This window comes from Scardinius erythrophthalmus (genome assembly GCF_964197995.2).
Source record: "Scardinius erythrophthalmus genome assembly, chromosome: 6".
Lineage (NCBI taxonomy): Eukaryota > Metazoa > Chordata > Actinopteri > Cypriniformes > Leuciscidae > Scardinius > Scardinius erythrophthalmus.
The window spans coordinates 41,865,060-42,009,238 of NC_138226.1; the positions used below are offsets into that span (position 1 = coordinate 41,865,060).

At 41.1% G+C, this 144,179-nt stretch overlaps 2 protein-coding genes across 9 annotated transcripts; both read right to left on the reverse strand.

The window, feature by feature from the left end:
* Positions 1 to 15,931: 15,931 nt before the first annotated feature.
* Positions 15,932 to 79,616, reverse strand: LOC308692928 (NACHT, LRR and PYD domains-containing protein 1 homolog). Of its 8 annotated transcripts, XM_081369532.1 has the most exons (13): positions 79,495 to 79,616; positions 78,881 to 79,172; positions 68,267 to 68,457; positions 25,684 to 25,743; positions 25,257 to 25,505; positions 23,727 to 23,771; positions 21,916 to 23,593; positions 21,716 to 21,799; positions 21,526 to 21,597; positions 20,875 to 21,135; positions 18,111 to 18,197; positions 17,675 to 17,794; positions 15,932 to 17,473 (listed from the first exon to the last, which is right to left on the reverse strand). In XM_081369532.1, the coding sequence occupies exons 4-13, from the start codon at positions 25,688 to 25,690 to the stop codon at positions 17,434 to 17,436; spliced, it is 2,643 nt and encodes an 880-aa protein (XP_081225658.1). In that variant the 5' UTR covers positions 25,691 to 25,743; positions 68,267 to 68,457; positions 78,881 to 79,172; positions 79,495 to 79,616; the 3' UTR covers positions 15,932 to 17,433. The 8 variants fall into 8 exon arrangements, with proteins under 8 accessions (XP_081225658.1, XP_081225654.1, XP_081225659.1 ...); XM_081369528.1 differs by lacking the exon at positions 25,684 to 25,743; XM_081369533.1 differs by lacking the exons at positions 78,881 to 79,172; positions 79,495 to 79,616 and adding an exon at positions 68,707 to 69,020.
* Positions 79,617 to 112,905: 33,289 nt separating this feature from the next.
* On the reverse strand, positions 112,906 to 121,728 carry LOC308691855 (NACHT, LRR and PYD domains-containing protein 1 homolog; the record flags this gene model as incomplete). The annotated part of the gene is made up of 6 exons (XM_081367419.1): positions 112,906 to 112,945; positions 113,149 to 113,289; positions 115,578 to 116,841; positions 117,000 to 117,044; positions 121,281 to 121,529; positions 121,710 to 121,728. The coding sequence occupies 6 exons, from the start codon at positions 121,726 to 121,728 to the stop codon at positions 112,906 to 112,908; spliced, it is 1,758 nt and encodes a 585-aa protein (XP_081223545.1).
* Between the last annotated feature and the right edge of the window lie 22,451 nt (positions 121,729 to 144,179).

A 144,179-nucleotide genomic window follows, 5' to 3' on the forward strand; every position in this document is an offset into this window, starting at 1 on the left:
TCTAGCCCTTAGTATCGATACTCCGCCCAGCCATTAGGGGGCGCAGCGGCGCCCGCGAGTTTAAAAAAACTCATGGAAAATGTCGAAGATTTTATTGCCATTATGTTAACGAGGAGTGGGAACTGATGTCGCACGTTTTACAAACGCGAGCCATGCACGAGAGCCATACGGGGTCAAACATTGCAGAGTTATTGAAAGCGGCGCTGGAGGAGTGGGACCTCGTATCCAAAGACCCAGCTATTGTGACTGACAACGCCGCAAAAATGAGCGTCGCAGCGGAGCTTGCCGGTATGTTGCATTTCAGGTGCTTCGCTCACACTTTAAACCTTGCCTCGCAGCATGCACTGAAGCTTCCTGCTGTCGCTCATTTATTGGGACGTGTTAGACGGATATCCACCTTATTTAAGATTTAATAAGAAGTTAAGAATAAGAAGAATAATAATAAGAAGATTTTGTGCTTGTGTGAGCTCAGACTGTACCCTTGGAAAGTTAAATGTTGACTTGTGGTAATTTCCAGATTAATACAATTTAGCCCCTTTCACACAGCGCTTTGAACCCGGGAAATTGCCGGCAAATTGCCAGAGCGCCTTCTGTGTGAACGCAAACTCGACCCGGGATTGATGCCGTGTTGGGGACCTAGTAACATTGCCGTGTTCAGTCCCGGAATGCGCGCTGTGTGAACAAAAGCCGTAATAATGCCGTGTTGTAGCGATGACGCTGAAGCCGGGATCGTTCGCCAGCTGTGAAACGGTGCGAAATGCGCAAGTTTATGATCGAATCAGATAAAAAAATGCACAAGCATGGTTTCTCGAGAGAGAGAAATCGCAGCTCATAAGCAAACGACGCTGCTGAGACATTACATGTCACATCGATGTCACGTGTCTTTGCGGGATTTTTACGGGTTGTGTGTGAACGCACTCTCTGATTCCGGAAAATCACTGGCAGTGTGAATGAACCAAAATCAAACGAACCCGGGTCAAATCCCGGGTCACTTTATCCGTGTATTTTCCGGAATCTCTGTGTGAAAGGGGCTTTTGTGTACAATTAATCAGAGCACTTAAAGTTGCAAATATTTAAGCAAAATTCACTTTGTTATAATGCACTTTTGTCTTTAATAAATTGAAGAAAAATGCAGAGTTTTGTTTGTTGAGTAAATGTGTTCAGCATTAACTAATTGGCTCTGGCCCATGTATTTTTATTGAATCGTATCGAATCGTGTCACATTATATCAAATCGTATCGAGACAGCTCTGTATCGAGGTACGTATCGAATCGTGACCTGTGTATCGAGGTATGTATCGTATCGCCAGGTTCTCCAAGGTATACAGCCCTATAGTGTAGGGTGCCACACATTTTTTTTTTTTATTTCAAAGGGTGCCTTGACTGAAAAAAGGTTGGGAAACATATAGACAGTAGAACATAGTTAAAGGAGTCATAACCTGCAATTTTCACTTTTCCACGAGAATCAATGTATGTTATGATTGCCTAACGATTATACACTGGCCGGGAAGCCGATATTTAAAAGTGAAGCGTTTGTTTACCTCAGGGTAAATAAACCAGCGCGCGTGCACGCACACTCAAATAGGAGATTTTGATTTCAGCTCCGTCTTGACGTCATGGCGGTGCAGGATATACCATATATGGACACCGCAAACCTATGCCGCGGGAAGCCCGCCCCTCTCCCCCTCATATTCAGTTCAGTCGAGAAAGATAGAGAAACCGAGTGCACACCTGAGTTGCTATGTTGTTGACAGACAGAATCAACATGTAAATGTGTTTTCTCTACCAAAACCAGCGGATGAAATTCATTTTTAATGACGCTGTCCCAACAACCCTTTCAACTGGCTTATCGTTAGGAGTCTGCGCTAAACATTTCACACAGGAATCATACACAAATTTGGGGCAATATCAGGACAAGTTGGCCTCGAAGCTCTGTTTGGAAAAAGGTGCAATTCCAACCATCAGAGACTTGCCTGAAATTGAAACGGTAAGACTGAGGGTTACTTCAGGATTTAGCATTAAGCTTTGTATTAGTAGAAAACCTGTAGTATTTTCGAATTACCATGCTTTCCACCCTCATATCCCCCTGAGACAAGAGATTTTTGTATTTTTTGTCTGGAAAAAATCCTCCGATGACGCAAAAATCGTCATTTTGCGTCATCGGAGGATTTTCTGGACAGAGGCTAAAGACTACAGGCAGTAGATGGCGTTGTTCCGCATGTTTTCAGCCCGCCCATAGGAGGTGGGATCTCACTCACAGACAGTGTCAGCCGTCTTTCTTTGGAAGCTAAGCTAGCAGGCTCTTGTTCTGTGGAGAAAGCTGAATAGTAGGAGAAAGCTGAGTAAGTAACCATCCTCCTTTTCCCGGACTTGTCCGGCGGGCGAGATCGTTCAAAATGTACGGGATTCGGCTTTTGCTTTCTGCGGTCGCTATTCCTTGTTTACATGACACCTTTTGTTTCAATCGGACTGAATTCATTCCGATTGGTGAATTTGAATGTAGTGTTTACATGAACGCTAAACAAGTGATCGGTTGATATGCGTTTTACCATTGCTAAGAAAAATTCCCGCTCCTCCGTGAGAGATGGGAGACCCGCCGGCGCGTCTCAGTAATGACGCCACCGGCCTCGCGCTGTTCTCCCGCGGCCGTCGTCCTGCTCGCCACAGTAAACATGATGAATGAATGGCGACTGTAGAACGCAAAAGCTGAATCCCGGACATTTTGGGCTATCTATAAATCCCTCGCAAACTCATCACGTAGGCTAGCTTTGTTGTTTTAAACTGCGCACTCTTACCGGTAGGCGTGGCCTCCTGAGACAGCGAAGCAAGTGCATTCTGGGAGTTGTTGTCTTTCATCCACATAAGCCAAAAATACATTTTCTGGCTTTTCTCAGTCTAGAAAGCTCCAAATTCAAAAATTTCTTCACATTTCTTCTACTTAAATGACCTATTTTAAATACACATTCATCTTCCCAGAGGTGAAGTATCCCTTTAACGTTAACAAACAGCAGCTAACTGCTAATGCGGTTATTGTATGCTATCGGGAGTATTAGCATCGAGGTAAACATGGGGAATGGCTGCTAACGTTACTTTGCAAACAACAAATGACTGAGATCATCATGAATTCGGCTATTGTATATTGATTGCCTAACGCTTATATGAGGCGCCGTCTAGTTTGTGTGTGTGTGTGCTCGCGTCTTATATGAGTAGCAGTAAGTTATGTGCATGAGTTTGTGTGTGTGTGCTCGCGTCTCATATGAGTATGTGCGTGGAGAGTTCATATACATGTATGTGTGACTACTATGTATGCAAGCGTGTTTCATATATGTGTGCGTGAATGAAGTTTGATTTAAGCCCTAAACGGCGCCTCATACTTATACACTGGCCGGGAAGCCGGTCGCGGGCAGGTTGGGTTCATTCATAACTTGGCGCCATGATGTCATTTTGGAATGATATGCTAAAGCGTTACCTGCGGTGTCAACCCCCCTCCTTCCTGCCACCAATTTACGCGCCCCACATTTGCATTATTAAAATGACCGTCCACGACAGCCAAAATATCGCATCAGATCTCGCGAGACAATAATGCCTTCAGAAATAAGGGTCTGAGGAGCTCTGTGTTTATTTTTTTTCCACTTTTCTTTTTTAGAAGGGCCTGAAAGACTATAATACAGCAGTAGGTATCCAAGGTAATACTAGGTTATGACTCCTTTAAAAGTGAATCAGGCTCTTTGATGAATAGCAGCTATTGAGTAAAGTAGAGAAGGCCCTATAAACAAGGTTGTAAGTTTTGTTTGTTCAAAACTGTAACATTCGTTTGTTCGTTGTGTCAAGTTGTAGTTTGTCTGAAATAACAAACCAGTTAAAGGAGAAGTTCACTTTTAAAATGAAAATTCTGTCATCATATACTCACCCTCATGTTGTTTCAAACCTGTATGAATTTCTTTCTTCTGCTGAACAGAAAAGAAGATATTTAGAAGATTATCAGTAACCGACAGTTTTTGGGTCCCATTGACTTCCATAGTATATTTTTTTCCTACTATGGAAGTCAATGGGACCCAAAAACTGTCTGGTTACTGATAATCTTCTAAATATCTTCTTTTCTGTTCAGCAGAAGAAAGAAATTCATACAGGTTTGAAACAACATGAGGGTGAGTTTATGATGACAGAATTTTCATTTTAAAAGTGAACTTCTCCTTTAACCCGAAGGAAAACTCGGATTAAGTGCTATAGAGGACATCCTGTCATAGCTTTTTGGTACATAATGGCTACTGTAGATGCAACATTTGAAAAAGCGAGGCGCTAGAGAGCACTATTCATTTGATTGCAAAATACAATTTCACCACTAGATGGGAGAAAATCCTACTTAGTGTCCCTTTAACAAACATTCAAATGATTGGATGGCCTATAGAATAATACTTTGACAAAAGTTTATATTTCAGATAAACACAGATATCTATGGTTGCGGTCAAAATAGAGTAGGCCTAAATCATTTTAGGTAAAATAATTTGAACTTCTAGACACTTCAAATAGGCGTGGTTGATTATGGATTCACTTTTCTAACTTTAGTTAGTGTGTAATGTTGCTGTTTGAGCATAAACAACATCTGCAAAGTTACAACGCTTAAAGTTCAAAGCAAAAGGAGATAAATTTGCTTTTAAAGAAATAATTTTTTAAGGACTACAACAAAAGACACATGAAGTCACCAGTGCAGCGGGCAAGCTTGGAATAAGGAAAAGCTTAGATTCAGCGGATGGAGTTATTGCCTGAAAAAGATGACCTGAATACCGTTGTGTAAATTGTGGCATTACTTTACTCTGGCATTACATGGCTTGGCCGCCCACATCATTCTGACATAAATTATATTGCTATAATTAAAAACACTGAATGATTAATGAAACATTTTTTTTACAAACTTATGTGATTACTTTTGATAAAATATTTCATGAAACATATATGGATAACAGAGAAATTATAGCTACAATTAGCTTCAAGCTACACATTACAATTAATGAGATTAATACAACACTTTTATTAAAAAGTAACTATCAATCACCATTGAGAGTTTTTAATAACTTCTGACTATGATCCAATGTGTATTTTTGTCAAATGATGAGGCAGAAATATGTTGTTAATTACATTTTAGAATAAGTTTATGGGGAAGATATGAAATTATGACTTCTGACTCAATCATATTTGTTAAACTTTCCTCCCTGCGCAGTATTTGTTGTGTTCTAGTGTCCTATTATGTTTAATTGTGTCTTATCACTATATTTAATAACACACCATGAGACCAAAACTCTGAGTGTTGTGCATCCTAGCTGATCATCCTGTCTATGAGGTCAACCCCACCCATCTTGTTATTGTACTCACGCTAGGGCTGTCACTTTTGAGAAAAATCAAATTCGAACGGATATCGAATATCAAGAAATGTATTCGAATATATTCGAATATCTACGAGTAAAATGTAAAATGAAGTTAACGAACAACCTCGATCCATCAGGAAACGCCACATGGTCGCTGAATTTCACTGCGCTTCATGAAGAGTTTTTCTTTTGCGTGAAAAAGCCGTTCGCCGGAGATGTGTTAAAAGATAGCGGAGTGCATCCATGATTAGGCTACCGGTATAATAATCCTCCTGGCGCCGGGTCTGAGTGAGTAATGTACTCTCTTACCTTTGTTATTTGATTAACATTAATGACACTTTAAGACCAGCCGCTGCGGACAGAGACGCGATCTGACACATCTGTCGCATTTTCTCACAAATCTCTACGTTCATTTAAGACTTTATTTAAATAATTTAAGACTGCTCTTATGAGGACACTCGACAAAACGGACATTTGGCATAATTTGTGTGTTATGGTTTGTTCAAGCCCGAAAGAGAACTCGATACTGACAAGCGTCTTTTCTCTGGGTCGTGTGTGTGATTTAAACGATCTTTGCTGCCGTACAGGAATACAGCTGTCCTGGCTGGGACCCGACGGAGAAGGAGTTGTTCTCAACGATAACATAATCACTAATCCGCTGGTTTCCACCCTGGCGATCCTCAATAACGACAGTAGACCTCACCAGCTACAGATTAAACATGCAAGAGCCTCAATTCTTCATCTCAGACAGACCCAAAACGGACAGCACTGGATGGGTCTCAGATTACAAGGAAAACTTGCATTACTCCAATTTGCCGACCATTCAGTGCCTCATTCAGTCCTGACAAACCCCTCAATTTCAGATGACATTCTGATATTCATGGTTAAAGCAAGACTACAGTGTCTACCAACGAAGTACAACTTGGCAATATGGTATCCATCAAAGCATGAGCCCTACTGTATATTACACCCATCTCAGCAGGAAAATGAAACGGTTGCTCACATACTAAACGGATGCTACAACTATAAAGGACTTTATGTGGCTAGACATGACCGTCTGGTTGATCTGGTTGCAAAGGACTTGGAAAAGGTAATCAGTGGACATGATAGTAAGATCTACAAGCATAGCACTGTACGAATTAACTGGTTTCACCGTAACATTTTTGACAGTGACTATTTTAAAAACATTCCAAACACTCCTGACATTGTAATTGTAAATGAGGCTATGAAATCTGTGTGTGTCTTTGAGGTAGGCTGCTGTTTTGATCTGTATATGGATACTTGCTACTATTCCAAATTATTGAAATATCAACCCCTGGTAGATCTTATTCTCCATCTTGGATACAACTGCAGACTAATAATTCTGGTATTCGGAAGTTTGGGCCATGTCCATAAGAGCGTGATTAGGGGGATGCAGTTAGGGGGACTGCAAAAAAAGGAGGCAAAAAGGCTTGCAAAATTCTGCTCTGTTTCAGCCTCGATAGGGAGCATGCATATATGGAGACGGAGATGTTTTGTTTATCCTTAATGCTTTGAGAATCTTATATAGAAGGACCTGTACAAGTGTGTGAGCCATGAAATTGATGATCTGTCACCGTGTCAAAGACTCTTCCCAGAGTATTTGGATCTTGTTTTCTTTGTAATGTCTTTCAGATCCAAATAAAAGTATTCAAATGTGTGTGTGTGTGAGCGCGCGGACTCATTTGTCTTGTCGTTATCTTCCATTTTCAAAACAAGCTGGCTATTGACTGTTATTCGCTTGATTTGGTCATGGGCCTACGCTGATTAGAGCGGCCGCTACTGGATGAGATGGCAAAAAATAAAATAAAAAGCAAACGGTCTAATCATAGACTGTAAAAAATGCGCAAAACATGGCACTTTAAAAACCGGATAGTTTATTTATAGTTCGGTTTCGGATATTTCACGTCATGTTCGAATGCATATTCGAATATCGAATAAAAAGTGACAGCCCTAACTCACGCACAATATTTGGTCGTCTGACAGACACATATTGCTTCTGTTTCTTGTCCCATCGCTGGCAGATGTCTTCAGGATGTGCATCATGGACAACAGACAGCATCAATACCGGCTTGTTGTCATACCATTTTACAACACAAATTTTCCCATCTTGAGTCGTAACTTGTGCTGAGGTACCTCTTCCATTTTTTTTTCATATTTTTGTCATTTGGTAGCTTTAGCACTGCTTCAGAAACCCGATTCTTCATAACTGTACCGGTCAGGTACACCTGCTTCTCCATCATTCGATTCACAGCTTTGATGGATGTAAAGAACCGATCACAGTACACTTTTGTACCAGGATGGAGAGTTTCGGACAGACGATCAATGACCAAGCCTCCCAAACCCAGTTCACCTGGTTCCTGGACTTGTGCAATCAGTGCATCGGCACCCTGATATAAATTAAAGTCGAGCATGATGCCTTCCACTGAAGCACAGACGAAGTTTTTAATGCCAACTGGATTGGGCTTCATTGGCAAATACTGTCGATGAGGACACGTTCCTGTAAATGGTATCATTTGCTCATCAATCGAAATGCTCTCAGGTCTTGCCTGAGACCTGCAGCCTTTCAGAATGTGGTCAAGAAAAGGCCTCATCTTCCAGAATTTATCACGTTGCCTCAGGTCTTCTGGAATGTCATCATCAATGACCACCTTCATTGATTGTCTCAATTTGAAAAATCTGTCGCGTGTGAATCTTTCTGTGATGGCTTGGAATTTTAACGCGCTGGACCAGTACATCCTGATTTGTGGGTACGGGACACAGGACATCAAAATTGAGGCACCAAAGAAATGATAAATCTCATCAACTGATGTGCTGACTTGGTACCCACTCCTAGCTAGTGCTGTAGCATTGGAGCAGTATACAATCAATTTAATTAAATCTTGATCAATATACTGGTTTATATAGTCCAGTGGGGTCCAGCCTTCTCTGTCCTGCTCAGTTTCCTCCTCGGGCTCAAACTGGGCCAGGTTTGGGGTCAATGGAGCAGCCCTCCAGCGCACTCCTCGTCCTTGGTTGGGTTGTCCTTCAAAGCTTGGTCCTGGTGTTGGCTCTTCAAGGTCCTCGTTTGAGCCATCAGACTCAACCTGCTCAGTCCGACGTCTGGGAGTGTGCAAAACAGTGCTACGGACTGAACGACAAGTTTTAGCAGGTTTACGTCCCCGGGTGGCCTGTGGAATGGGGTCTTCATCCCCACTACTCTCCTCCTCGCTGCTGCTTGGTTCCTGTTGTGGAGGATGGTAAGTAACGTCATCTACTGGATCATCATTGTCGGACAAGTCCTCTACCTCGGAGTTGTCCCCAGAAATTGAATCCAGTATCAATTCCAGTGCTGTTGACGCAGGAAAACGCTCTGGAAATGAGATCATGACGAAAATAAAATAAAAATCAATGTAAAATGATTTATCACACATGCAATGTCAATATATACTGTTATAAAATATTGCAATTGATGTTTTCTAACAAATTCTTCCCAAAATAAGTTTTTGCCAAATATATCAATCTTATGCGTGACTGTGTGTGTGTGTGTGTGCGCACGCAATCGCGAGTGAGCAAGATGGTGTGTGTGTGTGTGTGTGTGTGCGCGCGCGCGAGTGAGCAAGAGTGTGTGTGTGTCTGTGTGCGCGATCACGAGTGAGCAAGATAGTGTGTGTGTGTGTGTGTGTGTGCGATCGCGATCGAGCAAGAGTGTGTGTGTGTGTGTGTGTGTGCGATCGCGAGCAAGAGTGTGTGTGTGTGTGCGCGCGATCGCGAGTGAGCAAGAGAGTGTTTGTGTGTGTGTGTGTGTGTGTGTGTGTGTGTGTGTGTGTGCGCGCGATCGCGAGAGTGTGTGTGTGTGTGTGTGTGTGCGATCGCGATCGAGCAAGAGTGTGTGTGTGTGTGTGCGCGCGCGATCGAATGAGCAAGAGAGTGTGTGTGTGTGTGTGTGTGTGTGTGTGTGCGATCGTGATCGTGAGTGCGATTTTGCTAACATTCTTATACAGTTTCAACAAAGCTAAGTCCCATTGTTCACATATGTGGACATCAAATTTGGCGGCTCAGTAAATCTTTACTGTTACAAAAGTTTGTCAAAACTGCATGCCATTTTAATCATACAACACTATTATGCATAACTTAACAAGAATCAACAATGAAATGTTATTAGATTGTTTACCTTGTGGACGTTTTGGTCTGGAGTGGCTGCGTGTGGCCTGTGTTCTCCGCCATCTTTTAATTATTCATGTTTAATTTTTTTTTCTCCTGACGCCACCAGATGGCAGTGTAAGTGTCCTCGTTTGTGAAAAACATGTTCCAGTTACACAGAATTAAGTATTATGCTGCACACAACCAAAAGTGTGATGTCCACGTATGTGGACACCAGGTCTGAGGAGGTTAAACTTTTTTCAGCAAGTCCATTGGACTGAGGGTATCCTGGACTGGAGAATGTGAACTTAAAGTCCCATGATGCCGCAAAGGACTTCATCTCATAGATGGCAAATTATACGTTCTCACTCACTAATTCTTTCTGGCGAAGACTGATTTCATCTTTTGCATCACTGAGTGGGCTGATTTGTCTGGTAAATTCAGTACCTCTGGATATTTTGTCAAATAGTCCTCTAGCAATAGATAAGACTGACCTCTCAGCTCGAAGATGTCTGCTCCAACTTTCATCCACGGTAGTTCTGGAGCGTCATGTGTGATGAGTGGCTCTTTTTGATGTAATGGCTGGAGTTGTTGGCAGGCGCACATTTCTCCACCATCATCACTATGTCCAGTACAGGGATTTTCTTGCTTTGGCATTTGTTCTCTGGATACCTTGGTGAGCTATGTGTAGCTTTTCTAAGATGACTTTTTTGAAGCTCTGAGGTATGATTATCTTGTCTCCTACCTTCACAATGCCGTTCTGTACGCTAATTTTGTTCCGCATAGGCTAGAAGCTGTGTAGGCTACTGTTCACACCACGTCTTTTCTTCAGCCAGCCAGTCTCTACCTTCTCACCTCTTTCAAATGTTGGAGTGTCTGTGGACTCAGTGCATCTGTGGCCTCCAAACCATGCACAACTTTCTCATCATAGAGGTCTTCGCCATCATCAGCCTCCCTACTTACAGTTGCACGGGATAGTGTATCGGCAATATGCATGTGCTTGCCCGGTGTATGTTCAGTTCATACTTTTGTAGTTGTAAGAGCATTCGCTGCAATCGTGCTGGGGCCTTGCACAGCTGTTTCTGCATGATGTTCTCAAGGGGCTTATGATCTGATTGCACTGTCACTGCCTTGCCATATATGTGCTGATGAAACTTCCTTGATGCGAAGACTATGGCGAGTAGCCAGTGGCGTAGCGGACGGGCCCCCAAAAAATTGACTCGAATAAATAATTAAAGCGTTTTTATAACGTGAACGTATAGGACTTTTATTTTGGTAGTAATTGCAGCCTACCGTGTTTGGCGATTATGACCATATCCGTTGTCCTTGTTATCCAATCACGATTAAGAATTTCCGCAACTGTTTAGAGAGTGAAGCTTATGAGCGCAAAATGAGTAAAAGAAAATATGTCAGCGGAGCTCAAAAACAGACTAACCAACACCGAAAAGAGCAATTCAATGCAAAAATACCGAAAATTTCATCCATATTTCTTCCAAATCAGCGGGAAGGAGCTGCTAGAGCGAGCACGGGTAACGTTACTCAGGAGTTTGCTAGCAGTGTCATCACGGACATTACTGCTTCCAACGTGGGCGCGGGCGCGGCTGTGGTGAATGATACGCCAGACATGGACTCAGATGCTAAAAGCGGATCTCACGGTCCAGACGATGACTGTCACAGCACTGAAAATATTACAGAGGAGGCGACAGCAAGAAGTACACGGTATCCAACAGACAGAGCGAACTTTCCCGTTGATTTAACCGATGCCAGTGTGAAGAGGGCCATGTACTTAACATGGGACCATGTAAACCAGAAGGACCCTATCCCCGAGACAAAAATGGCAGATGTTTTTCGAAAGATTATTATTTAAAACGTTCTAAAATGGGAACGGTTCCTCGGAAATGGTTGTGTTACTCGCCAAACATTGACCGCGCCTACTGTGAGCCATGCTGGCTTTTTGCTGACAGGAGATGTCCATCACACCATCCGTCATGGACTGTGGGAATTAATGACTGGCAGGGTCTTTCAAAGAAAATAAAGAAACACGAATTTTCAAATGCTCATATAGCAGCCTGCGTGACATATGATATGTGGAAAAACGACCTTACCATTGATGCGCAACTTGACAGCGAATACAAGAGTCAGGTTAATTTTTGGACTCAAGTGCTTACAAGAATTACTGACGTTACTCTGACTTTAGCTTCATGTAATCTGGCATTCAGAGGGCATAATGAAAAACTGAATGAACCAAACAACGGGAACTTTTTGTCAGTAATTGAATTGTTAGCTCGGTATGATCCAGTGCTCCGAGAGTTGTTGGATAAAAAAAGTCACGTCAATTATTTAAGCCCAGCAATTCAGAATGAACTGATTGCGTTGTTATCCAAAAGGGTGCACGACGAAATTGTGTCTGAAATAAAAGACGCAGAATTCTATTCGATCATAATGGACACTACTCAGGATATCAGCAAAGTTGATCAACTCAGTCAAATTTTCAGATACGTTAAAGTTCGAAAAGATGAAAATGATAATCCACTCGGCATTGATGTCACTGAGAGTTTTCTCGTATTTCAGAATATCACCGATCAAACTGCAGAGGGTCTCCAACAAAAAATCCTTGATCTTATCCAAAGTAAAGGTCTGTCACTTAAAAAATGCAGAGGCCAAGGATATGACGGAGCTAGTGTCATGAGTGGAATTTATTCTGGTGTGCAGAGACGGATCCTAAACATGGAGCCCAATGCTGTGTATATACATTGCGCAGCGCATAATTTGAATTTGGTGTTAAACAACGCGTGTCAGCATATCACGGCTATCAAGGAGTTTTATGACGTGGTCCAGAGACTTTATGTTTTCTTCAGCCAAAGCATCAAAAGGTGGGAAATGTTGGAATGTTGGAAAATCAGCTTTCAAAGCCAACACTGAAAAGACTTTGTCCCACGCGATGGACATCCAGGGCCGATGCTATCCACACACTACGTTTTCGTTATGCTGACATCCTAAAGGCATTAACCAAAATAGCTCTACAGTCAAAAAAAGCAGAGGAACGTACAGAGGCGCCCGGACTTATCAAATCGATCGAAACATTTGAATTCGTAATGATGCTTGTATTTCAGGAGAGAGTTTTGGAAAATGTCAAAGTAGTTTCATAAGTATTGCAGAAGAAAGACGTGGACCTTCTTCAAGCAGCTACCTTACTGGAAAATACCTGCAACAACTTATCACTGCTAAGAGACCAGTTTGACAACATAAAAAGCACCGCACAAGGCCTTGCTGCATCCTGGGGCATCAGCTGTCATTTCACGAAAAAACGAGCATGTATTGTGAAGCGCCACTTTGATGAAATCGCTGAGGACGAGCGTCTCACAGACCCCGAGACAATGTTCAAAGTTGGTGTTTTTTACACGTGCATTGACACAGCTGTTTCCCAGCTCAAACAACGTTTCAAAGGCTTGAATACAATAACGAAACGATTCCGCTTCTTACGTCCAAGTGAACTCGTACATGCAACTGATGATGAGTTGCGTGCTTGTGCCGAAACATTTGCAGTGACTTACAACGATGATATTTCCTCCGAATTTCCATCACAGTTGCTTTCGTTTCGAAGTGCCCTACGTTCTGAGAAAAAAAAACTTGAAATGGGCTCAATTAAAGATCTGGCAGAGCTGCTGATTCTGAAGCATACATCTATTCTACCAAGTGTCACGGATGTGGCTACAGCTCTGAAGATTTTTTTAACCGTCCCCGTCACAGTGGCAAGTGGCGAGAGATCTTTTTCTAAACTAAAACTAATAAAAACCTGCATGAGAAGCACAATAAGCCAGGACAGACTTTCTGAACTTGCGATACTCAGCATTGAAAGCCAGCACGCGCGTCAGATGGACATAACAGACATTGTCAAGGACTTTGCGCAGAAAAATGCTAGGAGAAAGGGGCGCTTTGGAGGATTTTAAAGGTAATTACCTTTATTGAATGTTAAACGTCATGAATCTTTGTTGTATACTGCAGATAGAAAAAATATTTTGACATCATGTGCTCCCTTGCATTTTAACAAGTTAATGTAATTGCTGTTTTATTGTTGGTGTTTCTTTTATTCTTTTTTTTTTGTGAAAAGTTCTTAATAAATAAATAGGAAATAATTACATGCTATTAAATTCCACAGTACTAATTCACGATTTTGAATGAAAAGGTGAATCCCCCATCTAATTATGCGGTGAGGGGCCCCGCCTCCACTCTTGCGGGTGGGCCAACGCAGTTTGCGCTACGCCACTGACATGATCTATACTGTAACGCAAATCTCAAATGCTTGATATTTTATATTTTCTTCACACATAAACCATGCAGTCTAAAAAATAATACTGCTCTAAAGTATTACATTTAGGCCATGTCCACACTAATACGTTTTCTTTTGAAAACTTATATTTTTCTCTCCGTTTTGGCCTTCCGTCCACACTGAGACAGCGTTTTTATAAATAAATGTTGGATACATTTGAAAACGCCATTTTCACGTTGTAGTGTGGACTGTGAAACCAGTGGTATTTAAAAACGATGACGTAAATTTAGTCATGTGACGCATATTGTACCAATAGATATTCATGTTTATACCATTATTGTGCCCGTTATGTGCTATTCACTTTCACACTGTTGCTAAAAATATACTACATTGCACACTCTTCATATCACAGTCCTGCAAGATGACAGAATTTACTCACATTTGCTGTCCTGCGGCAATACACGAGAGCAGTTGCGTTTTAGACCAAACATATGGTGACTGTGTGCGACCTGGACCGCATCAGTGAATGGTGAGATATTTTACTAAATAAAATTATCCTGTCAGAAGAATTGCGTGATAACTTCATTATTTATTTTTCCATCTGAATCATATCAGTGGTCTTTTGTGGGGTTTTACGCATGAGCAGTAAGGAGAATTTAGCGTTTTCAGGCGGTTTTCAAAAGTTTCTCATCCACACTGAAACGCCCGTTTATAAACGAAAACGGCATTTTCAAATGTATCCGGATTAATGTAGATTTAGCCTTAGACAAAGCATCAACATCATAAAACTCTGTTAAGCTCATTGGAAAAACACTATACAAACAAATTGGCACACAACTATTATGATTACAATGCATGTAAATTACTTTAAGGGCCCTATCTTGCACCCAGCGCAATTGACTTTGTACACCGACGCATGTTTGCGACGCATTGCTTGTTTGGCAATTCTGGATCTCATTGAGAAAATTAATGACGCTATAGATAATGGTGAGACTGGTATTGGTGTATTTTTAGATTTATCAAAAGCCTTTGACACCATTGATTTAGACATTTTAATTGGGAAATTGCAACACTATGGTGTCAGAGGGAAGGCACTCAGCTGGTTCAAAAGCTACCTAACTGATAGGGAGCAATTTGTCCAAATAAATAGTAGTTGTTCAGAATGCACAGATATTGTTTGTGGAGTCCCCCAGGGCTCCATATTAGGTCCAATTCTTTTTATTTTGTATGTAAATGACATTATAAATTCATCAAATATTTTTCATCAGGTTGTTTTTGCAGATGACACTAATCTTTTCTTGGCTCATAAAAATCTTGATATTTTACAAAAGCTTGTTAATGGAATTAGTTAAAGTAGATAGTTGGTTTAAATACAATAAATTATCTGTAAATGTATCTAAAACTAAATTTATTATATTTCGTTCAAATAGAAGTCGGACAAACATTGAAAGTATACAAATCAAAATACATAATAAAGTAATTGAAAGAGTAGAGAACATCAAATTCTTAGGAATTTATTTGGATGAGTCCTTAAACTTTAAACAACATATAGAGTTTTTAACAAAGGAATTGTCAAAATATGTTGGTTTGTTCTATAAATTAAGATATGATCTTCCTTTTGATGCTCTTCTAACATTGTACCGGTCACTTTTTGAATCACATCTAAATTATTGTAATATTATATGGTGTAACACATATCCAAGCCATCTTGAAAAATTGCAGATTCTACAGAAGAAAGTTATACGTGTTATATCATGGGCAAATTATGATGCTCCCTCTGGTCCGCTTTTCTATAGGTTTGGGCTTTTGAAGCTCGCTGAGTGCAATAGTTTTCAAAATGCTTGTATTATGTATAATGTAGTTCATAAAATGCATCCAATACTTTGCCATCTCATTCCAGTAACCTCGTGTATACATGACCATAACACTAGAAGGAGAACTCTATTACGAGGGAAAAAGCGTAAGATGAAGTGTACTAGTTTTAGTATAGCATGTAAGGGTCCTGGGATCTGGAATGAAATTGACAATTCCATAAAGGAACTACCTTCTCTTGATATATTTAAAAAGCATTTTAAACACAAATTGTTACAACATTATGCTTGATAGACACCACAAGGCTGAAGGTTTCATATTTTTTGACTTAATTGATTTTCTTTTTTGTGATGTTTGAATACCCCTATTATTGGCGTTGTTTGAGGGAAGGATCAGATGTATGCTGACTGGTGGGAGGATATTTTGTGGTGAATGGTGTTGTTGTTGGTGTAGATGGGTATTGGGTGGGTGGATTATTATTTGTTGTTATTAGTGCTGATTATGTGTCTTTAAGGGCCCTATTTATAAGCCGGTAAGGCTTCTGGGTAGTCCCTTTTTGCAGGAACTTGTTGTTCTGTGAATAAAACAATAAATAAACAATGTATCATTCCTATTTTGCACCCGCGTACAGCAGACTTTTCCCTCCACAGACGCACGTCGGTAAATTAGGGAATGAAATTGCGCTCTCGGGGGCGGTTCAGCGAAAACAGGAGGCGTGTTCCGGCGCAAACATTCCCTGGAGCTATTTTCCAGTTCCAGAAAACAATTACACCACAGACCAGGAAAAACCTAGTCTAAAGTCAGTGGCGTGTTATTCATATGCTATTTTATTTATCATGCTTGGCCATAATCAATGTAGCGTGTGCACAACGCGCATACACTTTGCTTCTCTCATCTACACACTGATGCAGCAGTTGTCATTTTTGCAAACCATACATAATTACAAGGAAAAATATTCCACACAAGGGAAATCATTGTGGTGTCCATTAGGGGTGTGACGGTTATTATATAACCGTGAGACCGAACTCTATAACCGCCAAAACCGTGTTATTAAAAAAAATTTTACAAACAATTTTTTTATCATAGAGAATGTTTAAATACTAATTAAAAACAATTGTTAACAGTCTGTGTTATTAATGGTCTACGTCATTTCCAACTGTATTTGATTCTTTGCTAAGTACCCCCTGACCGACCGCCAATCATTTGAGATAGAAATAAAAGCTATGACTATGATATAGTGATGTGCCATCATTATGAGATTTATTAAACAAATGAAAAACATTTGCAATAATAAACATTAGCAATAAACATTTGCAATAATAAACAACGTATCATTAACTGATCGTGCAGTTTAATTATACCCTTTGACTGGTCCCAAACATGTTTGATAAAAGAAACATATACAGTGTGTATATATAGCCTATAATGTGTATTACATTTTAGCTCAAAAACAATTGTAATAAAAGATATATCGGGAGACATGGTTTTTACCACTTAATGAAGTTTTGTTTTGTAAATCGTCAGACATGATTTTTACCACTTCATTAAGTTTTGCTTTGTAGAAAGCCTTTCTTTAAAGCGAATTTTGTTTGGTACAAATTGTATCTTAATTTTAATAAATGTTTCATCAAACAATTGCATGTATTTAATAAATAAAAAGCAAAAATAGCAGACAATATAATAACCGTGACATGGAGTCTGCATGGCCGCGTTCACCTGCATTGCTTTGTGAACTAGAGCACATCTCCACTTGCGTTTCGCGTTTGATACTTGCATTTCAGATGGTTAAAATAGGGCCCTAAGAGTTGTTTGCCGTCTTTATTCCCATCCACAAATCCAGGTAAAGATGCTACTTTTGCAGTTTTCTCCTCAGTTCCCAAAACAAGGGCCTTAGAAATGGAGAGAGAGATAAACCATGACAGAGAAATATGAACAAGCTGACCTGTAGGATAGGATCAACATTTAGTATGCAATGTTCAAATGAAATTGTATAAATCATAAGAAAACGTTTGTGTTACTGGCTCGTGTCATATTACAGTTCTCATTTTTTTATTGGTGCTTTCTTAGTGTTAATCTCAGTCTTAACTTACTTTCTAACAGTCTCCATAGAAAGGCACTGGTCATTGAGAAGAATCTTCACCTTCTGGTTGCAGCGAGACAGACGGTCACAATAATCTGTGCATTTTTGAGACTGTTTATTGCAAATGAACCTTCATAATCAGAAAGCACAAAGCACAGCATCACTACAGAGTCTTTAACAAACCTGATATTTGCTTTTAATTGAATGTAATTATTTTTATAACAATAATTTGTGAGAAACAGACCAACATTTAAGTTATTGAATTGCTAATGAACTAAATTAAGAAAACTTAATTTATGAATAACAATTCTCAAACTTTTGATTTGTTCCTTACAAAAAGGTAGTATATGACTTCAGAAAACATGGAATATGCTTTTTAAAGCTTGTAAACTGTACTCTCCATGAAATTGTATGCAAAATCTATATAATGATAAACCAATGCAAACCCTTTAAATGTCATCAGACAACTTGGTCTTGTGTTTGACCTTTGCAAGATCTTGATTCCATCCTCCAGTAATAAGCCAGCATTTACCCTAGATGTGGAAACACATTATACAGATAAAATTAACCATATTGATAATGGCATTCTTCACATTTGCTTCTTGCACATTCATTCAAACAATTCCATAACAGTTGAGGGCCATGTACTACAGGGTGGTTTCGTTTGCTTTGCAAGGTTATCTGATATAGGTTATCTTAAAGATATTTTTCATGTGCTGAACTCAAAGATCGAAGACTTTTTCTACATACACAAAAGGCCTATTTCTCTCAAATATTGTTCACAAATGTGTCTAAATTTGTGTTAGAGAGCACTTCTCCTTTGCTGAGATAATCCATCCACCTCACAGGTGTGGCATATCAAGATGCTGATTAGATGCTGATTATTGCACAGGTGTGCCTTAGGCTGGCCACGATAAAAGGCCATTCTAAAATGTGCAGTTTTACTGTAAAAAAAAAAAAAAAAAAGGTTGTTGATTGTGGCCTGTGGAATGTTGGTCCACTCCTCTTCAACGGCTGTGCGAAGTTGCTGGATATTGGCAGGACCTGGAACATGCTGTCGTATACGCTGTAGCAAAACCCCAGCCAGACAATGGTGAAGCGTACTGATGTTTCAAAAAGCCTTTATTTGAGTTCAGCTTTTTCCTTTTGAAACACAAATCTACCTTTCTTTTCTTACACCTTTTCTTCATGAAACACCATAAGAGCTACAAGACAGATAAATAACATAAAATTAGCTCTTACAAACATAAACATTAGCCATTTATAAAAACCGTTTTGTGATGTTACCTCTGTCAGTATTAACAATGCTAAAAAACTTATGTTAACATAACTTCACATGACACAAGGGATAACACATTTAAACACTTGTTCACAGTTGAATAGATTAACCCACGTATTAATGCACATAAACATTAAACAAATCAAACACAATACCTTGTTCCCGTTCCAGCTAGGTGCTTAATTATCCCCTCCTTTTCTTGAGAACTTTATACGATTTCAGAGCGTTTCAGAGCGACATGAGGTTTTTCCCTTTACTTCCGTGGGTGCGTCTCATTAACTAGTCCCACCTCTCTAGATATGAAATAAACGTTCCACTATAGAGGCGGAAATAAAGGACTCATTATATTAACAGAGGAGACTAATAAAATGGAGCTCAAAAGTGATTACCTTATTTATTACTCTTTCCTTAGAGTTAGTTACATACGCCAACCCAGAGCATCCCAAACATGCTCAATGGGTGACATGTCCGGTGAGTATGCTGGCCATGCAAGAACTGGGATATTTTCAGCTTCCAAGAATTGTGTACAGATCCTTGCAATATGGGGCCGTGCATTATCATGCTGCAACATGAGATGATGGTCGTGGATGAATGGCACAACAATGGGCCTCAGGATCTCGTCATGGTATCTCTGTGCATTCAAAATGCCATCAGTAAAATGCACGTGTGTTCGTGGTCCATAACATATGCCTGCCCATACCATAACCCCACCACATAGGCCACTCAATCCACAACGTTGACATCAGCAAACCGCTCACCCACACGACGGCATACTCATCAGGGTCTCGACCTGACTGCCCTGCCCTGTACAGTGAAAACCGGGATTCATCCGTCAAGAGAACACCTCTCCAAAGTGCCAGACGCCATCGAATGTGAGCATTTACCCACTCAAGTCGGTTACTGATCTGCAGTCAGGTCGAGACCCTGATGAGGATGACGAGCATGCAGATGAACTTCCCTGAGATGCTTTCTGACAGTTTGTGCAGAAATCCTTTGGTTATGCAAACCTATTGTTGCAGCAACTGTCCGGGTGGACGATCTTGGAGGTGAAGATGCTGGATGTGGAGGTCCTAGTCCTGGCTGGTGTGGTTACACGTGGTCTGTGGTTGTGAGGCCTGTTGGATGTACTGCCAAATTCTCTGAAATGCCTTTGGAGACAGCTTATGGTAGAGAAATGAACATTCAATTCACAAACAACAGCTCTGGTGGACATTCCAGCAGTCAGCATGAACGAATGTGTTTGGGATGCTCTGGATCGGCGTATACGACAGCATGTTCCAAGTCCTGCCAATATCCAGCAACTTCGCACAGCCATTGTAGAGGAGTGGACCAACATTCCACAGGCCACAATCAAAAACCTTTTTTAAAACCTTTTTTACAGTAAAACTAAACTTACTATTTTAAATAATAAAATAAATAGAAATAATAAAATAAAACAAATGAATATAATAATAATAAATTAATATAATAATAAAAAATACAATAATTCCTTTGTTTACTAAACAATTTTGTGTTTCTAAGGCAATTCCTCAAAGGTGAGTGACTGTGTGATCAGTGTCATTAATTCATAGCCTTTTAATGTTTTAGTTTACTAAAACAATGTAACTCTGTCATGTCATTCAAAACCTGTGTATTTCTTTATTCTGCAGAACACAGAATAAGATATTTTGAATAATGCTGCTAATAAAACAGTTTAGATCCATTGCATTTCTTGTCCAAACAATGGAAGTCCATGGGATCTGAAACTGTGTTACACAAGCATTCTTTAAAATAACTTCTTTTGCGTTCCTCAGAGGAAAACAGGTTTGGAAAAACATGAGGGTGAGTAAATGATGACAGGATGGACTATCCCTTTGAATATTAGACACAGTTCTCATCAACAGGCAAATTCACATAGAAACAGGACAGAGGTGATTCCAGATGTTTCTCACGTGAGTTCGGTTAGACTGGGGCAGTTCTGGGTCATCTGGAGGGTCCAAACAGACCACATCACAGTTAGACACTCCACGCTCATTACCATCTTTTTCAGGTTAGAGAAGGAACAGAGAAATGACAGTAATGCATCTGAATCCCTTTGGTAAATTATCTGAAAAAGTCTGGTCCAGTCGATGTTGATTATCTCTGAGTGTGGAAAGGTGAGACTGAATGATCGCAAATCCAAATGGTGACGCAGGAAAATCTCTATGTAGATACTATAAAAAAAGAAGAAAAAAAAAAAGATTCAAGTTGTTGTTTATAAATCATTAACTTATTGCTTAGAATATCTTTTTGTGATTTTTTATTTATTTTTAATTATGATTAATTGGTGGTTTGTTGGGCACCAGCCAATATTTGCATCATTAGCAATAGTCAAAAAAGATAAAAGTGTGTATCTTATTTTTTTTAACTGTTTTGGGTGACCAATTTAGTTGCATTATTACTATTAGAATTATAATCTATTAGATTGCGGAGACCAAGTATGGCAGATAAACGGGAGAACAAGATGATGATATAATTGGTTAAACAAAACATTAATCATAGAATTATTTCTGGTTATCATGAGAAAAAAAAAATGTTATGAAAAAAATTCACTTGTTCTTCACCTGGACAGCTCTTTGATGATCGACAGATCAAGGAAGTGGACAGGATTCATTTGGTAGGTGCTTACACGAACACTGCAAATCAAAGCACAGAAAAAATATACATGAACTTAAAGTTAAACAAAGGCACATTAAAGGATGATGCACGTATGCATAAAAGAAATTAAATGTATAAATATATTTAAAACATTACCGCCGTGAGCTCAGGGTCTGTCCTCTCGCGAGAGCGTAGATCAGTTCAATAAGATCAGAGACTGATGGATCTCTTATAATCAATCTTCAAAATTAAATCCAGAACATTACTGAACAGACTAAGTTTAACTTGCAATAGCAAATTAGAGATTAGATATTAATTGGATCCACCAAATATCTATTTTGGACCAACGCATTTACCTTGCTTTTTTAAACTTGTGAAGTTCAGGCAAAATCATAGACAAATCTTCCGATGTTAAATGCAAACGAGAAATTTCTTCAATGCTCTGACAGCACTGAGAGCAGTACAGCAGGGCACAGACGTCTGTTCTTCTGAGCAATTTACCATCTAGTTTAATCATTTCCCAGGATTCAATTGCTTCTTTCACAAAGTCTTCTTCATGAAGTTCATAGAGACAGTGAAGAACAAAAAATACTCTTTCCGAGGACAAGGAACAATCTTTAACCTCTTTGAAAATCCATTCTTTCAGATGAGCCTGTGTTTTTGGACAAATTAACAGACCATGTTTTTCAAGTGTGAGTCTCACATCCTTATTCAACAAACCAAATGCAAATTCCACCACAGCTGGTTTTGAGAAAATATCATCAAAAAACCTTGTTAGTTTCCTCTGGGACTCTTCTTCATCTAGAAGGACATAGTACAGAGCAGTGAAGAACTCCTGAAAGCTGAGATGCATGAAACTGAACATCGTCTCCTGGTGGATTCTTCTCTTAAACAGGAACTTGCACAAGAATGTTTTTCCAGCAGGGTCTGAAATGGTTTCATTCACACTTTTCTCATCCAGCAGGACTTGCTGTTCCTGCATCCCTCTCTCTGCCAGCTGACCCAGACTCCTCAGCAGGGTCGGGACGGACTGACTCAAACCCTGGCAGTGATGCTCCAGAAGAGTGCACACAAAGTCCACGTAGATGGAGGTGGTGGTTTCCTGTCCACTTGTCGCACCTGCACCATATTTGAATCGCTCCTGGATAGTTGTGCAGAAGATCCAGCAGACAACAGGGATTGAGCAGGCAGTGATGAGGGTTTCATTTGCCTTCACATATGTATAAGCCTCCCTGGAAAGTTTCTCATTTTGAAAGAACTTCTGGAAGTACTCCTCCACCCCCTTTTCTGAAAATCCCACAATCTCAGAGAAACTCTGAGGTCCTTTGAGCAGATTACTGAGTGTGTCCGCAGCTGTAGATCTGGAGGAGACCAGCAGGAGAGACTCTGGCAGGATTCGACCCCTCAGCAGGGCACAAAGAGTGTCCACAGGTGGGGCTTTCTGAAGCAGATCAGTGTGTGCTGATGTGTCAATAATGTCCTGTGTGAGTTTCAGCTCATCAAATCCATCAATGACCACAAGCACCTTCTCTGGCGGCTGCTGTAAAATCTGTGAGATCTCATGTGATGATAAACTACAACTGCAGCTCAAGATCTCCACCAAACTCTTCTCGCCAGAAATGCGATTTATTTCTTTACACTTTAAGTGGAACACAATATCAAACCGCCCTTTGTAGAGGTCACCAGATGCCCAGTCCATCATGATCTTCTGCACAGTGAAAGATTTCCCGTTTCCAGAATTTCCCTGCAGTATCACAGAACTAGGACTGATCCCTTTGATATCTGGGTCGAACAGAGAGTTGAGATGGACAGAGTCTCCACTGCTCCTGGAGCTGAGGACCTGCTGGAAGCTCTCTCCACTGGAGCGGATCTCTTCTTCTCGCTCTTTTCGATCTCTATGTTTCCGAAGTATCAGAGGTTGTGTGAAGCGCTCAGACAGCAGCACATGTTCACCAGGCAGTGAGTTATACTCAGTCACATACTGATACTCGCTGCAGATCCGCTTCATATATTTGTGAATCACTGAGCTGATTTCTGTAGAAAAGGTCAATGTTCAAAGAGTTATTTTTTTTCCTGATTCAAACACAGAGCAGAGAAATACCAACTAAATTACGAGGTCGATGGAGTGCAATATTTAAAACATATTATTATAAAATTCATCAGTCACCTGAGGAATGTGTTTTTTCAGAGTGTGTGTGATGTCCTGTGGAGCCTGTAGAACATTAGACACACTTGATACATTATTTATTAATTGATATGTTGATTAAAGTTTTTCACATTTTATTTTCAAACATTTTACATCAATCTATCTATCTCACTATCTATCTTGATGTCTGTCTGTCTGTCTGTCTGTCTGTCTATCTATCTATCGCTGAGCAAATTTATTAGACCACCACCCAATGTAAGGTTTGTGCCACAACTGCCTTAAACTAACAGTATTAGTGATTTTTTGAGACGGGAACAAATACGTTTAGACTGCACATCATTGAAAACACTAAAAGTACTCATAAAGTCTATCCATAAGTGGAAATTTGCTCCATAAGAAAATAAGCTCCTTCAGTATTATCAGCAGCTATTGCATTTATCAGGAGCGAATTACCCTCCTCCATCCCCAGCTCCTCCTCTCGTCAGTCAGTATTTGGCCTTCTGATTCCTCTTTGAATCACACTAAATTCTCGAATTATGTTGTACATTAAAATATTGACATTAATGATATCTGCAATACATTCATGTTGGTTCTGTTCTGTGTACCCTAAAGGGGGTTATTGCTGCTCTCCCTGCTCTTATCCATGCTAGGCTGCCCAGAACAGAACCATACCGCAAATCCAAAATATATGCTAATTGTCAATCGTATTTGACGATAGTGGTCCTGACAGAAATAAGTTAACAAGATGGAAAGTTAAGACAAAATATTTAAGGTTTCTACAAGAGCTTCTGCAATTTGTGCAATGCCTGCAAAAGTACATATTTTAACAGTGCATAATCTCAGTATATACTGTAGGTCTACACCATAGACTGTAAAAAAAGATGGACGACGCCCCTTCGCTCTCTTCCATTGATGAGAACTGAAGCCGCCAGTGTCCCGATATGGCGATGACATATTGGAACTTGAGTCTGCGCAGTAGCGATCTCGGGACCAGACCTGCGCAGTCGTGAGCAGGAAGTAAAGCCGCGAAATCAACGCTCCGCCCTCACTCTCGCAGAACGCACGCAGGGAGAGTGGATTCTGCACACTTTTTTAAAAATTGATTGCAGTACGACAAGAGACTTGTTTAAATAAAGTAAATACAATCTCCTCAGTCCTCTGAAGATCCCGAAAAAAATGTCCGTTGGTGCTTCAGTGACTACTTCGCTCAGAGAACCTGTCAATCACAGCTGTCAATCATGACGTTACACCACCGCATCACGTAACTAACTAAAAACCAACTTATTTTTGAAACAGACACTTGAACTTACATCAGCGTGATAAAAACGACAGCAATTAAAGAAACCACCTTTGGAAAAAAGATATTTGAAATTTAATTGTTTAGTTGATCTTACGTCCCGTTGAATAACACGGGGAGACGGGGCTTATGACCTATACTAGGACCAGTCACCGGGGGGCGATCGAGACGTTTTGGCTTCACTTTTCAGGACTTGTGCGGCACGCTTGGTCTACACACATGTGGTATAATAGCCAAAATTAGTGTGCTCTTACCTAAGTCTCTGAACAGAGATGGCTCATGCTTTTCCAGGCTAGAATAAAAGGCAGATTTAACCTCGTCTCCTCCAGAGTGCAACACTTCATAAAACTCTCTCATTTTCTCCTGGTTAGTATTTGCTGCTCTGATCTTACAGTATGGCTCATATTCCAGCATGCCACCGGACCGCAGCTCATCCGCTATCGGCATCACCATCTGTACTCTCTGGACAAGTTTCGCCCAGTGGGCGTCCACAAACCGAGCACCTGGTAGAGGGATAATAACATGATAACTGCTCACAAGGGAGACAGTGATTTCATAAGATTCAAGAACGGGATATTCTATAGTGTAGCAAGTACTTATTTGGGAAACTTCACTTTTAATCAGTGTAATGCAGACTTTTTTCATATGGCTATCTCTGCTTTTACTGTGGTAACTACTTACGGTTCATGGTGTCTCATAAGTGTCTATGAAGTGTTGTAGAGAGCTGTCTTAAGTTGTCCTCTAGGAAATGAAACATAATGCATGTAGTGTGAGATGAAGAGAGCTTTTGTGACCCATGGTTAAAAATTACACTATTGGTAGATTAAGTGGCATGTAGAAAAATTTATCTAACATGCACAACCCAAATTTGGCCTTTACTGTGTAAAGGGTTGCGTATCACGCAATTTTTCGTACACGCCCACGACATTCGTATTGCATGGTAGACTCCTCATTCTGAGCAACTTTGCCTTCAGGACAGCCGCTGTCCGTCGAATCGTTCGTTAAATGTTGGAGATTATTTCAAAAACCAACTTTGGCAAATCCCATGAAATGGCTGAGAGTGGCCCTCTTCCTGTCTGATTTGCGTACAACTTCACAGAATCGGGTGTGCGCATGCGTCATGGGATTCTAAAGAAGCATGGAAAGTTTTATGGACATCGGGCCATTGGTAGCGCTTTAACTATAAAGGCGAAAAACTTCTGCTGCAAAAAACATCTGCTCTGCGCAAAACTTCATGAAATTAGCTGATCATATATGCCATATGATTCTAAAGAAGCATGAAAACTTTTACAGAGATCAAGCCATAATTAGAGGTATTACAGTTTAAAAGGTTAAAAAAAGGTCAAAAACACTACATTTCCATAATAAATGACCTAAAAATGCAAAAAGCTGTTCCTCTTTCCTCTGTTAAAATGTTTGATAAGGTTTTTATAACCAGTAGCTCAAACATCAAGTGCTGAGACCCTATCGTTTTTTTTTATAGGCCCTTTTTATAAGGGCCTTGTTATTGTTAATTTTTCCAAGGATCAGCATTCTCCCCTAAAAGTGTTTGGGCAGACCAAATTGTAAGCCGTAGAGACTTGAAACTTTGAGGGATGGTAGTACTCACACCACTTACAATGTCACCAAGGCCCGCCTGCACCAATCGGCCTGACGGGGGCGCTACAGCGGTCAAAAGTACAAAATGGCTTATAACTCCTAAACCGTTAGGCGTAGGCTCAAGTGTCTTATATCGTTGTAATCCTTGCATGTCTCGTATTTGCTTTCCCTTTAGGCGACAATTTTGAGTAATTTTGGATTTTGAGCTGTTGCGCACTAGTCCTCAGCTTTTGGCCCAATCGGAACCAAACCAGTGGAGCAAGATTCTCTGGAGTCTGAGTGTCAATAATTATCAAGAAAATTAGAAATTTCATTGCACGGTCGCTAGGGGGTGCCAAATTATTCTACATGTCAGTGGCCACTTTTACAAAAATGGACGGAACGGAACTAGATATTTTCACCAAACTCGGGACACGTGTATGACCTCAATCTCGTTCGTTTGTTTATTTATTTATATAGCACCTTACAGACTACCACCGTAGTTCCAAAGTGCTGTACACTGCAGTAAAAACCAACAGAACAAAGAGACAAAACATAAAAAACATCCATGTACTAATGTACTAAAATGCCAGAAAGTACAGATAAGATTTTAAGCGGTCTTAAAAACATTTAGATTCAAGGAAGATCTAAAATCCAATGGCAGATTTTTCCACAATCTAGGACCAGTGACAGAGAAAGCACGATCACCTTTCATTTTGAGACGTGCACGGGGAATAGTTAGAAGAAACTTGTTTGATGATCTTATAGCGCTTTTCCATTATCAGTACCAGCTCAACTTGACTCGACTCGACTCGGCTCGGCTCGCTTTTCGCTCCATTTTCCATTGCAGATAGTACCTCCACAATAGTACCTGGTCGCCATAGCGACGCCATAGGAAACTGGCGTGACATAATCTTCTACGCGACACACACAGGACAATGGAGGAAATCGCGTCTGGCGCGTGCAATGATGACGCAGTGAATAGTGACGATTCTCTCTGACCAATCAGCAGTCTGCCGTGTTTTCACGTCACATTTTAGTATTGCCTCAGCTCGCTCAGAACCTCGCCGGAGGTGATACGAAAAAAAGTACCTGGAAGCAGTACAGGTACAACTTTTACACAGTGGAAAACCAAACAAAGGCGAGTCGAGTCAAGTCGAGGCGAGCTGGTACTGTGTAGTGGAAAAGCGCCTTTAGTCTTACGCCTGAATTGTAGGGCTTAAGGCTGATATATACTTCTGCGTCGGACCTACGCCAGAGCCTCTGCGCTGTAGGCTACGCGTTAGTTTTACACATGCAGAGGGAGCATGTGAAACCAAGGGAGCGGTTCTAGCAGACATTTGTGGAGAGGAGCATGTCAGGGTACGCCGAAGGGTACGTGTGCTACACAAAGCCAACGACGTAGCTATGGCGTAGGTCCGATGCAGAAGTATAAATCAGCCTTTAAAGGGATACTTCAGGATTTAGCATTAAGCTTTGTATCAGTACAAAACCTGTAGTATTTTTGAATTACCGTGCTTTCCACCCTCATATCCCCCTGAGACAAGAGATTTATGTATTTTTTGTCTGGAAAAAATCCTCAGATGACGCAAAAATCATCATTTTGCATCATCTGAGGATTTTTTGGCCAGAGGCTAAAGACTACAGCCGTTCCCTTTCGAACGGTCACTTCGTATTGCGTAGCTATACGCAGTGGGGAAACTCCTTTTCCTCGATTTACTGAAGCTTTTATTTAAAACGCATTTGCAGCTGCACAGCTAGCACATTGAGCGCGGCTCGCTCACAGGCTGTGCTGCAGCAACTGCTTAAACCAATGGCGCGGGCGCCTCTGACAGGCCACCAATGAGCAACATTGCACATCAGAGCTCCCCAAGGGCGTGGCCTTAGTCTATATCAGAGCCCCGAATTCGCCATTATAGCAGATTTCACTCTTTCAGCGACAACTGCATGTCTCTGACCGATACTGTAAGCTTCGCCGTGGAAAAAGCCCTTCAGCCTGAGCGAGCATTTCTCAGCGGACTACGCACTCAAGCCGTTTTCCCCCTGACGCCGTCTCACCTGTGGCTATCCGGCGACGACGACGAGATATCCTTTTTACTATGCCTAGTTCATCCTGCGCCACGTGCGGACTCAAGCTGCACGAGGCCGATGGACACGCGAGCTGCATTTCCTGCCTGGGAGCTGCCCACGCGGAAAATGCGCTCTCCGCCGGCGGATGTGAGGCCTGCGAAAGCATGCCGATCTCCGTGCTGCGCACCCGGCTAGCTCTCTTACGAGACGGCGATGCCGCGTCACCCGCTCTTCCCTTCCCGGCACTACTTCAGCCGCGGAAGAAGAAGCGCCGCAGCCAAAGGCCCCCTGAGACCATGGAGATAAGCGAACCCACGCCGGCCGCGTCCCCGCGTGCTTCGCCTTCTCCAGACACGACGCCCTCTCCAGTTCTCTTCGAGGGAGGCCTGCGCCCCCCCCACCACGTGGCGGGCCTTGTCTCTTTCGGAGGATCGGGCGATCACGACGACAGCCTGTCGATTGCTGCGTCTGAGGAGGAATGGCCGGGCTCTCTCGACCCCGTCAAAGCTTCTCAGTCATCAGGCAGCATCTCAGCGACCAGGACTAACTCCGACGCCGAAATGCTTCGGATCCTGACGAAGGCCGTCGCGGACCTCGACCTCGAGTGGGCCTCGCCCGAGGAGCCGCCCCGTAGTCGGCTGGATGGCTGGTTTCTCTCGGGGCGCCAGCAGGCCCCACGTCACAAACCAGCGCCATTTTTCCCCAAGGTACACGAGGAGCTGACCAAGGCGTGGCGAGCACCCTACTCAGCACGTGTGGGTTCGTCTGTTTCCGCGACACTCTCATCAGTGGATGGTGCAGCGGAAAAGGGCTACGAGTCTTTGCCGCCCCTCGAGGAGGCTGTGGCAGCTCATTTGTGCCCGAACACGGCGGCTAGCTGGCGAGCTAGAGCTACCCACCCCAACAAGCCGTGTAGAGCTACATCAGCCCTCGCCGGACGCGCGTATTCCGCTTCTGGCCAGGCTGCATCGGCTCTACACACCATGGCCGTGCTCCAGGTCTACCAGGCCAAGCTTCTCCAGTCTATGGACGAGACTGGCCCGGACCCGGAAGCCTTCAGCGACCTGAGGAGCGCTACAGACCTAGCCTTGCGTGCTACGAAGGCTACAGCACAGGCCATAGGTAAGAACATGGCGAGCTTGGTTGTGTTAGAGCGCCACCTTTGGTTGAATCTGACGGAGATTAAGGAAACGGACAAGACACGTTTCCTCGACGCCCCCGTGTCCAGCTCCGGCCTCTTCGGCCCGGCGGTCAAAGGGTTTTCGGAGAGATTCACCGAGGCACAGAAGGCGTCCCAGGCAATGCGGCACTTCCTGCCGAAGCGCTCCAGCTCAGCGTCCAGCAAAGCCAAGCCAGCCTCTTCGCCGCACCCAGTCAGACCGGCAAAGCAGGTATCTCAGCCCCGCCCTGCGGCTGATACCTTCCGCCAGCCGAGATCGACAAAGCGCTACCCGATGCCCCGGCGCCAAGGCCCGCGGCCCAGCGGGGTGAGTGATCCGGTACCGCCGAAGTCGTCCTAGCAAGGACAAAGAGAGAGGGCTCGTGTCTCGCGCTCGCCGGACCACCCTCAAAAAGACCCACAATACTTCCCACAGCTCCCTGTTTAGCTCAGGCGGCTGGGGATTTTACTATTGTAAACAGGCCCGCAGCAGTGAGCGCGCCTCTACAAACAAACGCCGTTTTCACGGCGACCCAAATAAAGCACAAAAAGAGTATGTTTCACAAACACAACCCATGGTTTCACGGTCCCCCTACACTAGGTGGCCCCCTCCATGTTGTAAAAATGACTTCCCCACAGGCGAAAGCTTGTACAGTCAGTCAAACACTCATTACGTGCACAAATCACAATATAAGGGTAGTGAGTCCCCACAATGTAGGCGACTCATCCCATTCAGTGGTTCAATCCCTAGCCACACGGGTGCAGGCCTGGCAAGCCATCCCCGGTGTGTCGAGTTGGGTCATAAACATCATAAAGCGAGGCTACTCGCTCCAATTCGCTCGCAGACCCCCAAAATTTCAGGCGGTAGTCGAGTCTTCAGTGAGAAGCAGCGTGGGTCACGTGCTTCGCGCCGAAGTGCAGAATTTGTTAGCAAAAGGGGCGATAGAATTAATCCCTCCCGCGCAAACATATTCAGGGTTTTACAGCAGTTATTTTCTAATTCCGAAAAAAGACGGCGGTCTCAGACCCATACTAGATTTGAGACATTTGAACAAAGCTCTCATGAGACGGCCGTTCAAAATGTTGACTATCAAACACATCCTAGCGCAAATTCGCACGGGGGACTGGTTTGTGACAATGGATCTGAAAGACGCATACTTTCATATTCAGATAAACCCTCATCACAGGCCATTTTTGAGATTCGCCTTCGAGGGTCAAGCCTATCAGTACACGGTTCTGCCCTTCGGCTTGTCCCTGGCACCCCGTACATTCACGAAGTGCATGGATGCAGCGCTCTCTCCCCTGAGACATCAGGGAGTGCGCGTGCTGAATTATCTCGACGACTGGCTGGTGCTAGCACAATCGAGAGCAGAGCTAACAGCTCACAGAGATTTGATTCTCGGCCATTTGAAATGCCTGGGTCTCACAATCAATGTTGCCAAAAGCAAACTGACGCCCAGCCAGACTGTAGTTTTTCTGGGCACAGTTTTAGACTCAGTGGAGATGACAGCGCGGCGCACACGAGAGCGCGCGCTCTCAGTGCAGGCGCTGGCAGCCTCGTTCAGAGCGCGCGAGCGTGCGCCCCTGAAAAAAATTCAGAAACTTATCGGTCTAATGGCAGCAGCATCGTCAGTACTCTGTATGGGATTACTGCGCATGCGCTCCGCTGCAGCACTGGCTGAAACGCCGGGTACCAACCCATGCATGGCAGTCCGGCAGCCTGCGCATCATGGTGAATCACGGTTGTTTAAGAGCCCTGATTCCCTGGCGAGCTCAGGACTGGTACCTCAAGGGTGTGACCATGGGAGTAGTTTCCAGAAGGAAAGTAGTGTTTACAGATGCATCCAACCTAGGTTGGGGTGCTCTGCACGAGGGCAAGCCTGTCTCCGGCCTCTGGTCGAGCACGGAGCAGAGCTTACACATCAACTGTCTGGAAATGAAAGCGGTTGGTTTGGCCCTGAAAGCATTACTAACAAACCTAAAAGGCCACCATGTCCTGGTCCGAACGGACAACATGTCAGTGGTGGCCTATATAAATCGCCAAGGCGGCATCAGGTCAGGCAGCCTGTATGCTCTGGCGAGAGACCTCCTTATATGGGCACAGAGCAATCTGCGCTCTTTGAGAGCAATGCATATCCCAGGAGTCCAGAAACTGGGCGCGGATATGCTCTCACGGGGCAACACTCCCCCAGGCGAGTGGTCCCTGAACACTCAGACGGTTCGTCTGATATGGAGTGTGTTCGGAGAGGCCGAAATAGACCTTTTTGCCTCGAGATCCAACACTCATTGCAAAATGTTCTTCTCGAAGAACAGGGATGCGTTGACCCATCTTTGGCCCAACCGCCCCCTCTATGCTTTTCCCCCTGTCTCGATGATTCCACAAGTCATAAAAAGGATCAGGGAGAGCGGGTGCCCAGTACTGCTGGTGGCCCCTCTCTGGAGATCCAGGCCGTGGTTTCCGGAGCTGATTCAGCTATCAGACACAGTCCCTTGGCCTGTTCCAATGAGGAAAGATCTCCTCTCTCAGGCGAAAGGGATGATATGGCATCCGCGACCCGATTTATGGGCCCTCCATGTGTGGCCCCTAAACGGGTACCTGGGGACCTTCCAAAGAAGGTCCTAAACACTATCTCAGAAGCCAGGGCCCCGTGTACTAGGCGCCTATACGCTTTAAAATGGTCAGTTTTTTCCAGCTGGTGCTCGAAAAACTGTATAGACCCAGAGTCATGTGAGATAGATGTGATATTATCCTTCCTAGAGGAGCTGTTGGATGCGGGTCGCTCCCCGTCCACGCTCAAAGTGTATGTGGCAGCTATTGCAGCGCAGCATGCCCTGATAGCTGGCCAGTCGATAGGAAGGGATGATTTGGTGGTGCGATTTTTGAAGGGTGCTAGGAGAATTAACCCCTCCAGACCCTCTTCTGTGCCCCTCTGGGACCTCTCCAGGGTCCTGGGGGCTTTGAAGGGCCCACCATTCGAACCGCTCCAGTCGGTTGATTTGAAACCTCTCTCGCTAAAGACTGCTCTCCTGTTGGCACTGGCATCTATCAAGCGAGTAGGAGACCTGCAGGCGCTCTCAGTGAGCCCCTCATGCTTGGAGTTTGGCCCAGGTGACTCTAAGGTCGTCCTCAAACCCAGGCATGGTTATGTACCTAAAGTACTTTCAACTCCGTTTAAAGCACAGGTCATTACGTTATTAGCCCTTCCCCCCTCTGCCGAGGATGGGGAGGTTAATCTTCTATGTCCTGTCAGAGCACTAAAAATTTATCTGGAGCGTTCTGCATCTTTCAGACAGTCAGAACAGCTATTTGTCTGCTTTGGTGGCTGATCCAAAGGCGATCCAGTCACCAAGCAAAGGCTGTCTAGATGGATTGTGGATGCTATATCGATGGCTTATACCTCGATGGGTCAGGTTTGCCCTATAGGTATTAAAGCCCATTCGACGAGAGGCATGGCCTCGTCGTGGGCTTGGTCATCTGGTTTTCCTATTCAGGATATTTGTGATGCGGCCGGCTGGTCCTCGCCTTCCAAATTTATGAAATTTTATAATATGGAAGTTCCTTCTCTGCATGCGAAGGTGCTTTCAGTATGATGAGGGCCCGGCAGTGCCCGGTCTTCTCTACAGTGTACTGTGCATAATCATTCACAATATATAAAACCCGCTTGCTGGTTATATTTAATTTACTAAATAACCCCGACGGTGTCTGGGCTCATTAGTATATTGGGTTGGTAGTGCTACTGACACATATGTTATAAAAGGCCCGACAGTGTCTGGTCTATATATATATATCAAACATATATAAGGTTTCTGGCTGATATTGGGCTCAGGGATCCTGAGTTCAGTGGCAACCAGTTACTTTTAGTACGGCGTTTTGCATGGCGTCCCCACTGCGTATAGCTACGCAATACAAAGTGACCGTTCGAAAGGGAACTACTCGGTTACTATCGTAACCTCGGTTCCCTGAGATAGGGAACGAGTATTGCGTCGCCGGCCGTACTATAGTAACCAGGTGAGTTGTCGCTTCAGTCGTGGAACCTGCTATAATGGCGAATTCGGGGCTCTGATATAGACTAAGGCCACGCCCCCTTGGGGAGCCTTGATGTGCAATGTTGCTCATTGGTGGCCTGTCAGAGGCGCCCGCGCCATTGGTTTAAGCAGTTGCTGCAGCACAGCCTATGAGCGAGCCGCGCTCAATGTGCTAGCTGTGCAGCTGCAAATGCGTTTTAAATAAAAGCTTCAGTAAATCGAGGAAAAGGAGTTTCCCCACTGCATATAGCTACGCAATACTCGTTCCCTATCTCAGGGAACCGAGGTTACGATAGTAACCGAGTAGTTTTCAACCCGCCCATAGAGGGTGGGATCCCACTCATAGAATGTACAAACAGTGTCAGCCATCTTTTATTTGGAAGCTAAGCTAACGGGTTCTTATTCTGTGGAAAAAGCCGAGTAGTAGGGGTTACCATACATCCTTTTATTCCCGGAGATGTCCGGCCATCGAGATCGTCCAAAATGTCCGGGATTCAGCTTTTGCTTTCTGCGGTCGCCATTCATTGTTTACATGCACACCTTTTGTTTCAATCTAACTGAATTAATTTCGATTGGTGAATCTGAATGTAGTGTTTACATGAACGCTAAACAAGTGATCGGTTGATGTGCGCTTTACCATTGCTAAGAAAATTCCCGCTCCTCCGTGAGAGATACGAGACCGGTGCGTCTCACAGGTGCCACTCATCAGTAATCACGCCACAGGCCTCGCATCGTTCTCCCGCGCCCCTCAGCCTCGTCCTGCTCGCCACAGTAAACATAATGAATGGCGACTGTAGAACGCAAAAGCCGAAACCCGGACATTTTGTGCAATCTCAAAAACCCGGGCAGACTTGTCACGGACAGAGCCATGGAGAGAAAGAGTTGCGACACTCCCATAGACCTCCGTTGTAAATAATGGCGGCGCTTTTAACCGCCTACTTCCGGGATTTGAAGAGCGGAATAGTTCTAAACACTGTCATTTTGGCGTTGGACCCCATTCACTTACATTGCTGCGCGTCGAGTTGTTCCAGAGTTAAGTTGTTGAAATATCGACCTCTTTTGAATGGTCAACTGTCTATTTTGTATACGAGGCCCTTTGCGATGCTTATACTGGTCTTCATTTGTACATGCACAGCGTAATTATTTATATTTTATGTTAGTTGTTTCAACCAATTTTCAAGCACTGCCTGCTAACTTAGCTAGTTAGCTAGCGCGACTTCGTCATTTAAGAGTTCGGTAATGAATCGCTGCCACCTTTATAGCAACTTTTATTTAATTTAATTTTTTGGGATATACTAACTTTTCATTATGTTTTATTGTCTTGAGTGAAGCGGCTTGTGAGAACAATGCTGGACCTCTAGGATTGTTATGGCCATCACCAGTCCTGTCTGTTTCATGGATCACCTGCCCCTGATTTTTGCTTTTCTTGTTCACACAAGCACACATTTTTGTTGTCTGTCATTGTTTAATAAAAATTGTTTATTTGAAAACTTTCTTTTGTATCAGCAATGCTTAAATTCGTTTTAATCTGTTATAGTTTTGATAATGTGTATGGCTTAATATTAAAATAATATTCTTAGTCTTAACATGATAATGTTTCACGTTGTGGTCCTGGGGTGGCCACTTTCATCAGAATAAGTGAGCTAGCTTAAGCGAATTCTGAACGGACCGCCACGGCAGACCTCTTTGCGTGATCACGAAGGTAGGCTAATGGCTGAATCAAAATTTATAAGCAAAATCACGTGAATCAATAGCCTAATATAGCCCAGTTGTGCTAAAATAAATATCATGAGACGTCCATCACCAGATGAATGATATGGAAAAGTTAAGTTAGAGCCGCTAAAGCCAGTGCTACTACCCATGCGAACATGAACACTAAGCTTTTCCCTCCAAAAATATAGCCTAAAACTTGTCTCCAAATGCAAAACTGACATTAACAAAATGCAATAACAGCTGAAAAAGTACTTGGGGTGTGTTTTATTTTATATTTACCGTTCAATAATGCAATCGCTGCTGTCTGTCCCATAGAAGAACATGACAGCCAGCGTATGTTTTAGAACTATTGGGGCGTACATGAACCACGTGACAGCCTTAGCGGCGACATCAAAGAGTGTCGCAACTCTTTCTCTCTATGGCTCTGGTCACGGAGACTCACTAGTAGCTTAGCTTTGTTGTTTAACTGCTCTCTAACCGGTAGGCGTGGCTTGGGAGTGGCCTCCAAGGCAGCAAAACAAGTGCATTCTGGGAGTTGTTGTCTTTCACCCACATGAGCCAAAAATATATTTTCTGGCTTTTTCTCATTCTAGAAGGCTCCAAATTCAAAAATAATTTCCATTTTTACTACATAAATTGACCCAATTTAAATACACATTCATCTATCCAGAGGTGAAGTATCCCTTTAATAAGCTTAGCTAAGTATTCTGGGGCCATTCCGTGAAGTGCTTTAAAAACATATATCAGAATCTTATACTGTATGCAAGCGGGCAATGTGTGTTTGACAGGTCCCAACATAAAGTGAACTACAATAATCTAGATGGGAAAAAATATAAGCGTGGACAACTTTTTCCAGGTCGCTGGCTGAGAGAATTGGTTTCAATTTGGCTATTGCTCTTAAATAGAAAAAGCAATTACGAACCACTTAGGGTTGGGCGATGTCCCCTAAATTGTCAGTTGACGATGTTTACAGTAAAACATCGCGATGGACGATGATATCGTCGGGGGGCAGGGATGCTATGGAATCGTGCTGACCACGAAGAGAGAGAGAGAGAGAGAGAGAGAGAGAGAGAGAGAGAGAGAGAGAGAGAGAGAGAGAGAGAGAGAGAGAGAGAGAGAGAGAGAGAGAGAGAGAGAGAGAAGCTACTTCTACTGTGTTTACGCCACGGGAATACTCGGCTTGGCATTTTGAAATATTTCTATGTTTATTTGGCCGTTTAGGCTCGTAACCGAAGACAAAGACTACTATGCTTGTCTGTGTTGCGCTCGGAGCGCGCGCACAGCATCCTGTCTGTAGAATTCAGTTCTCTTTCGCGACTTATCGCACTTTTAATATTTCTTTTCAATATAAAGCACAACCTGCTCTTTTCTTTCTCATTCATTAATGTTTTATTATTAATAACAGAATCGTCAACTGAAATCTGCGCGGATTATCAACAATACGACACATTTATAGGATATAAAGGATTTTCTCTGCGGCAAAAGTGAAAGTACCAACGCCAGTGGGTGAAATATTTCGAAATGTCTCTTTGAACAGCAAAGCACCCGTTTCAATAAAAGGATATATTCAAGTTTATATAGCCTACTTTTACATTTTCGCTGCTGTTCTAAAATTATTTTCGCCATCACCTTAAACAAGCTGCAGCTGCTTGAATCCCAGTGCAGGAGCTGTAACTGTTAGGTTACCACAGAAACATAAGCGGTTAGTTGATTGCTGTGGTGACTCGTGACACTCGCGAATAGCACTGAACATGCACGTCTTAATTTTTTATCGTTTGTTGGTAAAGGGTGAGTGACCTTGCGAGCCACATGATTTTTGCCTAAGAGCCAGTTTCCCAACCACTGGTGTACACACGAACTGCCGTGAGACTGGGCTGGTCTGACAGGGTGGGGGGCGTGGCATCACAATGGTGGCTCACCATCGTGATGTCGGTCAGCCATCACAATGGACGATGATATCGTCCATCGGCACAACCCTAGAACCACTGTCTTTATCTGTCCATCAAAAATGATGGATGAGTCAAAAATGACTCCCAAGTTCTTTACTTGATCCTGCAAGTAGAGGTCGACCGATTCATCGGTCGGCCAATTAATCGGCCGATTTTTTGTATTTTTCACATAATCGGCATCAGCCAATATCCAAGTGTATCAAGCCGATCATTAGGCGGGCGCATCTGTGGGCAGCCTAGTGTTGTTGTTGTTGTTGTACGCACGCTGCGCCTAGAGTCATTCTCCAGCAGAGTGAGCAGACCTCATCCAGTGCTTAAGGAAGAAGCTAAGTTCCTTGGAGAAAACTCCTTTATATTTAATTAAAAACTTTTGATATGTTACTGCCAAATTGGAGAAAAAACAGGCGACATGACGTTCGGCTACTTTGAAATTGATAGCGTAGTTGAGGTTGCATTATCACAGTAAGTAAGCAAGAATTTACAGACAGTGAATCTGAGACTTTTATTTGTTCTGTTTGTGTGTCTTATATTTGAGAGGGTTGTCACTCAATGCAGAGAAATAAGTAATAATAAAAAAGAGACCAACTATAGGCTAGTGAAGGACTGGCTTTGCTTTGCTAGCGTCGTCGTTGCAAGGGTTGGGTAGCTACAGACAGACCCAGTGCTAATACAGCACTGGTGCCTTAACGACCGTTATCTACCGGACCGAATATCAACGCGGATTTCTGTGCTTCATTTCGGTGCTACTATTATGCCTGTGCTTCTCTTGGATGCTTTGAAAACGGACGTAAGAATAACAGAAACATCGCTTAGCTGCACGTGACGCTAGTCAGAAGTTAACTTTAGCATACCGTTAGGTAGGAGCTGAATTAAACACGGTTAATGCTGGCAAAACAGTGTAATGTGTGACTGTATTTCACTGTAGATTAGGGGTGGAACGGTACATGTAAGTTATTCGTATTGAACCGAATCGGTACAGGCGTCACGGTTCGGTGTATAAATTTCCACGGAGAATACACGCTATAAAAATAAATAAAACTTGCGTGCAAAGTAATGCGGAACTACTGTTAGATGCGGGTTCTTTAGGGACACTGTAGCCCCACCTTAGCTCAGGCTGCGATGTAAAGATTGCAATGCTGGAGTATGTGTGTGTGTGTGAGAGTGTGTGTGAGAGAGAGAGAGGCGCGCGGGCGCGATCGAAAAGTCGCGTGTGTTTAAAGTCACAAAGTGTTTACTTATATGTGTGTGCACACTGAGGCGAACAGTGGAAACATAAAAAACATACTCCGTCATTTTGTTTATCAGGACATAATTCAAACTGCAAAGTGTTTAAGTTACTGTTAATTAAAATGTTAAGGAAAACAAATATATTAATCTTAAATGTAGCAAATTAATTTTCAATTCATTCAGGTACAATTACCAAACATCTCAAGGTCTTTTTGTAGATTTGTAAAGTGTTCAATAAATGTTTTTGTTGAGAAATTTTGTCTATCTTAAGTAATTATTTGTGTTACATTTTATCTTTCAAATAGAGGTTAAAAACAAGCGCATAATCGGCCAAAACAAATCGGCAGCATTTATCCGGATTTCAAAAGATCGGCATCGGCCTGAAAAAAACCATATTGGTCGACCTCTACCTGCAAGTACCCCTTCCATGGGCCTAAGTGATCGATTACCATTTGGCTACCAGCTGCGCGACCAAAAATAATAATTTCAGTATTGTTTTTATTCAATTGAATGAGACTTTCAGCCATCCACAGTTTTACTTCCTCCAGACACCTAAGGAGAATGGCATTGGAATCCCTACTACCAGATTTCAACGGCAAGTAGACTTGAGTGTCATCTGCATAAAGATGGTAAGAAATACCATACTTCTTAAAAATCATTGCCAACGGGAGCATATACAATGAAAACAGGATGGGACCCAAGATGGAACCTTGTGGGACCCCACAGGAAATAGGTGATGGAGCAGAGTAGTTCTTACCAATCTTCACTAAAAAGGATCTTCTACATTCCAAATAAGAGTCAAACCATTTTAGGACCATCACCCGAATACCAACAAACTGCTTTAAGCGAGTCAGAAGGATCCGGTGATCAATGGGGTCAAAGGCTGCTGACAAATCCAACAAAATGAATGCTGCATGATTACCTGCATCCGTAATTAAAAAAAAGATTGTTAACAACCTTAAAAACGGCTGATTCTGTACTGTGTCCACCCCTAAAACCAGACTGAAATTTATCAAAAATATTATTCTTAACCCTCTGGAGTCTGAGGTGTTTTCTGGGCCCTGGAGGTGTTCTGACATGCTCTGACATTTGTGCTTTTTTCAGTTATTTATAAACATGTTAATGGCAAAGGTGTAAATTCACTCTATATAGCACAAACAGGGCTACCAAAATATGTGATCACCATGCATGTATATTTTTTATTTTTAAGAGAATAATGCTTATGCGTGGTTATTGAAAAAATTAAAAATGAAAGTTGCTGAAAGAAGACCTCAAAACTCATAATAAATATGCATGAATAAGACTTTTGAGAAATGGATGTTCTTCCTTCGAGTTCTGGCTTCAAAATTATGTGAAAATAGTCTTGCTTTATCGTTCAGATAAAACAATACATTGATTTAAATTGATGTAAAACAGGTTTTGCTTGGAAAGCCATTATGCGAGTGGGCGTGAACGAGGAGTGGTTTACACCTTGGAATACAAAATGTCCCACCCATTATGCATAATGACTCTGCATAATTAGCCATTCATTCAGGTGTGACTCTGACTGACTGAGCCACAATGCAAGGACAAAAAATTACAGACAGTGAATCTGAGACTTTTATTTGTTCTGTTTGTGTGTCTTATATTTGAGAGGGTTGTCACTCAATGCAGATAAATAAGTAATAATAAAAAAGAGACCAACTATTCACCTTATTTTTAACGGAAATACGGACGCAGCCAGTTGACGGTATTTTGTGCGAGACTTCCGGTCAGGCACTTCCGGTCACTGGCGCGCTGATCACTTTTCACCATATCGGTTAATTAAACAAGTGTTCCTAACAACTAACTCATCGTCATGGCTTCGGGGAAGACCGGGATTGTTTGTGCAGTTAGAGGTTGTCATAAACTGATACAAAAGAAAGGTTTACTTGGAGCAGGAGTGTTTTAATCATCGAAATCATTTACATTTTAATCAGGCGCCCTACGACCAGAGACACACTGGCTGCGTGGCGTTTCTGTTGCGTGGCGTTTTACATGTCTTTGCACACCAGAAACGTGTCTGACGCGGCACTGCTAGGTGACATATATGATAAGCCTCATTCATTGGTGATTATATTCGACATAATGGGGAGAGAGTTGTGGAAGGCCTTTAATGTTAAACATATATATAGCAGCAAAGACAACGTCGGCAGTATTGACGGCAAAACAGGCTACAGAATATTTCGTTCTGTATTGACAGGTGCAATATTAGAAAATCGATTTTTTTTCATTGCATTTATATCTGCATTTGTCAAAACCTAAAATTTCAAACATCAAAATGTAATTTATTAATATGTATTCATGTAAAATTAAATACAAAGATCTTTTCCTATTCTATTTTGTCTGGAAACGCTTCCAAAACGCTTGCGTGTCGCGTGAAAAATAGGCGTCGATTCTATTTATAGCATGCACGCGTTTTCCGCGCCTGTGAGACGCGCATGTCACGCAGGCAGTGTGCACGTTCTAACCTGTTAACATGGGAGCCGAAATAAAAACGGACACGCAGTGTGTCGCCGGCCTGAGGAATCCCTTCGCCTGTGGTTAAAAGCTTTACATTTGAAGAAACCATCGAAACGACCGTATGTTTGTTCTTTTCATTTCGTGAGCACCTATAGAAGACCACCCGATACCAGAAAAGTGGCTGGGCTATGAAGTCTCAATAAAAACCATGATAAAAACTCCAAGGAGAAACAAAATCATTATAGTAACCCCTGTATAAAATCTAGTGATCATGGCATAATGGCATGATCATGGCATTTATTTTGTATGATTTACAACTATTTATAGCCATCTACTTATTGCTATCCATCCTATGCTTTGGTTGCATTCTTATGGCATTATTAATACATTTGACATGACAAAATACCTCCATATTAGTCCAGCGTTGGCTCGACTATGTTTAGGGCGGGGCTGAAGGAGCCGGTGAAGTTTTGGCACTCTGCCAGCTAGATGCATGAGTGTTTTCAACCAGGTCCGGTACCCTAACTGAGTGAGGCGGGGCTTTAGTTCTTTGTAGTATTCATCTGCTACGGCATGTGTAACATTTTTCTATCAACTCTGCATAATCCTTCGCGATCGATATGTTATTTAGCCCAGGGAAGCGAGGAAACGGAAGTGCCGCACAAAAACCGGATATTGGACCCATGTTTACTTCCGCGTTCGAAAATAAGGTGGATAGGCTAGTGAAGGACTGGCTTTGCTTTGCTAGCGTCGTCGTTGCAAGGGTTGGGTAGCTACAGACAGACCCAGTGCTAATACAGCACTGGTGCCTTAACGACCGTTATCTACCGGACCGAATATCAACGCAGATTTCTGTGCTTCATTTCGGTGCTACTATTATGCCTGTGCTTCTCTTGGATGCTTTGAAAACGGACGTAAGAATAACAGAAACATCGCTTAGCTGCACGTGACGCTAGTCAGAAGTTAACTTTAGCATACCGTTAGGTAGTAGCTGAATTAAACACGGTTAATGCTGGCAAAACACGAGGAGTGGTTTACACCTTGGAATACAAAATGTCCCACCCATTATGCATAATGACTCTGCATAATTAGCCATTCATTCAGGTGTGATTCTGACTGACTGAGCCACAATGCAAGGACAAAAAATTAGAAGACTTATATTGACCATTTAAGATTTTGCTTACATCTATCTTGTAAATATGTTTTGCTATTTTATTAAAAAGGTTACAATTACTTACAACAATAATTAAAATTTCAACAATATTTCAAGTGTACTCTTTCTTTGTAAAAAAAAAAAAAGATTATAGGCCTACATTTTAGGCCTATCTATGTATTCATTAGTTTGAATATAGCCAAAATTGGAACAGCTAACATCTTAGTTGATGACTTTATATTATATATATATAAAATTGCTAAACAAAAGCTTATTTGATATATATATTCAGTATATTCTACAGTAAAAACTGTACTCAAATCTAGTCAACAAAATGTTGTCTTTCATATTTCGCCTGACTGTAACGTTGTTTTTATGAAATATTAGGGCATATAAATGTTAATTTGCAGTTTAATACGTATTGCTTATACAAATAGCCTACATTTTATTTCAACATATTTCAGTCGATTTTTACTCATCTCAGTATAGTAATACAGTTTGCTAAAACATCCTCATTCATTCACACACGCGATTTAAATTTAAACTGTCTTTTTGCGAGCTGTGGTAAACAGCGCGCATCTCTGCCGTTCATTCATCAAAAACAGAAACCCGATTCACGTGAGAAGAAAAAAAACTTACAGTATTCCTCAGCTCGCTCCTCGATATACCCGCACTTCTGAGGTACTTTTTTCATCAAAAGCTTATTTGATGTGGCAGTATATTCTACAACTGTACTCAAATCTAGTCAACAAAATGTTGTCTTTCATATTTCGCCTGACTGTAACGTTGTTTTTATGAAATATTAGGGCATATAAAATTGCAGTTTAATACGTATTGCTTATACAAATAGCCTACATTTTATTTCAACATATTTCAGTCGATTTTTACTCATAGTAATACAGTTTGCTAAAACATCCTCATTCATTCACACACGCGATTTAAATTTAAACTGTCTTTTTGCGAGCTGTGGTAAACAGCGCGCATCTCTGACGTACATTCATCAAAAACAGAAACCCGATTCACGTGAGAAGAAAAAAAACTTACAGTATTCCTCAGCTCGCTCCTCGATATACCCGCAATTCTGAGGTACTTTTTTCATTATTGTTATTGCTCACAGCGCTGCTAGACGGTGTTAAAGTAATGATCTGAATAAACTGATATGTGGGCGTTCACAGGTTTGCTTGGATTGCCTCATTCATTTGCGTTTGAATAGTGCGCGCTCTCCGTAGGCGGAGTCACATTACATTTGAATTAGGTCTAATGAGGTCGACTGGAATCGCTCTCTTTTAATACAGATTTCACAACATGAGAATATTTGTTTTTTATATAAATTACTTCATTTAAGAGAAGAGAATTCAAGCTTCATGCCTGTATGCCTGTTTGCCTGTTTGACTGAGTATTCGCTGAGTTATTGTTCATTTTCGGACGCGTTTCAGAATGGACGACACTGGCAGATAGAAGGCAGAACTCGCATCACGTTTATTTTTCTTTATTTGGCAAAAAGCACAACACTTTGTTTTTATTGTGAGTATACACAAAAATAATACACATTTAACAGAATCGATTGATGTACAAAACAAGCATAAAAGATAAAAATTAATATTTTTATTTTATTATTTTTTTGCACTTATACGCAAAAAAACGAGCCTATCGCGCCGGCGCGATAGCCGACCTCAGGGGGTTAAAGGGGTCATATAATGGTACATGCACTTTTACAAGTTGATTGTACTGAAATGTGTGTTGGCAGTGCCTGTATACAACCATCATAAAATTATAAAAATCCATCCAGTGTTTTTTTTTTATCTTCTTATATGTTTTCCCATCTCCTAAATCAAGCCGTTCGACTGTGTGAAGTCACACAGTCGGACGCCCCCCCACGATTGGTGATTCACAGCAGCGTTTCAACACAGACCCGCCCTCGCTCCTGAGTGAGCTGTCAATCATAGTCAACGCGGACCGGCGCGGTCATTGTTGATGCTGGAGCACTGTCTAATGGCGTCTAAGCGATTGTGGTGTTCTGTTCTTGGGTGTAATAAGGAACACAGCAGTCATTTTGATGTTCCTAAATCCGAACCGCTGAGACACAGTGGCTGAGTTTGTTTTCGAAGGGAATATTCCCCACGATCAACGTCAATGCTTTCATGTTTGCGCGAATCATTTCACACACCAGACTGCCACAAACGAGGGTCAGTAACGTTATAAAGCTGATTTTGCTAAGAAACTGCTCCTGAAAAAAGGATCGGTACCAACTATTCGTGATCCTGCTGCACCTCCAGAAGAAGAAGTGAGTGTAACGTTTTATTAACCTTTATATTAATATTTATATTAATCTTTGCAAATCGCTTGCTGCACGCTTCACGATGAATGCGGCTGTTTACACTCAGGGTACATTACGGCATGTTTTCTATGTACGACATTCTCAATATAATTCATAATCCCACGTTTATAATGAACAACGCGTTATTGTCACATGCCTGTCCTGTCTTGTGTAGCACATGTGGTGTTTGTGTTCCTGTCACTGTTTGACCCCACCCTCCTTGTTATCTCATTATTGGTTTCATTTGCCCCACCTGTTGTTCCTTATTACCTGCCTGATTTGTCCCTTTTATAAGTTCCTTTGTGTTTGCAGTCTGTGTCGGATCGTTGTCTTGTACACGTCTCCTGTTCTCCCGTGACCCCTTTTGGTATGTTCGTTTTTGAAGTTGTTTTGTATTTAGTTATGTTTTCCCCCTCGTGGGTTTTGTTTTGTGTTTAGTGTTTCTTTTGTAAATAAATTATTTTCCCTTTGCATTTGAGTCCTCCCTTTGTTTTCTGTAATTCACGTGACAGAACGATCCGACCATGTCAAGGACTCAGCAAAGGGTCTCTTCCCCAGCCACCGAGCGGGAGAGGAGGCAAAGTTTTGAGGGGACCCGGTTGGTCATATTTCGCGGGACCCGTGGAGGCCGCAGTAGAGGAGGTGGGCGAGAGGAATTTCAGGACCACTCTCCACTCTGGCCCCTCCTCGACCCTGTTCCGGTGGTCCCAGTTCCGGTGGTTCCGAAACGGAGGAGGAGAGGAAAGAACCCCTCCGTGGCTATGTCGGTGGTCTCTGTTCCGGTGGTCCCTGTTCCAGCGATCCCGAGTCCGGTGGTCCCTGTTCCGGTGGTCCCTGTTCCGGTGGTCCCTGTTCCGGTGGTCCCGAGTCTGGTGGTCCCGAGTCTAGTGGCCCAACCTGAGACTGTTCACGTTCCGTCTGCCCAGTCAGAGACTGTTCAGGTCACATCTGCCCAGCCAGAGATGGTTCAAGCCACGTCTGCCCAGTCGGAGACAGATCGGGAGATGCCCATTCTCATGGCCGGGGGGGCACTGATCGGCTATTTAGAGCGTTTAGCTCGGATCCTGGAGACGCCCTTCAAACCTTCAGTGTCTGTTCCTGAGCCGGAGCCAGTGTCTGTTCCTGAGCCGGAGCCAGTGTCTGTTCCTGAGCCGGAGCCAGTGTCTGTTCCTGAGCCGGAGCCAGTGTCTGTTCCTGAGCCGGAGCCAGTGTCTGTTCCTGAGCCGGAGCCAGTGTCTGTTCCTGAGCCGGAGCCAGTGTCTGTTCCTGAGCCGGAGCCAGTGTCTGTTCCTGAGCCGGAGCCAGTGTCTGTTCCTGAGCCGGAGCCAGTGTCTGTTCCTGAGCCGGAGCCAGTGTCTGTTCCTGAGCCGGAGCCAGTGTCTGTTCCTGAGCCGGAGCCAGTGTCTGTTTCTGTTCCAGTTCCTGAGCCGGAGCCAGTGTCTGTGTCTGTTCCAGTTCCTGAGCCGGAGCCAGTGTCTGTGTCTGTTCCAGTTCCTGAGCCGGAGCCAGTGTCTGTGTCCGTGTCTGTTCCAGTTCCTGAGCCGGAGCCAGTGTCTGTTTCTGTGTCTGTTTCTGAGCCGGTGGTGTCTGTTCCTGAGCCGGAGGCGTCTGTTCCTGAGCCCTCAGTGACCGCATCACTGGCCATTATGACCACAGCCATGTGGTGTGTGTGGGCTACGCACACACTTGGACCGGTGGTGTCTGTTCCTGGGCCGGTGGTGTCTGTTCCTGGGCCGGTGGTGTCTGTTCCTGAACCGGTGGTGCCAGTTCCCGAGCCGGTGGTGCCAGTTCCAGTGCCCGAGCCGGTGGTGCGAGTTCCAGTACCCGAGCCGGTGGAGCGAGTTCCAGTACCCGAGCCGGTGGTGCCAGTTCCAGTGCCCGAGCCGGTGGTGCCAGTTCCAGTGCCCGAGCCGGTGGTGCCAGTTCCAGTGCCCGAGCCAGTTCCAGTGCCCGAGCCGGTGGTGCCAGTTCCAGTGTCCGAGCCAGTTCCAGTGCCCGAGCCGGTGGTGCCAGTTCCTGAGCCGGAGCCGGAGGCGTCTGTTCCTGCGCCCTCAGTGACCGCGACACTGGCCATTATGGCCACAGCCATGTGGTGTGTGTGGTCTACGCACACACTTAGACCGGTGGTGTCTGTTCCTGAACCGGTGGTGCCAGTTCCCGAGCCGGTGGTGCCAGTTCCCGAGCCGGTGGTGCCAGTTCCAGTGCCCGAGCCGGTGGTGTCTGTTCCAGTGCCTGAGCCGGTGGTGCCAGTTCCAGTGCCCGAGCCAGTTCCAGTGCCCGAGCCGGTGGTGCGAGTTCCGGTGCCCAAGCCGGTGGTGCCAGTTCCAGTGCCCGAGCCGGTGGTGCCAGTTCCAGTGCCCGAGCCGGTGGTGCCAGTTCCAGTGCCCGAGACGGTGGTGCCAGTTCCAGTGCTCGAGCCGGTGATGTCTGTTCCTGAGCCGGTGCCTGTTCCCTGGCCGCCCGAGGGAGGGTCTCCGCCCTGGCCGCCCGAGGGAAGGTCTCCGCCCTGGCCGCCCGAGGGAAGGTCTCCGCCCTGGCCGCCCGAGGGAAGGTCTCCGCCCTGGCCGCCCGAGGGAAAGTCTCCGCCCTGGCCGCCCGAGGGAAAGTCTCCGCCCTGGCCGCCCGATGGACTCTCTGTTCCGCCCTGGCCGTCCGATGGACTCTCTGTTCCGCCCTGGCCGTCCGATGGACTCTCGGCTCCACCCTGGCCTCCAGAACTGTTCATTTTCCCTGCCCCACCCTGGTCTGTCTCTCTTGTTCCCCCTGTCCCACTCTGGTCTGTCTTTCCTGTTCCCCCTGTCCCCCCCTGGTCTGTCTTTCCTGTTTCCCCTGTCCCACCCTGGTCTGTCTTTCCTGTTCCCCCTGTCCCGCCCTGGTCTGTCCCTCCCGTCCCGCCCTGGTCTGTCCCTCCCGTCCCGCCCTGGTCTGTCCCTCCCGTCCCGCCCTGGTCTGTCCCTCCCGTCCCGCCCTGGTCTGTCCCTCCCGTCCCGCCCTGGTCTGTCCCTCCCCTCCCGCCCTGGTCTGTCCCTCCCGTCCCGCCCTGGTCTGTCCCTCCCGTCCCGCCCTGGTCTGTCCCTCCCGTCCCGCCCTGGTCTGTCCCTCCCGTCCCTCCCTGGTCTGTCCCTCCCGTCCCGCCCTGGTCTGTCCCTCCCGTCCCTTGTGGAGCGTCTGGTAGCCGCTCCTTAAGGAGGGGGTAATGTCACATGCCTGTCCTGTCTTGTGTAGCACATGTGGTGTTTGTGTTCCTGTCACTGTTTGACCCCACCCTCCTTGTTATCTCATTATTGGTTTCATTTGCCCCACCTGTTGTTCCTTATTACCTGCCTGATTTGTCCCTTTTATAAGTTCCTTTGTGTTTGCAGTCTGTGTCGGATCGTTGTCTTGTACACGTCTCCTGTTCTCCCGTGACCCCTTTTGGTATGTTCGTTTTTGAAGTTGTTTTGTATTTAGTTATGTTTTCCCCCTCGTGGGTTTTGTTTTGTGTTTAGTGTTTCTTTTGTAAATAAATTATTTTCCCTTTGCATTTGAGTCCTCCCTTTGTTTTCTGTAATTCACGTGACAGTTATGGTTATTGTGTTATGGTTATAAAAACCGGTGTACGCACAGAACAGAGGGGTGGGGAGAGCAAAGCTCATTATCATTTAAAGACACATGCACTTAATCGGCGTGCTGAAAACAGAGCTGTTTTTGACCAGGTAAAATAAGTGTTTTCTTACAATACAAATGACAATTTTTAATTAAAGTATATTAAAAACTTTTAATTTAGACCCTGAAGAATCATATTAGCTTGTACAAAAATGGCATTATATGAGCCCTTTAAGAAAGTGGATATCTGTTTATGCACAACTTTTTCCAAGTACCTTAGACAAGCCAGGCAATTTTGAAATTGGCCGATAGTTTATTAAATCATATGGGTCCAGACTTGTTTTTTTAAAATAGGGCTCAACAATAGCTTGCTTGAGGCAAAGTGGTGCGATGCCATTCTGTAGACTACTATTAATAATAAGATAAGATACTTGGGCTGACTATATCAGCACTTTCCTTAAGAATGGACAGTGCAACTGCATCAGAGGGACAAAATGATCGCTTCAAGTGGAGAATGATATTTCTAATATCAGAGAGTGACACCAGTTCAAACTGACTAAAAGAATAAATCTGTTAAATCTGTTAGCACTGGGTTAGCAGCCATGGATGAAAAACTTGCTCTGATTGCATTTATTTTCTCAACAAAAAACTTATAAATAAATCACACGTTGCCGATGATAAAGTAAAGCTAGGTTTTGTACTTGGACAAATCAGTCTATTGATAACAGCAAACAGCTCATGTGGTGGGTTTTTAGCAATCATATCAGACAAGTAACATGCTCTATAATATTGTATTTCACAGCTTTTTGGTATTTTGTCAGAATTTCTTTAACATTTGCAAGGAAACTTGCAATCTATCTTTCCTCCACCTCCTTTCTGTTCTTCTACATTCCCATCTAAGAGCCCGAGTCTGTTCATTTAGCCAAGGTTGTGTTTTGGCTCTTCTTTCCTTCGATTTATATGGAGCAATAGAGTCAATGATGTTCATACAGACAGAATTAAACGTTGAAATCAACTCATCTGGATCGACAGAGAGAACATAATAAGAGAGGCAATAAAAGAGTTTAAAAAAATTTATACTGTAAGAGGAGTGAGTATACGGGAATATACCACAGATATAGGAGCAGAAGAACATTCACTTGGGAGATTCACATTAAATACCACTGGACAATGATCAGAAAAACTATGTGGCATAATATTAAGATCACAAATCGAAATTCCTAAAGACAGAACGAGATCGAGAGAGTGGCAAAGTTCATGTGTGCTACTCCTAACAGATTGAATCAAATTAAAAGAGTCCAACATTACTAGGAATTCAGCTACCATAGGTTTTCCTGGGCAACAAACATGTACATTAAAATCACCAACAATTAAGATTGAATCAGACAATAGTACAATGTGAGACAGAAAAATCAGAGAATTCTTCAATGAAGTCTTTGTGATATTTAGGTGCACGATAAACATTTACACAAAGCACCGGATTCTTATAATCCAACTAGGGGTGTGACAGTTAGTATATACCCGTGGGTCCGACAGTTATAGTTAAACACCATCATTAGAACTCTATAACTGCCAAAACCGTGTTATTAAAATATTTTTTACAAACATTTTTTTATCATAGAGAATGTTTAAATACTAATTAAAAACATTTGTTAACAGTCTGTGTTATTAATGGTCTACGTCGTTTCCAACTGAATTCGATTATTTGCCAGGAAACCTGAGCCTCCCCTCAAAAGAGGCTACTGCAGTAGTTCATACCGCAGCCAACGAGTCAGTTGTACAACTCGCTCGCCTGCACACAAACGCCGTTTTTACGGCGACCCAGAGAAATCTCAAAAAGAGTATAATGTCTGGTTATCCGGCTCACGCCGATGGTGTTTCGAGTGTAGGAAAAGTGCCCACGTCCCAGTGTTCACCCTTGCACACAAGCACGGTTCCCCTGGTGTCCCTCACTCTCACAGAGCCCACTCTCATTAAGCTGACGCACGCTGCTCGAGTGTTAAATGTAGGAAATGTGCCCACGATACAGTGCCCACACCTACTCACAGTAGGGCTGTCAACGAATATTCTAAATTCGAATATATATTCGAATAGTTTTTAAAAACAGAAATTCGAATGTGAAAATTAATATTCGAATGTGGAAAAACGCCCGCGGTAGCAGAGGTGCAGCTGTCTGCTTTGCGAGTGGGTCAGCTAGGGACAGGTCACTGGAAGAAGCGTTAACGCTTAACGGTAAACAGAAACATTACTAAAGAGTATAGGTTACTGTACTGACTGAAAAGATATTGCGCAGCATGAATAAGGTAGGAGATTCAGCAGTTTCATGCACTGCAGGCTTCCACTGGTTTGATTATTTACCGTTTCATGTCAAGTAAAAGTTAAATTTTTACCACAGCACAGCTCTCTCGGAGCGTTCAATGTCGGATTCGCGTCTACCGCGTCTAGTTGGACTCTAGAACATTTTGAATTCGCGAGTCAAAAGCAAACGTTTGAAGCGCGGAGAGCGTGACTCCTCATTCGCGCCACAAGACCTCCAGACGCGCGTAAATGCATCTTTACATTAACTTAACATTGAAATCACTCGCGCCAGACGCTCTATTCGCGTTTGGTGTGTGAACGCAGCGGGTTAGGGTGAGAGAGAGAAAGAGTGACTGCGAGTGACCGAGCGAGAGTGAGCGAGCGAGAGTGAGGTCTGCGGTCTTGGCCATTAAGAGATTTACCGGTAGGCCTACTTGTTTGTTTTCGTGTAGGTAATAGGTTGTCAAATATGTTTAAACTTAAAACTACCTATACAAGTAGTTAGGCTATGTCTCTTTGTATTAATTTGTCCTGTCATTGACGTAATGTGCGTCATTGACAAAATGCGCAACCAGATGTTCGAATAGTTCGAATATTCGTGTGTTTTTTAGAGGGAATATTCGAACGTCATTTTTGAGCATTTTTGACAGCCCTAACTCACAGCCCGCTCTGTAACACAGTTATCCAAGGGGACAGAACCTGCCGGATCCAGGCCGTATCCAGATCTGACGAAGGATCTTCGCCTGGACCGATGACAACGCAGTGCTGAAGTGCCAACTAGTCTCTCCCTATGGAGAATCCCACTACCACTCTACAGATAAGGCGTTGTCGGGAAAATTCGTCTCGCGGTCCTACCCCAAAGCAACAAATAAAATAAAATTCCTTATCAAAATTTCTAAGGAAACACCAGTATTTTATTTAGGCTTGGCTTGTAGGGAATTCCAAACCTGCGTATATTCAAACGCACATAACTATAGAACCCATTCTAAATGCTCATGTGAACGCCATCAGCGTTTCTCACAGGTTCGCGTTTAAAGTCTGTGTAGAGAGAATGGTGTCGTCTTAGCGGCCCCTAATTTAATAACAAATGATCATTGCGATGGAAGCAAATCAATTAAAACTAACTTTAGATGGAAATAACTTAACTCTGCTGTAAAGCCGAAACAATCTCTGTTACCTTAAATTATACGCTTATCTCTGTAAAGCTGCTTTGAGACAATCTACATTGTTAAAAGCGCTATATAAATGAAGATGACTTGACTTGACCTTCACTCTAGGGCTCAAACAACTAAACATCAAGTCAGGAATCTTGGTGTGACACTAGAGTCAGACCTTAGTTTCAGTAGTCATGTCAAAGCAACAACTAAATCAGCATACTATCATCTGAAAAATATTGCAAGAATTAGATGCTTTGTTTCCAGACAAGACTTAGAGCAACTTGTTCATGCTTTCATCACCAGCAGGGTGGATTATTGTAATGGACTCCTCACTGGCCTTCCCAAAAACACCATAAGACAGTTGCAGCTCATACAGAACACTGCCGCCAGGATTCTGAGCAGAACCAGAAAATATGTACATATCACACCAGTCCTCAGGTCTTTACACTGGCTCCCAGTTAAATTTAGGATTGATTTTAAAGTATTATTACTGGTATATAAATCATTCAATGGCCTAGGACCTCAATACATTGCAGATATGCTCACTGAATATAAACCCAACAGATCACTCAGATCACTAGGATCATATCAGCTAGAAATACCAAGGGTTCACTCTAAGCATGGCGAGTCCGCTTTTAGCTACTATGCCAGCCGCAGCTGGAACCAGCTTCCAGAAGAGATCAGACATGCTCCTACAGTAGTCAATTTCAAATCCAGACTCAAAACACATCTGTTTAGCTATGCATTTAATGAATGAGCACTGTGCCAATGTTCGTCCGACTGTACTGTACTGTATTTAATTTTTTTATTTTCTAACTGTTTTAATTATTCTTATTTCTTTTTATTATTTTAATTTCTTCTATGTAAAGCACTTTGAATTGCCCTTGTGTATGAAATGTGCTATATAAATAAAGTTGCCTTGCCTTGCCTAAATGGTCTGTGTTCACCAAGTGGTGCGCCAACAAAGAACTAGACCCACAAACTTGTGGGGTCTCGTGGGTGCTTTGCTTCCTTCAAGAGCTGCTGGATAGGGGCAGGTCCCCCTCCACGCTCAAAGTGTATGTTGCGGCTATTGCAGCGTTCGCAGAGTCGACGCGTGGCCAGTCAATAGGAAGGAACAAGCTTATCATCCGCTTCCTTAAAGGAGCCAGGAGGATGACTCCCCCGCGACCCCCGTCGGTTCCTATTTGGGATCTTTCTGTGGTCCTGGAGGCCCTGAAAGCGCATCCCTTTGAACCGCTTAAGACGGTGGATCTGAAATACCTTTGGCTCAAAAACGTTTTTCTGATCATCAGTCCTGTCATCAGTCAAACGCGTAGGTGAATTACACGCGTTATCTGTTAACGCCGCGTGTCTCGAGTTCGGACCTAATGACTCTAAAGTCATTCTCAAACTGAGACATGGTTATGTCCCTAAGGTGATTGGCACTCCCTTCAGAGCACAGGTCATTTCTCTTTCGGCTTTACCGGCATCCGGTAGCGAGGTCGACGGTAACCTCCTCTGCCCAGTCAGGGCGCTTAGAGTTTACATCACGTGCTCCGCCGCCTTCAGGCGCTCGGAGCAGCTCTTTGTTTCGTTTGGTGGGCGCACCAAGGGTCTCGCCGCCTCGAAACACAGTCTGTCCAGATGGATAGTGGACGCTATTGCGACAGCATATGTGTCTAAAGACCTGCAGTGCCCTTTGGGCGTCAGGGCTCATTCCACCAGAGGCATGGCCTCATTGTGGGCTTGGTCCAGTGGGATTTCTATTCACGACATTTGTATGGCGGCAGGCTGGGCCTCCCCGTCTACATTTGTTAGGTTCTATAACCTGGAAGTTCCCGCCCTGCAGGCAAAACTTCTGGCAGTCTAAGTCGAGTGTATGTTCTGCCCAGAATTTTTCGTGTGCAGACTACCGTCTCTGATTTAGGTCCCCTGGTGAACTGCACTATAAAGGGTTGATATTCTTTCAGTTCGGACCGGCTGCGCCGCTCTGTATCCCCTACTGTGTGCTTATGTACATGTGCTGGCTCACTCTGTTGGCCGCCTTATTCCCACCTATCTGTGATCCCCGGGCGTTCCCCTGGGACTTATGTGGTGGATGCTCGGCGCGCACAGCATTGACAAGGGGTTCGCGTAGCGTAAGCAACTTATGCAATACGAGAGTACCTCTCGTAAGAGAACGTATTCGGCTACCTAATGTAACCTCGGTTCTCTCTAGAAGAGGGAACAAGTATTGCGTAACCTGCCGTGCTCGCGCCACAAGCTTATCTCGCTTCAGTTGATGAAAACCAGGGAAGCAGCCCCTGAGCCTGTCCTTTTATACGCTAAGCCATCCCCATTCTGGCAGGCTGTGACAAAGCGCCCTCATTGGGCGTGACGTCACGCAGGGCTCAGTGGTAGGCTGCTGCAGTTGCCGCAGGGCAGCAAATGAGCGCGCTAGATAGCTTGCTCTAAGTCTGCTAGCTGCTGCACTGCGTTGACAATAAATACAAAAATTAAGGATAATTTTGTGGCTTCATATCTTGAGAAAAGATGACTTTACCCGTAACGTAAGCAACTTACGCAATACTCGTTCCCTCTTCTAGAGAGAACCGAGGTTACATTAGGTAACCGAGTACGTTTTATAAACACACAATTACAGCAGCCAGAGAAAAACTGATATTATAAAACCAAGGGTCAAGAGCCCAACTAAAGCAAACACTGCTCTCCATCATGGTGACTTTAATTAAACAAATCATCAACATATAACCTCTGTTGATTCTCAATAACAACTTCTGTAGACGCGTGACAGAAATAAAGTAAAACTGATTAGTTATATGTGAAGCTGGTAATGCTGTGTGTGGAGTTGTTTAATCCTCCTCTGCTGAGATCTTGAGAGATTTAACGTCTTCTTTTATCTCCCAGGTTGTAGATTTTCACAGTATGATAACCATCTCAGAAATTATCACGGTTTACAGTATTAATCAATTATTAAATAAATAAATAAAATGGTATTATTAAATTATGGTTGTTATTATTATTATCATCAGATAAAGTTACAGTTAAATGAATGAAAACGTTTTTTTTTTTCGGTTGAACAAATGCTTTTATTATAACAAACTCAAAAACCATTTGGTTTGTTTTGTTTATTAAAATTTCAATAAAACTTGTCTAATCAACTAAATTCAATAACTGATAATGAATCAGATCAACAACTTATTTTTAACATTAATAATTTATTAAAATGTTTAAGAATAATAGAGTCCTATGAAATGTATTTTATTCAGAAAACTATTTTTTCTTTTTATGAATGAATACAAATTATCAAAAACGGTGGTAATCAAATGAAAATTTAAACTTTTATCCTTTTATTTTTGGGGAAGTGCTGCAAAACAGATTTTCTAAATTAAATCATGGACAAAAAATATGAAATAATATTTAAATGAATTGTCTTATTATTATTGTTGTTGTTATTCTGAGAAGTGCTTTCTATTGTAGGTCTACAATAAAATATTTTTTTCATAATTTCTCCTATTTAAACCAAACTCTTATTTTGACGGGTTGTAGTGAATACCTGTTTCAGAGTGTATTTGGCAATGGTTTTTCTCAAATAAAATGATGAAAATGCTCATTAGGCGTTCTCTCAGAGCAGCTCTGGAAATGTCCATGTATTCATTTCCTCGTATTGTTTGTGAGACACTGAAAACACCTTCAGTATGTATAGACGAAGTGGCGCAGCTCATTCCCACAGAGACATGCAGATCCCAGTTAACACCGAATGTTCCCCTAACGTTAGTTTTTGGTTCCCGTTTGGTTCTTTTTTTTGGGAACCAAATACTAACGTTAGGGGAACGCTCTTTTTTGGTTTTATTTTTATATAACCATAAAATAAAGTTCCCAGAACGTTGCAGGGTGGTTTCTTTTAAATAGCCTAAAAATAACTTATAAAAACGTTCCCAAATGGTTATTTTCAAGTTATTATTTTGCAACCATAAAACAACGTTCCCAGAACGTTGCTGGAAGGTTATTTTTTGAATAACCTAAAAATAACTTATAGAGAATGTTGCCTAATGGTTATTTTTAAGTTATTATTTTGCATAATTGACTGGAATCAATTGTAAGACTTAATACCACATACTGCCCTGTCACTGAACGGCACATCAGGGACCAAACACTGCATATTATATATCTGTATAATGTCTTATAAGGGTACAGACAGAGAGTTATAAAATACTATGAAAATCTGGACAAAATAATACAAATAAAGAAACTATGTCATTCATACTCATTGAGGTTATAATTAAACAGGCTTTATTAAAATAGGAACAAATGGAACAAACCAAAGTTTTTAAGATATTTTATCTAATTATCAATTAATTCCCTCCATCAATTCTACTTTTATGTAAATGCTGCGTGACTTTTACGTGTTTTAATGGGCGCGCGCTTAACATTCGAGCAATTGTTAGCCTATTTTTACAAAAACTGCTTCTACGGGGCCATAACGTAAGCTACAAGGTAATGGAGCCTTTTATACATTGTTGTGTTTCTTTAGAAATAAATAATAGACAAATGGAGTCATTAAACACCTCAGATGTAAAGTTATTCGCTGTCAAAGTGACGCCAAAATGAATGGGAGTCAATGGGATGCTAACAGCAGGTGGATGGTCTGCTAATCAATGGCTGCGCCCGGGGAAGCTTCAGTGTTTTCTGAAACATTGCCCCCCTAGGCGGCAGCTCAACTGACACAAGCAGTAACTCCGTTTCTCACTGTTGTTTTCACTACTTTCAGGTAAGTTTAGTCCCCAAACTTACACAAATAGTACATACAAATGCTTCTGGCACATTCTTTCATGTAAATGACACGCTTCTGTTGAATATTTACTTTATAGAAATTATTTAGTGTCTTCGGGAAAAGTCCACTAGCATCTCAACCGTTAACTGTTACTAGCTAGAGGTAGGTTAACTTGAGCTGTAAGTTTAGGCCTTTAATCACATGGTATGTGTATATGAGACATTTTAATAGTTTTGTAAAGGTTTTGCTGGCAATTTTTCAATGTGTGAATGAAAGAAAACGTCTTGGTTACGGATGTAACCCTCGTTCCCTGAGTAGGGAACGGAGACGTTACGTCGGATGACGACGATTGGGGTTTCGCTTAGAAGCCTATCACCTTCGAGTATATAAAACGAGCCAATGGCAATGAAATGCCATGGGTCTGCGGAATTTGCATAGCGTAACTCCGCCCGCCGCAGGGGGTATATAAGGAAGTACGCTGGCAGAATGCAGATATGTCTTCGCTGAGGAGTCGAGACTGGACCCAGGCGTTTTTCAGCGGTACAGCGGAAGTGGCAGGAAGACGTAACGTCTCCGTTCCCTACTCAGGGAACGAGGGTTACATCCGTAACCGAGACGTTCCCTTTCGTGGTCCCTCTGAGTTACGTCGGATGACGACGATTGGGGTTCCAGTCTAATCACGCCACCTCGGCTGTCATCCAGTGCCCTGCGTAAGTCTGAGCTCCCTGTTGTGAGACTAGCACGAACGAAGGAGTCCTACTAAACACAGGAATACCAAGGTACACTGGGAAGCATATCTCAGAGGAAATATGCCATTATGCCCAACCCTAAGGGGGGGGGACTTGGAATACACATATGACCCAGGGGGCTGCATATGGAGTATCACTGGGGTGCCCAACCGCAGGTGGAATATTTAAACCCCAGGGTGGCAAGGTGGCTTGCCAAGGGAAAGACACATGCTCAAAAGAGACTTACAGTGGAATACACATGTGGGGGTCGCCCAGAGGGGGGACCATACACATGGGGGCACCTAGTCAAGCGCAAAAGCTGCGTTATGGTAGAATCGCATAAGTCAGGCGTTGACGTAACCAGTGCTGGAGGAACTCAGGGCTTATCAGACTCACCTGAGAGGAAAATCGCACGTATCCCGTCCGCGGAGAGGAATGGCGAGCAAGCGAGACAGCTGAGCAGAATCTAGTACCGGCTGGTTGAAGCGAGTACATGAGAAGAAACTGGCTCTACTCGGAGATTATAGAATCTCGCGAATGTGTTGGGTGTCGCCCAGCCTGCAGCTCTGCAGATGTCTGTTAGCGAGGCGCCATGCGCTAGAGCCCAAGAGGATGCCACACTATGAGTGGAGTGGGCTTTCACACCAAGGGGGCATTGACGACCTTGCTGCTGGTATGCCAAAGCAATGGAATCCACTATCCAGTGAGATAACCTTTGCTTTGAGAGAGCCTCTCCCTTCAGCTTCTCACCATAACAGGCAAAGAGCTGGTCTGAGGTCCTGAAACACTGCGTTCTGTCTACGTAAGCATGAAGGGCGCGTACTGGACAGAGCAGTGCCAAGGTTGGGTCTGCCTCCTCCAAGGGCAGCGCTTGCAGGTTCACCACTTGGTCTCGAAAGGGTGTGGTAGGAACCTTGGGCACGTATCCAGGCCGGGGTCTCAGGATCACGTGAGAGTTAGCCGGCCCGAATTCCAGGCACGCTTCGTCAACCGAAAATGCCGGCAGGTCCCCTACCCTCTTGATGGAGGCCAATGCAACCAGGAGCGCTGTCTTCATAGACAGGAACTTAAGCTCCACTGATTGCAGAGGCTCAAAGGGAGCAATCTGCAGGGCAGTTAAAACCACTGAGAGGTCCCAAGAGGGTACGAGGGGAGGACGAGGAGGATTTAGTCTCCTCGCTCCCCTCAGGAACCTGACGATCAGGTCGTGCTTTCCCAGAGACTTACCATCAACTGCATCGTGATGTGCGGCAATGGCGGCAACATACACTTTCAGGGTGGAGGGAGACAGCCTTCGCTCCAACCCTTTTTGCAGGATGGAAAGCACGACACTGATGGGGCATTTCGTGGGTTCTTGATGTTTAGAAGAACACCAGTTGACGAAGAGGTTCCACTTCAACGCATAGAGATGTCTCGTGGACAATGCTCTAGCGGAAGTGATGGTAGCCACCACCGCAGGTGGTAGGGTACTCAAACCTGCCTCGTCCCGTCCAGGAGCCACACGTGGAGGTTCCAAAGATCGGGACGAGGGTGCCAAAGGGTGCCCCGTCCCTGAGAAATGAGGTCCAGGCAGCAACTCGAGGCAATTGACATGCCAAAGGCGCTGGGGTCCTGTCCAGGAACCTGCGGCAGCATGACCATTGCACATGGCGCCCCAGCCCGTGGTGGAGGCATCTGTTGACACAACAATATGCCGGGAAACTCGTTCTAAGGGCACTCCGGCCCGTAGAAAATTGAGGTTCGACCACGGGGAGAAGGTCTGACGGCAGGCTGGAGTCACTGGGACTCGGAGCGTGCCGTGTTGCCATGCCCACCTCGGGATGCCATATGCCCCAGGAGCCTCTGAAAAAGTTTCAGTGGAACCGCACTCTTGTCCTCGAACTGACGAAGACAAGTCAGCAGTGACTGCGCGCGCGCGCTCGTAAGCTGCGCGCACATGGCGACCGAGTCGATCTCCATACCGAGAAAAGAGATCCTCTGCACGGGGCAGAGTTTGCTCTTCTCCCAGTTGACCCGAAGGCCCAGACGAGCTAGGTGCCGGAGCACAAGGTCCCTGTGTTCGCCAACCTGGTCTCGAGAGTGAGCTAGGATTAGCCAGTCGTCGAGATAGTTCAGGATGCGAACCCCGTGTTCCCGGAGGGGAACAAGGGCTGCCTCGACGACCTTCGTAAAGACGCGAGGAGACAGGGCTAGCCCGAAAGGGAGAACCGCGTACTGGTATGCCTGCCCCTCGAAAGCAGAGGCAAAATGGAGACATGGAAGTAGGCGTCCTTCAGGTTGATCGCTGCAAACCAATCCTGCGGCCGTACACACTGGAGGATGTGTTTGGCCGTTAGCATCTTGAACGGCAGCCTGTGAAGGGAGCTGTTCAAGACGCGGAGGTCGAGGATTGGCCGTAACCCACTGGACTTCTTGGGTACAATGAAGTAAGGGCTGTAGAAGCCGGACTTCATCTCGGCTGGAGGGACAATCTCGATCGCACCCTTCGCCAGTAGGGTGGCGACCTCCGCTCTCATGACAGGGGCATTGCCACCGACCAAAGTGAAGCGGACTCCCCTGAAGCGGGGAGGAGATCGCGCGAACTGAATCGCGTAGCCGAGCCTGATGGTTCTCGCGACCCAGCGGGACAGTCTGGGAAGCTCTAACCAGGCCTCCAGAAAGTGCACCAGCGGGGTCATACGAACCACAGACGTACCGTCGGTGGGGCAGCGAGGCGGAATGACCGGCACCGGCGAGGGTGGCATAGCGGCCCTGTGCGGGGGCACGGTCATTAACCGCGTCCTGCCAGAGGAGGCCAGGGGAGGGCGCGCGTCCCACGGGGGCGTGCTCTGGCAGGGGTCTGGCGACAGAGGGGGACGAGAGGAGCGTGGCCTGTGGGCGGCGCGTGCTGTCATCCCGCACCTCTGGGACAGAGGAGGGCGGCAGTGGCGGGACCCGAGGGTGGCGCGCACTGCGGCTCTCGGGCTCTGTTGGCTCAGGATTGGGGAGTTCGATTCGGTCTTTAACCACATTAGGGTGCTGCTCGTCGTGGGACAAGCAGCGGGGAGTGGAGAACAAAAGATTCTCCCCCGGCCCTCCACCGGGGGAAGGAGTGGCCCTGCTACCAGCTCCTGAACAGAAAAGAGAGCCAATCCTGAGCTGCCCGTCTCAGGAGCGCCGCTTAGCCTGGCGTTTAGCGGGCTGCGGGGCTGGAGAGGGCTGTGGCGCCTTCCTGCAGCTTCCTCCACGACGCGGCCCAGATGAAGGCTGCTGCTGGGGCCGTGCGGGAGGGGCGGGAGCCGCGGGAGGGCGCTCTCGGCGGCGAGCAGACTGAGGATTCTGTGCCGACGGCTGAGCAGCGGAGCGTCGGGGCAGAATGTGCTTGATCGTCTCAGTCTGCTTCTGAGCAGTCGAGAACTGTTGGGCAAAGTCCTCGACTGCACCGCCGAAAAGGCCGGCCTGGGATATGGGAGCGTCGAGCAGACGAGTCCGCTCGGGCTCACGCATATCGGCCAGGTTCAGCCAGAGATGTCGCTCCTGGACCACAGCTGTGGACATCACCAAACCCAGGGAGCACGCGGTCACCTTCGTCGCTCGGAGAGCGAGGTCGGTGGCGGCGCGCAGCTCATCGAAGAGCCCTGGGTCTGTCCTACCCTCGTGCATGTCACGGAGCATCTTGGCCTGGTAGACCTGCAAGATGGCCATGGCATGCAAAGAGGCAGCTGCCTGTCCCGCCGCTCTGTAAGACTTCGCCACCATGGTAGACGAGAATCTACAGGCTTTGGATGGGTGCTTAGGATCACCACGCGATGAAGCGCTTGCCGGACACAGCTGCATCGCGACAGAACGCTCCACCGGGGGAATCCCAGTGTACCCACAAGCATCAGCCTTATCGAGGGTAGGAAAGGCGGAGAAAGCCGACGAACGATCCCGGGAGGACATGGGAGCCTTCCAAGACCGCGTGACTTCCTCATGCACTTCCGGGAAGAATGGCATTGGGGTTGGGTGGCGACGGGTGTCAGCGGCCGCTCCCAAAAACCAATAATCTAGCCGCGAGCGCACTGGATCGGGTGGCGGGGACCACTCGAGCCCAATGGCCGCGGCTGCCCGGGAAAGCATGGCAGTCAGCTCGGGATCAGACTCGGGCAATGCTGTCACGCCCGAAGGCGGCAACACAGCCGAATCCTCACTTCCCAAGGACTCACGCCCACCTTGTGATGCAGCGAACGACATTGCATCCTCCTCTGGAGCTCCAAACGACACACGCGGGGCCTCCGTAGAGGGACCAGCGGTCTCAGTTTGAACACTCGCGGGTACCACTGCTGGAGAGGGGTGTGTGGACCGTGGACGTGTCGGCGGTATGTCCCACACAGTCACCCTCAGGTCACCCCGGCCACCAGCCGAAGTACTGGCTCTCGCGGAGTCAGTAGATCGGGGTGTGGGTAGGGGGACTCTCGCTCTGGTGAGCTCATTGAGTCTCGACCGCAGCATGGAGATGGTCATGTTCCCGCGGTGGGAACATGAGTCATCCACGAACTCTGCTTTAGCGTGATCAACGCCCAAACACGCTAAGCAGAGATCGTGCCCATCAGAGAAGAACACATCGCGACCGCAACCAGAAGTGCACGGGCGAGGCATCTTTAAAAAGACGTGCCGCGTGCAATGCTCTTTTTGTGAGAAGAAAAACTCCGCGGATGCTGAAGCGAACAGGGAGAAACACACTATCTGTCAGATCACTGAACAGATCAGCAGGGTAGTGAGCACTCGCTGAAAACGCCGTCACACCAACACCGGAGAGTTCGCTCGTCTCGAAGGGATGAGAAGAAATAACTCAGAATATTTGGCTTACAGGGAGTGGAGAAGTTCTCGGCTGCGAAGCGAAAACATATCTGCATTCTGCCATCGTATTTCCTTATATACCCCCTGCGGCGGGCGGAGTTACGCTATGCAAATTCCGCAGACCCATGGCATTTCATTGCCATTGGCTCGTTTTATATACTCGAAGGTGATAGGCTTCTAAGCGAAACCCCAATCGTCGTCATCCGACGTAACTCGGAGTGACCACGAAAGGGAACTAATTTATTTAACTTAAAAATATTCACTGGACAGTTAATTCATTGTTTTCACGTGACGTCACACGACTCACACCATTATAGGAACGCCCACCTGGAGGGCAAATGAAAGGGGTGTTATAATGCCATTTATGCCTAGCATTAACATAAATGTCACGCAACCGCTTAAAGTCAGTTGAATAACCGATACCGATAACTCTTTATATTTGAAATCCGATAACCGCAATAAATCTAAATTCAAATTCTGATATACTTTAAAAGCCTGAATACATAAACAAAAGGCTCACCATTAAAGGTGGTATCAGTGATTTCAGGCCCAAAAATATTTTATCACATTCATCTAATCTTTCCTAACAATCCACTAGCTGCCCGCCCCATAAGCATGCCGTCAAAAAACCGCGTCTCTGTAGGCAGCCTAGGCTCTGAGATCTGCACACAAAAACAAATGGTGTAGCCAAACACTCAAAACCAAAACAAATAGTGTTCCAACCAATCACCGACAGGGGGAGGGTGTTGTGAGGTTTTGAGCCAGCTTTTTCTTCAGCTCTGACTTCGCATGCAGCCGTGCACGAGCACAAAACCTCACAACACCCTCCCCCTGTCGGTGATTGGTTGGAACACTATTTGTTTTGGTTTTGATTGTTTGGCTAAACCATTTGTTTTTGTGTGCAGATCTCAGAGCCTAGGCTGCCTACAGAGACACGTTTTTTTGACGGCATGCTTATGGGGCGGGCAGCTAGCGGATCGTTAGGAAAGATTAGATGAATGTGATAAAAAATATTTTTGGGCCTGAAATCACTGATACCACCTTTAAAATCCTTGTCCCAAACACTTAAACATAAATCAAACATACAATACAGTAGCCTAGTTTGAACCAGTTTAAGATTTCTTAACTTTCAAAATTAATTTTATACTTATATGGCCAACTCTCTCTTTATTAAAAAATGGTAACACTTTATAATTAAGTTTTCTTTTTGTTAGCTTTAGTTAACATGAACCAAAAATAGTGAACAATTACTTCTACAGCATTTATTAATCTTAAAGTTAAGCTCAACATTTTCTAAGACATTTTTAAGATCCAAAGTTGTATCTGTTAAAATTATAGTTAATGCATTGTAAACTAATATGAACACATATTTTATTAACTAACTTTATCAAAGGTTATTGCTCTCTGTTAGTTCATGTTAGTTAATGCATTAACAAATGTACTTAAGTAAATGTATCTTATTGTAAAGTGTTACAAAATTGGTGGTTACAATTTTTTTTTTTAAATTAAATACCTAAATAATGCAAAGAAGTCATTGGATAACATTGGGCTGCAAATAAAGAAACAAAATGCATGTGCCATGGATAAATAGAATGGAATCGCCTCACATAGGAGCCTGATAAAAAAAAAATGTTATTGCTTTTCTCATTTCCTTTTTTGCTTTTCAAGTTCGATAAACAAGAATATTACATTTTTAAAAATCGATAAAAATTTTTTTATTGCTTTTCTCATTTCCTTTTTTGCTTTTCAAGTTCGATAAACAAGAATATTACTTTTACTTTTCTTTGTTATAATATTACTATTCTTTGTTATATTTACAGATGACTGTGGTGAAGATGGAAGAGGCTTTCAAGTGCATAATCTACATTAGCCTACTAATAAAAGTGTTTGGAAGTAGTGTTAAATTAAATTTAAAAGTAGCTATTTTAATTTAATTTTGTTAATTTGTTAATATTCTTACTTTTTTGTGAATGTTTTGAATGTGCACAATCTACATCTAATAGTTAGTTAAAAATGTGTTAAATGAAAAATTAAAAGTAGCTATTAAGTAGTTTGTTTATTAATAAAAATTGTTATAATGTTCTTGCACCTTTTGAATGTGATGCATACCCCATGATTGTTTTTTTTTTAAATCAACAATTAAATGATGAATCGACAAAAAAAAAAGGACTGTAGGCTGATTATTTATATATATTTACTGTTGTATTTTATTAAAGTAAAAAGAGATGCATTTAGGTTAGTTGAACGTTAGACTAATGTTAGGGGAACTAACGTTCTGAGAACGTTCTGGGAACCGAAAACTAACGTGCTGAGAACGTTCTGGGAACCAAAAATTGTTAGTTGGGATCAAGCGAGTGTTTAGCAGTCTTTTTGTGCTTTAATATTCACAGACCATGTCGCAATTTGACTTAGTGCACAGCTCTACTTTCGATTTATTTATCCATCCATCAGTTTGCGTCTTTTACGTGACAACTCCGTTAAGGTCCTTGCACACTGAAGGGGGTCGCACACCGGACGCGCAGCCCAGCAACGGCTCAGGACTGTGTTAAAAATCCTGCCGCGCCACAGAGCGCCATTTACATAGTTTTACATTAAATGTGCATTTATTTGTCTCAAATCGTCGTTAATGTATATACTGACTTCACCCTGTGCTGCAATATACATTTAGTTTTACATTCATTCACAGAAATCAGCTGCTTGAATGAAAATTGCTGATGTTATCGGATTTTCAGGTGATATTCTCAATTCATTCAGTTAACGGATGCTCTGAGGTAAAGTGAACTCAGACTGCAGACTTAGCAACGATTGTGTTTAATTGTACAGTACAATCATAACATAGTATAGGCATTATCTTAATTTCATAATGTCTTTGAACATAACAATATTGCTGGCCATAAACTGATGAGAAAGTGCACGTCCGGTGTGCAATACCTCGAGTTGTCCTAGACGTGGCGCGACGCAGCGCTGAGCTGCGCGTCCGGTGTGTGACCCCCTTGAGTCAGAAATTTTCGCATGTTAAAAAATAAACACGAGCTCACATCTTGTTTTCTGCGTTTTTCACATCCGTAGCAAGCATTTTCAATGGTGTTTTGACAATTCATAGCCACCGAATGACGAGTACGAAGAAAAGCATACGAATCTTTTGGACTCTTGTACCTCTACTGTAAATTCAATTTGCATGACTGGATTCCGGTATTCCCTCTGCATCCGCGCAGAGGGATGGTGTTCTATGTGCTTCCTCCTTTTTCAGCCACTTTGCATCCACATTTTTTGCAAATTGTATATCTATCCTCGAGGACAACTACGCGCAGCCGTTTACTGCACATCCAAATATTGCCCATATTGACAGTGGTTCGCTTTCGACGGTGTTGCATCACTTTTTTTCTTTTGCACATTTGTTCTCCCGCCCTTGCAGTTACTTTCCACCTCTGTTCTTCACTAATGCTTAATCATCACTTAATGAAAAACTTCCATCTTCCTCCGTTCCTCTGCCCATCCGGGGTCGCGGTGGCAGCAGTCTAAGCAGAGATGCCCAGACTTCCCTCTCCCTAGACACTTCCTCCAGCTCGTCAGGGGGGACACCGAGGCGTTCCCAGGCCAGCCAGGAGACATAGTCTCTCCAGCGTGTCCTAGGTCTTCCCCGGGGTCTCCTCCCAGTGGGACGCGCCTGGAACACCTTCCCGGGAAGGCGTCCAGGAGGCATCCGGAACAGATGCCCGAGCCACCTCAGCTGACCCCTCTCGATGTGGAGGAGCAGCGGCTCTACTCTGAGCTCCTCCCGAGTGACCAAGATTCTCACCCTATCTCTAAGGGATTGCCCTGCCACCCTGCGGAGAAAGCTAATTTCGGGCGCCTGTATCCGGGGTCCTTTCGGTCATGACCCAAAGCTCATGACCATAGGTCAGAGTAGGAACGTAGATTGACTGGTAAATCGAGAGCTTCGCCTTGCGGCTCAGCTCTTTCCTCACCACGATAGACTGGTACATCGACCGCATTACTGCAGAAGCTGCACCGATCCGTCTGTCAATCTCCCGTTCCATCCTTCCCTCACTCGTGAACAAAACCCCAAGATACTTAAACTCCTCCACTTGAGGCAGGAACTCTCCACCAACCTGAAGTGGGCATGCCACTCTTTTCCGACTGAGGACCATGGGCTCGGATTTGGAGGTGCTGATTCTCATCCCAGCTGCTTCACACTCGGCTGCAAACCGTCCCAGTGCATGCTGAAGGTCCCGGTTTAATGAAGCCAACACAACAACATCATCTGCAAAGAGCAAAGACGAAATCGTGTTGTCACCAAACCTGACACCCTCCGGCCCCTGGCTGCGCCTAGAAATTCTGTCCATAAAAATTATGAACAGAACCAGCGACAAAGGGCAGCCCTGCCGGAGTCCAACATGCACCGGGAAGAAGTCTGACTTACTGCCGGCAATGCGAACCAAGCTCCTGCTTCGGTCGTACAGGGACCGGACAGCCCTTAATAAAGGAGGGCTTCGGGCTGAGCCCGGCCGGACCCCGTGGGGGAGGCCCGGCCACCAGGCGCTCGCATACGAGCCCCGGCTGCGCCATACCGGGCGACGTCACGGTCCTCGGTTTAATTTTTCTCATAAGGGGTTTTTGAAAAACTTTAATCACTTAATTTCTTGACTGCAATGTATATATTCTTTTAGTAACCTCAACTGAAATAAATTCAGAGTATTCAAAATAAATTAATTAAAGGGGTGGTTCGGAGTAAAATTAACCTAGGGTCCTTTGCACCATGAGTGTTCGTAGTTTAACGAAGAATTTATTTTTTTTTCCGAAGTGTTGACAACTTAGTGTTAACTAATAATTGTTATAAACTGGTACTACCAACAAAATATTAGTGCATTCCTGGAACTGGGCGTCGTTACACTAAATCCTTATGCATTGCTTTCTGCCAGGACTTTTACGTGCTTTTCTCAACTCAGTGAAGTGACGTCGGTGTCTGGGTTAGCAGTAGCATGAGCCGTCAGGCAAGTGTATTTAAATAAACTCTGATGTACTTACAAACTTTACAATGCCTATTTAGTACAACCTATTTGTACTACTGTAGAAGTTTGGCACTATTCTGGGCATTATTAGTGGGGTAATTTACGAGATACAAATTTGGAGCCAATAGCGCCTGCACTAAGCCATTCGGCTGATATCTCGAAGTAAGCTCTAACTTTAAAAATGTTCAACCAAGGCAAAAAAGGCTTCTGGAGGGGTGTTTGGTTCGATGTCATGGTGCAAAGGATCCTAGGTTGATTTTACTCTGAACCATCCCTTTAAGTTAGCTTATGTAACTGGATTTACTTTGAGTAATATTGTGAGCTAGCAGTAACTGCAAGCACTCTGAGTTCATTTAAAGTTTGTAATTTCAGTGGTTTTACTCAATATAGGGAAGTTTCAGTTATATAAAGTATTTGAATGCAATGAAGTTTAATTGTGTATTAAGAAATATCCTTGTTTTAGTGGACTCAATTAAAATAAGTTCAGAGTACTCATAACTATTGTTTTTTTATCATATTAATTGAATTGAGGTAATCGGTGTCCTCAAATGTTTTGAGTAAGCTGAACTTGTTGGGTTTTACAGTGTGCGGCTAATCGCTACACCTGTTTAGAATGCATAATGTAACCCCCCTTAGGCGATTTAGGGGTTAAATCACAGAAGAAGGGATAATAGCTCACAAGAATTTAGATGATTATTTGTAGGAACACTGTGGACCAGATCCAATCAGAAGACACACACACACACGCACACGTAGATGATTTAAATGCGCTTATTAAATGTAAGGTAGAATAGTTTGTTGGGATTTAACAGAATACACAAATTGAGTGTATTAATGACACCACAAACAAAATAAATAAAATAAAGGTAAAAATCAAGTTTAAATTGGGCTTTTAACCAAATAAAATAACCAAAATGAATTTGAATTGTACTGTATATGATTCAAATGTTCAGTTCTAGGTTTGATTCCCCCTTTCTTTTTTTATATAATGACCTTATGTCAATATTATTTTAATTCTAGCACTTTAGAGAACAAACTTAAACAAAGCTCAAATACGTATACTCAAGCTAAACAAATATAAAACAATAAACCCAAAATATCAGTAACTCTTAGAATGCAAAGTTCAAATATAATGCACAGTTCATGTCAGTCCGAATAATAACGAACAGTAGGCTATTTTCTTTCCTCGGTTACTTATAAAGAAAGATCCAGTACTCAAAAAATAATAATAAATACAAACCTTCAAGAACCCAATGAAAATATTGTGTTGGGAGCGATGCAATGCAGATATCGAAGACAAAAAAAAAATGCGTCTCTGATCGTCTTACGGTTGGCTCGCCATCCTCAACGGTGTACATTTGAAGTGTTCATACTAGTGCAGTCCACGAATAGAAGTATCCAGAAACTAGATTTTGAGATGACAAAACTGGCCTGCACACACACACACACACACACACACACACACACACACACAGAACGATATTCTCAATCAATCCATACTTTATACATTTTGCTTCTTTACAGTTCTGTACATATTTTATGAGAGTAGCCTATACATTTACTTGAAATATACATTTACATTTCTGTAAAATGGAACATTTGTTTCCCTTCAAAACACATCAATACACCGTTGAAAACGCACATTTCAACATGTATACTAAAATAGACATTTTAACTCACCAATTCCCTTGTGTAGGCTATTAATGTTTAATGTAAGAAATATTAATATTTCGTATTTTCTTTCAAGGTTTCACCGGATGACACAATGTTGTGAAATCCAATTGGATTTCAGCACGACGACGGTCACACCCTGTCTATGGGTCACACGGATCAACAGGATAAAGGTAAGACATTTCCGAAAACCACTCAACTTTGTTTCTAAACAAAATATCTACAAAACATACGAGGTTTGTTCCTCGCAAATATATCTCAATAAAATCTTGAGCAACTTCTAGCTCACGCTTCTCTTCTGGTGTTTTCTCTATCTTTTCTCCACCTAGGGGGCGGAGTCCGCTTGACCTAATTACACGTTCTCAGCGCAGTACAGATCAAGAGCTCAAAAACGGAACAAAGTTTCTGCAATTATTTACATTGCCTCATATTGTAAATAGCCTAAACCATATATCTAAGATGAAATGTGTTGTATTTCATCTTATATCTTATTATTTCCTTTACATTCCTTGGTTAGTTAGTCTACTGTATTCATAAAACTGACTCAGACTACAAATGGTTTTGAGCCTGGGTTACAATAATGTAAACATTATGAATATGAAAATACTAAAATATGAAAATCCCACACAAACCATCAACCATCTTATTCGAGTGTTTCTTAGCTTCTTATTTCAAGTGTAGAAATGTTTATTTGATTCGTTCTTCACAGAGCACAGGGCAAGGAAATGTACAGGACAGCGTCATACAAAGTCAGTAGCGCGGGAAGGGTGGACTAACATAATATTGTTGGCTACTTTAAAAACGTGAAATAAAAATAATTAAATGGACAGCATTAACTAACTCTCTTAAGCCTAATGTAGTGAGTGTTCAAGCTACGGAGAAAATGAAATAAAGTTTGAATTTGTCATGCTTTGTTCCGATCAGAGCATGTGAGCGGAGAACGCATTTCTGAATATTCCCTCCTCACGCTCAACCCAGAATGGCCTGCTAGTTCGAAAATATGTGGAATAAGGGCTGCCTCCGACTAAAGTTTGTTTCCTAGTCGACTAGTAGTTGTTCATTTAAGACATTAGTGGACAAATCACCCATTAATTTGATTACTTAGGCTAGGCCCCTACAGGATAATGAGCGTGTAAATAATAGCCGTAGGCTACTCAAGCGCACGACCGCATGCATAAGGGGCTGTTTACGCCTGGCCACTTAATGCGTTTTCTCAGATCGGATAGCCATCCGATCTGCAGGTGTAAATGCCCTCCGAAACGCATTCGAGATGGATTTGAATCCGATCGCTCAAACCAAACTAGAGTTGAGTAAATTGGCAGTAAATTCACAGATTCGAACTTCCCAGGTCAATAACTTGTGAGCTAAACGTTGTTACTGCACAAATAACACCTCTTTTTAATCGTCGTAATGTAGACAAGCAGCTACAACCTAATTTTCCTCCAAACGAGCTTTCCCTCGCAGTGGACAAAATACATTGATCTCTATGCGCAGGCAGCAGCGAGACAGATCCGAAGGGACCGTCTGCAAAGTGCAAATCCCGAAAAGCGTTACTAAGAAAACAGTCAATAACTTCACTGTCACACACTATAGTGTCATCAAATTCAGTTCACACATCACTACTGTCCTGATGGTTATACTACAACACTTATTTTTGGAATATATATATTTTAAATTGTATATATAATTGTAAATGTAAAATTGTTATGAAAAATATTCAGTAACTTTACTGTAATTCACTGTATTGTTGCCAAATTCAGTTCATACATCACTGATGTCCTGATGGCTATACCACAACACTTATTTTGGGAATATATATACATATATATTTTAAATTGTATATACAATTGTTAATGTAGAATTTTTATGATTTTTATGAAAAATATTAAATAACTTCACTGTAATTTACTGTATTGTTGCCAAATTAAGTTCACACATCACTGATGTCCTGATGGTTATACTACAACACTTATTTTGTAAAATATATATATTTAAAATTGTATATACAATTGTAAATGTAGATTTTTATGGTTTTTATGAAAAATATTCAATAACCTCACTGTAATTTACTGTATTGTTGCCAAATTCAGTTCACACATCACTGATGTCCTGATGGTTATACTACAACACTTATTTTGGAACAATACAGTGAATTACAGTGAAGTTATTGAATATTTTCATAAAAATCATTTTAAAAAAATCATAAATTTACAATTGTATACAACTTAAAATATTTTTTTCCAAAATAAGTGCTGTAGTATAACCATCAGGACATCAGTGATGTGTGAACTGAATTTGTCAACAATACAGTGAATTACAGTAAAGTTATTGAATATTTTTCATAAAAATCATAATTATACATTTACAGTACATTTGTATATACAATTTAAAAAAATTTTTTTCCAAAATAAGTGTTGTAGTATAACCTTCAGGACATCAGTGATGTGTGAACTGAATTTGGCAACAATACAGTGAATTACAGTGAAGTTATTGAATATTTTCCATAAAAATCATAAATTTACGATTGTATATACAATTTAAAATATATATATTTTCCCCAAAATAATTGTTGTAGTATAACCATCAGGACAGCAGTGATGTGTGAACTGAATTTGGCAAACATACAGTGAATTACAGTTATGTTATTGAATATTTTTCATAAAAATCGTAAAACTTATACATTTACAATTGTATATACAGTCGTGGCCAAAAGTTTTGAGAATGACACAAATATTAGTTTTCACAAAGTTTGCTGCTAAACTACTTTTAGATCTTTTTTTCAGTTGTTTCTGTGATGTACTGAAATATAATTACAAGCACTTTATACGTTTCAAAGGCTTTTATTGACAATTACATGACATTTATGCAAAGAGTCAGTATTTGCAGTGTTGGCCCTTCTTTTTCAGGACCTCTGCAATTCGACTGGGCATGCTCTCAATCAACTTCTGGGCCAAATCCTGACTGATAGCAACCCATTCTTTCATAATCACTTGGAGTTTGTCAGAATTAGTGGGTTTTTGTTTGTCCACCCACCTCTTGAGGATTGACCACAAGTTCTCAATGGGATTAAGATCTGGGGAGTTTCCAGGCCATGGACCCAAAATTTCAACGTTTTGGTCCTCAAGCCACTTAGTTATCACTTTTGCCTTATGGCACGGTGCTCCATCGTGCTGGAAAATGCATTGTTCTTCACCAAACTGTTGTTGGATTGTTGGAAGAAGTTGCTGTTGGAGGGTGTTTTGGTACCATTCTTTATTCATGGCTGTGTTTTTGGGCAAAATTGTAAGTGAGCCCACTCCCTTGGATGAGAAGCAACCCCACACATGAATGGTCTCAGGATGCTTTACTGTTGACATGACACAGGACTGATGGTAGCGCTCACCTTTTCTTCTCTGGACAAGCCTTTTTCCAGATGCACAAACAATCGGAAACAGGCTTCATCGGAGAATATGACTTTGCCCCAGTCCTCAGCAGTCCATTCACCATACTTTCTGCAGAAGATCAATCTGTCCCTGATGTTTTTTTGGAGAGAAGTGGCTTCTTTGCTGCCCTTCTTGACACCAGGCCATCTTCCAAAAGTCTTTGCCTCACTGTGCGTGCAGATGCGCTCACACCTGCCTGCTGCCATTCCTGAGCAATCTCTGCACTGGTGGCACTCCGATCCCGCAGCTGAATCATCTTTAGGAGACGATCCTGGCGCTTACTGGACTTTCTTGGACGCCCTGAAGCCTTCTTAACAAGAATTTAACCTCTTTCCTTTAAGTTCTTGATAATCCTATAAATTGTTGATTTAGGTGCAATCTTAGTAGCCACAATATTCTACTTGTATTCTACATTCTGGAGTATATGCAAATTGCTATTATAAAAACTTAAGCAGCAACTTTTCCGATTTCCAATATTTATGTAATTCTCAAAACTTTTGGCCACGACTGTACAATTTTAAATATATATTTCTCCCAAAGTAAGTGTTGTAGTATAACCTTCAGGACAGCAGTGATGTGTGAACTGAATTTGATGACACTATAGTGTGTGACAGTGAAGTTATTGACTGTTTTCGTAGTGATTCTCCAACTAGAAGCACTTTTGGCACTGTGAGTTTATGTAAAATTCACTCTCTTAAAACACTCTTAAAGTCCCCATGAAATCAAAATTGACCCTATTTACTTTGTTAGTGCATATTACTAGTCTTGTGGTGAACAATTAATCCGTGCAAGAAAATATTTAAAAAAAAAAAGTTTTACCATGGTAATCTTTAATCAAAATCTGAAAATGCCCCTCCCCTCTGCATTGGAGGACCTTCTCTGATGACGTAGGTTTGAGGAATTGGTTTGGGCAACGCTTAACCACTCCCCTCAAAGCGTTAGTCTGTTATGAGCAGAGATGGAGAGGAGGAGCGCTAGAGTAAAACCCTGCCCTCTGTTCAATATTCCTTTTCACTGGGAAATACGTCATAACACTGGAGAAAAGTCGTTTGCAACTTCCGGTTCACGGGGACTTTAAAACAATCTTCCTAGCTTCATTCATTTGTCTTCTAACACAATATAACAGTGGGCAGTTTTAGAATTCCATGGATCATTATTATTTTTAACAGTTTTTCTGAAGAGCCATGTCATTTCCACCACTTTTCAATTTATGTATTTTATTACAATATAATATTGTAAAACTGTTATATAAGATTATGTATCTGTCAACAACATCAGTGGCTACCTAATCATGTAACAAAATAAATCTTAATACTTCATGAACTTAATGCATTTTCATTTAAAGTTGCTAAAATGCCACGAGTTGCCACGAGTTGGGATTTTTGCCTACAGCATCTCATTTTTGCTCAGGTCTATGTTTATTATAAGTCACTCACACATATATTGTGAGTAATGAACTATTACTACTTATTTTAAAATACATTTAGATCCTCATCATTGGTTATTCTTATTTTTTTTCTTAAAAACTGTAGTGGTGGAAAGTGGTGGAAATGACGGTTTATGGTGGAAAGATTTTTTCTGTTTATTTTTACTTAAATTGCCAGTGTAAAATATTTTTAACCATGTATTTTATTATTTAACATATATGAGTTGAACAGTATACCTAATAGTTTTAAATATAATGATTACAAATGATATGCAAATTATATAAACATTCATATAAATATAGATAAATAAAAATACATTTAGAGTGTACTGGAATGGTGATATATAAAGTTTCAGTCCAAAAGCACAAATATGTCATGAGAACATGTCAATAACGCACAAAAACAGCATATATCATGTCCAAATCTACGCCTCAAATTTCGCAGAGGTGGAAATGACGGAGGTGGAAATGACATTTTAGCAGTTTTTCTGCAATATTAGCACACCCTCATGTCACGGTACGTTCACACGGGGCGTCAGCGTCAACGCTTCCCATTGACTTTCGGTACGTTCACACGGGGCGTCAGCGTCAACGCTTGACGGAAGGCGTGGCTGAAGTTTGACACTGACGCCATGGTCATAGCAGCGTCAGCCAATGAAATTTAAAATGTATCCTCAGTTTGCTGCTCTTGAACAGGATGAACGTGATTGGCTGCCGCCTGGCTACTGTATTTGCATAGAGCGATCCTATTGGCTGACGCTTCCGTCTGCGGCGCTTCACTGGCGTTGCTCGCGGCAGAAGTTGAAAAATTCTCAACTTCTGCCGCGAGCAACGCCAGTGAAGCACCGCCGACGGATCCACAATTCTTTTCGGCAACGCTTGACGTCACCCATTCAAAGTCAATGAGGAGCGTTGACGCTGACGCCCCGTGTGAACATACCGTCGGGCTTAGCCACTTTTGGACTTATTATGTTGTTTACTCGTAATAAACATAAATACATTATTTTCATATTTGTTGTACATAATTCACCTGAACTACAGACAAGGTGGAAATGACAAGGTGGAAATAAAAATATTCAGTATAAAAGCTTGACTTACCTTGATTTATTTTCTTGTGCTGAAGAGCACATGTGCCTGAAGTTTCATCTTCAACTAATACATCCTTTTCACAGTTATTTCCATGATTACCAAGTAAATAAAATATTTAAGGTGGGTCTATTAAAGTGGATTTTGTTGAGGGAGGTGGAAATGACGGAAAACTTGGGGACAGACGTATTTCATTCCAAAAATAGTTTAAAATTATGACATACATATGGAATTTCGATGGTATGACATTATTTTATTTGTCCTTACATGTTAAAAAATATTTTTAAATCGATCCTTTAATATAATTTTCTAACATTCAAAGAGGGCCAGTCTGGGTTGGGGACAAGCATAAAACTGCAAAATCTGCTAATAAACAGCCATGCAAAAGCATTTTTAAAAGAAAAAAGGGGCAAAATTTGGTGGTTACTAGGATGTTGGAGCATGAACTTCATAATGACAGTTTATTTGTGCACTTGTTTGTTTATTTATTTACAAAAAAAGGCCAGGGACAACAAAAGTGCCTGTAGTTGGAGAATCACCACTTAACGCTTTTCGGGATTTGCACTTTGCAGACGGTCCCTTCGGATCTGTCTCGCTGCCGCCTGCGCATAGAGATCAATGTCTTTTGTCCACTGCGAGGGAAAGCTCGTTTGGAGGAAAATTAGGTTGTAGCTGCTTGTCTACATTACTACGATTAAAAAGAGGTGTTATTTGTGCAGTAACAACGTTTAGCTCACAAGTTATTGACCTGGGAAGTTCGAATCTGTGAATTTACTGCCAACTTTACTCAACTCTTCAGGAGGTGGTCTGGGCTGCATTCCAGACCAAACTGGACAAGTGTAAACCACATAATTGTACTCCTCCCAAAAATGCTAAAAAAAAATAGACGTGTGGTGTGAGAGCTTGTAATAGGCTATATGTAATGTTATAGCCAGATATGACCAGTGTTGTATAAAGTACTAGAAAGCAATACTTGAGTAAAAGTACAAGTATTGTACTAGAAAAAGACTTTGGTAGAAGTGAAAGTTACCTTTTAGAATATTACTTAAGTAAAAGTCTTAAAGTATCTGATATATACTGTACTTAAGTATCAAAAGTAATTTTCTGATATTTAATGTACTTAAGTAATTGAAGTAAAAGTAAAAGTTTTTTTTTTTTTTTTGATTATGCGTTGAATTCAGCGATCACGGAATCGCGAAAAACTGGAGGGACTGTGTAGCCTGTACTGTAGGCTACTTGTGTTATCGTTTATCTCCCACTGCATGTACCTTTAGCTGTAAAAAAAAAAAAATTGCATCACAATAAGTGTATTGTGATTGTCTAACATTTTTGAAATTAAACTGAATTTTATTAGGTTTAGTGACGTTACAATGTTAATAATTTCTGGTAAGCTACGCTTTTTTATTATTTCAATTCAATTGTGATTTGATTTAATATTGACTCATTTGTATAAATATTAGGTAGGCTACTCAAGATCTGCGTTAATTTTTCAAAAAAAAAAAAAAAAAAAAAAAAAACCTCCCCTAATGCTGTAAACATACAGAGAGCCCTAGCTTGTAGTAGGCTATTATTTAAGGTTAAAAATAATTAAATAGAATGCGTTTTTTTATTATAATAAAAACTTTAATGATATAAGTAAAAATATAATAAATATGTAATATAGAACACATATTTAGCAAAATACTCTCTATAGATATTTTTTATCTTGCCAACTGTGCTATAGCCTATTATTAAATGGCTTTCCTGAGGTAAATGTGACATAATTGTCCTCCAGCTATGTTACTGACCTCTTCACGCTGATGAAAAACACTTATTGATCGATATTATGTATGAGGAACATTTCGGTAAGTTATAGGCCTACTGTATCTTTCAACAGTATTCATGTTTTTTTTACTATTAGATAGTACAGACGATCGGTTCACTTGAGCTAGGGATCTGTCATCTGTCACGTAACATTTACAAGCGCCAAAACAGTATTTATTTTTTGAATTTCGTAATAAAATTGACATAATCTGAGTTAAAAAAAAATGTTTTATATCATAATGTAACCTGCTCTGTCTAGTCTGTCGGTCGTCCTCTTTGCTTCGCGATTTTTCTGTGCGTGAGAAAATTGATGTGAGGCATGAGAGCGTGTGGAAAAAGTCAATTGCGTGTGTCTCACGGTGAATGCGTGAGAGTTGGCAGCTCTGTAAGTTAAACGTGCTCCAGGTCCTCCGGCAGGTTCTCGTGCTTCCATGGCGGTTTCAGTTGTGCTTCCTCCTCCTTTGGCATGGCAACAAACAAGCATTACGCTGAAATAGAGCGCGCGCCGTGCGTACTGCAATCTAGGAGCAGTGATTCGCCAAACCTCCCTTATTGTAGTCGCACACATTTCTTCTGATTTTATTTTGTAGTAACGAGTAACGAAGATGCTTAGTGGAAATATAGCGGAGTAAAAGTATACATTTTATCTATGAAATGTAGTGGAGTAAAAGTGAAAGTTGACATAAATTTAAATAACGAAGTAAAGTACAGATACGTGAAATTTCTACTTAAGTACAGTAACGAAGTATTTGTACTCCGTTACATTACAACACTGGATATGACGACGCTACTGGAACACGCATCACCGCAGATGAGAAGCTGAGTATCATCTATTCATCAAGCCAATGTGCAAACTAACCATTGGCGGAGCTAGGGGGGGGCCGTGGGTGGCCACCCTTGGTCTAAGCTTGGCCACCCCTCTTACAACTGCTGTTTGTGTCTCTTTTTTTTTGACAAAAATTGCGTTTTTTAAAACGCTGAACCGTCTCTTTAAGACCACAAAAAACGTGAGACTTTTCAGACGCACACTCCAACTTCACCTCAGCGCCAGGCGCAAGCCAAACGAGTGCGGAAATGTGCAAGTGCCGAATGAGCTTCAGCAGAACATCAGACAGTGATATGCACATAGTAAATATAGAGTCAATCTTTCTCAACTGGTGGGTTGCAAGACCGTTTTGGGGAAGTCGAATAGTGTGCAGTCAACAACAAACATAGCCTAATTCTCTTTTTTTCTGATGCTAGGCTACTTTTATTTTTAGAAGATGTGTGTGTGAAAGCTTGTGACAGTTCTGTCAGATGCTGAGAAAAGCGCGTTGTCCTTATTCAGTTGGCTATCTTTGTTAAGATGAGATGTTGTCAGGCATAATGTCAGGAAAACTAACTAACTTTTCTGTCATACGGCTGTCAGCCGTTGTACTGTGCTTGCAGTATAGGCTACGCACATCACGCGCAAATGCGGCGTGCTGTAGCCGTAGTTGTCGTCAATTAACTCATGTAAGAATCAAAAAGGCGATTAAAGCTGTCAAAACTGCATGCATGTATTTGTTATATATGCGTCACATGTGTCTGGATTAAAATATTCTGCAATGTGAGATCACAATATAAGGCACAAACTCATATGTAATGTTTTAATGTCCAAATAAATGTGAGCACTGTGCATTGTACTAGACGATAGGCATTCATTTTGCGTTCATTTGTAAAGGACAAACAAAAATGGATCATTTTTAAATCCATAAAATAACTAATTTTACATTCTGGCAACATTACATTATGAAAAACATAACATTTTACATTATGTGCTGTTGACTTCCGCCTTGTTCACATTCTTGCACATGGGGATTCAAAAGATAACTTTTGTTCTCCTTTTTAATTTAGGTATGCTAGAACTGTTGCAATTATTTATTTTGACAACTAATATAGAAAGTTAAACTTTTTTTGACAAACTCAGAATAGGTTGAATAGTTCATTGATTATATCAAACGCATTGAAGGTTGAATAATCTTTGGACTACAGTATCTGCATGTTATCTCATCCATGAAGATGCAACAATGTTGCAGTCCAAAGCTATTGGAGCTTTTGAGAATCAGAACCAAGCTAATTGAGCAAGTTGAACTTTAGCTATAGTGTGTGCCCTTTTATTACTATTTAATTAATTTTAATATGAGGTGGTGGTTCCTAATTCACTATCTCAATTACAATTAAGTACAAATTAACTTTATTCAGTTGTGTAGGCACTAAAACAGTCCAATAGATAAATAATTTTTTATGATAAAATAGCCTAATTAATATTTCTGTGCCACCCCAGACTGGTTGCTGGCCCTTGCCTGGCCACCCCTCTGAAAAAATCCTGGCTCCGCCACTGAAACTAACGCAAATCAAAGTGAAAGTAAGTCACAGTTAACACACAATCATCATCATTAAAAGTAAAAAAACGAAATGATCTTACCAGGGCTGTTGCCGCTCTCTCTTATTGCGGTCTTTGATTTAGACATTTTAGCTGATGATCATTAAAATGCAGCTCAGTGTCTTTCACTGCGGTCAAGTCAGCCGCCACCCCGAAGTGCACTGTCAATCTAACTTAGCCGCCACTATTTCGCGGTTCGCGCATACACTAGCTATTACGGTAAGTGTATTGGCCTTGCAGAACCATCACTCTGCTATCCAACAAGTTAAACACCTCCATACAAGACGCCAGGACACCCGGTTGTCGTTTAGAGCCTTTATAGAATGGTGTGAAACTGAAATACAGATTTACACATGCATGAATAAAAGATAACATAAATGTTCCAAATACAGTTACACAAAAATGTATGAATTCCAGGTAAGTGGTCGAAAAACTGAATAAACATTGAAACTGCCAAGTACAAAGACTTTCACTTTAGTGAAAAGTATAAACTAGATATAACACATTTAAGTAAATGTAAGCTAAGCCAAAGGTGTTAGCTGAATGAACTGGCATGAATGTAATCCATATTGTTCAAATGTATAAAATAAAATTATATTAACATAAAAGGGTTCAACATTTGTAAAGATTAATGCTGACATAAATGTCTTACTTACAGGGAATGCCTTAAAAAGGGCTAACAAAAGAGGATTGGAACAGATGCCAGCGCATGGATAACTGCACTCTTCCTGCTGCCTTGATTTCTCTGAGCTGTCTGCTCTCTTTACTTCCTGTCTCCTCCTTCCTGCTTCCTGCTGGCAGACTTAAAGGGCCAGTGCGATCTTGGGGCAGAGAGGAAGGCCAGAACAGTAAGACCGTCACACGTCACCTGGATTGAAAACAATTGATCTTCCGGCGAAGGCTATTTCACATTAAATTATCTTTCTTTCTGTCTGTCTGCATATAATTATCTATCTATCTATCTATCTATCTATCTATCTATCTATCTATCTATCTATCTATCTATCTATCTATCTATCTATCTATCTATCTATCTATCTATCTATCTATCTATCATTATGTATCTGTCTATTTATAATTATCTATCTATCGATCCATCCATCTATCTATCCTAAAATAATAATATATTGTTGTGTCTATACATTCAGAAAATCATAAAAAAAAAAAAAAAAAAAAAATAATAATCCTAGTTTACACAGCCCAATTTCACTTCAGATGGAGAGTACACCTTCTCACCTGCACAGTTTCAGGACATTCTGATGTCATTTTACAAAATAAGAGCCCTCCAAAATTCATAAATACGCTGTTTTGGCTATACATTCAGAAAATCATTAAAAAAAAATATCCTAGTTTACACAGCCCAATTTCACCTCATATGGAGAGTACACATTCTCACCGTGTCACCTGCACAGTTTCAGGACATTCTGATGTTGCATTACAAAATAAATAGCCTTTAAAGTCTTCAGTAGGCCTACATGTGTTTTCTGTCATTGATGAATAATACAAATAATTTCCATGTTTGTTTGTTTGTTTTCGTTTCAGTCACAACAAGACCAATGCAGTGGAAATGGCAGATGTTGCACCATGTCGAATTATCTGTCATGATGTTAAGTTGGACAATTATATCAGTTGTGAACAATTCCCTGAAGAGACTTTTATGCCTATTTCTTTTGTGCTTGTGTCTTTTGATTGTAATTGTTTTTGGACACAAATCTCTCTGTGGTGGACATTAATGTGTGCAATATAAATGTTATTGTGATATGTAACACTGACATGTAAATACATCTTTATCAATCACATAAACTGATGTACTTATGTACATTATGTACTTATGTGTATTATGTACTTTAATCTATAAAAAGTACTGTCATTTCCCATGTTGCCTCTAGGACTGGTTTGTCTGTCAAAGGTCGGTTATAACACTGCTATTGAATGTTTCCTCATTTAGTTCTTCGTGTTCCTATAATAATTTTGTATAAGTTTTACTCACTAAATATCACATATTATAAACACATATTTGTATCCTTGTTCATGCCTCATGACATTAGAGCCTTAAAACTGCTCTGTACAAATAACTGACGCTGTCCATGGTGTTTAGCCAATAGATTTGCTATCTTACGTGTTTTTCCCCGTCTGTTTTGTGTTGGATAATATTTTCTAAACTATACAATGTAAAGCCTAAGCTTAATAGGCCCAAGGAAAACACAGTTAAATATTTGTATGCAAAGTTGGACAGTTGGTAGCTGTTGTCCACCGGAGGGAGCCACAGTATAACGAATCGTCTCAAGACTGGAAGTTTAACGTCAGTGAAAGTGGTTCAGTACATTAACTTTAAAAAAATTTAAACAAAAACATTAAAAAAAAAAAAACCTTTATACAGTATGTCACATTTTGCGAAGAAAACTTTGGTTTAAAGCAATAATGCAAAATTAAGTAAACTACATTACTTTTATATCTTGTAAACAAGAAACACTGTATTAATGTCTACTTGAGATTGTACCTTGATGATTGCCATTATATTTCATATGAATGGTAATTATGTCTAAATGAAAAAGTGTTTTGTATTTATTGTATTTATTTATTTATTGTACAAAATATTGTATTATTTAATATTTATGCTGAGTACATTGTGCAACGTGCAAAATGTCAAAAGTGCAAAATTCGAATAAGTCCCAAACAGGCACCTGCGAAGCCTAAATTGGCATCTTATAGCAGGGCAACAACCGCATGATTAAAAGTTCAAGACAGTATAGCTGTTTCTTGGTAAACACAAAAAAAATCGAAGCTTGCAGCAATCGAGGAATGAAAAGATGTCAAAGAAAGAGCAAGGGTGAATGCATATTATATTACAAGTATAAGCCCCATTTGCTTTACACAGCTGAAACGTAGCTGTACGTAGCACCATTCAACCATTTAGGCCTAGACTATATGCTATTTCTCCGAGGTCTGTCTAATGTCATGCAATTTATTATTATTCAGTAGAGACTACGGAATAATGAAATACAAATTATTTACTTAGGCCAGTCTTTGATTCAATCAATTGCCATAATAATTTCAAATAGAAACTTTTTGTTTTGTTTTGTTAAGTTAACGATTGTTAACGCTATCACCTAAAAGTAATTACAGTGCTAACCTTTTAAACTGATGTAGTGGGTAACACTATAGAGTAGCCTACTGTTCCATCATTAATGAATAACTACACAGTAACAAACGAGTAACGCTATATTAACATTGTATTAGCAACTATTATCTAACAAAAAACTCTGATTAATGAATTGTTAAGTAATAGTGCTTAGTTGAATGTGGTAGGTCACTATTAGCTAATAAAAACAATTTTTTTCATCTACTTGGTAAACCAATAGTAATGACTCAAATATTAACAAACCATTCAGAGGGATTTAACTACTTGGAACAGTATTTTTAAGTGAAAAGCTTATTAACTCCTTAATATTGCATGAAGGTTTTAGAAAGGTTTTTACTCTACTGATCCAGATTAGCTAATAGTGAACTACCACATTTCACTAAGCACTATTAATTACTAATTCCTTAATTAGAGTTACTTTTAAGTTAATAGTAGTTTATAGAATGTTAATAGTGCATTACTTATTTGTTCCTGTGTAATTATTCATTAATGATGGAACAGTATTCTAAAATGTGACTGGAATATGTACGAATGCTGTCTTCCTAATGCCTTCCCTTTTTATTTTATCCAGAGTGCACTCATTCGAGTTATTTGGGGTGAGTAATTCAGTCATTTACCATCCATCCCTGAAAGTACATTTAGTCCAATAACTATGTGCAACTATGTTCTTTATTTTTATCAATGCCTTTTTTCACCAATAGAACAAAACCAAACATATAGTTGACGATGAAATTGTGGAGACAGTTGAACTCGTAAAAAAGAATCTCATCAATTACGATGACACTGTCACACATAAGGAGGGCTTCTGGGGACAAGTGTGCATTGCACTTGGCATTGCAAACACCAAAAACAATCAATATAGACTGAAAATTATATTTAAAAAGGTGAGCATTTCTTTGTTTCACTGTCTGTCTTTCAAAGCATGATTCCTGGCTTCAAATTATTACACACACACACACACACACACACACACACACACACACACACACACACACACACACAGAGAGAGAGATAGAGAGAGAGAAATATAAAACACCTCTTGCTGATGATCACCAGTTATGAAGGTTGTTATATTGAGTTTACAACACCTAATTTTCTTATAAAAGTTTCTTGTAATTTCCCATAAAAAAATGCAATGTTATATGTCTGCTAGGCATTATATTTGTTTTGTTTTTTTTCAATATCATACACACAGTAACAGCAAGACCTAACATCCCCTTATCTGTACTTTTTGAGATTAATTTTATACACCATGATTATAAATTTTGTCAAAGTGCCAGCCAGAATATTCCCCATCTCCATTGCCGTCTGAGGCCAGTGAAACTGCTGCTGATGACCATGGACACAGATCTCCAGAGCAAGTTAGTCATGTGCTTTGTAGTGTACATGAGAAAAAAATTCATTCATTCATTGTTATAGGAGTAGAAGTATTGTCTAAACTCTTTAAATCATCTAAATCAACAACATGTGTAATTTTGGTGTGTGTGTGATGCAATCTTACCTGGCCAATCCTACATGAAATTAGATTAGTGTAAAAAAACATCTTTACAGGACATGTTGCTGTAACATTGTATTTTTTCATTAGGGGTCCATTAGTTATCCATCTGATGAAGATGGATTTATTAAAATGTGCCTACCAAAGAACCCATCGTTCTTTTTCATTGAAAGAAACGAGTGGGACAAACTAAAGCAACATAGAAAAAAAAGAAGCTTTAAAGGACTACAATGGACCAATGTAATTGCGAAAGGACTTAGGACCATACATCCGTACTGCTCCATCGCTTTTAAAAGGCACAGACTGAAGGGTTTGGGTTTGATGCGAGCAAGTCCTGAGTTCTCCTGTCTTGGATACTGTAGGTTTGAGGACTGCCCTGTCACTGTAACAGTTACTGTTGATACTGAAGAGAACCTCAAGGCTACAGTAGAGTACCAAGGTGGACATTGCTATCACAATTTAACCGAATTAAAAAGAAGGCCTGTAAGAGCAAATGACAGGAACACACTGGGTCAAGACTTACAAAGGCAACCCCCACAAGCCATGTTTCTTGACAAGTTGTATAAAATCCCTGATGATGTCATGTAGTCTGGCTGTAGGTATGAGGCTCCAAGTCGCGATGTCCTCAAAACAATATCGTGGGAAGCACGTCAGAGAAGCCGGCAGCACAGCAATGAGGTAATAAGTCTTCAAATAATGCTAAAAAATAAAAAAGACAGTCCTGATGAGGTCCTTCAAAAATCATGCTTCAACCAAAAGGGGTTTTACTGTGGTCACAAAGGGGAATTGACATTTATCAGGAGCGATGCCGGGAGGACATTGTGTATCTCGATGCCACTGGCAGCATCATGCGAAAAGAGAAGGGCTCTCCTCCTCCTCCCTGTTTACGAGTTGGTGGTCAGGAATCCCCAAAAAAACTCATCCCCTTTACCTGTTGCTACTTATCTGACCTGTGACCACACCACAGCCTCAGTTACTTATTTCTTAGAGGCGTTCCAAACTGATGTGGCAAGGCACTTTGGAAGGAAAGGTATGCGGTCACCCATCATGATCCTTTGCGATGGGTCGATGGTGTTAATGCAGGCTATATGCCTATCATTTGCCAAGAAAAATCTACAAGACACCATTAACCACTACTACAAGATAGCCAGTGGAAAAGGAACAAAGGAAGATTTTGAGGTGCCCATTCTTCATCGTCGCCTTAGCCATGTCATGAAGAATGCCAAGGAAATGTGCACAAAGTTGTAAGTACCGTACATTAACAAAGTAGTGTTCGTGACATTCCTTTTTTAGTGACAGTTGCTAAGTGTCTGAAGAACTGTATACAGACTCTATGTGATGAATGACCTTTTATTAATGTGCTAGCACAAAAAACACCACAGCAACATCTGTTTTCCTTATACCAAAACATAAGAACAGCACTGCCAATGTGTGCAAACCTTTGTAAACTGACCAATATGAACTGGTCTTTCCAAAATGCACACAATTTAAAAGTCTCTTGGCAGTGTGGCCTCAGAATTCCCCTACATCGGCTCTGTCTGTGAAATGCTTAGAATACTGATGTATTCAATACATTTCCAATAGAGCAGCAAGTATTAATAAAGTATAATATGCACAAGTTATGAAATTTTATTGTTACTGTTACATATTACATTGCAGTACATAATTTTGTTCTTGAACCTAATTATTATATTATATTCACAGTGCGCCAAACCACTACCATCTGGCCATGCATGTATTTGGCTCCCTTACAACTGTTTTGTTAAGTATACCGAGTGTATGCACTGAATAAAGACACTGAGCGCGAGCTTATACTATTCAGGAACATTTACTGAGAACATCTGTGTCACCTTCCAAAACAGTCCGTATGTCACCATGAAACTTTAGTTCCCTTTACAGAACACCTCCCCTCTTAAGTAAGAATCCCCCCCTCTGACATCTGACAACAGCCCTTAAAAGCAATACTCACTTATAGGGAAATTCTTGTCAAACAAAACCTTTCACAACAGAACATTTATAGAATAATGTTTTTTTTTTTTTTTTTTTTTTTTTTTTACTTTTCATCTCTCCCCCCCAGTCTCTCACAAATCCAGATGCTCTGGTGGCCGTGACACTTATCCTGAGATTGTCACATACGGAGTGTTAGATGTGGCTGTCTGTCTGTGATTGTCTGTGTCAGTGTTCTTATGTCGTGGGGAATGACGATTCTCTGGCCCCTGACAAGCAGCTCTCCTGCTAACGTTAGTGTCGCTCTTTCAGGCCAGTATGGCCCCAGCTCTGGAGAAAGGGCATTTTTCTCTGGCCAGCCTGTCTTGCAGTATCTGATGAGTTTTGCGCACACACAGGGTCAGTTTTCTGTCTTTCTTGTATTACCTGCAGTTTTGTTTCAGTGACAGGAAGACTTTGGATGGCAGCATCCACAAAAACTTTAACCTCTGCCTCGTTATCTTTTTCCTCCTGTGTGAGTGTTTGTCCTACCGGGGCTCTTGATAATGTGTCTGCTGTTATTAAACTCTTGCCTGGCACATGCACAATGTCGAACGTGAACTTCATCAGTCTCAACCTGAATCTCAGCACCCTGGGAGGGAGTTCATCTAGCGCCTTGGTACTCAGGAGTGGCACTAGAGCTTTATGGTCTGTCTCTAACCTGAACTTCAGTCCCAGGAGGTAAGGCATCAACCTTTCGCATGCCCACGTCGCAGCCAAAGCCTCCTTTTCGATCTGTGCATAATGATTTTCTTTAACCTTTAACTTTAACCTTATCTGGATCCGGCGTCACGCCACCTGCTGTGACACGATGACCCACAAACATGATGTTATCTTTTGTAAACTCACATTTTTCATTCAGCGTGAGTCCTTCCTCTCTCAGTCTCTTCAGCACCTGGTGCAGTCTCACATTGTGCTGCTGTATGTCCTCTCCATACACGACTATGTCGTCCGCATGACACACCACTCCGTCGCACCCCTCCAACATCTGCGACATACGACGCTGGAAGTGCTCCGGGGCTGATGAGATCCCAAACGGTAGGCGATTGAATGCATATCGCCCGAATGTGGTGATGAATGTAGTGAGGAGCTAGCTCTCCTCCGACAATGGGATCTGCCAGAAACCGGAGGTTGCATCCAACTTCGTGAACACTTTTGCCCCAGCCAGCATGGCCAGTGTGTGGTCTACTGCTGGGAGAATGTGTCTCTCTCTCCGCACCCACTGGTTCAAGTGCGTCAGGTCCACGCACAGCCGAATCTTTCCTGGCTGAGCTTTTGGCACCACACCCATGCCTGCGCACCAGGGTGTGGGCTGGGTCACCTTTGTAATCACCCCCATGTCCTCCATGCGCTTCAGTTCCGCCTGGACCTTATCTCGCAGTGGTAGAGGCACGCGGCGTGGGGATGACAAAGCGTACGGGACAGCACCTGGCTCCAGTTCTATTTTGTATGGCTCCTTTAATTTTCCCAAGCCTGAAAACACTGTAGGGTATTGCACCTTAAAATCCTCTTGCTGGGTTTGTACAGTGTGGACACGCCTTATTAGCTTGAGTGCTTTTATAGCAGGAAGGCCCAGTAGCGCCTTAGTCAAATCTAACAACGTAAATGTCTTGTTCTGTTGTTACTTTTTCGTGACTCAGCTCACCTTTAAAGTGTCCTTTTACCTCCAGTCTGTAGTTTCCTGGTCCATACAGCACTTTGAGTGGCGGTTGCAGTGTCTCATGCTTTTTAATGGAGTAACTGCTGCTTGGAATTGCTGTAACGCTTGCTCCAGTATCTAGTTTGAAAACAGTTGCATCTCCATTTAACTGCACTGTCTCTATCCACACGTCCTCACCCTCAGAGCCCACCTCTCCTAGGAAAGCAAAATCCTCCTCGTTTTTGCTCCCCATTTGTGCCTCTGAGTTTTCATGGACCCCCCCAGCCGATCTGCATTTCTTTGCAAAGTGTCCCTTTTTGTGACAACTCCTGCACTCTGCATCACGGCAGTCCTTCCACAGATGTTTCCTTGAAAATCCGCACCTGCTGCATTCAGATGTCTTTGACTCCGGTTTATCTTTGGCAACTTTTCGCCATTTGGTGTGTTTTTGCTGTATTGCTTCAACCTGTCCGGACGCTTGCTCTGTCCCTCGTAACACTGGCTGCTGCTTTTTTACTGCTGCGCTCTGTCTCACTCTTGTCATGGCTAATGTCAAATCAGTGTCCAACTGTAGACTTTCTGATAATTTAGCATCACTAATGCCAACCACAATTCGGTCCCTTATTAACTGTTCTCTCAAGACCCCAAATTCACAGTGTTCGGCTAGCGTGTGCACCGCTGTTATAAAGGACTCAACGCTCTCACCGGGCTCTTGATTTCGTCTGTTGAAGCGTGCTCTTTCGAAAATAACGTTCCGCTTGCTAACACAGTGCGCCGAGAAAGCCTCTGTAACCGCATCGTAAGACTTCTTTTGTTCGTCTGTGAGGGGTAACACTTTTAGGATATCTTCGGCATAGTCGCCGGCTGCATACATAAAGGCATACATTAATCCTGACGCTATTCTGTAGCGTTCAAAGCGCTTAAACCATCTCGGCCATTCGTTAGCATTGGAGAAGTTGAACTTGCCTGGCGGTGCTAGCTGTGGAGCTAACTGTTGCGCCGTTGCTTCTCCATCCATCTTCCTTCCTTTTCCCGTACGTTGTTTTGCTTCACAGGTTTAGTTCGTCTTTCTACTGTCCTCCTCCTCTCCGTTTTTCTTCTGACACCATGTTTTGTAAAGTATACAGAGTGTATGCACTGAATAAAGACACTGAGCGCGAGCTTATAATATTCAGGAACATTTACTGAGAACATCAGTAAACAGTCACCTTCCAAAACAGTCCGTGTGTCACCATGAAACTTTAGTTCCCTTTACAGAACAACAACTGCAAGCACTTTAAAAGAACTAGATGACATGGTTCAAAGTGCTGCAGTTGTCTTCTCAAGTACATCCTGTGGGGCTAATGTTGAAAAACATTTTAAAAACCTGCAGTCTTGGCTGCAGAGAACAGGGAAGACATTGGATGTGACCACCAACTCCAAAATTGATGCTGAGGACTTGAAGATAAATGACAAATCTAGTTTTACATTGTAACGTTTATGGTTTTATTTAAACAAAGATGTGAAGAAATAATTCTATTATCAAGTTAATTTACTTTAAAGAAACAGTAATTAATTGAAATTTCTTGCATGAAAGAAAAATGTCTTAGTGAGAGCAGCTATGTTTCAATGTGCTTAAAGTCTTTGTTACGGCAATATATATTTGAAATTAATACTATATCAACACTATTTCAATACTAATACAATAGTAGGACAACATTGGAACAACAAGCCTTTTGTCAGTACAGAAAGTAACTGTAGTGAGTTTTGTCTGTAAAGACTAACTACGTTTATTTACACAAAAAATAATTAAGTACCTGCCACTCAAACAACACAACACAGCATCATTTAATAGAATAAGACAGAAAGAAATATGAATTCCACACAAACTGCAGCCTCTAACACATATAACAGTATGGTAACAATTTTGGCAGCATTTTTAAATAACTGTTTATAACTGTAATTTTTCCTTGTTTATGAAGGGCTGATGTCTTCTATTGAATTGTGCCTGAAGTCCTACAGTTTACAGACACACCTCTAATAAAAACAACACATTGTTACATTACATTTAGGACATTAAAGGAGCCAACAAATTTGCAAAACGTTGCAAGGCAATTATTTCAAATGCTCCACTGGACAGGAATGGAGAGCACAATGTGTACTTCTGTAAAGGCCTTATCAATCACCTCAGCAAGTATCTTCTCTCATATGCTGGATTGCGGACCGGGATAATGCTAGGTTTGCCATAATTAATCAAAATATCGCTATTCGGATAGAAAAATCTGGGTACGTTTTCTGAAAATACATGGCTTCTTTTCTTTTTGTACAAAGGTGACCTTGGACGACATGGGACGGGACCTCAGTATGAGCAGAGCACTAGGAGATATAATGTCCTGAGAAAGCTCAAAAGACAAGTTATTATAATACATGTATCATAACATGACCTCTGTCTCAGTATTATTATTGTGTTTAAATGATAAATTATGTTATTAATTCACCTGTTTTTTATTTCTTGCTTTGAACATAACAGAGGACAATAAAACACAGGGAATCATGGAAAAGAGCCAGTGGGACTTAAAGCACATTCGTTTCACTTCTGGACGGCTCACTAGGCTTGATGACTTTGTGGCCCGCTATCAAACAAGTCACACCTCTCTCCTGAAGGAGTATGAAGACTCTGAAAGAGTTTTCAGAAGAAAGGTTTGAATACTTTTAATAAATGTATCATTGAAGATATGATGGGTACCAGTTTTTATGGAAAACTATATATACAGAACATTATATTTTGTATGTCATCCCATTATACTGTATGTATTGATATCTAAACCAGCTCTGCAAAGTTATTTTAATTATCTTTATGAAGACATACAGAGTGGACGAAGAAAAATGGAAGGAACGCCAGCAGAAAAAGAAGGGGAGATATGTAACTCCACTCCGCAAGCCATTTGTTTTCAGAAAATCAAACAAGAAGGTATACTTTAAATGTAATACTGTGATGCATTCTACAGAATTAACAGTAACAATCTTATTCTTAATATAACACTTTTAGTTATTCTGCAGCCAAGGAAAATGCAGCCTATCTATAATTTTACTACTCATAGACATCTTACAGCCAACCCCCTTTTTCATCAATTAATTTTATTTTATTTTATACACTATACAAGTCTTTACTTAATACTGTTATACTTCATTTTAAGAAAAACAATTAATGCACCTGAAACATGGAGTCTTGTTAAACAAAAATATCTTTAAAGGGGTGATTTTGATTTCCCATTTCTAACTTTAGTAAGTGTGTAATGTTGATGTCTGAGCTTAAACAACATCTGCAAAAGTTACAACGCTCAAAGTTGAAAGCAAAGGAAAATATTTGCTTTTAAAGAAATCGTTTTTAAGGACTAAAACAAACGGCTGGTTGGGACTACATGACATTGTGACATCACTAACCCTAAATTTACATAAAGCCCGCCCCCGGGAACACTTTAATAATGTTTTCAAAAAAGCAAATTAAAAGACAAATGGAGAGACTGTTAAATGAGGCTCCTTAATAATGTGATCTGATTTTAAACACACTGTTGATAGGTTGAGACCTCAGTGCCTGTGGGTCCCATTGGAAAACAAAAGTCTTCACCACAGCCAAGTTCATCCCTGCAGGAGGACCATGAAAAAACTTTGGAAGGAAAAGCTCTAGTACATGGGGATATCTCAAACAAACCCCAAGAACCATCGAAGACATCATTAACCACACAACGTCAAGTAAGAAGGGTTTCTAGTATCAAAAGATCTAACTGATAGTAGTAACTTTTAAAGGTTATTATTTGTATGACAAGTAAAAAGGAACAATATATTTGTTAAAAAAAACAGAGAGACAAAAAAATGTATACACATTCAATGTATATTTATCAATGTGTAAAGTTTGGTTGAAATTTTTGGCATGCAGCTCACCTCCTTGTGGAAAAGAAGGGACGCAGAGGTTGTGGTTTCTGTGATCCCCACCCAAAACACAGGACAAACCATAATTATTTGCCACAAAAATCTCTGTACACTTCAACCGCACCGGTGGCTATATGGCGAGGTATTGTCACATGCCTGTCCTGTCTTGTGCTGCACATGGGTGTTTTGTTATTTTGGGCCATGTGCTCGTGTCTATTGTCTAGCCCCTCCCATCTTGTTATCTAATTATTGATTATTTGTTCCACCTGTTCCCTCTTGATTTATTCCCTTTTTAAGTCCCCTCTTGTTTGCTGTCTGTGTTGGTTCGTTGTCAAATGTTTCTTGTTTCCCCGTGACCCTGCAGTTAGTTTCATGTTCTGGTTTTGTTTGGTATTGTGTTTACTAGTTATGTTTTTCCCCCTCGTGGGTTTTGTTTTGTGTTTGTTCTTTCTTTATTAATAAATAACCACTCTTCCGCACTTGAGTCCTCGCACCTTTTGTACTTCCCCAAGTCGTGACAGAACGAACCAACCAAAAGATGTGGATTCAGCGGAGTGAGTTTTTTTCTGGCGAGGATAAGGGGTCTCCAATCTCCTTGTTTGAGTATTTCGCCAGGTGTGCTCAGAGGACTATGGAGGAGGAGAGACTCATGGCAGATGGCGGTCAGCAGAAGGGCAAGCCCTCACCGCTGGTCCCGAGACGGAGGAGAGGAAGGAAGAACCCCTCCGTGACTGTTCCGGTGGTCCCGAGTCCGGTGGTCCCGAGTCCGGTGGTCCCGAGTCCGGTGGTCTCGAGTCCGGGGATCCCGAGTCCAGTGGTCCCGAAACGGAGGAGGAGAAGGAAGAATCCCTTCGCAACAGTGCCGGTGATTCCAGTTCCGGTGGTCCCAGTTCCGGTGGTCCCAGTTCCGGTGGTCCCGAATCCGGTGGATCATAACACGGAGACCATCCCGGAGGTGACTATCGTCCTTAATGAACCTCCCAGACGTCGTCCTCTGCCCAGGCGTCTTGCCCTGCCCGCGCTGCCCAGGCGTACTGTTCTGCCGGTCCCGCCCGAGCTGCTCGCCCTGCCGGCCCCGCACGAGCTGCTCGCCCTGCCGGCCCCGCCCGAGCTGCTCGCCCTGCCGGCCCCGCCCGAGCTGCTCGCCACGTCGGCCAATCCAGAGACTGTTCACGTCACGTCTGCCGAGCCTGTGTCTCCGGACAAGATGGCCGCCACCGAGTCTGTTCACGTCACGTCTGCCGAGCCTGTGTCTTTGGACAAGATGGCCGCCACAGAGACTGTTCACGTCACGTCTGCCGAGCCTGTGTCTTCGGACAAGATGGCCGCCGCCGAGCCTGTTCACGTCACGCCTGCCGAGTCTGTGTCTTCGGACAGGATGGCCGCCGAGCCTGTTCACGTCACGCCTGCCGAGCCTGTGTCTTCGGACAAGATGGCCGCCGCCGAGCCTGCTCACGTCACGCCTGCCGAGCCTGTGTCCCCTGACAAGATGGCCGCCGTCGAGCCTGTGTCTGAGCCGGTGGTGTCTGTTCCTGAGCCTGAGCCCTCAGTGACCGCGACACTGGCCATTATGGCCACAGCCATGTGGTGTGTGTGGGCTACGCACACACTTGAGCCGGTGGTGTCTGTTCCTGAGCCGGTGGTGTCTGTTCCTGAGCCGGTGGTGTCTGTTCCTGAGCCGGTGGTGTCTGTTCCTGAGCCGGTGGTGTCTGTTCCTGAGCCGGTGGTGTCTGTTCCTGAGCCGGTGGTGTCTGTTCCTGAGCCGGTGGTGTCTGTTCCTGAGCCGGTGGTGTCTGTTCCTGAGCCGGTGGTGTCTGTTCCTGAGCCGGAGCCAGAGCCAGTGTCTGTTCCTGAGCCGGTGATGTCTGTTCCAGTTCCTGAGCCAGTGTCTGTTCCTGAGCCGGAGCCAGTGTCTGTTCCTGAGCCGGAGCCAGTGTCTGTTCCTGAGCCGGAGCCAGTGTCTGTTCCTGAGCCGGAGCCAGTGTCTGTTCCTGAGCCGGAGCCAGTGTCTGTTCCTGAGCCGGTGGTGTCTGTTCCTGAGCCGGTGGTGTCTGTTCCTGAGCCGGAGCCAGAGCCAGTGTCTGTTCCTGAGCCGGTGATGTCTGTTCCAGTTCCGGAGCCAGTGTCTGTTCCTGAGCCGGAGCCAGTGTCTGTTCCTGAGCCGGAGCCAGTGTCTGTTCCTGAGCCGGAGCCAGTGTCTGTTCCTGAGCCGGAGCCAGTGTCTGTTCCTGAGCCGGAGCCAGTGTCTGTTCCTGAGCCGGAGCCAGTGTCTGTTCCTGAGCCGGAGCCAGTGTCTGTTCCTGAGCCGGAGCCAGTGTCTGTTCCTGAGCCGGAGCCAGTGTCTGTTCCTGAGCCGGAGCCAGTGTCTGTTCCTGAGCCGGAGCCAGTGTCTGTTCCTGAGCCGGAGCCAGTGTCTGTTCCTGAGCCGGAGCCAGTGTCTGTTCCTGAGCCGGAGCCAGTGTCTGTTCCTGAGCCGGAGCCAGAGCCAGTGTCTGTTCCTGAGCCGGTGATGTCTGTTCCAGTTCCTGAGCCAGTGTCTGTTCCTGAGCCAGAGCCAGTGTCTGTTCCTGAGCCGGTGATGTCTGTTCCAGTTCCTGAGCCAGTGTCTGTTCCTGAGCCGGAGCCAGTGTCTGTTCCTGAGCCGGAGCCGGTGTCTGTTCCTGAGCCGGAGCCGGTGTCTGTTCCTGAGCCGGAGCCGGTGTCTGTTCCTGAGCCGGAGCCGGTGTCTGTTCCTGTTTCTGAGCCGGAGCCGGTGTCTGTTCCAGTTTCTGAGCCAGAGCCAGTGTCTGTTCCAGTTTCTGAGCCGCTGGAGTCTGTTTCAGTTCCTGAACCGGTGACTGTTCCTTGGCCGCCCGAGGGGTCGTCTCCGCCGTGGCCGCCCGAGGGGTCTTCACCGTCCTGGCCGCCCGAGGGGTCTTCACCGCCCTGGCCGCCCGAGGGGTCTTCACCGCCCTGGCCGCCCGAGGGGTCTTCACCGCCCTGGCCGCCCGAGGGGTCTTCACCGCCCTGGCCGCCCGAGGGGTCTTCACCGCCCTGGCCGCCCGAGGGGTCTTCTCCGCCCTGGCCGCCCGAGGGGTCTTCTCCGCCCTGGCCGCCCGAGGGGTCTTCTCCGCCCTGGCCGCCCGAGGGGTCTTCACCGCCCTGGCCGCCCGAGGGGTCTTCTCCGCCCTGGCCGCCCGAGGGGTCTTCTCCGCCCTGGCCGCCCGAGGGGTCTTCTCCGCCCTGGCCGCCCGAGGGGTCTTCTCCGCCCTGGCCGCCCGAGGGATCTTCTCCGCCCTGGCCGCCCGAGGGGTCTTCTCCGCCCTGGCCGCCCGAGGGGTCTTCTCCGCCCTGGCCGCCCGTTGGACTGTCGTCTCCGCCCTGGTCTGTCCCGCCCTGGTCTGTCCCTCCCGTCCCTCCCTGGTCTGTCCCTCCCGTCCCTCCCTGGTCTGTCCCTCCCGTCCCGCCCTGGCCTGGCCTGATGGAGCGTCTGGTAGCCGCTCCGTAGGGAGGGGGTAATGTCACATGCCTGTCCTGTCTTGTGCTGCACATGGGTGTTTTGTTATTTTGGGCCATGTGCTCGTGTCTATTGTCTAGCCCCTCCCATCTTGTTATCTAATTATTGATTATTTGTTCCACCTGTTCCCTCTTGATTTATTCCCTTTTTAAGTCCCCTCTTGTTTGCTGTCTGTGTTGGTTCGTTGTCAAATGTTTCTTGTTTCCCCGTGACCCTGCAGTTAGTTTCATGTTCTGGTTTTGTTTGGTATTGTGTTTACTAGTTATGTTTTTCCCCCTCGTGGGTTTTGTTTTGTGTTTGTTCTTTCTTTATTAATAAATAACCACTCTTCCGCACTTGAGTCCTCGCACCTTTTGTACTTCCCCAAGTCGTGACAGGTATAGTGTGCATCTCATTCTCTTAAAAATTAAGTTATACAAGCTGTTGTTAATTTTTAAAACTATAAATCTGTATTTATAAAAGCTTATACAAGTATGTTATACAAAAATGTTACATCATGTCATGACTGTTACTGTTATTGGAATAGCATCATATAGTAAACAACATGTAACACCTTTTAGAAAAACAATTTTTATAAACAGAGTAACACTACAATAATGGTCTATAATGAATAGGTATATACATGAATAATACAGGGCAAATGAGTAGTTTTATATTAATACTTCAGCTATCATTATTAACAAATATGGAAACAAGATTAACTAATCAGTGAGTAAAGTCAATTTATGATTAAAATAGTAATTGTTACTAAATAATTATAAAATGAAACTAGCTTCGTTAAAAACTAACAATGAACGATGACAAATAAAAAATAATTCCTAAATAAATGATCACATTAACGTGTCCAAGAAGTGACTTAACATAGTAACTCTGCATGACCTACTAGTGATCTGAGCCATTATTTTAAATTGAAAAACTTGATTATTTTTTTCTACATAAAAATAAAGGTCCAGACCACTAAAGGAGTAAAAAATTCAATTTATTATGTCTCAGACACATGTTAATATTGTAATGAGTTACAGTATAAAATATATATTTATAATTAATTTTAACGGATTATAATCAATTATAAATATTTTAATGCTTTTTAGAATTGACTGTATTAGAATTAATAGTACAATTATTTAATCAGTTCATCCAATTAACAGAAAGCATAATCAATCCTTAATTCTAGGAAATATATTATCTTCCTGGCCAAGACAGAATTTTTCCAGCTAAAGTAAATAAAGTACTAACAGGGTAGATCAAGAGACTGATCTTCGGGCTACTTTCGGATCCACTGAGACTTCAAAATCGGAGGTACTTTGGATTCTCCACACCGTGACAAAACATATGTCATATAACAGTAACAATAATATTAGTGACGTTTTCCAGGCAATGTTCCCCGACTCAAATATTGCGAAAACGTTTATTTTCAAATATTGCAAATATTGCGACCGAACAAGATCGCTTATATAGCAAGATTTGGTATAGCGGACTTCATCAAGAGAGATCTAATTAACACCATTAGCGGACCGTATGTCTTGATGTTCGACGAAAGCTTCAACTCATCCACCAAATCTAAGCAGCTGGACCTCCACGTTCGTTTCTGGAGCAATGGAGAGGTGCGGTCGAGATACATGGGATCTCAGTTCATGGGACATGGGACAGCGCAGGACCTCCTGAAGCATATCGAAGTAAGTGAGATGGCCTAAGTTACTTTACTGATTGGCATTGGACGTATACTTATCAATTTGTAAGTCTGCATTTGAACATCATGTCATAGGCCTACCCCATCTAGGGGAATATGCTAAAAATGTAGTGTGCTATATTGTGTAAAATGTGCATATTGTCCTATGGTCTATATGATTTTTAACCTCTATGCACCATTGTAGCTTATGGAAATAGGTAGTGTTAATTTCGTCAGACGAGACGAGACGAAATATGTTCGTCAATGACCTTTTTTTTCATGACTAAGACGAGACGATGGCAAGACTGCACCACTGTCCAAAAACGCTGACTAAGACTAAATTAACACGCATTATTGTTGACGAAAAAAGACGAGACGAAAATGTTTTGCATAAAATAAAAACTAAGATAAAATCTCTCTTCATTTTCGTCTACAATCGTCTCTGCTTTTTCATCAGCTGTTACACCTTTAAAATATTCAGAATGAGTTAGGATCCCGCTTATTACATTGCTACCTACCAAATAAAACAATAATTTGACACAAAATTATGATTTAAAAGTTTATTGATTTAAAAACATTTGTATTGCTTCCGCTAAATAAAATAGTCCGTTCCGCGTCCATAGCAACGCGCTGTTTTTCATGGCAACGGTCTGTTATACTTCGCAGCGGTCTGTTATCAAGAAATAACCGCATTCTACATTGGAATTCAACCAAGCCATGTAATCCACGACTTTCCCGAACTCTGACCTTTCCCGTGATCGCTATGGCAACGTAGAACAAGCCGGTAACAAACTTCCGGTTTACGTTAGCCAGCCTGAAGATACCGCTATCAGAGAGCCTCAACAAGCCCAAACAATTTGCTTGGATAATGAGGAGTAGAGCTTAGATCGGGCCCAAAAAATCAAGCCCGACCCTACCTGAGCCTGTTGTGTCCGAGCCCGGCCCGACACATTAACTGTATGAGCCCGAGCCCAATTTAGACCCAATCATTTTTAATACGTGGGCCGTTATAACCAGGGGCGGCGCCAGATATTTTTTTTAACGTGTGCTGAGGGGGTGCTATTATATATAAATACTTTTAATAAATGAGCAAAAATTGGCCACTTAATATTTAACTATTTTAATGATCACAATTAAAGTATTAATTTTATTAAATTGAACAAGCACAACATTCGGCATTCAATCAAATATTATTAAAGATTTATTACTGATAATGTTTCAACACAATATCTCGTTATTTCGACATCATGTTTGTGCCGAGTGTGCGTGCAATAAGCAAGATGTGCATTTGTAAATCCAGTGACACGCGTGCATTGATTTTTATTAATGAACTATAGTGTTTTCTGTCAGTGTCTGCTGCAAAGATGAAGATGATCATGGTGTTCACTTTTCATAATCAACATAGATGGAAAAAATTACATTATAATATTTGAACAAATATGAAACTAAATGCTCTTATTTAATGGCTACAACAAATATAGTAGGCCAACAGACTCTCTATTTGTACAAATTGCTGCACATTCAAGTTAGGGACTGTTCGTTTTTTATTTAAGGGGCCACCGGAGGAGTTCTGAGATCTGTTGTCAAAAAAGACATGACCCTCCCTTCGCCAGCAATAAATTTTTCTATGACCCTCCAAAATGATTGTGAAAAAAGGCATGACCCTCCCCGATAATTTATTGATTAGCCTACTTCCATACTGGTTTGCGCTTGGCAAAGATGTTCAGATAGCCATTGTTTGTTTGTTTTTTTTAAACCATAAACTCTTGCTTTCTCGTCTTAGGGCTGTAACGATAGACCAAACCTACAATTCGGTTCGTATCACGATTTTTGATTTTAGAATTGAAAAAAAAAATCATGTTTTTGGTGCTGATGCGGTGTGACTCGTTCAACATGTGGGTGGCGCTGCCAACAAAGCATCTAAAAGCTGTCACAAAGAACCGGCAAAAGTAATGATTATTAATATGTCAAATATAGCAAGGAGACATTTTAATTGTTTATTAATAAACAAGTGTTTTCTGTGTCGACTGCAAAGATGAAGTTGACGATGCGTCGCGATCTTCGCAGAACGCGCCAGAGAGAAATGCACATTTCATTAGCAGAAAGCAGTTTGTTTTCCTTCGTTTTGAATTGTTCTGTTTAAAAGCTTTCTATATATTTCTCAGGTCTGTGAGGCAAGTAGCCTACCTTACGCTGAGTTTCGGTTCATTTATGAGACAAGAGTCCAGGGGTGCGTTCTCCGAAACTACCTTAACGCTAGGTCGTTCTTAAGTTGTACCTTAAGAAGTACCTTATCGTTAATACGTGTTTTCCGAAACCTTCTTAGTTAAGTGTACCTTCTGTAAGTCATACGTTCGTAAGGTTGGTCTGGAGCGCTCTTAGCTATACCTTATCGCTGCTGACGGTTCATACCGCTAGTGGCCACCACTACGCAAAAAGCTTTTTTACATCGCAGTTTAATTACACATAGACAATTTTATATGAACATTTAATATAAAATCTGATTTAGTATTAAAATTACATTTTTACTTTACTTTAAAGTTTTACACATAAAATACTTAAGTTGTTATAGCCTACGCCCAGTGTATGGAAGTGTTTTCATTAATAAAGTTTCCATACACTAATGGTTGTTAGCTTTTTTAATTACTATCCTAAGGCACATCAGCTGGCGAACCATTTGACAGAAAAGGCTAGGAGTCTATATAAAGAAAGATGAGTTTACACAAACTTTATAGCTATGACAGCGAGACAGCGAGTACTTGTTTTAAATCAAAGACGGCACCGTCCGCGGAGCCAGTTAGTGTATGGCAACTACATGGCTGGTGGATAATCAGCATACGTTGTGGAGAACATTAACACACTTATGGCCGTGAGGGTTTGGGATTGCACACTTGCTAAATTATAAACACAATGACATACTCATATTTATTTCTGCATGTACATATTTCAGTGAGCCCCGATAAATGCAGTTTGTACTATTTCTAAAACGCTTCTTTATAAAGAACATTGTTTTCTCAATACTTTACCTATACCGCTGTGAAGGAAAGAGCGCACAATCGATCATCGAGGCATCGATATCAACCTATTTAGCGCCTCCACCATGGACAGCACCTGCTAAGGTCGAACTTAAGAAGGTTTACCTTAAGCAACATCCTAAGGTATAGTTTGGAGAACACACGTAGGAAAGGTATACCTGTAGTTAAGGTGTACCTTTTGAGTCTTCGTAGCGCGCTAAGAGACAACGTCATCGGAGAACGCACCCCAGTTCACTCGCCCGCGCTTCCGTGTGTCATGATTATCTTTCTACTATATTTAGGCTACTTATTATTTATTAAATCCAGATGAAACATTGATTAAAATTAAGATACAATTAATAAAAAAAACGAAATTCACTTTAAAGAAAATTTGTGCTTTCTGTTTGAGGTCTCTGCGAAATTTTTAAAGTCGCTTTCAGAGCAGTCATGTCCGTAATGGAGAACTGTCACGCCCGTAACATTGTTTTTTTTTGTGTGTGTTTTTTTCTCACATAAATGCGAACACGAAAAATAAAATAAAAATAATATTTTATGTTCTGTGGAGGCCGATCTTTATTCATCCGGTGGGTATATATCTTTTGGTTTGCACAGTGTAATTTTTAGAATTACTAAAAAATATTTTGCCACCTAAAAGTTAAAGGGTAACTAAACCCCTGGTCAGAGCCTGACTCCACCCACTGGCAATATTTGAAAAATGCTAGAAAAGTGGGCAGACCCCAGCGGAGATACAGGGGACGAACCGTGAGCGGGGGGGCGTGCACCTGAGAGCCCTGCTGTCAGACTGTCTAAAATGGAGAGTTTGCTCACAGGGTCGCAAGACGACGTAAATATGCATCTGATGAGTTTTATCGAGTTGATGTCAATAGCGCGCGCTTTCTATATGCATATTCATATTTTGCCGCTGCTATGTGAAAAAATCCAGCAAAATGCGCCGACGCGTTTGTCGACCCCAGAGGATTAACTTTAGCCTAACCATAAATTGTGATTAAAATATATATGATCACTCACATCGAGACGCCGCTGCGGTGGTGGAGTCCATGCAGGATCGAGGAGCAGCGTTTGGCACTGCGTCGCTGTTCAGCGCGAGCTGTGTGGAGAAGCCCATTTCCACCTCTATAGGGTCTATGCACGTAACAGTTCCGGGTTCGCGTGTACTAGGCTATCAACTTCCTGTTCAATTGTATAATTGCATTACAATGTGTGATCTGAATTTGGCGACAATACAGATAATTACAGTGAAGTTTTTGAATATTTTTCATAATAACAAATCATAAAATTAATGCAATTTTTTATTTTTTTTTACCCAAAATAAGTGTTGTAGTATAATCATCAGGACAGTAGTGATGTGTGAACTGAATTTAGTGACACTATAGTGTGTGTTTTTGATTTACTGATTGGTCCCTTCGGATCCGTCTCTCAGCCGCCTGCGCATATAGAGATCAATGTATTTTGTACATTCGGAGGATCATTACAGGTAGGACCTTCAGTACCACATACATGGACAGCGCCATGTCACATAGTCAAGTTTTCCTAAAAAGTAAAAAATTGCCAAGCGGGGAAAACATTTTAAGCGTGAATGTGCGAATATAAAAACAACTTTACCAAGTCAATACAACCGTATGCTTTTATTAGTTATATTTTTCTTGTTAACAGTTTATCTCTTAAGAGGTATTTCTCATCTAAGCTTCTATTTCTCCCTAGATGGTGTTAAAAGACTTGAAACCTGTCATTTTGGTGAGCACCCACTGCTCCTGTGTGGCGGGGTGTGCCTTATGCAACCATTTGGTTGCACTACTATATCAAACAGCACACTTTTCACAATTAGGCCTCCCTGCTGTACCCCCAGTGCACAGTTGCACAGAAACTGAGCAGACCTGGCATAAGCCAAGGACCTTGGTAAGTCATCTGTCTGTCATGTGAATTGTACCATGCAACTATTGTGATGCCATGTCAAAATGTGTCATTGCTGTCAGGGTGTTAGGCCAGGTCCGGTGGGAGACATGGAGGTCCGCAAACCCCAAAATTCTACCTCTGTTTGTGTGAGGTGAGACTATATGTGCTGTCATTTCAGCAAAAACCACCAGAAATGCGGGAAATCATCAACATCCCAGATGCCCCTGCCCAACCTTCCCTTCCCATCCAAGGCTATAGGCTTGAGCCAACCACATGCGCCCATGTGTTATCAGAGGAGGAACATGTATATATAAAATCGCTACAGGTGTCATTCCACATGGCCCACAGGATTGAAGCTGCAACACGGGAGCAGAGCTCATGCCAGGAATGGCATCGACTGAGAAAGATGCGAGTTACATCTACACGCTTTCTCGAGGCATGCCATGTTCGCTGTCATACATCAGCTGAAAATCTGGCACACAGAATTCTGAGGGGGACCGTCATGACGAAGGACATGAGGAGAGGAATCGATATGGAGCCAGTTGCCGTGACAGAGAACTGCAGTTTAAAAAATGTCAACTATTCACCCTGCGGGTTCATTATACACCCTGATGCTCCATGGCTGGGGTGCTCCCCCGATGGAGTCGTGTTTGATCCTTCTGAAAACCCACCATTCGGCCTGCTGGAAATTAAGTGCCCCAACATCAAGAGTTACGTTGACTGTCCCTACCTGAAAATGTCTGGTGGCTCTCTGCAGCTTAGGAGGCAGCACAAGTACTATTGGCAAGTACAAGGTCAGATCCTCCTAACAGGTTTGGAGTGGTGCGATTTCGTGGTATGTGCGCAGGAGGACATGCTTGTTGAACGCATACACAAAAATGTAGATGTAATGCGTACCATTAGAGACCGAGGAGATCTTTTTTTTTTTTACCACTACCTACTTTTTACCACTACCTTCTGAAGTGTTTGCGTGTTTAAGTCATTTCAGATTTCAGATGTTGCTTCATTTAATGACTGTGTTAAGTGTGAGTGTGGCCACATACCACTGGTGGTCCATTCAATTACTCTGAAATTATTGTACAGTATTATATTTATGGTATTCTATATTTATTGTATTATTCTTATTAAAATGATTTACATATACACTCATGTACATATATTTATACAATACATATAACAATCTATATTTATTATATTACAATACACATGTATATATACATATCTTTATACAGCATTATATTTATTGTATTATTCATAGTTATTTACACTAAACAATATTTACATACATACACATACACTATATTTATACACTATATACACAATATAATATACCTATTGAAGGGTTAAAATTTAAGAATATGTTTTCAGATATGCTTCCTTACATAACATCACGGTAAAGAATATTGTATTTAGTGTTTAAGGGTAAGATAATGATTATGCTCAGCAAAGTTGCCTTTCCTGTTTTCTCTTTATTGTCTTTAATGGCTCTTTGAGTCCCAGTATCACTCAGAACTGATGGGATTAGCACACTGAGAACCTCACCTTTTGTTCTGCAAATGGCTTTTGGACCCAAATGGCCCTTAGAGCCTTATGCTGATTGAATCAGGATTGAATAGACCCTCAGTCTAGGGTGTTACCTTAACCTGTATACTCATTTGCATGCTTTGTTCAGAGTCTCCACCTCTATGTAATCCCTCCCCCTTGGAATGTATATAACTACAATGCATACTGTATTAGAGTTAGATCATGTTGGAAGTTTCTACAGCAACGTACGGCGGAGTTCTCAATAAAGAATAACTTCCGTTGAACGCAATCCCAACTGTCTCACTGGTCTCTGCTTTGAAGAAAGAAAAACTTTACAACACTATCTATTATATTACAGTATATATACATTATCTTTGTACAGCATTATATATATATATATATATATATATATATATATATATATATATATATATATATATATATATATATATATATATATATACACATTATCTTTGTACAGCATTATATATATATATTATTTTTATACAATATATATCTAATATATCATATCTATTATATTACATTACACATGTATATACATATATCTCTCAATTCTTATGGTTATTTTTGTGTTCTGTATTATGAAATTATAATAAGATATGTATAAGGAAACACTGTCTTAGTTTTGTCTGTTGATCAGAGGTATGAATACAGAACAGTGTGAAATCCATAGTATTTACAAAAGTATATGTACAATATTTATACAAACCTTAGCATATCACCAAGGATGAGAGTTTTTAGACTCAATGGCTCCATTCCTTGACAAGTGGTCCACATTGGTAGTTCACAAGCAAACATGCCACTGTGAACAGTTGGTTTATGCTACCAGAAATGGACAAGGGGATGACGGTGTCAAACAACTTATGCTCTTTAACACGACGGATAAGACGTTCAACATGTACCCTGAGCCTAGCCACAGACTGAGTGTGTGTCACTTCATCAGCTGACATTTGTTTTCCATTGGTCAGGAAAACAGGCCGGTGGATTTTACATGGCACTAGGCTATCAATTAAGAAGCCCTTATCCACCATGATGGCCATGTCAGGGGTAAGAAGGTTAATGATCCCTGACTGTTTGAACAGCTCCCGGTCACTAATAGACCCTGCATACAGTGCAGAAACAAATGCTATTGCACCATGAGGTGCCATTCCTACTAAAGCTTTGAAGGTGCAGTGAGACTTGTAATTTGAAAAGACCTCACTTTGTAGTAGCAAAGAGGAAGGTGTTTGGCAGCGGATCTCTGTACAATCCAGGATAACCTGTGTGTCTCGAAATTGATGGAATTCTTCTGGCAGATGGGCTCGTACTTTCTCTTTTGGCATCCAAATGCACACTGACCCCAGGACAAAATACAGGAAGTTGGCCCAGGTTGTTACGATGCGGCTTACAGTGGTCTGATGTACTTGAAACTGATGACCAAGGTCCCTTTGCTTGAGGCCCAAAGCAAGATGCATCAAGAACAGGAAGAACTCATCTATTGCAGGAAGTGCCCGAGTGTTTCCAGGCTCCTTGAAGACTTTGGAGTTGGTGACACGAATCATCCTGTGAGTTGCCGGTTCAATCAGTTCCCAGAAGGCCATCAGGTGGTTGTATGTTGCAAATCTGTCAAGAAAGAAACGTGCATTGGTTCTCACATGGCATAAAATACTTATACATAGCTTTGTAGTAAGTTTAAAGTTTAGAAAATAGGAATGCTGAACTACAATCTTGCAATATTGAGTCATGACAATTATGGAATTTGGTATGTATGATTAAAATAACTCTGGTTGCTGTTTAGGGCTGTGAAACGATTAATCGCATCCAAAATAAATGTTTGTGTACACATAATATATGTGTGTGTACTGTGTATAATTATTTAGTATATATAAAAACACACACACGTATGTATATTTTTAAGAAAAATGTGTTATTTATATATAAAATATTTATATTTATATATAATTAAAATTATATATATATATATATATATGAAGAGTTCAGATGCAAAAGCCTCTAAGTGCCATCTGAAATTTTCTTCTAGAATGATAATTTTTTATAAAGCTTGCATATTTAAGTTAAGTAATTTCACTTAAATGACAATTAATAGGTAATTTGCATTGCCATTTAAGTGAAATTATTGAACTTAAATATACAAGCTTTATAAAAAATTATCATTCTAGAAGAAAATTTCAGCTTAGAGGCTTTTGCATCTGAACTCTTCATATATACACACAATATATTTAAGCAATTATTTCTTAAATATATACATGCATGTGTATGTACACACAAACTTTTTTTTTTTGATGTGATTAATCACGATTAATCGTTTCACCAGCTGGTGTTCATACTTATAATTATGTTAGTCTACGTTGTTGTTGTTATTATTTTGGTCAGTGTAGCCTACTTTTAGGCTGCCTAGGCTACGTGTAGCTAGCGTATATAATTCCAATCATATTTATCAGAAACGTGGACTAGTGTTTTCAGGACAGTGGCAACGCTATTACAAATGCTTACCACAGGCAATATAATCTTACCTTGTATAAAAGCGTATGTCCTCATCGGACCCAGCAAATCTCCTGAGACCAAAGCGGTGTGTGATCTTTGTTTGCTCCAACTGCTTCCGTACATCTTCTATCTCCCTTTTTAACTCCTCGTTTTCATGTAGAACCATGTCCACAGCTGCAGCTTCGGGAACTGAACAATAATCATGTCCAGTCCTCTCCACATCAAAGTCCATATCTTCTTGGTCTACGTCCGAGTCAGGATCAGGGGTCAGCGGTCTCTCTCGACGTTCCCAAACACTCAACCTCGGCGGCTGCTCCTGACGGTTCCACTCAAACAGTGTAGGGAAAACACCCTTTTTCAGACGTTTCAGACGAGCCCCTTCCATAAAGTCATCATGTCTGAAATGAACGCTACACACCTTTGTGTTTTTGTTGACTTGGAATTCATCTCTCCTGATCTGCGCGATCCACTTTTTTCTGAGATCCTCTTCCACTGGAAATGAATGGAAACTCACAGTCGAGTTGTATCTTGCCAACACAACGCACAACGGCACACAACAATGTTCCGATCTAGGTCGCATTAGCTTTTGGTATCGGAAAACCTTTTTCTCCATGGTTAAGCTGCCAAAAACTAGATATAAGAGAACAACCAGAAATGTTTGTCGCTGGTAAGTATCGCGCTAACCATCAGATGTAAATACGGAACCGGAAACTGTTAGCCCAGTAGAGAGTGTAGTCGGAAACACGTCACAATCCCCGCTGCATAGAGCCTATTGCGTTGGAAAAGCAATTCCGCGTAAAATGCAGGTTTTACACTCACGGTCTTCCAGGCCAAGTGCATGCAAACACTGGCGCCTAATTTCCAAGTCTGCTGGAAAGCTATGCAGTCCAGCAGTGCTGTTGCACCCAGCAACACTACACCATAGACTGTACTACACCTACCACTGTACTAAATACAGATAAATCTACGCTAGCTCATCCAAGGGCGTGGTAGCTCGTACCAAGGGAGGGCGTGGTGAGCTGGAACCTGCTTATGTCACGCAGTACTGCAACATCCAATAGGAAAATTCGACTGCAGTAGCCACCGTTTAACCTGAAGAGGGCAGCACTCAGACGTTTTTACACCATATATTGTAGAATTAAAACACTTTATACCCAAATGTCAAAAAAGTTACTTGAATCAATGAACAGCACTAATAAAGCCCCATTCTTACAGATCATTAACTAAAAAAAGTTGGTTTAGGGTTTAGTTACCCTTTAAAGATTTTTTGTGTCACGTCACATGTGTATTTCCCTCATATTAAATATAAAACGCATGTGTAGACTGATATTTTTCTAATGTCTTGACTCCTTTCAGACGTTTCAAAATATTGGTATTAAATGCATTTTCTGAGAATTTATATTTCAAGTTTTGACTACAAATGTCACGTCCATAACACTGGAATCGCCCAATTTTAACGAATTTATCCTCAACTAGTTTTTGTGGTGGTTCAAACCAATGGTTTGATATGCTGTGCATTTCCAAGGTTGTGCATGCGTTCAGACAATATTGAACCTATGTTTTTGCCTGCTTTCTCCTTTAAAGCAATGTATTTTGGATGGTGATTTCCCCATAATGAAGTGTAGGTTCACATAGATCATGTGAAGCAAGTATGATTCTACTGAGACATCCCAATCACAGCAAATAAGAAATTGTATGACCCCATTGCATAAAGTCACATAATTGGCCTATGCTATGACTTCATGCTAAGGGTGTCACGATTCTCCAAATCCTCGATTGGATTACATTTTCGATTCTAAAGTCACGGTTCGATTCGATTCTCGATTTGTTTGATTGTAAAAAAATTGCATCACAGTAAGTGTATTGTGATTGTCACTAACATTTTAGTAACTAAACTGAATTTTATTAGGTTTAGTGACAACATGTTACAATGTTTACATGGTACAATTTCTGGTAAGCTACGCTTTTTTATTATTTCAGTTCAATTCAATTATTGTGATTTGATTTAATATTGACTTATTTGGATAAATATTAGGTAGGCTACACAAGATAGGCTTAATTTGTCTTAAAAAAAAAAAAACTCACCTAATGCTGTAAACATACAGAGAGCCCTATCAGCTGGCAGTAGGCTATTATTTAAGGTTTAAATTAATTAAATATAATGCGTTTTTTTATTATTATAATAACTTTATTTAATGATATAAGTAAAAAATATAATATGTAATACAGAACACATATTTAGCAAAATGCTCTCTATAGCTATTTTTTTCTTGCCAACTACGTGCTATAGCCTATTATGGTCATTAGGCTAAATGGCTTTCCTGAGGTAAATGTGACATAATTGTTCTCCAGCTATGTCACTGATCTCTTCACGCTGATGAAAAACACTGATTGATCGATATTATGTATAAGGAATATACATTTCGGTAAGCTGTAGGCTACTGTATCTTTTAACAGTGTTCATGTTTTTCTTTACTATTAGCTATAGATCGATCATCGCATCTTCACGTGCGCTAGGGATCTGTCACGTAACATTTACAAGCGCCAAAACGGTATTTATTGTTTGAATTTCGTAATAAAATTGACAGAATCTGAGAGCTGAGATTTTTGGTCTCCGTGTCCTCCTTGCTTCGCGATTTTTCTGTTCGTGAGAGCGTGTGAAAAGTTCCATAAATGCATGAGAGTTGGCAGCCCGTCTCGCACCACTTCAACACTTGTGTTTTTTTTTTTGTTTTTTTCGCTTGGCAAGCCGAGCTGACGTGACATGGGGGCGTGACAGCATCGACGATTCCATTTTTTGATTCGATAATCGAGATTGAGCATTAACTTCGATCGATTTCGATTTAAAATCGAAATCATGACACCCTTACTTCATGCCATGTGGTACTTAAAACTACATTTTGATATCACTGACATGTATTGTTTTATTGTCCAGGGCTGAGTTTCCCGATAACGTTGTCTCTTAGCGCGCTACGAAAACTCTTAAGGTATAACTTAACTGAAGGTATACCATTTCTAGGCGTGTTCCCCGAACTATAGGAAGCTGCTTAAGATATACCTTCTTACGTGCGACGTTAACCGGCGCTGTCCGCGGCGATGGTGCTGAATTAGTTGATATCGATCGCTCGAGAATCAATTATTCTCTCGTGCAGGGGCTGTTTATGTGAGAAAGCGGTGTTCTTTATAAAATAAGCACTTCAGAAATAGTTTAAATTACATTTATTAGGACTCATGGGATATTATATATATAAAAAAACTATAATAGCCTATAATAGCCTTGCCGACATATTTTAAAATTGTATCATATATTGCTGCCATAATAACCATTTAAATTATTTATGTACTTTCTTATCTTTCCTATTTTTGTTCACTGAGATGGAGCTGTGATGAAATATTGTTCTTGTAAATACTTTAAAGCATTTCAGTAATAAAAGTGTACGTCATACGTACGGTGCTCGGCAGTGATCAAAAAGGATTTAAACAGTGGATTTTGAATCTCTTGTAAACTCGGAGATGTGGATTCAGACGGCAATTAAATTAACGTACGACCTGTTTGTCAAAAAACAGTAGGTACTAATTTGCCCTGGGATTTTTACGCGGGTTGGATGAGAAAAACACTGATATTGGACGGCACTAAAATAACTCACTTACTACGAGCCCATGAGAAACAATATCAGCGTCCGAATAGGACTTAACTGACAGTAGCCTATGCTTTCACTGGCATTTAAAAGCGCTCTTTAATTCAAATAAATGTATAAAAAATGTATTATATATAATAATATAATTAAAATTCTATTAACAATCAGTGTAATGACAATTTTATTCTTTGCATGAAAACACTTGAATTAGCCTAACTGAACACTGTCTGGGTGTATTAAAACTTCTGAATTATATTCATATAGACCTGCAACAGTGATAAGGTGAAGCTAAGAGTGGTCCAGACCAACCTTACGAAAGTGTGACTTACAGAAGGTATACTTAACTAAGAACGTTTCGGGAAACAGGTATTAACGATAAGGTACAGCTTAAGGTGTAACTTAAGAACGACGTAGCGTTAAGAAGGTTTCGGGAAACCCAGCCCAGGACAGTAAAAGTGCAGAACTAAGGATCCTTGAATTTAGGAGGGATTGTATGCAGGGCCTCTCAAACATTGTCAGAAAAGCACTGGAGAAGAGCCCATTGAAATATGGTACAGTTAGGCAGATGGAGTGTCTGGACCCATCTCTCATGTTCAGGGACCCAGACAGATGCAAAAATCAGATGAAGGCTCTTGTCCAGACATTCCTGAAGAACAAGCAGCTGACAGGAGGTGTACCTGCTGGTAGGAATGGTTTGGAAGGGGTTATGAACCAAAGATTGAATACCATGCTCAACAATCCTTAGATTTTTTTATTGGGCTTTATTCAGACCATTAGTTGCAGACATTTGCTCTAACAATTGACACTTTCCAATGTCCTATCAGGGTATTGGTTTAGCATGAATGTTTCTCTTTTGTCATTCCCCCTTCTGATGGTCCTGTACCTGTTCTGTGTGCAGTGGCTTAGATACACTGAATAAGTTTCATAATTTTATACAGGTTTTTGTTGTAGACATTTAGAGAATCCTGAATTTCCCCTTGGGGATCAATAAAGTATCTATCTATCTATCTATCTATCTAGAGATAGTGTTTGTACCTTACACAGGTATACAGGTTTTAGTATACACGTTTCCTTTATGTGCGTTGGAACAATACAAAAATGCAGAGAGAAAAAAGAAAGGAGTGCCAATATTTTTCAGTCACGACTATGCATATTTGACTGACTTATTTTCTCTCACTTTTTTGTAGGGGATGCCATTGTCCAGCAGTTTGAATCGTTTCTGTCTGCTGAGGCATGAAGAAATGAAGAATTCCTTGCCTTCCAGCCATTTGAGAGACGCTTAGACACCTTCTTGCATGAGAGATTAAGAGGTCCCTATACCCTGCTGCTTGGGGTTTTTGCCAGAAGTTACTGCTCCTTTCACATGGCCAGGCCACTGTTGAAAGGGAATTTTCTATCAACAAGGAGGTGGAGACCGAAAACATGCAACAGGACACAATTGTTGCACAAAGGCTCATATGTGACTTTGTTACAATGCATGGGGATGTCACTCAGGTCCCCCTTACCAAGGAACTTATGGCATCTGTGGGTGCAGCCCGGTCAAAATACAGACTCTTTCTTGATCAAGAGCGCATCAGAAAAGAAAAGGAATCTCAGAGTCAGAAAAGAAAGCTGGCTGAGCAGTGTCTGGTGGACCTTAAGAAAAGAAAGACAAACTTAGAAGATGTGTCTGCCTGTCTTGTCAGGGAGGCAGATACACTAGCAGAACAAGCTGAGGGCACGGCAGGCTCCAAGATGGCTCAGCTTCTCTCAAAGTCCAATGCCCTGAGAAGGGCACACAAAGAAAAACTTGCAGAACTGGAAGCCCTTGAAACTGAGATTGATGCTAAAGGGGATGAAGTTCGGTTTGACATATGTAGGGTTAGGTTGTATGTACTAGTGTTGTGTTGGGAATATGGATATCAGAAGTTCAGTATTTTCATCTGTTTTATGAGTTGCTGAGTTTCTTTGATATTTTCCTCTAAGTGTATCAATAAAAACTAGAATGTTTAAGAATTTCTGGGATCATTCTAATGTTTCTATTTATGTGTCGTGTTGTTCTTAAACTTCACACATAATGGTCTTAAAAGGTCTTAAATGTAACAAACTGAAACCTGCAAGAACCCTGTACCACCCAGAAGCTAAATCCCTTAATTCACCACAAGTAAGTCTTTCATTTACCTGCATTTTGTGTCAAAACCCTGGATTTTACAATGAAGAGGATTTTTTTGAACACATGTTTGTTTTCCATCAACAAATGAGATTGTTTGTCTTAAATACTTCATTTTTATCTCAAAGGGGGCTGCAGAGACCACTGTTCATGAGAACCTGAAAAAGAAGGATATGAGCATCTATGTCTGCCGTGAGCCAGATGCAGTAGGAATCATCATTGAGGGAATACCAGTCCTTACCAATCTTGGAAATCTGGCCAAAGCATGCTGCTTGGGTTGACATATGCACTTAATCTCGAGTATCCATCCAAGGTTTCAAAAACATTTGAGGTGTTTCAAAGACTTTTCATGGGACTTGACACACTGTGCCCAAAACCAAGCCCCAAGTTCATGACTCTGAAAAACAAGCTCCTTGTCTAGGCACTCAGACATGACAGACTGTCACTCTGCACTTGTGAACATCTGTTTTCTTTGTCTGTTCAACATCATTATACATTGGACATAACATTGAATTTTTCAGGATGTTATAATGGTTTGTCCTTGTCATGTTTTATACTGTGCTGCAGGTCATACTTTCTGGTGTGAAAAAAAGTTTATATTTTATACACACAAAATAGCCCTGCTGTGAAGCTGCACTTTAAAAACTGGTCAGTTAGTGGGATCAGTGAGATGTTTAACTAAAGATGTTTAAAAATATTTACACACGCTGTAAAGGTATTATGCTAAGCTGTACTTTTTAAGTTGAGGAGATGATCATGCTTGTGAACTGTAATGTAAGTGTTAAAATGTTTCAATATTATGTACACACTGTACTGTAAATGTGTTTTACTAACCAGCAGTTTATAAGCTGCAATGATTTAATAAATGTTGGAAATTGACATAGTAGCACCTAATTATTTGAAGCCGTTCCAAAACAAAGAAAGGGCAAATTGGTCAAAATTAATAAATCAGAAGACATTAACTAGTATTTTTTCATTTAAATGTTACCTATTTTAATTAAGTCTAATGTGTATAATATGCTGATATGTTTTACATTGATTGTACTCAATTTATTGTTTTTTTTTTCTGAAAATGCTACTTAATATTTTTGCATACATTGAAATGCACATTATTAAGTTGTCCTTACTCAAAATATCAGTTAGTTCACTAAACTTGCAACAAGTAGTTGGAAAATGTTGCCTTAATTTTTTTTTGTTGAATCTAAGTAACAGTTTTTACAGTAAGTAAATGACAGGTTTTAATTCATTGACAAATTTAACTGTCATTACCACTCAGAATTATTTTATTTTTTTCATATTTTATTTTACACATGGAGGAATAATACAGACTTTTCGACTCTTAGCCGACAAACTATATAAAACCATCACATTTATACAAGACATAAGTTTACACCAAACACATCAATGAGAAGTTTAACATTCCAGCAATCAAAATTAAATTATTACGTTTTTCACAGTGGCCTTTGGCTGGCACACGGGGACTAAATATTTTTAGTAGCCTATTATGTATTATGGCTTTTCTTAAATTGATATTTATTAGTGCGCGCGTGTGTGTGTGTGTGTGTGTGTTAGCAGTAATAAACATCATCAATTAGTAAATAGGCTTGTTAGTACACCAACATTTTATAAATTGTACAAAACCTTTACAATTTAAAATCACAGCATAAATGAACAACCCCAACAACTATATATAATTTAATTTAATACAATCACTGTCATATGATCTATATGAAGCAAATGTCAAATGCAAATAAACATCACTCTAAAAAATCATTCTGCTCTAAAGTAATATATTTAGTCAAAGCATCAACATCATAAAACTCTGTAAAGACGCTTGGAAAAATCTATACAAACAAGTTGACTCACGACTATTATGATTACAATGCATGTAAATGAGTTTAGAGTTGTTTGGTGTCTTTATTCACTTCCACAGCTCCAGATAACGATGCTGCTTTTGCAGTTTTCTCTTATTTGTAATGCTGTACCATTAGTCCCGTTTTCTCCTCTTTGGTTCGGAAAACAAGGGCCTTAGAAATGGAGAGACAAGAGATAAATCATGACAGAGAAATATGAACAAGCTGACCTGTAGGATAGGATCAACATTTAGTATGCAATGTTCAATTTAAATTGTATAAATCATAAGAAAACTTTTGTGTTACTGGCTCAGGTCATATTACAGTTCTCATTTTTTATTGGTGCTTTCTTAGTGTTAATCTCAGTCTTAACTTACTTTCTAACAGTCTCCATAGAAAAGCCCTGATCATTCAGAAGAATCTTCACCTTCTGGTTGCAGTCAGACCGTTCATTGAAGGCGGAGAAGAGGCCGAAATCAACATATGTGCATTTTTGAACCGGGTTATTGCAAATGAACCTTCATAATCAGAAAGCACAAAGCACAGCATCAGTACAGAGTCTTTAACAAATCTGATATTTGCTTTTAATTATTGTTATAACATTTAAGTTGTTATTGAATTGTTAATGAACTACGAGATCTAGGGTGGATGTAAAGAAAACTTAATGTATGAATAACAATTCTCAAACTTAATTAAACTTAACTTAATAAAACAAAAAAATATTATGTGACTTCAGAAAACATGGAATATGCCTCAAAAGTCGTTCTTTTATGGTGATTTTGTCTCCTTTTTAAAGCTTGTAAGCTGTACTCTCCTTTAATTGCATGCAAAATCTATATAATGATAAACCAATACAAACCCGATAAATGTCATCACACAACTTGGTCTTGTGTTTGAGCTCTTCAAGATCTCAATTCCATCCTCCTCTAATAAGTACTCAGCATCTACCCTAGATGTGGAAATACATTATACAGATAAAATGATTAAGATTGATAATGCATTCTTCACATTTGCTTATTACACATTCATTTAAACAATTCCATTACAATTTAATTGGATGAAGGCCATGAACTACAGATGGGTGGTTTCTTTTGCTTTGTAAGGTTATCTGATATAGCAAGAGCTAAACTGCCAAGATAAATAAATACAAATAATAAAATAATAATAATAAATTAATATAATAATAAAATTAAACTCTGCCATGTCATTCATATCTGTGTCTTTCTTTCTTCTGCAGAACACAGAAGAAGATATTTTGAATAATGCTGGTAAAAAACAGTTTTGATTCATTGCATTTCTTGTCCAAACAGTGGAAGTCCATGGGATCTGAAACTGTGTTACACAAGCATTCTTTAAAATTACTTCTGTTGTGTTCCTCAGAAGAAAACAGTTTTGGAACAACATGAGTAAATGATGACAGAATTTTCCTTTGAATATTAGACACAGTTCTCATCAACAGGCAAATTCACATAGAAACAGGACAGAGGTGATTCCAGATGTTTCTCACGTGAGTTCGGTTAGACTGGGGCAGTTCTGGGTCATCTGGAGGGTCCAGACAGACAACCTCTTAGTTAGACACTTCACTCTCATTACCATCTTGTTCAGGATAGAGAAGGAATAGAGAAATAACAGTAATGCTTCTGAATCCCTTTGGTGAATTGTCTGAAAAAGTCTGGTCCAGTTGTTATTGATTATCTCTGAGTGTGGAAAGGTGAGACTGAATGATTCCAAATCCGGATAGTGAAGCAGGCCAATCTCTATGCAGATACTATTAAAAAAAGAATTTAAAAAAGATTCAAGTTGTTGTCTCTATTTTTTTTTATTTTTAATTATGATTAATGGTGACCAATTTAGTTGCATTATTACTATTAGAATTATAATCTATTAGATTGTGGAGACCAAATATTCCAGATAAACGGGAGAACAAGATGATGATATAATTGGTTAAACAAAATATATATATATATAGAAAGAAACAATTCACTTGTTCTTCACCTGGACGGCTCTTTGTGGATTGACAGATTGAGTAGGTGGCAAGGATTCAATTGCCAGGTGTCTACACAAACACTGCAAACCAAAGCACAGAAAAAAATATATACATGAACTAAAAGTTAAACAAAAGCACATTAAAGGATGATAGCACGTGTGCATAAAACACATCAAATGTATAAAATATATTTTAAAACATTACCTCAGTGAGCTCAGGGTCTGTACTCTCGTAGCGTTGATCAGTTTACCGAGATCAGAGTCTGATGGATCTATTATAGCCAAGCTTCAAAATAAAATCCAGAACATCACTGTACAGACTAATTAAATTTAACTTGCAACAGCAGATTAGAGATTAGATATAAATTACAGCCACCAAATATCTGTTTTAGACCAACGCATTTACCTTGCTTTTTTAAACTTGTGAAGTTCAGGCAAAATCATTGAAAAATGTTCTGATGTTAAAAACAAACTAGAAATTTCTTCAATGCTCTGACAGCACTGAGAGCAGAACAACAGGGCACAGACGTCTGTTCTTCTGAGGAATTCACTACATAGATTAATCATTTTCCAGGATTCCATTACTTCTTTCACAAAGTCTTCTTCATGAAGTTCATAGAGACAGTGAAGAACAAAACATACTGCTTCCGAAGACGAGGACTTTTCCAAAATCCATTCTTTCAGATCAGCCTGTGTTTCTGGATGAATGAACAGACCATGTTTTTTAAGTGTGAGTCTCACATCCTTATTCAACAAACCAAATGCAAATTGCACCACAGCTGCAAAACGTGGTTTTGAGGAACTATCCATTGAAAGTGACCTTGTAAGTTTTCCCAGGGACTCTTCTTCATCCAGAAGGACATAGTACAGAGCAGTGAAGAACTCCTGAAAGCTGAGATGCATGAAACTGAACATCGTCTCCTGGTAGATTCTTCTCTTAAACAGGAACTTGCACAAGAATGTTTTTCCAGCAGGGTCTGAAATGGTTTCATTCACACTTTTCTCATCCAGCAGGACTTGCTGTTCCTGCATCCCTCTCTCTGCCAGCTGACCCAGACTCCTCAGCAGGGTCGGGACGGACTGACTCAAACCCTGGCAGTGATGCTCCAGAAGAGTGCACACAAAGTCCACGTAGATGGAGGTGGTGGTTTCCAGTCCGCTTGTCTTATTTGCACCATATTTGAATCGCTCCTGGATAGTTGTGCAGATGATCCAGCAGACGACAGGGATTGAGCAGGCAGTGATGAGGGTTTCATTTGCCTTCACATATGTATAAGCCTCCCTGAAATGGTCCTCATTTTGAAAAAACTTCTGGAAGTACTCCTCCACCCCCTTTTCTGAAAATCCCACAATCTCAGTGAAACGCTGAGGTCCTTTGAGCAGATTACTGAGTGTGTCCGCAGCTGTAGATCTGGAGGAGACCAGCAGGAGAGACTCTGGCAGGATTCGACCCCTCAGCAGGGCACAAAGAGTGTCCACAGGTGGGGCTTTCTGAAGCAGATCAGTGTGTGCTGACGTGTCAATAATGTCCTGTGTGAGTTTCAGCTCATCAAATCCATCAATGACCACAAGCACCTTCTCTGCCGACTGCTGTAAAATCTGTGAGATCTCATGTGATGATAAATTACAACTGCAACTCAAGATCTCCACCAAACTCTTCTCGCCAGGAATGCGATTTATTTCTTTACACTTTAAGTGGAACACAATATCAAACCGCCCTTTGTAGAGGTCACCAGATGCCCAGTCCATCATGATCTTCTGCACAGTGAAAGATTTCCCGTTTCCAGAATTTCCCTGCAGTATCACAGATCTAGGACTGATCCCGTGGTCATCTGGGTCGAACAGAGAGCTGAGATGGACAGAGTCTCCACTGCTCCTGGAGCTGAGGACCTGCTGGAAGCTCTCTCCACTGGAGCGGATCTCTTCTTCTCGCTCTTTTTCATCTCTATGTTTCTGAAGGATCAGAGGTTGTGTGAAGCGCTCAGACAGCAGCACATGTTCACCAGGCAGTGAGTTATACTCAGTCACATACTGATACTCGCTGCAGATCCGCTTCATATATTTGTGAATCACTGAGCTGATTTCTGTAGAAAAGGTCAATGTTCAAAGAGTTAGATTTTTTTTTTTTTTTTTTTTTTTTAAATGTATTACTGTAATAAATTCCAGAGCAGACAAATACCAACTAAATTACAAGGTGGATGGAGTGCAATATTTAAAACATATTATTATATAATTCAGTCACCTGAGGAATGTGTTTTTGAGGAATGTGTGTGATGTCCTGTGGAGCCTGTAGAACATTAGACACACTTGATACATTCAGTCGTTTATTAATTGATATATTGATTAAGGCATTTCACATATATTTTCAAACATTTCATATCTATCTATCTATCTCGCTGTCTATCTGTCTATTGCTGAAGAAATGTATTAGATCACCAGCCAATGTAAGGTTTGTGCCACAACTGCCCTAAGCTAACAGTATTGGTGATTCACATTTTTTGAGAAGAGAAAAAATATGTACAGACTGCACATCATTGAAAACACTAAAAGTACTCATAAAGTCTATCCATAAGTGGAAATTAGTTATTTTTGCATTTTGTAGAGCAATTTTCTACTTCCTGTTCAAAAAGCAAAGACTCTCAGCCGATCCACGTCTACCTATAGGAATACGACGCCTATCACTCTATTCATATATCAGCTCCTTCAGTATTATCAACAGCTATCGCTTTTATCAGGAGCAAATTGCCCTTCTCCATCCCCAGCTCCACCTCTCGCCAGTCTGTATTTGGCCTTCTAATTCCCCTTTGAATCAGACTAAATTCTTGAATTATGTTGTACATTAAAATATTGACATTAATGACATCTGCAATACATTCATGTTGGTTCTGTTCTGTTTACCCTAAGGGGGGTTATTGCTGCTCTCCCTGCTCTTATCCATGCAGGGTTCTTGCAGGTTTCAGTAGGTCAAATTTAAGACCTTTTTAAGACATTTTAAGATCATAAAGATTGAAATTTAAGACCTACACAACGTATTAACCAGCAAATAACAAATAAAATTACCATCAATGTGCACTTTTTGTTTCCATAAACATTAAAATAATGGCCAGATTTTAAAAGTGTCTTGCAACATGTAATCTACTAACATGTACAAGTACAAATAAAGTTGACAAAAAAGGTTTTATAAAAAGATAAACCTCAAATATTTCAGCCTTTAAATAATTCTTTATAAAAATTCCATTCGTCCCATTCAGGATTTTAACAATCTGAAGTGTGCTCAGCAGCGCCCCCTTTGTACCCTCTTCCACGAAACCCACATAGATGCAGGCTCCACACACTTTTACTACCCAGGAATCCTTGCGAAAGGCCAATCCGACAATGGATGGGAGGAGATTTCGCTCACGGACAATTTTTGACATGGCTGAGAAGAAAATATTACAGTTTTTATGACCTAGATGTACATTTTACCAGTTACCTACAGTTTATACAAACATTATGGTCATCGACCAGTGGTTTATGTCTCAAACATAATAATAGTGCATTGAATAATACGATCGCATTATGATTCATTAAATAAATAGAACCGAATGTCAGGGCTTTACTGAGTCATAAGCAAACATACAGTAGTATGAATATTGAAACCTGTAAATTCATCTGAAACTCATGCACATTTTCATTATGTGTTAAAATTGTAATCTTAGTTCAAATGGAACATTATGTATTTTTTTGTACAACTGTATACATCATTTAAATAAGCATGATGTATAGGGGTGGAACGGTACATGTATTCGTATTGAACTGAAACGGTACGGGCGTCACTGTTCGGTGCATAAATTTACACGGAGAATACACGGTATAAAAATAAATAAAACTCGCATGCAAATTAATTAATGTAATGCGGAACTACTGTTAGATACGCGGGTTCTTTAGGGACACCTAATCTGTAGCCCCGCCTTAGCTCTGAAAGCGCGATGTTAAGATTGCAATGCTGGAATATGTTGTGTGTGTGTGTGAGAGAGAGAGAGAGAGAGAGAGAGAGAGAGAGAGAGAGAGAGAGAGCGAGAGAGAGCGAGAGAGAGAGAGAGAGAGAGAGAGAGAGAGGCACGGGCACGATCGAAAAGTCGCAAAGTGTTTACTTATATTTGTGTGCGTGTGTGAGGCGCGGGCGCGATCGAACAGTGGAAACATAAAAACATACTCCGTCCGTCATTTTGTTTATACAGGACATCATTCAAAATGCAAAGTGTTTAAGTTACTGTTAATTACATTTTTAAGGAAAACAAATATATTCATCTGAAATGTAGCAAATTAATTTTCAATTCATTCAGGTACAATTACCAAACATATATCAAGGTCTTTTTGTCTTTTTTATTAATTTAATTAATAAACTAATTATATAAAACTATTGTCAGTGCACTACAAATAAACTGGTTCTATGCCTTTACTTTATCAATAAAACTTATTTAAAAAATACAGGGCTTAAGTAATTTATTTTCCTTTGGTGGTAGCCTACAGCCTGAGACATGGACAAGCCTTCTACATTTTTGTTCTGCTTTTCCCTCCATTGTACCGAACTCGTACCGAACCGTGATGTCTGAACATCACGAAACCAAACCGTCATAATAAAGGCTGGATGTTTTACGGCGGAGTCTCTAACGTCATCACCGGCGGCCATCTTGTCACAGGCAAGCTTTCTCTGTGGTACCTGATGTAAGGTGAGTGATCTGCACAAACACAAATACTCTTTATCTCGCTGAAATCTTGACGGATTTACAAACGGTTTGGTTTCTTACAAACGTTATTAATGTGGCTATAATTCTGGATGCTTGAACATGTTGACATTGCAGCTTTTCTTTTCGAAAAAACGACTTAATCGTGCACCATAGTTGTGTATCACGGCTACTTGGGCAAGTTATCAAGGCTGAGACCACAATCGAGCTGTTCAATTGTATAGGTTTTACTGACACCAATAACGATTTTATGACAACTAATCTTTTGTCTAAATTACAATCTTTGTGGATGTGGTTGTAGTTATTAGCCTAGCTGGCTAATAACAAGAAGATTTGAGTGAGACCTAGTAGCAGCTAACGTTACAGTTTAGCGGCTACCCTGCAATTTTACATCAGTGGGAGAGGCAGAATTCTTTTCAGCCTAGAAATGGCCCAACCCTGAAGAAGTTAAAATAAACATGTCATAATTAAAATTATTTTATTATAATAGTAATATTCATATTATAAAAGTATATATATATATATATATATATACATACTGTATCTCATGTTGCCATTCTGTACACTGAGTTTTAGTAGCCTATATATTGATTTAACATAAATAACATAAATACCTTGTGCGTGTGTATATTCATTGCACCTATCTGTTCTGTTCAATGTTATTTTCACAAGGAAATCATATTGTAATTATTCATAAGTATGCAGTGTCATATCTACATCTCTGACGTTTATAACAAACCAAACCGTTTGAAAATCGGTAGAAAATTTAGCAAGTTATGGTTATTTAAAAAGTACATGCACCATTAAAACACAATGTTACGAGTGAGCGAGCTGACTGTGGCAAGATGGCCGCCAGGTGCGGACGTCGACCTCCATTGGCCAGCAGCGCGGACGAGACATCTAGCCTTTATTATGTATATATCTATGGTTGTTGTAGTAGCTAATGGATTTCCACCACCTATAAACGCTTGCTGTAGCTCTGCTTCAAGATTTATTTACAGAGAAGACGGAAAGGGTGAAGCTGATTGGTTGGTTCTTGTCACATGACCTGCGGTGCGCTTGCGGAAAAAAGTTGCGATTTTTTCATCTCGCTCCACCTGGAAAAAACAGCCGCATCGCTTCTATTATGAGCGCGCTTGCCGCACGCCTACATTTGAAATAACGAACTTGAGCACGCAAAAGACGCGATATGTGAAAGGCCCCTTGCTGAGCGACCTCAAATCAGGCCACGAGCTACTGGTAGCTCACGAGCGACATGTTGGAGACCCCTGCTCTAGAGCTCCGCTTTGTAAGCTACGATTCGATACTTTTTTGCTACTTGTAATAACTTTCTACTTTGTAATAACTTTCTGCGGCCAGCGTTTCTGGAAATGAGCGAGGGTAAAACCTTTTTTAGACCTGACTAAATTAAATTTAAGACCTCAGATGAAAATCTGGCCGTTTTTAAGACGTTTTAAGGCCTTAAGTTTAAATTTCCGAATTTTAGACTTTTTTTAAGACCCCGCGGGAACCCTGCCATGCTAGGCTGCATCGCTGCACTGGGAGTTCTTGCCCAGCACAGAACCATACCTCCAGTCCACAACATATGCTAATTGTCAATCGTATTTGATGATAGTGGTCCTGACAGAAATAAGTTAACAAGATGGAAAATTAAGACAAAATATTTAAGGTTTCTACAAGAGCTTCTGCAATTTTTGCAATGCCTGTAAAAGTACATATTTTAACAGTACATATCTCAGTATATACTGTAGGTCTAGACACATGTGGTATAATAGCCAAAATTAGTGTGCTCTTACCTAAGTCTGTGAGCAGAGATGGCTCATGCTGTTCCAGTCTAGAATAAAAGGCAGATTTAACCTCGTCTCCTCCAGAGTGCAACACTTCATATAACTCTCTCATTTTCTCCTGGTTAGTATTTGCTGCTTTGATCTCACAGTACGGCTCCCATTCCAGCATGTCAATGGACTTCAGCTCATCCGCTATCGGCATCACCATCTGTACTCTCTGGACAAGTTTCGCCCAGTGGGCGTCCACAAACCGAGCACCTGGTAGAGAGATTATAACATGATAACTGCTCACAAGGGAGAACGTGATTTCATAAGATTCAAGAACGGCATATTCTATAGTGTAGCAAGTACTTTTTTGGGCAACTTCACTTTTAATCAGTGTAATGCAGACTTTTTTTTCATATGACTATCTCTGCTTTTACTGTGGTAACTACTTACGCTCTGAGTCTTGGTTCATGGTGTCTCATAAGTGTCTATGACGTGTTGTAGAGAGCTGTCTTAAGTTGTCCTCTAGGAAATGAAACATAATGCACGTGGTGTGAGATGGTTGAAGAGAGCTTTTGTGACCCATGGTAAAAGATTACACTATTGGTATGCAGTAAATTAAGTGGCATGTAGAAAAATTAATAACGAAAGTATATCTTAAAGGAGAACTCCGGTCAATTTTAACATTGAGCAAATTTTTTTGTAAATTTGGAGTGCTGTCAATACAGAGAACAACGACAAAAATCTGTGTTTCCTACACCATGTTATCCTCTTTTTAAAATTTGCACCCTGTTGACTTCAATGGGGCAAGTTTTAAACCTGCTTTTAGCCTCTTAACATCCTTGATGTGTCATTACAAGTGCACAGGTCATGTGAGTGATTCCTTCAGAGTTAACACGGGTTAATCTGACTGCAGGAGATGTGCAAGATATGAATAAAAATGATGTTATTTCAGCCAGCGCACATACCTGTATTTACATCCTGTTTTCGGTCGAAGGCCATAGTAATCGATTGTCGAGTTCACGCGCGTGATCATAGGTAACTAAACCTATGCGCGTGAACTCGACAATCGATTACTATGGCCTTCGACCGAAAACAGGATGTTGACTTGAAGTCAACAGGGTGCAAATTTTAAAAAGAGGATAACATGGTGTAGGAAACACAGATTTTTGTCGTTGTTCTCTGTATTGACAGCACTCCAAATTTACCAAAAAATGAGCTCAATGTTAAAATTTACCGGAGTTCTCCTTTAAAGTACACCCCAAAATAACCATATATGGAGCATACAACGCCTAGTTGTACTATGCATATCCTCATCTGCATATCATTTGCGTATGATTATTCATCCATGTGATAACTTGTTTAACGGTACCAGACATTAGGAAAGTATGAGATACGGATGTCACATTTCATTAATAACAATCATTTAGTTGCCTATCCTTGCCTTGTTTTTGAATAAATAAATTAAATAGTGTAAAATACATTTCAGATAAAGTTTTTCTCAATCTTTTCCACTGGCCAAATAGTATTTAATTGATTTATATTTTGAATGGAAACAGATAGACCTTGTTGTGCATTATTTCCACAAAACTATTTTCTCAGACAATCTGTTATTATCATGATAAGCAATTATCTCTGTGGTTAAAACATTAAAATACAGCATGCCACAGAAAAAGTGTTATAAAGCATTGCATCCACAACGAATATTTCTATTTATTGAATATAAAAATGTTGTAACTTCTCAGTAATGATTTCATGTAGTTTAAATGTTTAACACCATTAATGAGAATGGCATATTTAATCAATTTTTATATCAGAAGTAAAACGTAGTTTAAATCATTATTTTATTTTTTAAACTGTTATTGTGAATTTATTGTTATTGTATGTATGACTCATAATGAAGTTTTACAGTTTTACTTCATCTGCCGTTAGATAAGCTATATGTGTATAATGTATGTAGGCCTATATGTATAATTTTCTTTAGATTAGTGACCAAAAAGAGATACTCCAGCTCACCATAGATGTCGCCAAACTACTCCATCTCCAAAACGTTCGTATACGCATGGGTCTGAGTTTGCGTGCAGGTGCGAAGATTTTACCCCTACTGCAAGTTTGTTTTTATAAATCACAACTTATGCGTCGGAAGTGTCGTCAGGCGATGTTTTGTGTGTATGCAATGGTGGTCTGCAGCCTCTCCATGTAGAAAAACTCTGATATTGCACAAAGCACACTTAAGGATGTGTTGCAGTAGCTACTAATACACCTTCCGTATCATGAAACAATAATACAACTTGTTAGTCAAAAAAAAAAAAAAAAAACTACCGAACGAAATAATTCACTTACCACACCACTGTCCTGCACTCATCCGTCCCGCGTTTCAATCGTCCCGGCTCTCCCCTACTCAAAAAAATAGTAATAATAAAATAAAAATAAACATATTATGCTGCGCGTCTAGTCGCGGTTTAGAAAAACAATGACAATATCGATCGTGCAAGTGAGCAAAACTCATCTCGTCACTGCGAGGCTTCATGTCAGAAAATATATCAATAATAAGTTACGGTCCAGTCTTGTTATTACCTTCAGTGAAGTCTACGTAGTGTTCCCGGTGAAGATATAAATGCTTTCTACGAATATTTATTTGTAACATTAATATACACTACAGATCGAAAGTAGTTTGTGGACACGCCTCTTCTGAACTTCCTTGTTTTGTTTTTGATATTCCTCCTCAAAGACAGACGGCAAGATCATCTCTCCAGAATAGTAACGTACTGGTGTAAAACGTGGACGGCTCAATAATATTTCACAAGCCCCCCCCCCCCCCCCCCCCCTGCATTTAACGGTATATAGCAGCTATATAGCATAGACCTAGCCCAGGGGCGGGTCTACGTGGTGGCCAGGGGGGGCACCGCCCCCCCCTGAAATTCGATTGGCCACCCCAGGTGCCCCCCCTATAGATGTCTTGTGATTGGTTCATTTTACGGCCAATCAGTTTATAGACTCTACTGAAGTTCGCGATTCAAAGAAGTGCAGCGCCAGAGAAACAACGGTCGTCGCGGACTTGGACTTTTACTTTATCAATCAAGAGTGTGAAGTCAAGACACCAAACAGAGCTGCCAGTCACCACCGAAACAGAAGTTTTAGTTCCAGAAGTTCCAGCTGTTTTAGTTGAGGTCTGCCTTCTTTCTTTTTCGACTGTTTTCCTCTCTTTCTGCTAGAGCTGCCAACTCTCACGCATTCACCGTGAGACACACGCAGTTTTCACACGCACAGAAAAATCGCGAAGCAAAGAGGCCACGGAGACCGACAGACTAAACAGAGCAAGTTACTTTATGATATAAAAAACTCAGCTCTCAGATTCTGTCAATTTTATTACGAAATTCAAACAATAAATACCGTTTTGGCGCTTGTAAATGTGACGTGAACCGATCATATCTACTAGCTAATAATAGTAAAAAAACATGAATGAACACTGAAAGATACAGTACAACTTACCGAAATGTATATTCCTCATACATAATATCGATCAATCAGTGTTTTTCATCAGTGTGAAGAGGTCAATAACATAGCTGGAGAACAATTATGTCACATTTACCTCAGGAAAGCCATTTAATAAACATAATATATGCTATAAGTTAGCACATAGTTGGCAAGAAAAAAATAGCTATAGAGAGTATTTAGCTAATTATGTGTTCTATATTACATATTTATTATATTTTTACTTGTATCATTAAATAAAGTTGTTATTATAATAAAAAAAATGCATTATATTTAATTTGAGTTGTTTTTAACCTTAAATAATAGCCTACTACCAGCTGACAGGGCTCTCTAGGTGAGTTGTTTTTTTCTTGAGAAAAAATAATCTTGTGTAGCCTACCTAATATTTATCCAAATGAGTCAATATTAAATCAAATCACAATAATTGAATTGAAATAATAAAAAAGCGTAGCTTACCAGAAATTGTACCATGTAAACATTGTAACATGTTGTCACTAAACCTAATACAATTCAGTTTAGTTACTAAAATGTTAGTGACAATCACAATACACTTATTATATACCCTCCCCCCTCACTCCAAGCTAAACTCAAAAGTTGGCAGGTATTATTGTTTCTAAACTAAAGACTGCTCTTTAATATATTAGCAGAGCACAATGTAATGGTTCCATATTTTATTTTTAAACTGTGGTGTTTTCATTTAAACTGTTACAATGCTAAAACTTTAACTCTGTGTTACTCAGCTTTTTTGTAAATTAATATGAAAGAAATGTTGAATGAAACACTATGATGTTTTTGCCAAACCATTTGAATTATTACAGTCGGGGGATTTATTTATTTATTATTTGAAACAGATTGTGAATAAAACTACTGTATATTGTAATGGCCAAACTACTTATTAAAAGAAAATAATTGACATTGTTTCTGCTTCTGGGGTTTTAAAATTGCTCATTATTAAAATTGCTTTTATTTTATAAACTTGTTAGTTTTATGGAAACACTAAAAATAATAAACACTGGCTCTCAAATTTAACTTAATGGATATATACAGGGATGACAAAAACTAAATTAATCAAAAATGTGCTTTATTACTACATTTGTTACAAGTAACTTTATTCAAGTTAAAAATAAAATAATAATATCAATAGGATTTACATAATATGCTGTAGAATTTAGCTTTTTTTTTTTTTTTTGGTCACTGGCGGCCACCCCGTTTGGAGGAAGTGCCCCAGCATGGCCCCCCCACTGAAAATGCTCTAGACACGCCCCTGACCTAGCCTACAATGTGCAAAAGCCGTCGCAATGTGAGTTAAAAAGACGTGCTCCAGATAATATTGGGCTCCTCTCGTCGAAAAATCAAGAGACGGTCAATAAAGTGCGTTTTTTTTACCGCGCTCTTCATTCCTAAGCTATCAGACAGGCATCGTCTTGCAGCACTTTTGCAAATGCAATCTCATCCTGAAATAAATTACAAACACCGCCGAATCAACCACGATCACACACAGTGCTCACCAATTCAGCACAGAAGTGATGACCTAACTATACTTCCGAGTCGTCCGATTTGTTCTATGGAATCGGTTCATCTAAACGGTCCTCTCTCTCATTTGCTTTGGAAAGTCTGATGCATTCTAGAGAATTGTTCTTAATGAAGAGATTCAACGATTCGAGTCCAATACAGCATTTCAGGTTATTATTATTTTTATTTTTATTATTATTTATTTTTTATTTTTGTTGCAGACTATTTAGTTCATCATGTCTAATTAAATATTGCAGTTAAATATTCTACCAGTATTGTAGTTTTTTATAAGCTATTATTATTATTTATATCAAACAAAAGTATTTTCGACATTATTTCTGTTTAACATACATTCAAATTATTGGATAGCCTATAGAATAATACTTTGACAAAAGTTTATATTTCAGATAAACACAGATATCTATGGTTGCGCTCAAAATAGAGTAGGCCTAAATCATTTTAGGTAAAATAATTTAAACTTCTAGACACTTCAAATAGCTTTAAAGGTGTGGTTGATTATGGTTTCACTTTTCTAACATTAGTTAGTGTGTAATGTTGCTGTTTGAGCATAAACAACATCTGCAAAGTTACGACACTCAAAGTTCAAAGCAAAGGGAGATAAATTAGCTTTTAAAGAAATAGTTTTTTAAGGACTACAACAAAAGACATGAAGTCACCAGTGCTAGCTTGGAATAAGGAAAAGCTTAGATTCAGCGGATGGAGTTATTGCCTGAAAAAGATGACCTGAACACCGTTGTGTAAATTGTGGCATTACTTTACTCTGGCATTACATGGCTTGGCCGCCCACATCATTCTGACATAAATTATATTGCTATAATTAAAAACACTGAATGATTAATGAAACATTTTTTTTTACAAACTTATGTGATTTCTTTTGATAAAATATTTCATGAAACATATATGGATAACAGAGAAATTATAGCTACAATTAGCTTCAAGCTACACATGACAACTAATGAGATTAATACAACACTTTTATTAAAAAGTAACTATCAATCACCATTGACAGTTTTTAATAACTTCTAACTATGATCCAATGTGTATTTTTGTCAAATGATGAGGCAGAAATATGTTGTTCATTACATTTTAGAATAATTTTATGGGGAAGATATGAAATTATGACTTCTGACTCAATCATATTTGTTAAACTTTCCTCCCTGCGCAGTATTTGTTGTGTTCTAGTGTCCTATTATGTTTAATTGTGTCTTATCACTATATTTAATAACACACCATGAGACCAAAACTCTGAGTGCTGTGCATCCTTCTTCACTGAAATCTCATACAAGACACAGACATGTGCAATCAACAGATGATCAGTCTGATAAGTTTTTTTTGTTTTGTTTATTATTTGTTTATTATTTAGATCCCCATTAGCTACACCTCAATGCAGCAGCTATTCTTCCTGGGGTCTTAACAATTTTTACCAAAATATTAACATCAAAGCTGTACAACAATGAAGACAAAATACAGAAGTGCACACAACATCATCTAAGTCATCTAACTCACGCACACACACAGACACACTGCACAACACATAAACACTAACCATAACAACATAACAACATAACAATATAAGCTCTTCTATGTACAAAATATTACCAATCTCTGGTTATATAATATATATATATATATATATATATATATATATATATATATATATATATATATATATAAATCACATTTCAATTACCATAGCTCATTATGTCATTATTAATTACATAATTACAGTTACTCCAAAGTAAATAAATACAGTCTCAATCTTTTGGAAAAACTAACATTGTGACTCTCTGAGACCAAAAACAACGGGAGCAAATTCCATGCCACCATTGCTCTATAACACGATGTTCTTTGAAATTGATTTGTTCGACAGGCAGGTAACAAGAAACGCTCTTCACTTGACTGGCGAGTGGAATAAGTATGAACGTCACTGAAGAAAGTAAATCTTTTATAAATAATTTCAGGTGCTTTTGTAATAATTATATTTTTAAAAAATTTAATAAGATAAATAAAACTGTCTGCACACTTGAATCCTTACAGCAAATTTAATAGCCAAGCTTTCGGTCAGACGACCATCCTCAGGGCATACAAACAATCAATGTAACAATCAACTTAACTGTGTTCAAACACATCAGGACAATTAACAGTGATTACCACACCTGTGGAAGCCAGGTAGGAGAGTTGTAGTCCAATGGTGGGAGTTGTAGTTTTTCTTTAACCTACCCAACATATTGAGTCATCTACATAATTTACACATTTACTCCCCATAGTGAAAATCCCCAATACAAGAAACAAACATAAGTACAAATATACAAAAATACAGAAATACAAGCACATATATACATACATGCTGTATAAGTACATGGAGACTGCAAGGACATCAGTAAAAACCTTCATAAACTGCAGTATTCAAGACTTATAAAAACAGTACAGCTGTGACTATAGCATGACACTCATGTCGAAATCCACATTTAAACCTTTGGGATATAAGGCATCCAAAGTATGAATCCAGTACAGTTCCCTTTGGCATAGCACTTTGTCAATGTTGCCACCTCTAGATAATTTAATCTGCTCAATTCCCTGAAAACGGAGAGAAGAGACTGAGTGAGCACACTCTGTAAAGTGACAGGCCACAGGGTAGTTAGGATCAGCACGTCTGATAGAGCTTTTATGCTCACTTATCCTCTGTTTTAAACTACGTGTGGTCTTTCCCACATACACCATGTCACAAGGACATCTTAAAATGTAAATAACATTCTTAGTTTTACATGTAATAATGCCCTTCACATTGTAGCTCTTACCGGATCTGGGATGTTTAAAGTTACAGGTCTTGTGTGTATTATTACATTGGGCACAATTGCCACAGGGATAGTTACCATCCCTAAGAGGTGCTAAGAGTGTTTGGGTAGGAGCTGATCTTATGCATGCTTTTACTAGCCTGTTGCGGAGGTTAGGGCCCCGTCTGGACACAAACAAAGGTGGATCCTTAAATTTATCCTGAAGAGAAGAATCATCAGATATTAGGTGCCAGTATTTCATAATGGTGTTTTTAATAATAAAGGATCTTGGAGTAAAAGTAGTTATGCAAGAGACAGAAAACTTTTTATCCTTTTTAACACTCTTTTTCAAAAGGTGTGGCCGTGGTGTGGAGAGGGCGATATTATATGCCTCTTCAATACTTTTAATTAAATAAAAAATTTAATAAGAGAATAATTAATTCTGCTTCTTACATGAAGCCATGCTAACTGATTGTGCATATCCCTGATACTTGTTCTAAAAGAACAGTTTAGAACAAGCCAAGATGCTTTATTTTGTGCAATCTGTAGTCTGTTTAAATTATTCTCTGTAGTCGAAGCCCAAATGATGGAGCAATAGTCCAGATGACACAAAACTATTGATTCCACCAAAGTTTTCCGTATACTAATCGGTATGCACTTTCTGCAATGGCGAACTGCAGCCATACTCCTACCCATTTTATTCAAAATTAGTTTTATCTGAGCGTTCCAGGTCAACCTGCTGTCCACAATCACACCAAGCAATTTGGTCTCCGTCACTTGTTCAATGATCAAACCACCAACTGACAAGTTCAGAGCAGGGGAATCATTTAAAAGATGATTAGATCCCAACATCATACATCATCATCTCTTCGCAACATTAATAATTTACTTATTTGCTCTATTCCAATTTTCAATTAATTTTAGTTCATTATTTAATACAGTATTAAGTCTGGTAGAGTCATAATCAGACACAAAAATAGTCAAGTCATCTGCATATAGGGCAATAGTGGCACACCTCAAAATAAGTCAACTTAATCAGACACAGAGAGTGTCAAACCAAATCCACCACATCCCCCCTTTTTAACAAAGCTACGATTTAATATTTACATTCAGACTGGTTCACTCAAATCTCCCCATGTAAATATTCAAATCTATCAAACACTTCAATTAAACATTTGACTAATTAGACTAATCAAACTTCATACCACATATTTACTTCTAAGCGTTCACAGTAAACAACAATAGTCCAATAAAATTACTTTGAGAATACTTTGTGTCTTCAGTTACCGAATACTGTTTCCCTTTTCTGTTTTTTTTTTCTTTTCTTCTCTTTTTTCACATGTCCACTACATAATCATTATATCTAGTTGGCCGTTTTACTTCTCCTCCACATCTAGTATGGCATGCCGGCTGCTCTTCCACTCTCACCGGAGAATTCACAGGTGATTGTTCTGCTGGTCGGGAGCCTGAGTGGAAGTCTCCTCCAAATGCTCATCAGGATCAACATCTTTGCACAGACTCTGATGTATCTTTCTCAAGTGGCGTCTATTTCTCCTGAATGTCTTTCCTGCTGGCGTTTGCACTGTATAAGACCGAGGTTCATCTCTCTTGTGAACCACCAGCTCCCATCCACATCTCGTCTGCACATGTACTGTGGGTCCTGGAACCAGCTCAGATACTGTCTTGGCATTACGGTTGTGCTGATGGCGCATTCGAGACTGCAAATCCTCCAGTGTCTTGTGTATATGCTGTGGGGTTGACTGTTGAAGAACAGCACTAGAGCATGGGAGTGTGCTCCGCAGGACTCTGCCCATCAGCATTTGTGCTGGAGATTCATTCAGGCCTGTCACTGGTGTATTTCTTAGTGACAGCAGCACTAGATGTGGGTCTGTGCCAGTTTGTATCACTTTCTTCAATGCATGTTTAAACTTTTTTCAGCAAGTCCATTGGACTGAGGATATCCTGGACTGGAGAATGTGAGCTTAAAGTCCCATGATGCCGCAAAGGACTTCATCTCATATATGGCAAATTATACGTTCTCACTCACTAATTCTTTCTGGCGAAGACTGATTTCATCTTTTGCATCACTGAGTGGGCTGATTTGTCTGGTAAATTCAGTACCTCTGGATATTTTGTCAAATAGTCCACTAGCAATAGATAAGACTGACCTCTCAGCTCGAAGATGTCTGCTCCAACTTTCATCCACGGTAGTTCTGGAGCGTCATGTGTGATGAGTGGCTCTTTTTGATGTAATGGCTGGAGTTGTTGGCAGGCGCACATTTCTCCACCATCATCACTATGTCCAGTACAGGGATTTTCTTGCTTTGGCCTTTGTTCTCTGGATACCTTGGTGAGCTATGTGTAGCTTTTCTAAGATGAATTTTTTGAAGCTCTGAGGTATGATTATCTTGTCTCCTACCTTCACAATGCCGTTCTGCGCGCTGATTTTGTTCCGCATAGGCCAGAAGCTGTGTAGGCTACTGTTCACACCACGTCTTTTCTTCGGCCAGCCAGTCTCTACCTTCTCACCTCTTTCAGTTGTTGGAGTGTCTGTGGACTCAGTGCATCTGTGGCCTCCAAACCATGCACAACTTTCTCATCATAGAGGTCTTCGCCATCATCAGCCTCCCTACTTACAGTTACACGGGATAGTGTATCGGCAATATGCATGTGCATGCCCGGTGTATATATTATGTTCAGTTCATACTTTTGTAGTTGTAAGAGCATTTGCTGCAATCGTGCTGGGGCCTTGCACAGCTGTTTCTGCATGATGTTCTCAAGGGGCTTATGATCTGATTGCACTGTCACTGCCTTGCCATATATGTGCTGATGAAACTTCCTTGCTGCAAAGACTATGGCGAGTAGCTCTTTCTCTATTTGCTCAGTGTCAGTGAGTGCTCGTGATGCATAGCACACAGGGTGTCCCTCTTGCAGAAGACAGGCTCCCAAGCCATCTTTCGATGAGTCAGCCTGTACTGTTAGTGATTTTTTGTGATCACAGAACCTTAGCCCAGGTGATTGTGTGAGAGCAGACTTCAAGCTCACTAAAGCAGTGCTATGATGTGGACTCCACTGCCATACAACATCCTTTCTTAGCAATTGTCTTAAAGGCACTGTGAGTGACGGTTCATTCGAAATGTACTGAGCTAAGTACTTGGTCATGCCGAGTAGACGTTGCAGGCCTTTCTCATCCTCTGAAGGCTTATCCTTCTTTACTGAACTCTCATACAAGACACAGACATGAGCAATCAACAGATGATCAGTCTAACACATAAGTCAACTTAATCAGACACAGAGAGTGTCAAACCAAATCCACCACAGTATTATTTGGTAAAAGTGCAACACTGATCTCCAAACATAAGTCACTCTTCTTCAGATAAAGCATCACAATAAATCTCTGCTGATTATAGTAAATATAATTGATCATTCAGTGTTTTTGTTTTGCGTGATCCATATGAATATTGATTCAAAATAGGGCTTGGTAAAAATAACTAATTCTCATTTTTATTTGCTTCTTATTTTTATGAAGGAATATCACTTCTTAAATTCGAAGAATCAGTCTTTTAGTCAGTCATTTTTAGTTGATGAAAGAACAGAACATTGTAGTGCTCCTTCTATCCAATAAATCGCAGTTTGCTTTTGTGCTTTGTTTGTTATAAAGATTTCAAATTATGTCAATATTATTATCAAATTTAAACAATAAATACCATTTTGACATTTTTAATGTCGCGTGTTGTAGCTCCTTCGACCTCACTGTAGCTCCTCAGTTCAAGCGGTTCTTAACTGAATACCATTTCTTCCTTTTTACTAAAGTAAAACTATAAACTATCTATAGTAATAAACTACTATATAAATACTATACTATATAACTACTATACTATAGTAATAAACTATATATACTACTATAGTAATAAACTATCATGAATAAACTAATCATGTCTCATCATGTAATCACTCAAACTAAGAAAGCTTGAGAGCAATGTTACATTTAGGCTACCTCATAAAAGTCATTCAGTAAACTCATTTGAAAAAATAACTCTAGAAAATAACTTGTTGCACTACATTACATATTCATTATATGTACATTTATAAATCTAACAATCTAAAAGTTTTTATCAACCATTTAAAACAAAGTTAGCGTTATAACTTTATTATTAACTGTGTTCTTACAGGATTTGCTATCCTGTGGCTCCCTCTGATGGACAACATTAGTATTCATCTCTGAATGGAATTTACATAAATGTCTGATACTTTTTTTTTAACGATTACATTTTTTAATGATTATTTTATTACTGATAATATAGCCACATCAAGCTCAAATTCACTGATTCATTCTGATACACACTGATACTATGATAGGCTATCATAGCCTACTATGATATTAGACTACATAGGCCTAGCCTAATAAAAAAAAAAAAAAAAAAATAGGATACAAATATAAGAAAATATCAAAAAAAAAAAAAAACCTTTCCGACCTTTCAGGCTATAGCTTAACGCTCATAAGCCTTATGCCAAAATTATTAGGCCTATTACAACTAATAATAAGTCGGTCATTAAATAAGAAAACTAAATAATTGTGTAGATGATTTGCTTTGTGTAACCCGACATCAGACATTAGGCCTAATATTATTTTGCACCCAGTGCCGCGACCAAACAATTATTCTTTTACCACTGGCTACCTGATGTTTTGTTTTAGTGGCGTGTTGTGGTTCCAATACTCCAGCCAAATCAACGAAACGAATGAATGAATGAAAATTAGCTTATCAAAGCATATCTAAATCCACGCCTACGGTATCTTTGTAGAACTTCAAAAAAAGAAACAAAAAAGATGCTGCAGCCAATGAGCAGGACGACTCAACCTCCACAGACCGTTTTTAATGTTTTATCAGACAATAACTTCTCAAGATTACTCAAGATTTTGCTGTAGTATAATTTTCAGGACAATTAGGGCCGGATTCGGGATTCGGGAACAACCGTTTAGATTTCGGGACTGTCCCGAATTTTTCGGGACGTCTGGTCACCCTAATTTAGAGACTTTTGCTGAATACTTTCTGTGCTGATCTTGAGATTTTGAAGCTGTTAAGAGGATTTTAGAAGGAGATCGAATAATGTAGGCTATCCTTTAACGTTACATCGTTTTATTTTTTAAAAGTTCATATTATTTCTGAGGACTCTTTAACAGGGTTCTCAAGTTTTATCAAAAGCTTGGAATGAGATCACATGTGGTTAGGGGAGGAGCCAGGCCCGACCCAGGCACAGAGCCAGGAGCTCATTCCTGGATATTTAACACCTCTGTCTTGTGAGTTTGTTTCTGTGTCCACAGGTCCGGCTCACAGGGAGAGAGAGTGGCAGAGAGACAGCCAGCAGAGCCCAGATGATGGACGTCCGTCCACTTCATGACACTTCAAACACTCTCGCAGAGGTCAGGCAATGAAGAGAAAGCTTAGTTCTAGCACTCAGGTGTCCGACTCCCATCTGAGCGCATCCTCAATATCCAGCACCCATATGCGGCTGAATACCATCAACCCGTTAGTGCTGGTGCTGAGGAAAATGAGATGCCAATGAGAAAGTGGAGGAGGATGGATAATTTTGTGAAGCTTCATTACTGTGACTGGAGCGGCATCATTTAGACCAGAATACTGCAACGATAAACGAGAGAAGAGCTGAGGGTAAATCAAATGACCATTGGAGAATATCACTGGAGTGTCATTAATTACCATATATGACCACACCATATTATATCAAAATACAATTGAAGTTTGATCAAGCCAATAATCAGATTTATTTTTTTATTCCAAGACACGTCATGACATATTTAAACAAGGATTGTTAAAAAAAAACACAAAATTTAACAGAAGAATAGCCATAATATGATTATCCAATGTTTAATTAGAATTATTTGTTTGAAACATGCTTTTGTTTGATATTCCCTGCTTTAAATCAAAATTGTCTCAAAAAGAGGATCATGGTCTTCAGGAAGCTTTATCCAGTGGTCTTGAATATCAGCAGGTTCAAACCCCTCCATCTCCAGTCCAGTCAGTCCAGCACCAGGTCACAACAACAGAGTGGACGTGACAACTGAGGGTGAGTTTACGGCCATAGTACCATAAAACAGAACAGAAAACTTTAATGAAATCAATTAAAAAGTTGAAACAAGGTCATTGTCTTAAGAGGTTTAAGATTCTTTGATGATGAAATATTTTGGATGTACTGTTGGACCTCTCTCCTAAAAACAATGAATAAATGATTTTGAAGAGAGAATTTACAGCGGTGAATGTGAAATTTTGCAAGGAGCAATAATAGATTAATAATAAAGTATTCATTCATTTTAGCTTTTTGTATATTAAAGAAGCAAAACATTACATCCTTAAAAAACAAAGAGAAAGCCGAAAGCACATTGCAGTTAATACAATTAGAAAGTTCGTCCCAAAATAGTTGTGTGTGAGGACAATCCCAGAAGATATGAGGAGCAGTTTCATCAGTGGCACCACAGAAAGAACATCTTTGTCTATATCGGACTTAAACCTTTTCAAAAAAGCTTTAACAGGGTAAAATTGTGTAATAATTTGAATTAAATTTCTTTAACCTGTTATTGTGTATTTCAAAGGCAGAGTCCATACTTTTTTCCAATCAATATGGTCAACCAAATTCATCCAATATGTCGCCACATATGGAATTGTTAAAAGCTCCTTTTGAAAGAGAGATCTAATTCTATAATTATGTGATGAAGGATGTGACAAAAAGCACAGTTTTCCTACTGGGAGTTCAAATGGGTCTAAAGAAATAGGTAAAGAGTTAGATGATCTAACAGACTCTCAGAAGCACAACAACTCCTTTTGGAACAGCGTCCATTACAATGGAAAATTCCTTGGGAGTTACTGGGAAATTGAATTTAGGTAAAAATTCTTCATAATTTAAAGTAAGACCTTCTGAATTTAATAACAGAGAAACAGTCAAAATTGGTTTCTCAAACCAATTACTAAAAAACAAAGACTTACTCTTATATACAATATCCCAGTTGTTCAAAATAAAGTACCGTTGAGGGGAAAAGTTATGCTTAAAAATTAAAGACCATGCAAGTAATGCTTGCTTATGGAACTTAGATAAGTAAGGGATTCTAGCAATATTATAATTGCAGATCAATAGGAAAGGGAGACCACCTAATTTGGAAAATAAGTAATTAGGGATAAAATTCCAAATTGAATTTGGATTACACAAAAACTGCCTAATCCAATTAATTTCGAAAGTGTTGTTTAGAGATGAGAAATCAAGAAAATTCAACCCACCATCCTCGTATGTATTCATAATTACAGACTTCTTAACATAATGTATTTTGTTTTTCCAAATGAAATTGAAGAGGGTTTTATGGACTGTCCTACACATTTTGTTGTCCATATCCAGAGAGAGTGCAGCATATGTTAACCTGGGGATACCCTCAGCCCAGGGGCGTAGGAATGACTTTGACATTGGGGTGGACATATTGTAGGGTGACCATATTCCAGGACATGTCCGGCCGGGATTTCGAGATCGCCCAAAATATCCGGGATACGGCTTTTGCTTTCTCGTCGCCATTCATTTTGTTTACATGCACACCTTTTGATTCAGTAGGACTGAATTAATTCCGATTGGTGAATCTGAATATAGTGCTTACGTAAACGCTAAACAAGTAATCGGTTGATGTGCGTTTTAGCATTGCTAAGAAAATTCCTGTGTTTTCGTCTCGATCGGGATCCGTGTGAAGCAGAATGCATGACCTGCAAAGCTGGCACGTACGTGTCAGTGTCAAATAATGTAATAATGTAAACATAATGAATGGTGACTGTAGAAAGCAAAAGCCGAATCCCGGGCATTTTGGGCGATCTCGAAATCCTGGCCAGACATGTCCTAGTTAAACAGGACGTATGGTCACCCTAACATATTGGCCATTATGAATCAACATCCATCCCACCACCATAATAGTAACATACAGTATGGTGACGTGGTACAATATGTATGGAATCACAAACAGCAGAAAGGAGAGTGGCACTTTACAAGGCAAATATTTGATTTGCAACCACAAAAAAATGCAAAAATTGCATGTATTAGGAACTAAAATTATTAAATATTATCTATCATTATTATCTATATCAATAACATTTTATTTTCTATTAAAGTGTATAACAGTAAAACAAAGCTTATTATCTTAGCTAGTGACTATGGAGCCTTAATGCAGTGGTTCCCAACCCTCTCCTGGAGTACCCCCGCCCCGGCCATGCCATATTTTAGCTGCAGCCCTGAACTAGTACATCAGATTCACTAATCAAGGACCTGTAAATTAGTAAACAAGTTTAATCAGGTGTGCTAGCTCAGGGGTAGTTCAAATACAAAGGCTGTCTGAGGGTACTCCAGGAGAGGGTTGGGAACCACTGCCTTAATGCATCTGTATATTCATGTCCCAACTTGACTTAAAAATGGAGAAGGGCATAATCTCTGGCAACATGTATGAATATTTATACAGCTGTGGTGTTATAATGTAGGCGTTGTAATGGTGCAGAAATTGACGCTTAAGTCTACAGATGAGTATACTATCCCCCTCTAATGCCAGCGCCCCACCTGCTCCCCATGCTCCTTCCCCCCAGACAGTGTCCCACTTTAGTTTGGTATCAGCATTTTGTCCTCAAAGCTCCATAGAAATATCCTGAAGACTACAATCTCATAGGAAGGTATTAAAATGTGTCTGTCATTCTCTTACTCTTCTGAGATCCTCCTGTTCTGCTCTTCAGGGGGTGAGGTAAATGGTACCTTAGGCATGCCCTATTGCCTAGGCTAGAAAGCCCCCCAAAAATTATCTTGTCATTCAAAGCAATAAATTGCTTGCAAATGGGCTTTTTGTCCAACAAGTCCAGATTATCCTGATGGATATGACAGACAGCAACATGGTTAAGTCTGTTTTGAGTCATTGTAGAGCGGAGCCAAGTCTTGAGCCTGCGGAGGGCACTAAAACTTCTCTCTGCCTCAGAGGAAGAAACAGGGACTACCAAAAGCAACCTGACCAGGGTTTCCACTTGCCCAAGTAATACACATACCTCTACAGGCAATCCACAAATGATCCCTGCAGCTTCTGCACTGTTACTAAAGGAGTAGTTCAATCGGAGCATAGAAAGCTGCACTGAAAGTGACTCTGAATATTTATCAATCACTGGAGCTTCAACCTCTCCACTCAGAAGTGTCTTTTCCAATTTTTGCGAAGTCAGCAAACCATCTTGGTTAAACCGCTCAGTGAACTGTGCATCTACAGTATCTAGGACTTTAAAGAATTCCACTCTGTAGTGGTCCTTTGCAGATTTAGGCTGATGTGCTTCAGCTCCTCCAGTGAAGCATTTTGGGGGTGGTCTGGTGTGTGGAATAGTAATGGGCTTAACACCTAAAGACTGAACCATGGCCATTGCCTCTTCAAACAAAGTTTGGAAGCTTGCCTCATTTCTTTTGGCCTGGAGTGAGGTCCTTACAACCTCAACTTCAGCCTTCATGCCAGCAACTGTAGCAGTTCTCTTCTGAAAAGAGATATTCAGGCATTCAAGCTCATGAACCACTGGTGAGGCAAGTTTTAGACCCAACACTGTTTTGCCTTTACGAAACTGACCTAGCAAGCCATTAGCAGTAGATGCTGTGTTTGAGGCACCAGAAGCCATCTCCTCCAAGCTAGCAAGCACTGATCCATACTGTGATAAAACAGCTGTGATGGCTTTGTTCCGTACCGTCCATCTTGTTGGACAGAGTGGTTTTATTTTGGTGTAACATGTATTCTCTGCATGTGCAATCGCTGCATGAATTGCTTTTAACTTCCCTGACTGAGATAACAGGACTCCCAACTGGTGGACCCAATCCAAGGAATCTCTGATTAAAACGGAGGCTAAGCAAGCTTTCTGTGCTATTAAATTAGTACAGTGGGCACCACAGTGAACGTAGAGTGCTAGTGGCTGCTCTTGTTTTATCATTGCCTGTGCCCCAAAATGCTTACTGGAATTCTTCATGGGGAATCAGGTCATTGTCAGTATAACACAGGCATATGCTTTCTTGTTCTTGCCCAGATATGTCTTGTGTTCCATCAATGATAATTGCATACTGAAGAATGGGTAGATTCCCGATTGTGTCAGCTATTCTACGAACAATACTGTTGCTCATTGTGGACAGAATTTCATTCTGGATCTCTGACAGTGGCAGATCTAGAAAATTTTACATGGGGGGGGGGGGGGCAAAGGGGTGGCAAGAGGTCTTGGCAGGGTGGCAGTGGTAGACGGTACATGGGAATCCCTATATGTGAATTGCTTTAACAAAACAAACACAAAAACACTTTTAAACTACAGTAGTTATTGTTTAATCATGCCCTTACACACTACAAAGGTTTTTAATTCACAACAGGAATAAGCCCAGTGTTCAAACAAAACAAAACTGTGCATCTTTTAAAAAGTAAAAGTATAAAAAGCAAAATGAAATTATAAAAAAAAGTACTATAATTGTGTCCAAGATGCAGTGGACTACAAGTATAAAACAGCGGACAATACTCAAGTTCTTATTATAATTAAAAACGTATAATTACAGTCCACAAATGACCCATGATCACCCATCTTTTTTAGGAAAGCTTAAGGTGACGGTTGTTGTGCTTTGCAGCAAAACGTTTCACAAACGTATCTAAATCTAGTGCTTTTGCATGCTGTTTCTCAATACTGAGAACAGCCAGATTTCTCAGACGGTTATCTGCCATGGTTGAGCGCAGGTGAGTTTTTACAAGCTTTAAAGTTGAAAAGCTTCGCTCACACCCAGCAGTACTCACTGGCAAAACAATAGCGATCTTGCACAGGCGAAAAAGCTCAAAGAAAACCTCTTTAAAAGGCACCAAGAACGTCACAAACTCAGTCAGACTGGACGGGTTTACTTTGCCATTTGCTCTGTTTCTTTCAAGAAGTCTTTTTGCCTGGTGTATCTCAGTTTTCAAGTCTTGCAAGTCAGAGCCATATTCCTAACAAAACCAATTCTTCCTTTAAGAAGTCATTGTATGATGGGTTTAAAGCTTGTATACCCCTCATTATCTTGCTGCTAGAGTTTGAAAAGCGCCTGTCCACTTCACTGATCATTGAGTCTATGATGGGATTGAATATACCTATTCTAAAGGCATCTTTGCTGTCAACATGTGTTTGCTGTCCAAGTGTAGATGTCACAAGAGTATCATGTAGTCTCCTAGATGTGTTTGGTTCTTTTTGATTTGACAATGGTAAAAATGTTGCAACCATTGCATGTGTCAATTGATGTACTCCACAGGTCATTAAAGCTCTCCTCTTTGCGATAACCTTCCAATGTCTGTCTGAGGGTTTCAGTAAGGTCAACTGCTTTGGTAAGGTCCACATTAGTTGACTGGAGCATCTCAGATAAAAACTTGGTTTCACCTAACACTTTTCTGAAGACTGCAAGGAGCCCTATGAAATTAAAATCAATTTGAGAACGTAGTCCTCTTGCGTCTATAGCTCTCTGTGGATTGGCCTCATCTGAAATTTCATCCAGCACTCTTATTACTGCAAGTAGCCTGCCCATAAGGTTTCTACATGCAGCATAGCGACAGGCTCATCTACTGTCACTTAGGCCCCATCCACACTACTGCGTTTTAGTTTAGAAACGGAGAATTAAAACAAATATGATCTCCATCCACACCAGCGTTTTAGCTGCGTATTAGAATTGATCTCCGTCCACATTAAAAACGACTGAAAACGCGGATCACGTGATCATTCACCAACACTGGGCATGCGCGTGCCGGTGTAAACCTAGAGACTTTCAAACATAAAAATTTCATTTATTAATATGTATTTGTGTCAAAATGAGATATAAACATCTTTCCCTATTGTATTTTGCCTGGAAACGCTTCCAACACGCTTGCGTGTCGCATGAAAAATAGGCGTCGGTTCTATTTCTAGCATGCACGCATTTTCTGTGCGAGCCGCACCTGAGACACGGCAGTATCTTACTGTAAGAAACTTTTCCAGCGGGTGGAGTTTACTGGTACTGAATATTACCTTTGTATACTCCATGACTGATGACACCCAATCATAGAGCCGAGCGTGAGCCTCTGCGTCATCGTTTCTAAAGTCCTCCGTTTTGACCCGTCTTCACTAAAACGCCCTCCGGAGATTCAAAACGCAAAACGGGGTCGGCAGCGTTTCTAATATTCTTCGTTTTAGGTCTTCGTTTTTGCCGTTTTAGTCTGGACGGGAGGTGCAAACGTAGCAAAAGGACTCCGTTTCTAAACGAAAACGCAGTAGTGTGTTGATGGGGCCTTAGCCTTGGAAGTTCTCGTGGTGCCCCACCACTGAACATTTCTTTTTGAACATCCATCCACTTAATGTGAACATATGAGCCTGACATGAATGTGTACAGTCTTTCCAGCAAAGTGAAAAAACATGCAGCTTCTGGGACATTTTTTACACTGTCCACAATGACAAGATTCAAACAGTATGCCCTGCAGTGAACATAAAATGCATATTTGAGCACCTGCCACTCATGACTGCAGCCCCATCATAGCCTTGGCCCACCAGATTCTCTTTGTATTCCAGTCCATACTTTTCCAAACATGAAATAAGTTTCTGTCGAACTGGCTGCATCTAAGTGCTCTGCTTTCTGGTACTCAAGGAAGCTCTCCTGAATCACACCATTATAATAATATCTTGCGACCAGAGACAGCTGCTCCTTTTTTTTTAATGTCTTTAGTCTCATCCTCTAAAATAGTGCTCACTTTCTTTAACCTCTTATAATTTCCTCTCTCACCATTTCTGCTAAACACTCCAAAATCTCATTTTGAGTGCTTTTGCTTATGTATTTAGCATTTCTGGGACCCTGTGACAGCCGTTTTTTCACTAAGGCATCATGTTTACTCACTAGATCTAAAATCTCAAGGAAATTTCCCTTGTTTTTTGAGTTTTCCGATTCATCATGGCCATGTTGGGAAATATTCTGAGTGCAAGGTTTCAGCCAAAGTTTTAATGTACTTTTGATTTTCGATTACTTGTTTCTGATTTTCATCTCCCATCATTCCCAAGACATTTTTATTTTTCTTGGCCATTCTTTTGAACTCACTCCATGCAATCATCGCATTCACATGTGTGTCTGATCTGGCATGTACACTAAACCCACTGTCTTTGGAAGTGGCCTTCTTTCCATTAGAATAACCATTTTCTGATGTGAATACACTGTTTTTTAAATGTGCAAAATGTCTGCATGCAAAGCAGTATGCTGCATCTTTAGACATGGAATATTCAAGCCATGGCCGAGAACTGTACCACTCCCTGTGGAAGCTTCTTTTTGCTGCTCCATGTTGTGTCTTTGGGAATGTCTTTAAATCATGCTGCACTGCTGCATAACCTTTGCATTTTGATGCAGAGAAAGATAGATAAATATAATATAAATATAATTATCTAATGCAATTGAACAGTACATGGACATAGCCAATGCATATAAGTGGCATTACATATTATCCTACTGTACGGCAATTTATATGGAAGAAGAATACAAACATACCATGTGGTCCAGAGGGAATTGCAGGTCTACCTTCTTCCTCTCTGTCATCTTCCTCCTTCTGAATACTCCCTGCCTCTGTCCCTCTCTCTGAATCTGGAGCCTCCTCTTCATCCCTCACTGATTCTTCTTTTTCCTCGTCTCCTTCACTTATTTCCTCATCTCCTTCACTTATTTCCTCGTCTCCTTCACTTATTTCCTTGTCTCCTTCTGTCTTCTCCTGCTCTGACCCTCCTGGTCTCTCCAGTTTACTGTCTTCTCCTTCATTTCCCTCATGCTCTTCCTCCTGTGTACTTCTTTGAATTTTTTTTAGCAAAAAAGCTGGCAGTATCCCCAATTTTAGCCTCCCTTTTCATGGTTAGGCTCCAGCTACTTTCTTCAACTACTCTTGCCTGCAAAAGTCAATATGTGGAAACCTCTGGTTATCCTTTTATTACATTACACTGTAGGGCCATGTAGCTAATAAGTAGCCTATATAACAAATGTAAAATCAGAAAGATTTATCACATGCACACACCAGTTATGTTAAGACTACTTAATCCTATTGTATTTGTTATTTCCCCAGTTGTAACCTGGTTTCATTGCTGTGATATCTGAGAGGAATTGGATTTAATAGGACTGCTTAGCTAATCAAATGATCGATCTCCTAACTGGCACTGTATTGTGTGTTGTAACGTAACGTCGGCGTAACGGCGACCATCAGTAAACGTTATGGATACAAACAATATTTTATATTTTTTATTAAGCTGTTCTTGTCTTTACTAAAATCAAAATTAAGCTAATCAAAGGGAACAGTGCTCTTACAAATCACGAGGGAGCGATTTTGGCTAATGTAATAGACTCGCTCTTTTTGCTGATGCTGAATCGTCTTTAGCATACAATACATTCATTACAAATGTAACTTTAAGTTAAACGTGTGTTTAAACTACACCTGGGGAAACTCATTTCACCTTCAGAGGCTCTGGGGCAGCTCAGTCTCTCCAGTCGGGTTGCAGGGCCACCGCACCGCAGCAGACTCGCTTCGCTGTGTGTGAGCCAGACTAGACTGAGCGAACACCGCTCTGCACGTTTGAATCAGAGATGTAGCTAAGTATTTGAGGGGCTAATAATACATTTAAAATTAAAAATTAAATTGTTCACTTTTGGTAAATGTATTGGACATAGTGGTGGGTTGTTTTTACAAGTACAGTTTTTGGATCATCAAAGTTAGGGGAGCAGCTGGGGGGACCCCCCGTAGATCCGCCCATGATCTCTGGGCTAATGTATTCTTTCTGGGGCCTCTGCAACCATTTGTCTAAAAGGACATCATCCTCTGCTTTGTCTTTCAAGAGCTGATACAAATTATTATTTTCATCCTCATGCCTTCTCAGGGCCTGTCCCTGTGGTGCTAAATATTTGACAGAACTTACTATTTTCCCAAGACAGTGCCTATTGTCTGCTTGTTGCTTTGCCAAAGCACTGGACAATTGGGCGTCTACAGGGTGATTTTCTTGTGTAGTCACAGAGACAGCATGACAGTGTGTATGACTACTTGCATGTGCTTTAAAATTTTCAATCGCTATTTACCAATTTTTAAATCATG

Bases quoted from the DNA above. Each gene is read 5' to 3' on its own strand.
- LOC308692928 (XM_081369528.1), bottom strand. From the start codon at position 68,384: ATGTACACCGTTGAGGATGGCGAGCCAACCGTAAGACGATCAGAGACG. The intron at 21,136-21,525 runs GTGAAGAACAAG...CTTTTTTTATAG, and splicing joins ATCATCAAAGAGCTGTCCAG to TATCTACATAGAGATTTTCC. The intron at 18,198-20,874 runs GTGAGAAACATC...TTCCACATCTAG, and splicing joins CCCAGTCTAACCGAACTCAC to GGTAAATGCTGGCTTATTAC.